The sequence below is a fragment of the Eumetopias jubatus genome, unplaced genomic scaffold, assembly GCF_037043125.1.
Source record: "Eumetopias jubatus isolate StellerSeaLion01/CBP00866 unplaced genomic scaffold, mEumJub1_p1.0 scaffold_3, whole genome shotgun sequence".
Lineage (NCBI taxonomy): Eukaryota > Metazoa > Chordata > Mammalia > Carnivora > Otariidae > Eumetopias > Eumetopias jubatus.
The window spans coordinates 131,615,643-131,759,821 of NW_028274809.1; the positions used below are offsets into that span (position 1 = coordinate 131,615,643).

The window sequence follows — 144,179 nt, forward strand, 5'->3', positions numbered from 1 at the left end:
TAAAGTAGGACCCTCCCTCCACTATGCTCTTTCACTGCATTTCAGCACGTTCTGAGCGCTCATCACAATCTTGTTAACATTTAACTCCTTTTTCTCAGACATATAATGTAGATCCCCCAATACCTACTTGAGTACCTAGCATGTAATATGCTTCAATAAATACTTAAAAAACAAAAGAATTCAAGTAAAGTGAATTTAATTACTGTAGAACTAACTTTTACTCAATCTATATGCCAGGAGCAGGTGTCAGTGTATGTTACTCATGCTTAGCTTAGACTCTTATAATGAGATTCAGGATTCTGAAATCCCTTTAATCCCATAAATCTTAATACCCAAACTTTAAATATAATTTAAATTTCAGGCCATTTTGCGAAACCTCCCACCAGTCTCCCCTTCCCACCCTAAGGATCCACCCGCTTGCCCCTAACTTCTCTAACCGCCCCGCCCTTCCAGCAACCGGGCTGAGCTGGGCAGTGCCGACAGAGCCTTCCGCAACCCGGGGCGCATGCGCGGGACACCGCGCACATGCGCAGTACTCGCAAAGCTGGCGTGCGTCCCAGCCTATGGCTGAGGAGGCCGCCACGGAGCTGGGGGCGGGGCCTGCGACACTATGGCCGAGGGCGGCGGGGACGTAGTGGCAGTATCCGCGTCCGGGGCTGCCAACGGCCTCAGCAATGGGGGAGGCGGGGTCCCGGCGCAGACCAGCAACCCGCTGTCGCGAAAGCTGAATAAGATCCTGGAGACGCGGCTGGACAACGACAAGGTAACCAGAGCTGGCGGGGCCGGGGGTCCCGCGTCGCCCGCCGACCTGAGACTGGCGGGGGGCGGCGTCTGTTTGGCACCCACTCCCTCATCCCTTCGTCCCTCCGTGGAGGGGACCGCAGACCCGCGGGATCCGACGTGGGACCGGTAAGAAGGGAGAGGCCGAGGAGTCCCTGGAAAAGCGAAGGGGTGCCTTGGGTGTCACCCCCTATATGAAAAACCTGTTCCTGGAAGGCTCTCGCTCCGGGAGGCAAACAGTGGAGTCTCCTATCCGGGAGGTGTTCGGGGGTCCGAACGGGGAGAGGAGAGCCCAGGGCAGGATTAGAAACCCATGCAAGAGTAAATTACAAGACGAGGCAACGTCAGTCGGGGTGAGGAGGAACCGGAGAACCGGGGTAGGCATTATTGAACACTTCCACTGACGGCTGAGAACGACTGAAATAATTTGCAGCGCGGAAGAACTACTTGCTCAGGGCTCAGATGAAATACTATGTACTACTAGTTTTTGTTGTTGTTAGCTAAGCTCCGCCTGTGATATGTGGGCTCATGCTGTGTTTCTTTACAAGATAAACCGTCCACATCCTCTCCCAAGTACCTCCTGAAACTCATCCATCCAGCTTCTGTCGTAGCTGGTTGTCTCTTCTGTATCATTGAGTCTTTAGGTAAATTGGTCATGCCATAAAGAAAAAGTATACGTAGAAGTGAGAGAACTTTATAAATTTGTAGGTAACCGAAAATAAGCTGTCAATAAGAATTTGTGTGTAAAAAAATAACAATATAGTAAGACGGTCTCTGGGGCCACCTATTTATTAGATATAACCATCAAACTGAAGCATTATGATTTGAGTAAGCCCCTTAATTTCTCTAAGCTTATTTTTCATCATTTCTAAGTTGAGAATAGTGCTGGTAACTTTCTCAGGGTTGTTGGGAGGATTCAATTGACAAGAGAATCTGAAGTGCTCAGCAGAGTGTCCAGCACTTACCATTTCTTATTAAATGTTAATTTTATCATACAGCTTATTGTTTAATGTGTCTACTGCTGACACCTATTATCTCATTTAATACAGCTGCTGTGATGTAGATAACATTATCTCCTTTTTACTCAAGAGAAAAATAAGGTATTGAAAGAGTGTAACAAGGTTAAATCATGTAACCAATAACTGGTGGAGCTGTAATTTGCACCTGTCTATGTGATTTTGTTCATTCATCAATTACGGACTACTTCTTTGAGCCAGGCCTAGGTCATTTCAAGGTTATAGTCAAAAGAAATGGTTTCATTTTGTGGTTTTTCTTTTTTTTTGTACATAAATCTTTGTAGTGCTTTCTTAAATATTAAATTGAATTTAAATAGCTTTACTATTTTTGTCAATCCAGCCAATATTGCAAAATAGCGTTGTAACTGAAACATAGAAGGGTAAGCCCATTACAATATATGTTAGTTCAGGTGTAGGAATTTATATTTGGAGTTAGATATTCTGGCTTGGTCTTCTCCCTTCTCTCCTCTATGTATATTCTCTCTGTAGGAGAACTCTCACTTTCATGGTTTTAAATAACAAAAAGGGTGATGATTCTCAAATTTATAACCCTGTTCTTGACATCTCTACTGAGCTCCAGATTTGTATAGTCTGTTGCTCACATGACACTTCTAATTAGTTACCTGATCAACGTCATAAAAACTTAACATAGCCAGACTCTTGGTTTTTCTCCAAACTGCTTCTCCTTTCTGCTGTTAGTAAAGAACATCACTTACCCAGACAAGCAAAAAGTGTATAAATAATTTTTGATTCCTGTCATTTCTTTCACTTCTTACATTCAGTCCATTAACAAATCCTATCAGCTCTACCTTGAAAAAAATTGTTTTGGAATATCTCCTTCTTTTCACCTGCAGTGCTACTTCCTTGTTCTAAGACGCTATCAAATCTTTGCTTGGGTTATTTTAGTTTCTTCCTACTTGCTTCCTTTCTTGCCTTCCCCCTGATCTGCTCTCCTCACAAAGTTAGAATAAACTTTTAAACATATAAAACACATCACTCCTTTCCCTAAAGCCTGTAGTAGTGTCCCACAGCCTCATTCATACTGGCCTTTCTGCTGCTTTAGGGTCTTTGTACTCACAGCTTTTTCTGCCTGTGAACCGCTTTGTCCCCATGGATGCCTTTCCTATTACTCAGGCCTCAGTTCAAAAGTCACCTCAGAGAGGCCTTCCTCTAAGTTCTGCTCCCAGTTACTCAGTTCCTAGCCTGGAGGCTACAGGTGGTACTTCTTTCTTATATATATATATCCTTCCAGAGATAGTTTACACATTCACCAGGAAGTATGCATGTATACAGTCCTTTTTCTTTTTTTAACAGTTGGTATTACAACTGTTTCTATACCTTGCTATTTCACTTACTGTATCTTGAAGTTTGTATTATATAAGTACATAAAGAATTTTCATCTTTGTTAAAATGGATATATCATAATTTCTTTAACCAATTCACTTTAGATGGACATTAAGGGTATTTGCAGCCTTTAAAATTCCAAACTATTTTGCAGTGAGTAGTCTTGTATACATGCTGCAATATAAAAGTAAGTAGATCCTTAATTGTGTTTTGGAAATAAGTTTACTATTCAATAATGTGAAGATCACCTGGTATTTTTTGCTTATTTAATGGAAACATTTGAAAATAATTTCATTAAAATTTGACTTGAGATTAGGAAAACATTTGAGAATTGGCCCCAGTAATTGTCTTCTATTATCAATTGTGTAGGAGATGTTGGAAGCTCTCAAGGCACTTTCAGCCTTTTTTGTTGAAAACAGTTTGCGGACTCGAAGAAATTTACGTGGAGATATTGAACGCAGAAGTTTAGCCATCAATGAAGAATTTGTCAGCATTTTCAAGGAGGTGAAGGAAGTATGTAAATTCTTTTCATTTAACATTTATTGAGAACTTACTGTATGCCTCACTCTGTGCTAAGTATTTTTATGAATTGGGTTGATACGTTTGCTGTTCACATACCATGTTCAAATAGAAAACTACTTACTCCAGAAGCATCCAGGTCCTTCAATTAGTGTGATATCCGAATCTGTGACCTCCGCTAATGCTGCTTCTTAGAAAGTTGTAACATTTGTTCTAGGATATTCTCTTAGAAATTTTTGCTTTTCTAACAACAAAAACAAGAAAAAACATTTTTTTAAATGATTTTCCAGTGGAAATTTTTCCTCACTGAATAAACCTCTTTTGGATAATCACTTCTCCATTGAAGATTAATTAGGATTGAGTTACTTTAGTGTATCATAAATTAGGAAATTTTCAGATTAATTAAGATCAGTTATTTCTGGCATAAGTAGTAATTTATCATACTTGAGTGAGCAGACAACTTACTGTAGGGTAAAAATGAATTTTATTTATTATGTTATTATATTTTACTTATGCAATATTTTATTAATTTTATATCACATATTCTGTATGAGTTGTATGAAAGTGTTATATATAGTTTCAATAACTAATTAATAAACAGATGATGTTTAATAATTTAGAAAGATTTCATTGACTGAGGCTAAAAATCTGGAAGGTTGGAAGGACAGTTTGGTAGTGTCCATAAGAATAGAAAGGGTATCCATGAGCACATCCAGATTGTGGTCCTAAATACCGTTTCCCACTGAAAGGAACAATCTTACAAATATCAGAAAGCAGGGAAGCTATATGAGACCTTTGGGAAAGTGACGGAAGAACTTCGGAGCTAACTAGATGAGGCTTCTCTTGTCCAGAGATAGGATGATTAGAGCATCAATAAGAATAACTCAGTGGACTAGAACATATCAAACATGTTTAAACCCACAAATTCATACTGCTCTAAAAACCGAACAGAACGCTCGTTGGTTATATTTCGTGGATATAAGGGAACTAAATTATTTTGAAAACTGCTAAATAAAAGGAAAGAGTCAAGCATTTATCTTGTCTTTTGTTCCATTTACATACAGTTGTTGAGGGGAGGCTTCTCTTTATAGCTTTATTCTAATAAATGAAGAAGGAATGATAGAAGATGAGAAGATTTTGCCACCACTGTTAAATTTATGGATCTAGTTCAAGGTTTCTCAACTTGGCACTGTTTTACATTTTGGGTCAGACAAGTGGGGACTATCCTCTGCTGTTTAGGATATTGAACAGCATCCAGGGCTTCTATCCACTAAATGCCAATAGTACCACTTCTTCTTCAGTTGTTCACCCGAGAATGTCTACAAACACTGCCAAATGCCCCATCGGGGGACAAAATTGCCCTGGTTGAGCACCACTGGTCTAGCTATTGGTCATCACTAGCAGCTAACCTCACAAAAAGCTGCTAACCTCATATCTGTCACTCCTAATAAGGGTAAACAACACCACCTATGAAAAGTTCTTGCCAGAAAATTGAACCAGAATATAATCAAGCTTCTAGATCTAACTGCCTGTTTATAGGAAATACTGGGGTCAGAGAAATATGTTAACACCAGAAATATGCAGTCAGCGAATATAGAATGTAGGGAACTGTAGAGACAAATGAGCTGGTTTTTTCAATGAATAAATTGTAAGAAAAAGAAAAAGAAGTAGGGGGAAGTGAGACTATATAGATTAAAAAAAGAAATGAGAAATAGCAATGAGTTGCTATTTGTGAATCTTAGTTGGTTCCTGACTTGCAGTAATTATTTAAAAATTGGGACAGCTGGGGAGATTGGAACACTGACTAGATATTTGATATTAAGAGATTACTGTTAAATATTTAGATGTGAAAATGGCATTATGTTTTTTGAATCTTCTTAGAAGCATATACTGATGTTTATGAATGAAATGATAAAATATCATGAACATAAAATAATTCAGTTTGTGAGGGGGGGAGAAAGGAATGAGGGAGAAGTACAAAGTGGGTAGAGAAATAGATGAAACAAGAGTGGTCGAAGCCAGATGATATGTATATTGGCATTCATATTATCTCAACTTTTGGATATTTTTGAAAATTTTCCACAATAAAAAGTTTTTAAAAAGTTTATCATACACCAGTTGTATTTCCCAGCCTATAATTTTATTTAATTGGGGGGCAGGAGAAGACAGTTTGCCCTAAGTTCAAATAAAGACTTTATAAGTAATATACAGGCCATTGAATTACAGTCATCAAAACTCTGCATTGAAGTCAGATATTCAGAGATGGAATTTATATTATTCCATATATATGGACCTGACAAATCAGGTCCATTTGGTATATTATTGTGGCTAAAGTAAATATTAGGAGTAGTTTTTCTTGACCTAGCTGGCTGATAATGTCATAGTGCTATTCGTATTAGATTACACAGTGAGATTTAAGAGAATAGTGAGATTAGTTTACTTAGGTTTCTGCTATTGCTAATATTAATTGATATTTTGAAATCATGCTTTTTTTTTTTTTACCGTTCACCTCAAAGCAATTTAGGACTTCATTTAATGACTTGATTTATATGCTATTTGTTGTTAAGTATTGTGAGTAACATTTGAAAATACTGGTGCTATGATATTTATAATTCAAAGTACTTCATAGAAAGAAGGGAGAAAAATCTTACTTCTAGAACTTAGATTTATGCTCATATTCTGATAAGTGATTTTCTAACTGGTTTATCCTCACACTTTGTTTATAGCCTCACTGGGCAGCTTTCTTATCTCTTGCCCTCTGATTGGCTCATCCCTTCATAAGCCGGTCATGTTTCTATTTGAAGGTCCGGGTATTCTGTTGAAAGGGATTGTCCACTGTCTACCACTGAAACTTCCTTGTGTATCTTTCTGTTGTGTGACACCAAATTGAATTGGGAAAAAGAAGATAGTAGTGCAGTATAAAGCTAAATATGATTTTGTGATATCATTTTTTCATATAATATTTTTCATTGATTCAATAAGGACTGGAGAGGATGGTTTCGTAAAAAGTGTAGAGCCTGGGAGACCTGTTGGAAAACTTTTTTTTTTTATCAGTTCACATAAGAGATACCAATTGACCTGAACTAAAGTAGTAGCTGTTAGAGTAGTAAAAAAGAAATGGATAAGATACATGCAGTAAGGGTATAAATGATAGGACTTAATGACCAGTTACATTCCCATGTACCTGGAGGGGGCTAGAGGAGGAAGTACACAGGGAGAGAATGTTACTGAGAAGATTGCCAACTTTGTGGCATGATCTACTGTGTGATGACTTTGCACAAGGTAGAGGAGGCACGGTTTTTAGTTTTTTGGGTTTTCATATTTCCTTGTTTTTATTAATTAAAAGTTACAAATAATTCACTATAGAAAAGTTAGATAAGATCAGAAGCCAGAGCAATTGCTTATAATCCTATCACCCAGAAATAACTTTTGTCAGCATTTTATTGCCTTGCTTTTCTTGTGTTCTTCTGTATGTGTGTGTGTATATATATGTACTTTTTTTAAAATGGTAGGTATGATATGTATTTTTCATAATACTTTTTAAAATCTTATATAGACATCTTTCTATGCCTATATATATATATATATATATATAAACATTTTCCTTTTGTTTTAGGCAACTTTGTGTTGATCTTCTTACATATATTGTTGCACACTTACCTGATTGATTCCTTAGGATAAATCTTAGTGTTAGTATACCTGAATGAAGAGGTATTGATATTCTTAAAACATTTTGCCATTTCCTATTGTCACCCCCTTTAAAAAGCATTTACTAATTTCTTTATATCTTTTCTAACACTAGATGTTATTCTTTTTAATTTTTCCAATCTTAAATATGGGATCTTTTGTCATGCTTGGGCAAAAAAAAAAATTCATGAGATGAAAATAAGGATTTGGCTAAGAGAAGAGAATTTCTTTAACAATATATGTAATGGTTGCTGTTACTTTTTTTCCTTTTCAGGAACTTGAAAGCATAAATGAAGATGTTCAAGCAATGAGCAATTGTTGTCAAGATATGACAAGTCGCCTACAGGTACTGTGTAATGGCTGGATTTTAGTGTAGTTGCTGGCTCAAAGTAAGCTTTCAAAAATTGTTAGCTAGATCTCCAAGATGTATGGATAGCTAATATATCATGTCCTATAGGAAATTCAAATATAAATATTATGCTTTTTTTTAACTATAAATGGGTATTTTGGGTGATGGTTTACTGATAGTGTTAACTCCAGATGCCTTTATATTTTGATCTAATCAGTGTAGAGCTAACTGTATAGAATTTTGATAAACCTCTCAATCCCGTAATATCCCATAAACCTAGCAGAAATTAGTGCCTTAGTAGAAAGTCTTAGGACTAAGTCCAGACTAAAGCTATGCCTAACAAAGACCCAGCTTAGTTATGTTTTGTGCTCAGCCTCCCCACAAAAAAAAAAAAAAACAACCTCAGGAAAATATCTAGAATTCTACATCTGTTTATTAAAGTAGTTTGAAACTTCTAGTTTGATTACAGAGTTAAGATGTAACCTAATTACCCCCATTTATATAATTTTGGAATAGTGAATAGAATAGGCTTCCTCTTAAGAGTCAGTCATGATTATGTTTACTACCTTCATTTTTATTTCAAGCTTATACCTTTAAGATTCTCCTGGAACTATTGACAGCTACAGTGATTCTAGGAAGAATCATTAATCTATGCATATTCCACAAATCAATCCTAAGCTACTTGCATGATCTATCTCTAGAACCAGTTTCCCGTTTCTCTAAAATTTTAGCTTCCCTAGTCTTAACTACATTTCAGTACTGGCATATCTATTGTTCAACCTTAGGTCCTTATGAATTACATAGTACTTAAATAGTCATAAAATCTTTGCTGATTATTGTAATTTTACATTTTTTGCAATATTACTTTTGTTGCTTAGTAATTTTATTTGACTATTCTGTTTCTCTAACTTTTCCTTTATTTCCTTTTCTCATCTTCTGGCTTCCATGATTTAATGCCTTTTCTCAGATTACACTCTGTAAGGTTTTCTGTATTATATACGCTTGCGTTTCTTTTGTACTATTATTTTTATATTTGGTATTATGGGATTACTTAAGTTTCTGTTTTAGGGGGCAGAATCTCTTGTTTTCTAATTTTTATCTTTAATTGTATTTTTATCCTTTTATCATAGCTATTTGTAGATATGAAAAAATCAAAGTATTTTTATTCTTCATGCTATTTTCAAAACAGATTATAAGTATTTTAAACCACAAAACATCCTCTTTGGTTTTGTCCTCTGTATTTTCTTTGCGCCCACCAATCCAATTTTTTCTATAATGGTGTGAGCCCTTCTTTCTTTTTTTATATCAATTTTATTGAGGAAAAATTGATGTACAGTAATAAACTGCATCCATTTGGTGTGTACAAATCAGTGCATTTTGACAATTCTATACCCATGAAACAGCTACCGTAATGAAGATGTACATTTTCATCACTTGCAAAAGATTCTCTCATAGCTTATTAGTTTTCTGAAGTATAAAAATATTGAAATGTACTGATGTTAGATATGTTTATAATTTTAGGCAGCAAAGGAACAGACCCAAGATTTAATAGTAAAAACCACTAAGCTTCAAGCTGAAAGGTAAGTTTTACTTTGTTTAGTTATCTCTTCATTAATTTGGAGATTAAGTGGAAAGAAAATTATAGGTAATTCCAAATCAGAGTTAAAATAATAAAAAAAGATGATTCAAAATTCATACAGCATATAAGATTCTAAGCTCTTTTCCAAGAGGAAATAAACATGAAACGGTAATTTAGGAGTATCAAACTTGATACTGGGGATGAGGGATTATTTATTCTTGTAGTTGACAGTGTTGTGTATTGTTTGCTGTGGAATTAAAAAAGATTGCTTTTTAAAATGTAGATTATTTTAGAGTTTTAGTAATTTTTTTCCACACTCATTGTGTCTTATTTTTTTAGCTATGATTAATCCTCTCTGATATAATTAAGAGTTCACTGTATAAATTTTTCTTGTGGCGGTTTACAGATAGGTATGTTAATAATTTGTTCACTAAATAAATGGGTTAATGAAGGTGAGTAGAATATGGATTCATGTATTTTACTGTGTATTACAGTCTTTTATAATTAGTTGTTGGTTTGATTGTCTCTTTTCCTACTAAACTGTGAGCTTGTTGAGAACAATGACAATTTCTTACCCGCTTTTTGTGTCTCCAGTGCCTAATATATTGTAGATTCAATAAATAATTTTTGAGTAAATGAATATGGAATGCAACTAATCTAATGTCAGGAAAGGAACATAAAATAAAAACTGAAAAAGAAGCATTGTATTGGAGCTTATACCATATATGGGACCCTAATTAATGTCTAGAGGAGGCAACATTAGAATATTGTGTTTCTGTATATTTTCAAAACTAGGCAGGGTTGTTCATGTTTATAATTTTAGTAAGCTGATGAAAATGTTTGGCCTGGTATGCTTTTGGGAATGAAAATTTCTGACATTTTAGTATCCCAAGAGCTGTAGATAATGATGTGCCAAGTGAACATTTGCGGAAAGTATTTTAGGAAAATTACATAGTAGAAATTATAACAGATTCCTGGGAGCTGGCCGGGAGTTGTTTCTCCATTTTTAAATATTACCTTTTCTTTTTAGCAAGAAATCTTGTTAAACAAGCGATTAGCTTTAGAAATAGAAATTCTGTGGGCTTATTTGGATAACATGACATTCTTACTGAGACATATATAAAGGATATGACTATTTTCCCAGCTGGGTTAGAAGGTCAGTCATCGTGACAGCTGATGTTCTAATAGGCAAAGTTCCATTGTCTTCACAGAACTGCAGCTAATGTTTCTTTATGCTATTTAGTTGATAGAGGGTGGATTTTAGTGATTATCAGGAAATGATATCCACATAAATATACTTCTATATTTTTTAATACTATTGAAGTCACTATTTATTATAGATTTTCTTGTCTCTTGCGAAGGCCCAGCAACCAGATTACTTTCAGGACTCAGAAAAATAGTCTGTGGTGAATGTTTGTTTCTTTTTGAGGTATAGTTTGTTAAAGTGGAAAGAAGGTAAGCTTTGAAGATAAAACCCTGAATTCTAATCTAAATCTTGAGTAAGAGTTTATTAGATTTTTAGTTTTGTAGAAGTTACTTCTTAACCTTCAGCCTCAGTTTTCACATCTGAAAAAAGGGACTAGCATCTGTGTCCCGGTGTTGTTGTGATAATTGGATGATATGCCTAGGTGCTGAACACACTGCCTGACATCCGTCAAGGAACATTACCCTTCCATCCTCCTCTAAAGCCTTTATTAGATAAACCTATCAGCACATCTTGTTTCTACATTGGCTTTGGTGGCTAGGAAGTTTAGGCTATTTTGTGCCTAATTTAATTAGAATAGCTTTCCTCAGCTGTTATTTACTTTCTCATCCTTTCTTACTATTTTATTTTTTAATAGTTCTAATTTTATTTTAATTCTATTATTTGTTATGAACTAATTCAGGCTTTGAAGTTTGTAAAAAAATATAAAACTGTTTATTTTGCACAAACTTACATATAAAATATATTGCAGAAGCATCTGTGTTCAGGCAGGAGAGTATAGACCTCTTTTCTTCTTCCTCTCGTTTATATATATAAAATTTAGAGAAAGAAAATGAAAATCAGATATACCTTCACTACACAGACATAGCCACTATTAACATTTTGGCGTATTTCTTCCCAGCATGAGTATATGTATGTAGTTCCATTTTACTTTGTTCACCTAATATTTTATGTTCATTTTTCTGTGTCTTTTATTTAGAAAAAACATGTATTTTAATGATAATATTTCATCTTGTGAATGAACCAACATGTATGTTAAACATTCTTAAATTATTGAATATTAATATTATTTCCATTACAAATATAATGGCTTGACAGTTGTTTTTAAGTCATTATGTACATTTCAAATTATTTCGTTAGGAAATACTCTTAGAATTGTAATTAATGAATCAAATGGTAGAAACTTTTTATTTTAATTTTTTTTTTTAAAGATTTATGTATTTGAGAGAGAGAGAGTGCTCATGAGCATGCAGAGGGGAGAGGGAGAGGGAGATAGAGAATCCCAAGTGGACTCTGCTGAATTTGGAGCCTGATCATGTGGGGCTCAATCCCAGGACCCCAAGAACATGACCTGAGCAGAAATCAAGAGTTAGATGCTTTTAATCCACTGGGTGACGCAGGTACCCCAAATGGTAGAAACTTTTTTAAAAATATCCTGACTTTTGATGTATTTTGCATAAATTCCTCTCTAAAAAGGTTATACAAATTTACACTGCTATCAGCAGTATATGAGAATGTCTCCTTTGTCAGTAGTAGGTATTGTCATTAAAAACTGCCAATTTTGTAGATGAACAATAGCATCATAATTCTAATTTACATTTTATTGAATGTTGATGAGTCAGTATTTTTTCATTTTGTCATGCCATTTATATTTCCTAATCTTTTTTGTTTTATATATTTTGCCTGTTTTTAAAGTCTTTTTCTTATTATTTTGAAATTATTTGGTAGGGGTGAGTCTAAAAGGTAGAGTTAAAATAAGGCATATTTTCAGGAAGAAAAAAGAAGCACCGTAAGATTAATAAATCATGTTCTGGGAATGCTTGAAAGAACCATTAGAAGGATTAATTAGTTTATTTTAAATACTTAGGTAATATATGAATACATGTACTGAAAATTCATTTATGGGCTCTTATACATCATAGGTCCCCCTTAATCTTATTGGATTGCACAGATGCTCCCATGGACTGTCTAATAGTAACTTTCTATCAGAATGGTTGTGCAGTTTTACCTGGGAAGAATATATATGGTAACTAAAGAGTAATATGTTTAAAAAATATATTAGAATTTATTTCATCACTACTTTAAAAAAAGTTCTCATCTTGAGATACCAAACCCTTGTTTTAGCAGTATGGCCATTGTTCAACATATTTTTGGACCAAATCTTTTGTAGATATAGAGCCTCTCGTTCAAAGTCTTTACTTCATGGATTTTTTTTTTTTTAGAATAGTCAATAATATTATTTGGAATGAAATTTAATGATTAAGAAGTAATATCAAGATAGGTAATACTAGCTTTAATTAGAACAAAAGTAAATTATAAACTAAAGAAATTTATTTCCTTTGTGCCTAATAAATTAACTCTAAAGGTAGATCCAAAAGAAGCATCAAAAAGGTTTTAGTCAAAATGATTGATCTGTATAATCTCAAGGAATTTTATGAATTCTTATAATTACTTTAAATCCTGTATGATAATGATTAGAGCTTTAAGAGTATAAAACAAAACCTATTAAGGTAACTTTTTGATATCCATAATAAGATGATTAAGGACATATGCCATTTATCTAATGTAGATTTCACTGGGTGATTTACATTATTATTTGAGATAAATAGAATGTTACTGCCCCCTAGAGGACTTTTACTTTCTAACTTGCTATACTACCTCAGAGCATTTGACTGAATTTAAAACCTCACAACCCCACCATACTAACAAAACAAACACGGCAGATGCATTGTTCTCTCTATACATAAAATGTTTATGTTTATTTTGTTCACTCTCATTTGAATATTATTAAATTGTGGAATATTACTGCCTTGTGAATACTGCTAGTGAAACCCAATTTTATTTATATATCTTTAAATCTAAGATAGAGAAGCCAGGAATGTTGAAATTCATTCAGGTAGTTTGTACTCCTAACTTGCTTTTAGTTGGTGACTAGACTCAGTCCTTCAGGTCCTTGAAGACCACATTCCAGAGGAGAGCATGCCTTTTTTTTTTTTTTTAAAGATTTTACTTTATTTATTTGAGAGAGAGAGTAAGAGAGAGAGCACAAGAGAGGGTAGGGTCAGAGGGAGAAGCAGATTCCCTGCTGAGCAGGGAGCCTGATGCAGGACTCGATCCCAGGACTCCGGGATCATGACCTGAGCCGAAGGCAGCTGCTTAACCAACTGAGCCACCCAGGTGCCCAAGCATGCCTTTTCTTAATTGTCAACCTAGTCTAGAGAGGTTGCATCCAGATAATGTAATTTAAAAGGCTTTTTTATTACCGTATCATGCAGAAAAAGTGGGGAAGACAAAAGTGAAGTGCTTTTATGGATTTATGAAGAATTGATAAATGAGTTCTTGACTTCCGTTTCTAACCTGAAGTTAAAAAATAATAGACCTGATTTTTGGTTGCTGTGTACTTCATGTGAAAACTTCAGAAGCTTAGTATTTTTTACTGACTAAGAAGAAATTAGTTGAAGATGGGCGTATTTCTCTCCTGTAAGATAACCTTGTTACTACAAGATGAACAATTCAAGTACATGTAAGTGGCTGAGAATTTGTTGTGCAGGGACCATTTGTGAACTTATTTCTTCTTTTGCATAATGATTAACTCCTTTTACTGTCTGCAGGTATCTGAGGTAGAACAAGTTCAGCTAATTTTATTAACTACATGCCTGATGAGCTTCTAATGTTTGAGGCAGAAATGAGGCTTTCAAAGATGTTGAGAATCTTTCACACTTGTTTTAAGAAATTATTATGTCAGAGATATAACTTGTTTTAGGCGATGCAAATTCACACATGCTTGACTTTTTATTGCTTTTTTAAAATTATAGTCAAAGATTAGAAATAAGAGCACAAGTCGCAGATGCCTTCTTATCCAAGTTCCAGCTGACTTCTGATGAAATGGGTCTCCTCCGAGGCACTAGAGAAGGACCTATTACTGAGGTATCTTGTTCACTGTTAACAATCATTTAAAGCATAGCAGATACTGATTTTCAGAGAAATCACTTTTTTTAAGGCTTTATTTTACCATCTTAAAGGTTTGATTTAAAAATATATTTTAGGGGGTCCTTGTGGCCAGCCAAGATGGCTAACCCGCGGTGAAGGTTGCGCGAGGGTGGTCGGTCCTGGCGCTGGGCCTGCAGAGTGCTGTCCTGCGGTTTCCAGGGCTAACCCAGGTGAGGTGGAGCCGCTATGGTTCTGAATACAAGGATCCACAGATTGACAAGGGGTATTACCGCAAGGCCTTGGCCGAGCTGACTGAGGAGGAGAAGTATGAACAGGAACTCAGGAAGACTCAGCTTATCAAAGCTGCCCCAGGAGCGAAAACAAGCTCTGTGTTTGAAGACCCCGTGATCAGTAGATTCACCAACATGATGATGAAAGGAGGAAACAAAGTACTGGCCAGATCCCTCATGACGCAGACTCTGGAAGCTGTGAAAAGGAAGCAGTTTGAGCAGTACCGTGCTGCTTCTGCTGAGGAACAGGCAACCATCGAGCGCAACCCCTACACCATCTTCCACCAAGCACTGAAAAACTGTGAGCCTGTGAGAGGGCTGGTGCCCATTCTCAGAGGCGGCCATTTCTACCAGGTCCCTGTGCCACTTCCCGACCGGCGTCGTCGCTTCTTGGCCATGAAGTGGATAATTACTGAGTGCCGGGAGAAGAAGCACCGGTGGATGCTGATGCCGGAGAAGTTGTCACATGAGCTGCTGGAGGCTTTTCACAACCAGGGCCCTGTGATCAAGAAGAAGCATGACATGCACAAGATGGCGGAGGCCAACCGTGCCCTGGCTCACTACCGCTGGTGGTAGAGGGAGGCTGGAGGCTCTCTGCTGCCAGATCATGGGAGCCACTGTTACAGCGAAAAACCCTTGTGGGTTAAGTAGTTCCTTCTTAAGGGGGGAGCATCGTATTTATTGCTTGTTAGTCCTTTCTTTGGGAGCTAGAACTTATTTTCCTGTCCCATCTCATTTAAAGAGGGAACGTATCAATTTGGATTTCTCCTAGGAACTTAGGGTCCATCCAGCCTCTCTTCCTCAATTTGGGGTAGAACTTTGGGGGAGGATATGAAAGGAAGCAGTTTTAACATTGGAAAAGGTTTATTAGAAAATTCTCGCCCTGAACTGGTGTCGCATGTGAGGTGGTACTGCAATTTACTAAAATCGACTGGAAATACGTTTGTTTCTGAAGTGGTCCTTGTATAAAATGTATAAAAAGCAAAAAAAAAAATATATATATATATATATTTTAAGTTTAGAAACTAAGATGCATTTTAAATTACCTTAATTTGGCTTTTTTGCTTGTTTATTCAAAGCGATATCTAAATTTTTTTTAAGAAATCAGAGTATCAAATTTATAAAGAAAACCTACTTCTCGTCTCTTAAGTCCTTTGTCAACCATTTTCAACCTTGCTAATTGCTTCTTTCCTAAATTCTGCATCCTGGATCTGTTGATTAAAAAAAAAAAAGGCTTTGGTTCTCTATGTTACCTATTATGTATTGATTTCCTATCATGAAGTAGGAGATTTTAGTCTCTTCTCCTCCTCTTGCACACATACATGTCTTTCCTTCCTACCTTACAGTGCAGTTATATGCCATTTTCTGTTTTCATTACCATGGCATTACAATGAATACATGTTTCTTCTTGTCTTTCCTGGAATTTGAAATTCCTTTTCTTTTCATCTAATTAATTTCTGAATCTATGCCCTTGTTTCCAAACTGACACAAAACTCTAAAGCCCCTCAAAGTGCTAAACAACCAGTTAGTTTTGTTTCTTTGTTTTTCCTGAAGACATTCACTTTCTCCAAGAAGGAATCTTGCAGTCTTCTCACGGGGAGAGGCTATAAACTTTAAGCCCGTCGTCATCGTTCAAGGGTTGAGAACAGGATGAGTTCTCAGAAAGCGGAGGGGCTCACTGAGCTGCTCTTGATAGATGTCAGTCTTCTTACTGCCAGGCTAGAGTGCAGTCAGTCATCGGGGAGAAGGGGTTAAGTAGGTAGAGAATTGGTTTGTGCATTACTTGTTGGTGGTTATTGCCCTTTATGGTTTGTGGAACTTTGCACATTTGAAATATTTGACATCTTACCTTTCCTCCACTTAGCAGAAATAGTAAACAGTATTAGAAGAGTTTTTTTTTTAATTTCACTTATCAAAGAAAAATAACCAGTTCATTATTTTCATGATTGGAACATTGTGAGTGTCTGGAAACTAAGGCTTCAGTGCCTTTTTCTAAAGGAAAAAAAAATCTTGGAGTTCGGCATCAGTCAGTTCCTATATATTTATGAGCAGTTTTTATGCCTCCAACTTTACATTCTACTCTTGGATTAGGGGGCAAGAACAGGTATATAAAAGATATGTAAAACATCATCTTCAGTGATAACAAAGCTATGGTTGATTAAGTCATAAGGTGTGTAATACGTAGCATGTTTTTCTTTATGTAGTCATCTTTAGGTTTGCATTCTCTCTCATTAGACTATATATTTCTTGAGGACAGGGATTTTTGTCTTTATAAATTTTGCGTTCCCAGCAACTAGCATACTATTTGGTACTAGCAGGCATTGAATTAATGTATGTTTTAAAATGTAAATAAATATGTTACACTTTCTCTAAAAATTTAGAGAAAGTTGAGGTCAGTTATAGGAAGCCTTCATTAGAGTAAATGAAAGGATTTGTTTTTCCCTTGTAGTGATATTTCAGTTTAGAGTAATGCAATTTCACCTGAAAACATGGACATTTTAAAATTGCATTCTTAATTTTAAAGGATTTTTTCAAAGCATTGGGAAGAGTAAAACGGATTCATAACGATGTCAGAGTTCTCTTGCGTACAAACCAACAAACAGCGGGGTGAGTAGTAACCTTTTCAATTTATTTCAAATCAATTTCCTCATATATTTCTAAAATTTTAAAGGCATCCTAGGTCCTTTTTGAAATAATGACATTTTGTGAAATAGGAATTTAATCTTTATGTATCTTTGGATAAGGAGGGAGTTAGTTATACCCTTATACTTACAGAGTAAAACAACACTTGCCAATCTAAGTGATGGTATTAAAATTTGACATTTATTAAGTCATAAAAAAATTATTGAAAAATCATTCCATAAAATGATAAAAAGTTAATATGTTTTAACCAGATCATTCTGTAATTAAAACAATTAAATTCTTAGGCGTAGCTATTGTCTAAAACTTTAAATTAAAATAAATCTTTAATTTTCCTAGTTTAGAAATTATGGAACAGATGGCCTTGCTTCAAGAAACAGCTTATGAAAGGCTTTATCGGTGGGCTCAAAGTAAGTGATTTCTTTCATACGGTCTAGATTCATGAATATTAGTTTTCAATTTGGTTATTTCACCTGACCTTTGATATCATATTTTGATCTTAGTAATCAAAAAGTATTTTTAAAAAGAAAAATGAACTTAACTTTTGAACATACTGTGTTTGTATCATGAGCATCTTCTATCATTGAAGCTCTGTATGATTAAGGATGATAATAAAAAAATAAAGTCAGTATTTCTGCCCTACATTATCTTAGAGTAGATTAGACATTTTTTATTATTGAAGTAACTGTTTTATACATGATGAATTGATTTTTCTCTTGCTGCTTTAACAAATCACCACAAACTTAATGACTTTGGACAACACAAATTTATTATGTTATAGTTCTATAGGTCAGAAATCAGACATGGTGTCACCACACTAATAGTGTTCGCAGGGCTGCATTCATTTCTCGAGGCTCTAAGAAAAATCCGTTTCCTTGCTTATTTAGTTTGTTGGCATAATTTGTAACTTGAGTCTATAGGACGGACTGAGGTGTGAGTTTCCTTGCTGGCTGTCACTGAGGGCTTTTCCCAGTTCTAGAGGCTTCTTTGGCTTATGGCCTCTTCTTCTGTCTTTAGAGCCAGCAATAATGGATTGCGTCAGTCTCTCACTTTAATCTCTCCGCCTCTTTGTCCATATCATATCTCTGACTGACTCTTTTGCCAGCCTCTTCTACTTTTAAGACCTATGTCATTGGACTTACTTGGGTAATCCGGGAACATTTCCCTGTTTTAAGATCTGTCACCTTAATTTTCTTTGTAAAGTCCCTTTTGCTATGTACTATAACATATTCACAGGTTCCAGGAATTAGAGATCTTTGGAGGGCCATTATTTTGCCTGCCACAAGTGGTTTATTTTTAGTTTTGTTTTAAAATGTTTCAGTAATCTGTTCACAGAATTGCCTGTTAAAACCAAAGAAGACAGTTAAGACAGGATAGGATAGAAGTACGTGACATTGTTTTTTTAAAGATTTTTTTTTTTTTTTTTTTTGACAGAGACAGCGAGAGAGGGAACACAGCAGGGGAAGTGGGAGAGGGAGAAGCAGGGAGAAGCACTGAGCAGGGAGCCCAATGTGGGGCTCGATCCCAGGACCCTGGGATCATGACCTGAGCCGAAGGCAGACGCTTAACAACTGAGCCACCCAGGCGCCCCAAAAGTACATGACATTTTAATAGATATTACCAACTGACTGTTGGAAGGAGTTAAGAATACAAACAGTTAACTAGTAATATCTATACTAGACTGAACTTAGGTTCTGCATCTTTCTGGAACTCTCCATGACTACATTAAATCACAGTGACTTTTCCCATCTCTAAACACTAACTGCTGGAAATATTTGACATTTGGTACATTATACTTAACTTTTCATATATGTATATCTTAGCCTCTCCAGTTAGATTTCTACTTTCTCAAAGGCAAGGACATTCCCTCACATTTTTTTGTGCTTCCACAACACCTAACATAGTGGTTCTAAACTATGACCTTCTGACTCCTAAGGACTTTGGAGTCATCTTAAGATACCTAATTTCTGCAAAGGAAACCATCAACAAAACAAAAAGACAACCTACTGAATGAGATAAGATATTTTCAAATGATATATCTGATAAGGGATTGATATCCAAAATATATAAAGAACTCATGCAACTCAACACAAGAAAAACAACTTGATTAAAAAATGGGCAAAGGAACTAAATAGACATTTTTCCAAAGAAAACCTACAGATGACCAACAAACACATGAAAAGATACTCAACATCACTAATCATCAGGGAAGTGCAAATCAAAATCACAATGAGATATCACACCAGTCAGAATGGCTAATATCACAAAGATAAGAAATAACAAGTGTTGGTGAGGATGTGGAGGAAAAGGAACCCTCGGGCAGTATTCATGGGAATGTAAATTGGTGCAATGATTGTGGGCAACAGTATAGAGGTTCCTCAGAAAATTACAAGCAAATACCATATGATCCAGTGATTCCACTACTGGATTATAGTTATCCAAAGAAAATGAAAAGAGTAATTCAGGAAGATATATACACCCTTATGTTTATTGCAGCATTATTTGCAATAGCCAAGATATGGAAACAACCCAAGGTCAACTGAATGGATAAAGAAGATGTGGTGTAGATATATATATATATGTATATATATATATATACATATATATATATATACACACAATCAGCTATTACTCAGCCGTAAAAGCAACTGAAATCTTACCATTTGTGACAACATTGATAGACCTAGAGGGAATTATTATTCTAAGTGAAATAAGTCAGAAAGAGAAAGACAAATACTATATGATTTCATTTATATGTGGAATCTGAAAAACAAAACAAACAGACTCTTAAATACAGAGAACAAAGTGGCTGTTGCCAGAAGGGAGATGGATGGGGGTGGTGGGCAAACGAGGTGAAGGGGATTTAGAGATACTTCCAGTTATAAGTCATGCAGGTGAAAAGTACAGCATAGGGAATATAGTCAACAGTCTTGATTAAAAAAAAAAGATACTTTCAATTCCAAACATGCGTACATTCTTCTCAGTGCTTGCTAGAAAATATACTGCTAGTATGAGGTCCACATATACCAAATGTTTGGGTATTTTTGAACAAGTTCTAAGTTTTTTGAACATAGTAGACATTTAGTTAGCATTTTATGCATAAAATTAGAATAGTAAAATAAAGAAGATGTTGGTGTAGAGATTTTTAAAAGTTTAGAATCTAAACTGTTTTGAAATTATAATCTTATTGCCGTATTTTATTTATATAAACATTTTTAGCAAACTGCTTAAAGTTTGCTCCCAAAAGAAGGGATTGGTAATGTATTTTTTATTCCCCCCCTTCCCCTTCAACACTGCCATGTGTGTAGCAGTTACTAGGTGAATATTTGTTCATTGATTGGTTTCTTTAGAACTGTAGTTTTTAAATAATAAAATAGAGGTTTGGGGTGCCCTGGATAGCATGTGTGGTCATATATATAAAGTTATACAAATACTTAAGCTTACATTTTTAGTTTGGTTGACAGCATAAAATAGTTTTTGATTGGCATAGTCTCTAAGTTTTTCTGAGCTTTTTTTTCCATGCAATATTTGTTAAAGAATTTAGACTCTGGGTGTACAATGGATATAATAAAGACCTAATTTTAATTTAACAAGTGCTATAATTATATGTTAACTGTTTTTCAGGTGAATGCAGAACATTGACACAAGAATCATGTGACATATCTCCAGTATTAACTCAGGCTGTGGAAGCCCTGCAGGATAGACCTGTCTTATATAAGTTGGTGACTTTTTCCTAATTTAAAAAAAATAAATCTACTTTTTCTTTTCTTTGATGAGTTATGCTAGCTTTCAGTATTATCAAATTATATACACTAGTTTGAGTAATATAATTTACAGTGATATTTTCATCTCATATGTGTATCATTGGAGCATCAGCTTATTTGCATATTGTGTATTATAGAATGCCATAAGGAGGGGAAAAGCAGGCTGTCGCTATATCTAGACTACCCTTTATTTATGTAGAGGTTAAGGGGCTTTTCCTCAATCTGTCATCTCATTAACTACCTTAGAATTACATGAAACTAAAACTCCTCTATCAACGCTTCCCTAGAGAGAAAGAGATCAAATAGGGGGCTGAGAAATATAATTTCCCAGAAATGAAAAAAGAAAATTTAAAATTAGGATTCCATTAATAGGATTTAGATTTCAGGTGTTTGATTCTGTAAGTTATGCCGGCCAAGAGATGTATGATGATGATTTGTATAAGAATTCTATGCATTATTAATTGTTCACATATTTTTTATTATTCTGTATTTTAATTTTATTCTTTATATAAAATAGAAGTATTTTTTTTTAATTTTTAATTTCTGTAATAGTATGAAAATAGGGAGACCCACTGGGGAGTTATAATGCAGGAAACAGAAAACCAAGGGACTTCTACATAGGCATTCAATCCTGCTCTGAGTCATGCCTTTCACAGGCTTGTAATAGTTTCAGAGGATTTCCCCATTATTCTTTCTGATTGGAACATTGTTTAGCCCATAAGAAGTTTCCAGAACACAAATGCTGGGACGGCTGTGTAAAATAATAACATTCCAGTACTACTTAATGAGTACTTACTATATGTTAAGCACAGTTCTATGTGCTAGAGACACAACATCAATAAAACTCTACCCTCAAATTGCTTTATTTTATGGGAGCAGATATAAACACATCCATTTTAATGACTGTATTAATTGCTATTTTGGAGTCCCTGTGTCAGGTGCTGTGTGGCTCAGGTGTTCTGTGGTAGGGGAAAGGGATGAACATTAGGGAAGGTTTCCTCTGGGAAATAGGTTTAAAGTGAGTTCTGAGGATTGAATAGGCATTTTCCAGGAAGAGAAGGGAATTGAGAACATCCCAAATTGAGGGAATAGCAGATGCAAAGATGTAGATTGAGAAAGAACATGTATTTTGGGGACATTGGTTGCAAAAGCTTGCACTGGTTGTTGGGTTGGTAGCAAGGGATGCTTTATAATAGCCCTGAATGTGGTGCATGTATATGTGGTAAGCCATGTTCACTATGGATCACAAGCTCAGCAGATTTTATCTACCTTGGAATTTCTTTCCCAGCCTTTTTACTTTAAGGTATTGGTGTTAATTATGAGAGTCTTTTATACTGAAAATATTTGGTATTTGATTTTAATCAAGTGTTAACGTTGTCCACAGATTCATATTTGTTCATAAAGTTAGTCTTTGTTTAAAAAAATGCATTTGTGTGTTTTGGTCAGCTGACTTCTACCATGTAAATATATTTTTACTAAAGTGTGATTCTTGATAAATACTTGGAAAAGAGCAGTATTGCATAATAGCTTAGAAGGTGAGCTCTGAATTTGATTTTTTATAAGCCCCTCTACTTTCAGAAACCTCAGTTTCCTTAAATGAGGATTAAAATAGTGCCTATCTTACAGGGTTTTTGTGAATATTAAATTAGATTGTTCACATAAGGTGTTTGGCATAATGCTTTGCTCATCACTAAATATTAGCTATTATTTTTATTTTGAAAGGAGATAAACTAGAAAGTTGTCAACCACAGAGGGGTGTATTTGGTGTCTGTTGTGACAGCCAGGAAAAGCTGGAAAGATAAAGAATAGAACTATAATAGGCAAAAAAGATTTATGTTGAAGGGGCACATGCCAGGGAATAAGAAAGGCAGCAGTGCAGCTGGGAAGATTGTAAGAGGCATTTGGAAGTTAACTTGGGAAGAAGGAGGATTTTTAAGACCAATTGATTCCCGTAAGATGGATGCTAAAACAGAGAAAAATTGGCCTTTCATTACATAATCATTTATCTTCAAAGTGGTAGTTTGTTTAAATTTAGGAAAAATTTACCAATGTATCTCTTAACCACCAGATGGCACTATATGAACTTTATTTAAGTAATGTGTAAAAGCTTCACTGCCCTTAGTGTGTCTCAAATGTGTAGGTATCATGTGCAAGAAAAATGGTAATTATTGAAGTCCTTGGGAAGAGTTTCCACCCAGTTTTTATTAGGTAGTATGTAACTAGAGTGTTAATGCATTATTTATTTTTAATAAATCAGGTATAGAAATTTCAGTAGGGGCACCTGGGTGGCTCAGATGGTTAAGCTGCTGCCTTCGGCTCGGGTCATGATCTCTGGGTCCTGGGATCTCTGGGTCCTGGGATCGAGCCCCACCTCAGGCTCCTAGCTTAGCAGGGATTCTGCTTCTTCCTCACACTCTGCCTCTCCCCTCTGCTGGTGCTTTCTTCCTCAAATGAATAAATTAAAAAAAATTCTTCAAAAGAAAAAAAAATTTCTTCATAAAGAAATTTGTTATAAGTAGAATAGATTGACATCTTCCTTTGGTAGACCTTCAGAATATAAAGTGTTAAAGAATGTAGTAATTTGCTGGCTTCTTCATTCTTTATGTATTTGTTACATTTCTTGGAGGCTTTTACACTATTAATTTGTTTTGACCAACATTTTTCATATTTTAATTTGCTTTTTGACCAGAACTTTTCTTTTTTTGCTATAGACATTAAAAATGGGGACTTTAATTTTTAATTTTAGCTTAGAGGCATTTTAGAATGTTTATATCATTTTAACATTCACCTTTGTAAAGCTCCATTTTGAATTTTTGACCTTTGTTGGGAAATAATCTCTTTTTAGTCAAAGAAATTTTCTTCTTTCTCTGGGAAAAGGTGTTTCACATATATAGATGTCATTGAAGATTCATTGTAGTGCCTGCTGGTTTTCCTTCAAATTATATCTATTGTTGCAGGGGGATTCACATTCATATTAATGTATATTTCATATAATTATACAGATCGGAGTTCAGTTTTTGTCAGGCTTGATAATTCACTCCCACCCCCATTAAAATGCCAGTGAATTCACCGGTTTCTAACATAACTTGTGGTCAGAATGAATAGGCCTAGAAACAGAAGTTACATTGCTTCTGTTTGTTGTGGCAGGTTGAGTTCTAAGGATGAGTTTTATGTATTTGAGAAGTTAAAAGTTTGTGAATTTTGTGCTGTAACTAATCATCTGATCATAAGTCATTTCATGGAGTTGGTGATACTTAAAGGAACGCACTCTTTACTATACATATTTATAATTTAAGAGCATGAGAAAAAAATCAAAGCATTTTGGTTCTAATTTGTTTTAAAAAGTAGAAAGTGATTGCAGGGTCACTGTGTGCTTAGGGCTTAGTGGCATAGTGCATTTCATCTTGATTTATTGCTAGTATGTCACTGCACAGAATTTCAGACCCATTTCCTTTTAACTGAAGACAAACACAAAAAACCATGATCTGGTTTCTAGTGAGCAGCCCTTTAAAAAGGTTCAGATTCCTACAAATTTGTAGATATTGACCACTTTACTACACTTTTCCTTTTTTTAAAAAATATTCCCTCTTCCAGCTTTCTTATGTTTAAAAAGTGGATTTTATTTTTTTACAATTTTTTTTTAGGATTTTATTTATTTATTGAGAGAGAAAGAGAGTGTATGTGTGAGCACGGGGGATGGGGAGGCAGAGGGAGAAAGAGAATCTGAAACAGACTCCCTGCTGAGTGTGGAACCGACATGGGGCTCAATCTCATGATCCTGAGATCATGACTTGAGCAGAAATCAAGAGTCAGTCACTTAACCGACTGAGCCACCCAGGCACCCCGAAAAAGTGTGGATTTTTTATTAAATCAGTAGCATATTAAAGAAAGCAGTACAGCTTTTATAGTAGTAGAAGAAATTAATTCTTTTGGAAACCCAAATCCCAAATTTTGGTAACTGGTTTACATGTAGGGTATGAAATAATTCTTAATACGAAGTCTGTTAGAAACTCTTTAGAGATTTAAGAGTTCATGGGTCTAGAATCTGCTGACATTGGACTGCGAAAAAATTTCTTGTTTTCCTGTGTACTTTTAAAATAGCAAGAACTTTGAATTGGTGGATGGGTGTAAGGAATGGTGGTAATAGTGGGAAACCAAGGCTGATTCTAGTCAAAGAAATGGGCACTCTTGGCAACTCCAGGCCATCCTGTGATTTCACCCCAAATTGTCTGATCTCCCGGTTCAAAGTTCCCTTTCCTGTAAACTCCTTCACTTTAGGAAGTCTTTTTTTTTTCGTTTAACCACAAAAGATGATTTCTGAATATACATAAAAAAAGTTTTTGCTCTGTATGCCTTGTTGGTCAGTAAATTTAAGGAATCTATGTCTAGTATTGGAGTCAAAATAAGCTTTTGGATATGGATAGTATATGTGGGAAAAAATTGATGGTAGAAGAAAAATTGTTGTTTTTTGGATTGCAGAGTTCTAACTGTAAACAGTCCTCTGAGAACGAGATATTATGGCCTGTGTGAATACTAGAACATCATGTTTTGGACTCCAAGGGTGCTGAAACCTGAAGAATCCCGAATTTCCACCTTTCCTTGATTTTTACTTTTACCAGACCCGCTGCTCTGTCCCTTATTGCCATTGCCCCTGTTACTGATCCCAAATTCCAGCATTCTTTCTGAGGAGGAGTAAAAATATGTACCTTTAGACTGAATTTTCATGATGATAAAGTTATTTCATAAATTTTTTTTATTGTTTAAAAACAGTATTGCTTGAGAGAGTTGTGTAAAAAAGCTGTAGATGTCTTGGTTATCTCAGAAATTGCATGAATAGTTTGATATACTCATTAAAAAGAAACACATCTGTTTTTCAAATAACGTATTTCTTCTAGGTATACCTTAGATGAGTTTGGGACAGCCAGAAGAAGCACCGTTGTTCGTGGATTTATTGATGCTCTTACGAGAGGGGGCCCAGGAGGCACACCAAGACCCATTGAAATGCACTCCCATGACCCTTTGAGGTACAGTAATCAGACAGTGTTGGAATATTTGGTGTTTTTCTGAAGGAAATCTTTACTAACATTTAGTTTTTACATTAGATACGTAGGAGATATGTTGGCTTGGCTCCATCAAGCTACTGCTTCTGAAAAAGAACACCTTGAAGCTCTCTTAAAGCATGTAACTATACAAGGTGGGTCCTCTGGTTGTTATTGCTAATGTCTAAGTATAGAAAATAACACAAGGCTTCTCTGTTTCTATTCTTATTGCTGTCATCTTCACAGAGATAAGCTCTTCACACCTAGGTGCCACATTAAGCACGTTAATTAATTTTCCTCTCTGGTTTCCCCCCTTTTCTGCTAATAGACTTCTCTCCTCCATCACTTTCCTGTCACACAGCTGTTCACACTTGTGTGCTGGTCCCTTGTAGCCTTCCCATATCAGGCCTGCATTCCTCTGCCTCGCTTTTAAGGCGCTTCTGGAGTGTGTAGCGTACACTGTGTCTCAGATCTTCCGCGCCACGCTTTAAAGGCGCGCCACGCTTTAAAGGCGGGAGGTGGTATTATCCTCCTTTTATCTATGAGTAAACAGACTGAGTGACTTGTTTAAGGTCATTAAGCTACTAATTCTTTTCTACTATCCAACCCCTTATTCATTCTCATGTGACTGTTGTAAAGTTTTTTGAATAATTACTCATGTAGTACTAAATGTACTTAAAATTTTGGTCTTGATTTCAAGGAAGAAAAAATGATGATTTTTGAGTTGCTATGTCTGTTTCTTACAGAATTTCAGATCTTCTTAGTATTGTGACTACCTTAAGATGCCTGTTAGAGTTTGAGGGGTAAATGGAAAATTAAGATACTCTATTTTTGATAGGAATTAAAGAGAAATATTGTGACTGGTATCACTTGACTGTGTTGCATTGCCCAGCCCCGCATCCTTCTGGCTCACAACGTGATCTGCAGGAGAGGCTAGTGTACAAATTGGGGACGATCCTTATTTACCCTTCCTCTTTTTTTAACTCTTTGATATTCAAATTAGACTCAGCACGTCTGTTTGATTGGCACAAGGTCTGAACTTTTTTAAGTTGTTTTCTGTTATCCTAATTACCTAGTTTAAAAGAATGAATTTCTTAAAGATGTTTTAGTGAAGTATATATGAGAGGCAATGTGAAGAGGTTGGAAGAATATAGATTGGAGTTGGATGAAATAAGTTATTCTTTGGGAATGGCTTCATTCTTCCAAGCCTCAGTTTCTCTATCTGTAAAAAAGAAGGGGGTCACAGGCAGTAAATGCCCAAGTACACAGGAGCTTGGTAAATAGTCAGTATTTAGTAAATGCCAGTTTTTCTATTAGATTAAAGGTGTGCTTTCCATCTTTATATCCTCAGCTTCTGTGTTCAGCACCCTTGCCCAGAATAAGGAGTTTGTAGAACAAATACTAATACGTCTTCACATCGCTTCCTTCAGTTAATATGTTTCCTAGTCATTTTTTCTTGTGACTTATACATACGTTTATTCTTTTTCACAAAGAAGTAATGTTCATTTTATTAGTCAGCAGTGCAATAAATTAACAAGGGCCTAGACCCAGACATTAACATAATTAATAATGTCCTAAAAGATATTGAATTTAATAAAATATTATGTTACTTTAAATATTTGTTATTAGTGCCATTAATCATATGCATTATTGTTTGTTAGTTTTTGAACTTATGTGTAATATGGAAAAGAATTTTCAGTTATGTTGTAATTAATTGTAGGTGTTGAAGAAAATATCCAGGAAGTTGTTGGGCACATTACTGAGGGTGTGTGCAGGCCTCTAAAGGTAAATATTTTGTTTTTTATATATGTTATATGGCATCTGGCTAAATTATTGCCTTATTCCTGTGAGTTTAAAAAAACTGTTAACAGCTTGAAGTCAAGCTATAATTTTCTCAAGTTAACACATTAGTGTAGGATAACAAAATACATTTAAAAAAAAATATTGTCAATTTTCTCTTTAAGGAAGAAAATTTGAAATATTCTTAGTTTATATATATTCATTTATTTTTTTTACCATATTGTGTTTTCCATGGTAATTTGTGTTAATCAGTTGAGAAAAAGTCCCTTAAATTGAAATAACTAATCTATGAACTCTTAACAGAAATTTTCTAAGAACGTGTTCCATTTACTTTATTGTTTCAAGCATTGTACATTTTTTGTCTATTATAACAATAAATGATGATAAATACAAGGATAAAATAACATGTAAGTTTTATTATTAATACTATTTATAGTACAAGGAACAGAATTTGAAGTCAAACTTGGGTTAGAGTTTCCACTTTGCCGCTTAATTGTGTTCACTTGTTCGAGTTGCCTCTTCTGTTGAACCTGTATATAAAAATACCTACCATGCGGCTCCTGGGTGGCTCAGTCTGTTAAGCATCTGCCTTTGGCTGAGGTCATGATCCCAGGGTTCTGGAATCCAGTTCCCTTTGGCGTTGGGCTCCCTGCTCAGCGGGCAGCCTGCTTCTCCCTCTCCTTCTGCCCATCCCCCCGTTCATGCTCTCTCCTTCTCTTTCTCCAATAAATAAAAGTCTAAAAAAAAAAAGCTACTATTAAGGATGGTTGTGAAGATCAAATGAGAAAACTGTGTAGATGAAGTACATAGTTCCTGATACCTACTAGGCTTGCAGCAAATGCTATTTTTCTTTAATAATATTTATGGAATACTTTGTAGTTGTTGGTTTACTTTCCTTGTTGATTGACTTCAACTTACTATGTAGAAATTGAAATCTAGAAGGTTTATGATTTATTCTTACCAAGAACCCAATTTTAAAACTAACTTTTTTTGTTTGTTTCTGAGATTTTCTTTGGTATTTTGTTGTAGGCAAGGAAATATCAGATAACACACCCTTGTAACAATTGATTTACAGATTTAATTATTACTGTAATTTGATCATCTTAGGATTCACTTGCATATTCAGTAAATAAATAGCAAAATATTTTGAAATTATTTTACTTAGTTCTCTCAAGTGAAATATTTATTTGCCATAGTTTGATTTTCAGACATTTATACTCATGTAAGTGTTGCTTGTTTTGTATACTAGCAGTTATTGGAAAGATAGAAAAAGAAAGGAGAGTATAAAAATATTTCTCTTTCTACACTTTGCATATTTTTTTGTAACTACATAGAATTAAAGGAAACTCGGAGTCATAACAATGAATAAATTGCTTTGGTGAATAAATTGTATTTTATCTGCCTTATCTCCCTTTACCCCCTTCCTTACTTACGATACTATGTTCCTTATATTACTGATTCCTTTTTTTGTTGTTGTTAAAGTAATTGTATAAAATATAATGCTAGAATCTGAGGGTTGGAATGGACTTTAGAGTTTCTTGTTCTGGTCTGAGTAAGAAATATTAATATGATGTTAAAAATATTAAATTAATACCCATTGCTTATATAAAGAAATTATATACCAAAGTATGCCTTTGTTTTAAAATGTACCTCATTTCATTTTCCTTAAATGTTTATGTTCCAAAAGGTGTTTTCAACAATTGTAGGGCATTATTATGACTGCCTGTGAAATTTTAATGTAAGATAGCAAAAGGTGAAGAAAAAACTTGTAAGCAAGCAAAAATATTTCTATTGTAAAATGAATAAAAATTCTTTTAGTTTCTGAAGTGACAGAAACCTTAGATCATTTCATATGATAGTAATATTAAATGCGTACTCTAGAGAATATTTAACAGATGTTCACAGTAGTTACATATAAAATTAGCTTGATAGTGATACATTATATAATCCAACAACTCTCCCTTCCTCTATATACTTGTTACCATTTACACTATTTTAAGAATTTTCTTCCTATATGACCTCATTTGGGTATCTAATATTCTCAGCTAACATTTGAATTCTGTCTCTTTAATAAAAACTTTAGTGTACTATATGCTCTGAGCTTTGTAAATTATGTGGGTTCTATGCTGTTATAAATCTGCTAGAGAAGAGCTGTGTATCTACATTAATATCTTTTATATTTTGTCCTAATAATTATATTACAATTCAGAAAGTATCACTTTTATTGATATAATATATAATTTAAATCACTATTGATCCAGGCCTTGGACCTAGAGAGAAATTGTAATGTGAAAAAATCATGGTTTTTAAATTCACACACCATTCATGCTTTATGATTTGTGTCAGTTAGCTCACTAGTACTTTATGCCAAAAGATGTATGAATTTCATAAACATATTCATGTAAAGGTCATTTAATTTCTGTAATCTAAGAGGTTTTTATATGCTCATATACATACATTTGTAAAATCTATTTTAGCAAATCACATATGTTGGCATTATGACATATTCCAAAGTCTAAGTATAGAGAAACTTCAATTTTCAAAAGCGTGTATTAAGCATCTGTTGTGTATGTACTGTTCTACCAGATGCTGTAGAGATGTAAAAGAAGCAGAAAACAAATTGTCTGTGTTTAGAATCTGGTTAGGAAACAAGAAGACACAATGTAAGCAGCAGCTTCAGAACAGATATAATAAGTAAATAAGCACATTATCAGTGTGATTTAGATTGTATCCATTAATTAGGGAATATAAAGTAAGAGCAAGATCAGTAAGGATTCCTAGTAGTTAATCTTAAGAGTAATCAAGTTAACTTTGCAGTAGATCTGATATTGCCCTGGTAGCCATAATTAGACATATAGGGGGGTGCTAATTTAAGATTTGTCTGTTACTGTCTAATAAAAAAGGAAATTTGGTGTAATAGTTTGAAGATAAGAATTCTTTCATTTTTCTCTGATTATTTGGTGATAGAGCAGTATTTGCACTGATAATCTGTTTTTAGGATGTAACAGCTGCTTTGCAAATAGTGCTGAACTGCATTCCGTTATAATCTGGTGAAAACCCTCACAATGACCTCATCATTATATTATTTCCGGTAGCAACTGCCTTCAGCCAAATTTTGTAGGTATTGGATCTGGGTTTTGTTTTGTTTTGTTTTTTTGTAGAGTATATCTGTGTTAAAATGTTTCTGTTATTTTACCATCTCCTATAATTTAATATTCAGAAATTACTTAGAAGGAATTTTGTGATTTCTGCAATAATTAAATTTTATATTTTTAAATGCTGTTTATACCACATGTGATTGTTGAAGGAAAGTTATACCTTTAAGAAATTTTTAATTTTTTTTCACATGTTTTAATAGGTTCGAATTGAACAAGTAATAGTTGCTGAACCTGGGGCAGTTTTGTTATATAAAATTTCTAACCTCCTCAAATTTTACCATCATACAATCAGGTAAGTGGAATGGTTAAATGTGCTTTATTAAATCCTATGTGATACATCATTTCAATTAGAACACAGTATAAGGGTTTTTGTTTTTTGTTTTTTGTTTTTTTCATTTTGTTTTGTTTGTTTTCACCATTTGTACAACTACATATAACTAGCAGAACCTCACACCATATGAATCATTATATATATATATCATTTGTGCTGTATTTTAAGGTCTGTCATTTCCTTTTCTTCCCTAAACATAACTGTGCACACCCTCACACACATGCACGTGCACACATGCAACTTATAACAGTGTAAGTTTATAGGGTGAGTATATTTTTAATCCTCTTGCATCAGTAAAAGAGATACATGGCACCTAATGTAACTATACATTCATTATACTCAAAGCAGGGCACAGTAAGTGAAGTGTCCTGTCCTCGATGTAAATAATGTAAATTCTTTATCATTTAGTTTCCTATTAGTGATAAAGCAGAACTATAGCGTTATTTGCTTTAAATAAAAGCTACTTTATCTTCTTTAAATAAAAGTTCCTTTATCTGATTAGGAACCACTTGTTTTCCCTATAATACGATCTTTGACTCTAAAGTGTGCATTTATTTTCACTTTGCCGTGATGGTATACACTTGAGCTTTATTATGTCACTATAAGACGTTGTTCCATGCGTAGTTGTGTTAAAACAATGTCTTGAATTTCAAGCTCTGTTTTGGGTAGTTTCCATATTAGTCCATTAAAAATGATTTAAAACAGTAACTTTTCATCCAGTATGCTAGAATCAAGAACACAAGTTCAATTGTTAAAATCCAAGAGGGTTTTAACTAATAGATCCAGGAGAGGTACAGGGATCAGTAGTTCAAGAAACACCTAAAGACTATGGCAATGATGTTACCTACCTTCTATTAGCTGAGATTAGCCACCCAAAACTTCACAGCTAAGAGATGGATTTCATATTTTTAAACAAAACCAACAAGCCACAGGCTATAAAACTAATCAGAGATAGGATTTGGGTTAGTCCTCTAACATTTTAGATAGAAATTTATTATCACCACTTGCTATGACTTAAAAACAATAAATTAGTTTCAATTGTGATGTTATAGGCTTCCTAAAATAAGAGAATCATCCATACTGAGGAAACACAAGAGCCACTGAAAGCAGCTAACACTGTAACTAATGCTATACTAGGCAAAGGTAGTGGTAAAACATTTTTACATTATTTATGTAGTAATACCCATGATGGTACTGCATGAAATTTTTATTTGAAGATAATGATAACTCAGTTTCTAATGCAAATAATGCTAAGAAAAAATCATTTGGATTCTGAAGGTAATAGGTTCCTTAGACTCTGAGAATTATAATTTTTCTGTCTTTGAGGGTGATGATTTTGAAGATGACAGTTGGATCTTTTGATACATTTTTTCGTGTACTTTTTTTACTTGTTCACATATTTCCTCACTTAGTCAATTAAACTGATTACAAATGTCACTCTTCTAGATGCTAAAGAAATGGCAGTGAACAAAATAGCTTAAACTTACATTCTAATGGGGCAGAAAGGCAAGTATAAAATAATAATTTTAACTGGTGATAAGGGCACTGAGGAGAAATAAAAAGCATAGAGAGTGACCACATATGAGCAGGTATATGTGCATGTGGCTGTTTTAAAGGCGTTTTGGTGGAGGTGATGTTTGAGTACAGACCTAAAGAGTGTGAAGGAGTTGGGCATGTAAAGATCTCAGAGAAGAGTGTGCTAGGCAGGTACACTCTGGCCCTGAGGCCAGAAAAAGCTTCCATTTTAGAGAACCAGAAGGAAGGCCAGTAGTTGGAAAGAGTGAATGGAAGGAGTAGGGAGGATGAAATGAGAGAGGTAGGCAGAGGCCAGATCATGTAGGACTTCGTAGGCTATGGTGAGGATTTAGATTTTATACTGAGTGGGTTGAAGAAGGTGTGTGTGTGTGTGTGTGTGTGTGTGTGTGTGTGTGCGCGCGTGCGTGTGTGCGCGCGCGCGCACAGTGACTTGAGCTGATTTATGATATAAGGTGACTCTGGGCACTGTGTGGATAACATAGTGTAGTGGGGTAAAGGGGAACAAGGACATTATTTAGGAAGCTGTGTTCTGAGCAGAGACGGTGATGAATCAGAGTAGGGTGATAGTCTTGGAGGGGGTGAAAAGTAATTGTTTCCAGAGACAAGAGGTTATATATGGACTAGAGAGGGTGAGATATGAGGAGTCAGGGATGAGTTCTTGGCTTTTGGTTTGAACAGTTAGATTAGTCGTATTGTCATTTGCGAAGAGGGAGGGTTCTAGAGAGGACAGTTTGATGGGAGTGGGTGGGTAATGAAGAGTCCAGCCCACTTTTGACTATGTCGGATTCAGCATCCCTATGAACATTCAGTGGGAGATATTGAGTGAGCAGACAACAGAGAAATCAGGGCTGAACCTATAAATCTGATAGTTTGTAGTATATAGATGGTATTTGAAACACTAAGACTAAGTAAGATCACTTACGTGAGTGTAGATAAAGAAGAGGCCTAGGACTGAGTCCTGGGGAACCCTAATATTTAGAGGTTAGGAAAAAAAAGAAACCCACAAAGAAAATTGGAAAAGAATAGCCAGTGATGTTGGGGAAAAGTGGGTGACACAATTTTCAAAAATATTTTGCATGCTATACACTAAAACTCCCAAAGGATGGATTCCATCAAAAGACTGTAGTAAACCAAGAAAAGGAAGATGTAGAATCCATAAAAACAGGGAATCCAGCATACTTTGATTACATTTCCTTTCCTGTAAAACTTTTTCTCTCTGTAGTTAATAATCACTTTGTTTTTGTACTTGCTTCCCTTCCTTTGTCCTTATCACTATTTCAGACCCAAACTTTTAAGTAGACTCTACATTTCTCACCATTTAGTCAAGCACATCAACCAATCCTTCCCAACTTCTCTCTCCTCTCCCCACATGCATCTTGGAGACGCCATTCTCTTTCTCCAGTTGGAATTGGTTGCTCTTTAGACCTACTACAAGGCTGTGACACAGGGTTTTGTCTTCTTTATCCACCTGCTCATTCCCTTATGTTGAAATCCCTGATGCCTTGGACAGCTCTGAATAGTATTTACGTGCTTGTAATAATGTAAACATTGAGGATTTATTCACCAGAACCCTATGATATAACTATATTAGGGAACCTGGGAAAGATGAAGTTTGGGTATGTTGTGGTAGGGGATGAGCATTATGTAAGAGATGTAACTTTTCTTTATAATATCTAAAATTGAAAAATATAATGGGAGGATAAGCATGTTGGATAGAAATATGGAGTGAAATACAAAAAGCATTTACAAGTATCTAGCCCAGTTACTGGTACCTAGTGAGTAGTGAGATCTGAGCAACTGCAAAATATGGCTGATAACTCCATTTTTTTTTAAATGAATGTAAACATATCTTGGTATCTCTCCAAAGTTTGCATTAAAATATCAGTTTCTGTGGAGCCTGGGTGACTGAGTCAGTTAAGTGTCCAACTCTTGGTTTCAGCTCAGGTCATGATGTCAGGGTCATGAGATCGAGCCCTGTGTTGGGCTCCGCGCTCAGCGGGGAGTCTGCTTGAGATTCTCTCCCTCTCCCTCTGCCCCTCTTCCTGCTTTTATTCCCCCCACCAAAATAAATAAATAACATCTTTAAAAAATACAAAAAATAAAAATAAATAAAATATCAGTTTCTGTTTGTATCCATTCAGTGTTTTCCCCCATTGCTTAGGATGGTATACTTTTATTCAGAGGCATACTTACTTTTATTGCATGTATAGGCATGTGTGAGAATTTCTTTCAATTTATTTTGGTGTTTAGCTTATAATATTTTTAACCAAAATACTTTTTTTTTTTTAATGTAGGTATTATGGCTGCCTGTTTAGGAATTTGCTTTTACTTTGCTGTTTGCTTTATATATATTTTTTTAACTGTTAATTTGCTTTGTGTGGATTAAATATATAAGAATTCATTCCAATTTGTTTCAGTTTCAGAATGTATTGAAATATATAGTATAAGTATTTGCTTTTATAATATATCGTATGCAGCATATCAGTTTTCTCTAAATTTGCTGTATTCATTTATTTATTGCTTGCTATCTGCTGGTATTTATCAATGCCATTATGTTTATTTTGAGCAATCTTTCACATCAACAAAAAACTTTTTCACCTAACATCACATTTTTAAATGACTTTCAATACATGAATTTGGAGAATAAAATTGGGAATTGTTTTATATACATGCTTGTGTTACATTCTGGCAAAAATGAGAAACTCCTTGGATAGGTCTAAGAAATATCATAGCAAATTAAGGAGTACAGAATGTGCTAATAAATATTTTAAAATACTACCAGATTTTTCATAATTAGTCTAATTATGCTATTGAGGCAGTTGTATAAAAATTGAGAAACTTTATACTTAGATACGATGTAAGAGTTTAATTGAAAGAATAACTCAGTGTTAATAAAATTTAAATATTTTATGAATAGAGCTATTGATGGAATGGCTTCCTTAAAATTAAAATTAGGTCTTGGATAATCAAGAGGTGCATTTACTGTAATAGAGAAAAATAGAGAGATGGGTTTACATATTATGACTGTTTTTCTAAAAGAGATTGTACAACACTGAAACTGTTTGTTAATCACCTAACTAAAAAAAAAAACCAAAAAACAAAACAAAAAAAACCCTGTCATTTTTATATGAAACTAGAGGGATTGTTGTTAATTCACAGTTTATATTCTACATACACACTTTTACTTAAGTCTAGATGGGTTTTTTGTTTGTTTGTTTGTTTTTGGTTTGGTTTTGTTTTGAGAGAGAGAGAGGACGGGGCGGGGGGGGGTGGCAGAAGGGGCAGAGGGAGAGAGAGAAAATCTTAAGGAGGCTCCACGCCCAGCACAGAGCCTGACATGGGGCTTGATCTCATGACCCTGAATCAGGACCTGAGCTGAAATCAGGAGTCAGATGCTTAACTGACTGAGCTACTCAGGTGCCCCTAAATCTAGATCAGTCTTTTAAATGAATTATACTCAGTTAAAGAATTGATTGTTTTAGCTTCTGTTTTGCAACCTGAAATATTCTTTGCTTTTAGTGGCATTGTTGGAAATAGTGCAACTACATTATTGACTACCATTGAAGAAATGCATTTGCTAAGCAAAAAAATATTCTTCAATTGCTTGAGTCTTCATGCAAGTAAATTAATGGACAAGGTATGTTTGAAAAATTCAATTCTTAAACTATGTGAGTGTGAATCTTTCACATTTAAAAATATTGTTTTACAGTTTTTACATTGGTGACAATTTTTTCCCATTCCGTACAATGTTCTCTTGAGTTCTTCCTTTGAACGACAAAATATATTTTGAGATGGCTTTACTGGATCTAGGTTTATAGGCTGGGTTCCTGGAACAGTATAACATTGAGTCATAATTGGAGACAGAATGTCAAGCCTTAGTTTCATTACCAGTTTTCTATAACCAAAAATTTGTAATTAAAGCAAACTTATTATATTTAGGTCAGGACTAAGATGACATATAGATTGGAAAACTGGAACTCTTAATGTTTTTTTCTAAACAGCTTGCTTTATATATTTACTCTCTGGTGGTCCAGTTTTATCCTTAAGAAATTTATGCTCCTTTGAGTTATATACTACAATTAATTATGAAAAGAAGATAACAAAAAACTTCCCACAAAAAACAAACAACCACAACAAAAATCTGAAAGAGTCCTGAGAGCTAATATTTTTCACTTGAGCAGTGTGTTGTGGCAAGACCTTAATGAATGGGTTTACAATAAGCAAATCCTTCTTTCTTTATTTTTTTAAAAAGATTTTATTTATTTATTTGAGATAGAGAGAAAGAAGCAGGAGCCGGGGAGCAGAAGCAGGCTCCCCACTCAGCAGGAAGCCCGACGTGGGGCTCGATCCCAGGACCCTGGGATCATGACCTGAGCCAAAGGCAGATGCTTAATGACTGAGCCACCCAGGTGCCCCATCCTTCTTTACTTTTGTTTCATTAAGGACTCAGAGTCTTTGAAGGATACATCACAATCACTGTACTGGGTTATTTTTGTTTTTTTGTTTTTTCTTTTAATCATACCACTCAATCTAATAGGCTAATTAGGCATAGATTTGTAATATAGTATAGAATAGTGAGTAGCATTCCAATCCAGAGTTCCCTGGTCAATTTTTATATTCCTAAGCTCAGAGAAGCCTTAATAGGAATCTACTTTCTGACCCCCATGCACAACTCAAATTCTTTTGGAAAAGCAATATGAATTTATAGACCTGGACCTATTTAAATTTTTTCCTGTTATATGTATTTTTGTTTACACCACAAGTTTACTAACAGTCAGTGCTGGTTATGTATGTGTTTATATGAGTTCTGATTTAAACAAAAATTTTGAAAAATCATTCATGCGTACTTTGAACATGAATAAACGTGCTGGCTGATGAGATTATAGTGGCAAACAAGGTTGATTAGCCTCACATTGCTTCCCCTTTAGTGGAGAATAGTTAAATTAATCAATGATTGCTATGGAATCACATAGTTTATGAAAGATATGTGGCCAAGGTGCTGTGCCAGCACAGAAGGAGGAGCTTTCCAGAGAGGAAGATAGAAGAGTTGAATTTGGAAGGACATGGAATTTAAATAGGTAGAAAAGAGGATAGACAGAGGTCATCCTAAGTGGAGGAAACAAAAAGAATATGCAAGAACATAAGCTATGAGTCACCGGTAAACAAATTTTTCATTTATTAAAAAAATCACTTGGAAAGTGGTATAGCATGTAGATAGGAGAGAGACCAGGTTGCAGACAGAAAGATTAGGGGAATATCAAGGTAGTTTTTATGAAAATACATGATCTAAAGTAGAGATTCTAGGAAGAGCCATGAAGGAACACATTCTTAAGGGGTAAAGGTAAACCTGCAAAATTTGGTTACTGATTGAATATGGATACATGAGAGGCAGGAACCTAAAATAATTTCTATGTTACCAACCTGGGAATATCAATAGTAATCACAAGTATATAGAATATAGGAAGAGGGTAAATTTTACAGGATAAAGATAGATTGCCCACGTTAGGTAGGTAGGATACCTTGAAATATCCCATTGTTATTTGTCTAATCTAGTTGGGAGCTGTACATTTGGGTTTAGAGTTTTGCATGTAAAAGATAGTTGAGTCCATGGATTTGGATGAGGTCACTAGAAGTCATGTTTAATAAGCATAGAGTTCACAAGACACACAGTCTTGGGAAACCCTAACATTTAAGAGAAGAAAACCAGCCCACCCATGGTAGGATGCTGAGGGAGGATGACATGAGAAGCAGGAGAAAAGTGAGGAGAGTTTTATCAGAAGAGCCAAAAGAATAGAATTTCAAGAAGGAGAACATTGTTAATGACAGATATTGTATAAAGAGTTCTAGTAAAATAAGGACAGCAGATTTGTTATCCTGGACAACATAGATGATCCATGACTTAGAACATTTTATTTTAGCTGTGTGGTGAGGACAGGAGCAAGAGTGCAGTATGTGGAAAAGCACATGGATGTGCATATTACCCAAAGCTTTACCAGTCAGATAACATATGGACTAAAGACTGAAAATATATTAGGCATTCATATTATGAAATTTGAAAGTGAACAAAACACTGTGGTAAAAGGAAAGATGGACTTAAATTTCTATGATCGATTAGAAGACAGGAAAAAATTGATTTTTTGAGAAGATCAACAAAATTGACAACCTTCTAGCAATTCTTTAACCAAAGAAAATTAAAAATTAGAATATCAGAAATAACCAGAGATAATTAAAATTTATTAGGAAATACCATATTAAAATACAGCAATTTTATGCTGAAATAATCTGAAAACCTGAATAAAAAGACTGATTTTAAAACAATATGTATTGACAAAAAGAATGAAAAAGAAGTGGAAAACTTGAATACACCTTGCAAGGGAAGAAAAACTATTAAAGAACATGCTGCTAGGCCTAGTTCAGGTTACACAGATAGCTGTATTCACACCTACAAACAGATAATTCTCCAGAATGTAGGAGAATATAGAAAACTTCTCAGTTCATTTTAGGTGTTTTAATGCTGACATAAAAGCCTTTTAAAGATGGTTCAAAAGTGAAAATCACAAATCAGTCACTTCGAGTTAAAAAAAAATAAAAATAGTTAAAATACCATCAGGTCAAATCCAGCATTTTATTAAAACTAAGTATGAGTTCTTCTCAGAAATACAAGAATGTTTAAGTGTTAGAAATACGTTAAATGTTTCAGTGTTAAATAAGAAAATTTTATATTAAATTGTTGGGGGGGAAATCTTAGTAAATAACAAAGTAAAAATACTTCCTTAACCGTATGAAGATAAAATTAATAGCCCACATCATAATTAACCAGAAGCACTACCAATATACTCTCTTTAAGTCAAGAAAGAACAAGACAAGAATGTTTGCCAATAACATTTTTAAGTAATAGAAACACCAGATTAAAAAAATGAGAGATATAAGTATTTCAAAGGAGGAGACATTACTTACGGATGCTATGAATGTCTACTTCAGAAAGCCAAGAGAATTAATTGAGAAGTTGTAAAACTTAGTAAATGGATTTAGAAAGTTATCTGGTGACATGGTCAATATACAAAAATAAATTTTCAGGGAGGGTGACAAAGTTGAAAGCACCAGTAATCTTATCTCTCCACCTAGACAAAAATTGCACTGGTAGAATCTGGCTAATGTCATTATTTTCTAACTCTGGAGTCTAGTGAAAGCTTGCAATGTTTGGGGGAAGGCTTGGACAGTAAATTGTGATCAATTTTGGTCAATTTCTACTTAGCACAGTAACAGACTACCTGTCTTCCACCCCCTGGTGCCATGCGGCAGGCAGCTGTGCACTTGTTCTTGGACCACCTTGCACACAGCTTTTTTTTTTTAATTTTATTTTATTATGTTAATCACCATACATTACATCATTGGTTTTTGATGTAGTGTTCCATGATTCCTTGTTTGTGTATAACACCCAGCGCTCCCTTCAATACCCATCACCAAGCTAACCCATCCCCCCGCCCCCCTCCCCTCTAGAACCCTCAGTTTGTTTCTCAGAGTCCATCGTCTCTCATGGTTCGTCTCCCCCTCCGAGTCCCCCCCTTCATTTTTCCCTTCCTACTATCTTCTTTTTTTTATTTTAACATATAATGTTTGTTTCAGAGGTACAGGTCTGGGATTCATCAGTCTTACACAATTCACAGCACTCACTATAGCAAATACCCTCCCCAGTGTCTTATCACCCAGTCACCCCATCCCTCCCACCCCCCACCACTCCAGCAACCCTCAGTTTGTTTCCTGAGATTAAGAATTCCTCATATCAGTGAGATCATATGATACATGTCTTTCTCTGATTGACTTATTTCGCTTAGCATAATAATACCTTCTAGTTCCATCCACATCATTGCAAATGGCACGATTTCAGGTTTTTTGATGGCTGCATAATATTCCATTGTGTATATATACACCACATCTTCTTTATCCATTCTTCTGTTGATGGACATCTTGGCTCTTTCCATAGTTTGGCTATTGTGGACATTGCTGCTATAAACATCGGGGTGCACATACCCCTTCAGATCACTACATCTTTGGGGTAAATACCCAGTAGTGCAATTCCTGGGCTGTAGGGTAGCTCTATTTTCAACTTTTTGAGGAACCTCCATACGGTTTTCCAGAGTGGCTACACCAGCTTGCATTCCCACAAACAGTGTAGGAGGGTTCCCCTTTCTCCGTATCCTCGCCAACATCTGTCGTTTCCTGACTTGTTAATTTTAGCCATTCTGACTGGTGTGAGGTGGTATCTCATTGAGGTTTTGATTTGGATTTCCCTGATGCCGAGCGATGCTGAGCACTTTTTCATGTGTCTGTTGGCCATTTGGATGTCTTCTTTGGAAAAATGTCTGTTCATGTCTTCTACCCATTTCTTGATTGGATTATTCTTTCGGTGTTGAGTTTGGTAAGTTCTTTATAGATTTTTGGATACTAGCCCTTTATCTGATATGTCATTTGCAAATATCTTCTCCCATTCTGTCGGTTGTCTTTTGGTTTTGTGGACTGTTTCCTTTGCTGTGCAAAAGCTTTTAATCTTGATGAAATCCCAATAGTTCATTTTTGCCCTTGCTTCCCTTGCCTTTGGCGATGTTTCTAGGAAGAAGTTGCGGTGAGGTCGAAGAAGTTGCTGCCTGTGTTCTCGTCTAGGATTCTGATGGACTCCTGTCTCACATTTAAGTCTTTCATCCATTTTGAGTGTTTTTTTGTGTGTGGTGTAAGGAAATGGTCCAGTTTCATTCTTCTGCATGTGGCTGTCCAATTTTCCCAACACCATTTGTTTAAGAGACTTTTTTCCACTGGACGTTCTTTCCTGCTTTGTCGAAGATTAGTTGACCATAGAGTGGAGGGTCCATTTCTGGGCTCTCTATTCTGTTCCATTGATCTATGTGTCTGTTTTTGTGCCAGTACCATACTGTCCTGATGATGACAGCTTTGTAATAGAGCTGGAAGTCCAGAATTGTGATGCCGCCAGCTTTGCTTTTCTTTTTTAACATTCCTCTGTCTATTCGGGGTCTTTTCTGGTCCCAGACAAATTTTAGGATTATTTGTTCCTTTTCTTTGAAAAAAGTTGATCTTATTTTGATAGGGATTGCATTAAATGTGTAGATTGCTCTAGGTAGCATCGACATCTTCACAATATTTGTTCTTCCAATCCATGAGCATGGAACGTTTTTCCATTTCTTTGTGTCTTCCTCAATTTCTTTCATGAGTATTTAATAGTTTTCTGAGTACAGATTCTTTACCTCTTTGGTTAGATTTATTCCTAGGTATCGTATGGTTTTGGGTGTAATTGTAAATGGGATCGACTACTTAATTTCTCTTTCTTCTGTCTTTTTGTTGGTGTATAGAAATGCCACTGATTTCTGTGCATTGATTTTATATCCTGCCACTTTACTGAATTCCTGTATGAGTTCTAGCAGTTTTGGGGTGGAGTCTTTTGGCTTTTCCACATAAAGTATCATATCATCTGCAAAGAGTGAGAGTTTGACTTCTTTGCCAATTCGGATGCCTTTTATTTCTTTTTGTTGTCTGATTGCTGTGGCTAGGGCTTCTAGTACTATGTTGAATACTATGTGTTGAGTACTATGTGGTGATAATGGACATCTCTGCCGTGTTCCTGACCTTAGGGGGAAAGCTCTCAGTTTTTTTCCCCATTGAGAATGATATTCACTGTGGGTTTTTCATAGATGGCTTTCATTGTATTGAGGTATGTACCCTCTATACCTACTCTCTGAAGAGTTTTGATCAAGAAAGGATGCTGTACTTTGTCAAATGCTTTTTCTGCATCTATTGAGAGGATCGTATGGTTCTTGTTCTTTCTTTTATTAATGTATTGTACCACATTGATTGATTTGTGGATGTTGAACAAACCTTGAAGCCCAGGAATAAATCCCACTTGGTCGTGGTGAATAATCCTTTTAATGTACACTTGGATCCTATTAGCTAGTATTTTGGTGAGAATTTTTGCATCCATGTTCATCAGGGATATTGGTCTGTAATTCTCCTTTTTGATGGGGTCTTTGTCTGATTTTGGGATCGAGGTAATGCTGGCCTCATAAAATGAGTTTGGAAGTTTTCCTTCCATTTCTATTTTTTGGAACAGTTTCAGAAGAATAGGTATTAATTCTTCTTTAAATGTTTGGGAGAATTCCCTTGGGAAGCCATCTGGCTCTGGGCTCTTGTTTTTTGGGAGATTTTTGATTACTGCTTCAATTCCTTCAGTGCTTATGGGTCTGATCAGGTTTTCTATTTCTTCCTGGTTCAGTTTTGGTAGTTGATACATCTCTAGGAATGCATCCATTTCATCCAGATTGTCTAATTTGCTGGCATATAGTTGCTCATAATATGTTGTTAAGTTGTTTGTATTTCTTTGGTGTTGGTTGTGATCTCTCCTCTTTCATTCATGATTTTATTTATTTGGGTCATTTCTCTTTTCTTTTTGATAAGTCTGGTGAGGGGTTTATTGATCTTATTAATTCTTTCAAAGAACCAGCTCCTAATTTCATTGATCTGTTCTACTGTTCTTTTGGTTTCCATTTCATTGATTTCTGCTCTGATCTTTATTCTTTCTCTTCTCCTGCTGGGTTTAGGCTTTATTTGCTGTTCTTTCTCCAGCTCCTTTAGGTGTAGGATTAGGTTGTGTATTTGAGACCTTTCTTGTTTCTTGAGAAAGGCTTGTATTGCTATATACTTTCCTCTCAGGACTGCCTTTGCTGTATCCCAAAGATTTTGAACAGTTGTGTTTTCATTTTCATGGGTTTCCATGAATTTTTTAAATTCTTCTTTAATTTCCTGGTTGACCCATTCATTCTTTAGTAGGATGCTCTTTAGCCTCCATGTATTTGAGTTCTTTCCGACTTTCCTCTTGTGATTGAGTTCTAGTTTCAAAGCACTGTGATGCAAAAATATGCAGGGAATGATCCCAGTCTTTTGGTACCGGTTGAGACCTGATTTGTGACATAGGATGTGATCAATTCTGGAGAATGTTCCATGGGCACTAGAGAAGACTTGCACACAGCTTGTTGAGCCAAGGAGACTGTCCTCCAAACCTCAAGGGTATCTGTGCTCTGATCACACAGGTGCAAAGAGGAGGGGCATTGTTTTTACACTTCCCCCATTGTTGCAAACACCTCCTCAGGCTAGAGTGACTTCCTGGGAATTTCAATTTTCCCACCCCCTTCGTTTTTCTTTTTTCCCCCTTTTTGGGAGCCTAGACGTGAAAGAGTAGGAATTCAAAAGCAACTCCATACACAAGGATGATTAGAAAGTAACCACACATGTCCAGGGAATGGAGCAGCTCAGAAGAGAACTGAGAAGACCTTAAGGTTACATCTCAGGCTGATCCTTGGTACAGTGATAACAATTTTAAAAAACGAAAAACATTAATAGAAAATGGTAAACCATGTGGAATGGGGAGAATCTGCTTTTCAGAGTTAGCACATTTTTACATTGAAATGTTCAGTTTTCAACAAAAAAATTACAAGGTATACAAAGAAAGAGGAAAGTAAGCCAATTCAGAGGAAAAAATATAAACAACAGCAACTGTTTCTGAAAAATAGAAGGTCCTTTGGTAGATCTACTAGGTCTACTAGACAAAGGCTTTAAAACAATTATGTTAAAGATGCTCAAAGAATTAAAGGAAGATGTGGACAAAATCAAGAGAACAATGTATGGACAAAATGAAAATATTAATAAAGAGTTGGAAAACCTAAAAAGACACCACAAAGAAATTCTGGAGTTGAAAAGTACATTAACAGAAATGAAAATTTCACTATAAGGATTCAAAGGAGATTTTAGCAGACAGAGGACAGAATCAATAAACTTGAAAATAGGACTTTGGAAATTACCAAATCCAAGGAATAAATGAAAAAAGATAGGAAAAGTGAACAAAGCCTAAGGGACCTGTGGAATACCATCAAGTAGACCAACATATGCATTGTGGGAGTCACAGAAGAAGGCTGAGTGGGGGTAGAGAATATTTGATGAAATGGCTGAAAAATTCCCAAATTTGATGGTAAATATGTATGTAAACATACCCAAAAAGGTCAACAAACTACAGGAAGATGAACTCAGAGACCCATATCAAGACCCATTGTAATTATAATTACATTATAATTTGAAAATTGAAAATTTTTCTTGAAAAATACCAAGAGAAAAGCACTTGTCACGTAAAATTATCAGCAGATTATCATCAAAAACTTTGGAGGCCAAAAAGCAGTGGTAGATATATTAAAAGTGCTCAAAGGAGGAAAACAAGTCAACTAAGAGTTCTTTATCTGACAAAAGTCTTCCAAAAGTGAGGGTATTCTCTCACAAAAGTGAGACATTCCCAAATAAACTAAAGCTGAGGGAATTAATTACCAGTACACCTGCCCTGCAAAGAAATGCTCAAGGGAGCCCTGTAGAGTGAAATGAAAGGACAAGAGACAGTAACTTCAAGCTTTATGAAGAAATAAAGATCTCAGTAAAGGGAAATACATAAGCAATTAAAAGCTAGTACTGGGGCACCTGGTGGCTCAGTCAGTTAAGTATCTGATTTCAGTTCAGGTCATGATTTCAAGGTGCTGGGATGAAGCCCTACATCGGGCTCCCTGCTCAGTGGGGAGTCTGCTTCTCCCTCTTCCTCTGCCCCTCCCCCCGCTCATGCTCTCTCTCAAATAAATAAATAAAATCTTTTAAAAAAAGCTAGTATTGTAACAAAGGTTTGAACTCTACTTTTTGTTTTCTCTATGATTTAAGAGACTAAACCTTTTTAAAAAATTATTTATTCTAAAAGCTAGTATTGTTATAACTTTGGTTTGTAATTCCATATTTTTTCTACATAATTTAAGAGGCTAATCATTTAAAATGATTATTAATTTATATTTTGTGACATCAACTGACAGAGTGGGGATGGAGCTGTAAAGCAGAATTTTTTGTATGTTATTGAAGTTAGCTGGTATAAATTCAAGTTAGAGTGTTAAATAATTTTCAGATCTTAAATGTAATCCCCATGGTAACTACAAGGAAAATAGCTAAATATACACAAAAAGAAATGAGAAAAAAAATTTAAATGTTTATTCACTGCAAAAACCAACTTAAAAGAGGACAGTAATGCAGGAAATGAGAGACAAAAGAAGACTATAAGGTATATAGAAAATAATAAAACAATGGGAGTCAGTTTTTTATCAATATTTACTTTAAATGTAAATGGATAAAACTCTCCAGTCAAAGGATAGAAATTGGCAGAATGGATAAGACCACAAGATGCAACTGTTTGCTGTCTACACGAGACTTACTTCAGATACAAGACACCTAGTGAAAGTGAAAGGAAGGAAAAAGATAGTCCGTGCGAATACTAACCAAAAGAGAGCAAATGTGGCTATAATAATATCAGACAAAATAAAAGACAAAATAAACTTTCAAAAATGGTTAGAGGAGATAAAGGACAATTAGATATTAATAAAAGGTTCAATACACAAAGAAGATAAAACAATTATAAACATTTACATAACTAATGACAGACTAGCAAAATATATGAAGCCCAAACTAACAGAATTGAAGGAAGAAATAGATCTACATTAATAATTGGAGACTTCAGTAGCCTATTTGCATTAATGGATAGAACAGCCAAACAGAAGGTAATGCAGTCAACCAACCAGATCTAACAGCATGTACAGAACATTCTACCCAAGAAAAATAACAGTATACACATTCTTCTGAAGTACACGTGCCTCATTTTCCAGGGTAGACCATACATTAGGCCACAAATTAATCTCAGTAGATTTTAAAAGATAGATATGATACAAATTATTTTCTCTGACCACAACAAAATAAAGTTACAAATTAGTAACAAAAGGAAAACTCAGAATTTGGGCACCTAGATGGCTCAGTTGGTTAAGTGTATGCCTTCTGCTCAGGACATGATCACAGGGTCCCTGCTCCTTGGGGAACCTGCTTCTCCCTCTCCCTCTGCCTGCCAGTCACCCCTGCTTGTGCGCTCTCTGTCAGATAAAATCTTTTTTTTTAAAGGAAAACTCGGAATTTTATCACAAATTTGTAGAAATTTAACAACCAGTGGATCAAATAAGAAATCACAAGGGAATTAGAAACCACTTAGAGACAAATGAAAATGAAAACACAACATGACAAAACTTATGGGATGCAGTGTAAGTGGTATCAAGGGGAAACTTTATGGTTATAAACAGTTACATTAAAAAACAAGAAAAATATCAGATCCACAACTAACTTTACAACTTAAAGAATGAGAAAAGAATACACTAAACCCAATCTAACAGAAAGGAAATAGTAAAGATTAGAGCAGTGATAAATGGAGATGAGAAAAACGATAGAGAAAATCAGTCCAACCACAATATAGTTCTTTGAAAATGTCAACAAAATTAACAAACCTTTAGTTAGATGGACTAAGAGAAAAAGAAGACTCAAATTACTAAAATCAGAAATTAAAGTGGGGCATTATTGTCAATTCTATGGAAATAAAAAAGATTTTAAGAGAGTTTTATTCAATATGCCAACAAATTGGATAATCAGATAAAATGGACAAAGTCCTAGAAATACAAAAGCTACCAAGACTCATGAAGAATTAGGTTGAATAGACCTGTAACTAGGCGAGAGCTTGAATCAGTAATCAAAACTTGCCCCCCAAACAAAATCCCTAGATCCGATGGCTTCACTGCTGAGTTCTACCAACATTTAAATAAGAACTAATACCAATCCTTCTCAAACTTTTTAAAAATTTAAGAGGAGGGAACATTTAACTCATTTTGTGAGGCCAGCCTTACCCTAATATTAAAGCCAGAAAAAAGACACCATAAGAAAAGGAAACTACAGACCAATATCCCTTATGAATATTAATGTAAAAATTATCAACAAAATACTAGCAAACCAATTAAGAAGCATATTTTAAAAGATTATGTGCCATGATCAAGTAGGATTTATTCCTGGAATACATATGGAAGTCAAACAATGTGATTATCACTTAACAAAACAAAGGGGAAAAAAACAGGTCATCTCAATTGATGCAGAAAAAGCATTTGAGAAAATTCACCACCTTTTCATGATAAAAACACTCAACAACTAGGAACTGAAGGAAATTATCTTAACATAATAAACACCATCTATAAGAAAACCTCGAGCAAGCATCATGCTCATCAGTGAAAGACTGAAAGCTTTTCCTTTAAGATCAGGAAAAGTCAGGGATGCCCACTTTGCCCACTTCTGTTAAACATGGTATTGGAAGTTCTAGCCAGAGCAATTAGTTAAGAAAGAAATAAAAGTTATCCATATTGGAAAGGAAGAAGTAAAATTATCTCTGTTGCAGATGATGTGATCTTATATGTAAAAAACCCTAAAGACTCCAGCAAAAAACAGAACTAGTGAATAAATTCAGCAAAGTAGCAGGGTACAAAATCAACACCAAAAAACCAGTTGCATTTTTGTATATTAACAATGAAAAGGACATTATATTAAAAAAATCTATTTATAATAGCATTGAAAAGAATAAAATACTTAGGAATTAACCAAGGAGATGATAGACTTGTACAACAAAAACTGTAAAGCATTGCTGAAGGAAATTAAAGAGGACATAAATAAATGGAAAGACACCCATGTTCATAGATTGGACGACTTATATTGTTAAGATGTTAATTCAAAATAATTAGAGTCAGTGTAATCCTTATCAAAATCTCAGTGACATTTTTTTCAAAAATAGAAAAACCCATTCTGTAATTCACATATGGAATCTCAAGGGACCCTGAATAACTGGAACAATCTTGAAAAAGAAGAAAACTAGAGGATTCACATTTCCTGGTTTCAGAACTTACTACAAAGCAACAGTAATCAAAACAGTGTGGTACTGGCATAAAAGCAGATACATAGAACAATGAAATAGAATAGAGAGCCGAGGAATAAACCCTTGCTTTTATGCTCAGAAGATTTTTGACAAGGATAACAATGTTAGACCATTATGTGGGGAAAGGACAGTACTTTTTTAACATATGGTATTGTGAAAACTGGATAATCACATGTAGAATGAAGTTGGACCTTTATTTAACACCATATACAAAAATTAATTCAAAATGGATCAAAGCCTTAAAGGTAGACCTAAAACCATAAAACTCTTAAAACATAGGACAAAAGCCTCAAATATTGTATTTGGAATACATACATAAAGAATATATGAGGACTTTCAAAACTTAATGAGAAAACAGCCTGACCAAAAATGAGCAAAGGACTAAATAAACATTTCCCAAAGAAGACATATAAATGGCCAATAAAGTTTCAAGGAAAGATGTTCAAACATCACTAATCATTCAGGAAATAAAAATCAAAACTACAGTAAGACCCATTAGGATGGGTCTAATGGGTTCACACCCATTAGGAGACTACTATCAAAAAAAAAAAAACCCCAGAAAGTAGCAGTGTTGGCAAGAATGGAGAAATTGGGACCCTTGTGCACTGTTGGTAGATACGTTAAATAGTACAGTGCTGTGGAAACCAATATGGCAGTTTCTCAAAAAATTTAAAATAGAATTACCATTATGATACTCCACTTCAGGGAGTCCAAAAGGATTGAAAACAGGGTCTCAAAAAGGTATTTGTGTAGTTATATATGTTCATTGCAGCATTATTCATAATAGCTAAAATGTGGAATCAGCCAATGTCTGTCAATGGATGAACAGATAAGCAATATATATATATAGCAGAATACTATTCCGCCTTGAAAAGGAAGGGGATTCTGACATTATTACAATATGGATGAAACTTAAGATTACTATGCTAAATGAAATAAGACAGTCACAAAAAGATAAATGCTATATGATTCCACCTATATGAGAGTCTACAGTGGGCAAAATTAGAGACTGGAAGTAAAATGGTAGCTGACGGATTGGGAAGGTGGGGGGATAGGGAATTATTGTTTAATGGGTATAGAGTTTCAGTTTACAAGATGAAAAGAGTTATGGATATGGATAAGGGTTGTGCAGTGTTAAGAATATGTTCAGTACCACTGATCTGTACACTTAAGAATGGTTAGGATGGAAGAGTGAGATCACTAAGATGGTGATATAGATCATTCCTGGCTTTGCTCCCTTTCACAAGAACTCTTCACGGGCAAGGCACCACTGAGAGAATCCTAGAACTCTGGAGTGACACTGAAGCACCCCCCTGCACCACAGAGATCAAGACATACAAGAATAAGAGAAGTAGCTACATGCTAACTATATATTCCCCCCAATCCAGCTCAGAGTAGCACCATACAGACAGCCCCCCCACCAAGCCTGTGGTTCCTCCAGTGGGAAAAGAGAGTCTGGGTGGACATCTAGCCTTCCCAGTGTTGTTCCATGGGAGCTCCTATGCTATTCTTACCCCATGGGGATTACAGGGGAATCTTGAGGTGTCAACCACTGGGAATCTGACTGATGGAGCGGTGGAATGGGGGTTGAAACAAGCACTCAGATCTAGGCAGACGAAGTTCATACCTGTAGAGCCCAAGTAGTAGTCCCAACCAGTGGTTTTGCCCATCTGTAGAAGCAAGTCAGAGGTGCACTCTGACCAGTGACCTCATCCTGTTTCAGGTCTGCCTGATTTGGATCCTGAATTGAAGAGTTTTGATGGCATTAGATCTTGGTTTGCCACACCTATGAAAGGGAGCTGAGTCATAGTCATTTCTGTTCCAAAGCATGACTGTTGGTCCCATCTGACTGGAAGGGCTGTCAGGAACTCTTGATAGTGCATAACCTAGCAATACTCAGGCCTAGAAATGGATAAGCAGAGCTGCTTGCTTCTGGCATGGACCATTCACCTGCTATATCCATGTAGGGGAATTAATCCATAGCTTCACCTGAGGCTGACGGTAGCTCTCAACTGAGAAGACTGTTTGGGAAAATTGGGAGTTGCTTGGAGAGACCCCTCCCTACCTTCTCCCTAGGCAGAGAGCTGAGTCACAGCCCCACCTGCTGTGAAGCCTGGCTCCTAGCACCATCTGACAAAAACAACTAAAAGCTTGTGCTCTCTCTCTCTCTGTCAAATAAATAATAAAATCTTAAAAAGAAAGAAAGAAATAGAAAATCTGAATAGACCAATTACGAGTAAGGAAATTGAGTCAGTAATCAAAAATCCTTCAACAAAGAAAAGCCCAAGACTAGATGGTTTCACTGGTATATTTTACCATTTAAAGAATTCACACCAGTCCTTCTTAAACTCTTCTAAAAAATTGAAGAGGAGGGAATGCTCCCAAACTCCCTTTGTGATACCAGCTGTACTCTGATACCAAAGCCAGAAAATAACACTAATAGAAATGAAAACTACAGTCCAATAACCCTGATGAATAGAGATGAAAAAATTCTCAATAAAATACTAGCAAATTGAATTCAGCAGCACATTAAAAGGATCATTCACCATGATCAAGTAGCATTTATCCCTGGGATGCAAGGATGGTTCAACATACCCAAATCTATCTAATACATCACAAATAGAATGAAAGAAAAGAAACATGATCATCTCAATAGATGCAGAAAGAACTTGACAAAATTCAACATATTTGTGATTTAAAAAAAAAAAGCCCTTGAATTAAGTATGGAAGTTATGTATGTCAACAATAAAGTCCATAAATTATGAGCCCACAGCTAACACCATACTCAAGAGATAAAGGTTGAAATCTTTCCCTCTAAAATCAGGAAGAAGACAGGGCTGTCCACCCTTACCACATCTATGCAGTATAGTACTGGAAGTCTTAGCCAGAGCACGGAGGCAGGAAAAAATAAATAAAAGGTATCAGATTTGGAAAGGAAGGGGGCGGTGTCTGGCTGTCTCAGTCAGTGGAGTGTGCGACTCTTGATCTTGGGGTTGTAAGTTTGAGCCCCACGTTAGGTGTAGACATTAGTTTAAAAAAGAATTAGAAAGGGAAAACGTAAAATTTGTCTCTATTTGCAGAAGACATGATTTTATGTATAGAAAAGACTAAACTAAAAACATTTAATCAACAAATTCAGTAAAATTTCAGAATACAAAATCAACAAATAAAAGTCATTAGTTTCTGGGGTGCCTAGGTGGCTCAGTCAGTTAAGCATCCAACTTTTGGTTTTGGCTCAGGTCATGGTCTTAGGGTCGTGAGATTGAGCCCCAGGTTGGGCTCTGGGCTCGGTGCTCAAGCGTGAAGTCTGCTTGGAATTCTTCCCCTCTGCCCCTCCCCCTGCTCGAGCTTGCTCTCTCTCTCTCTCTCTGTCTCTCTCTAATAAATAAATAAAATCTTTTAAAAAATCAGTCGTGTTTCTGTACACAGTGAATTATCTGCAAAAGCAATAAACAATCCCATTACAATAGCATCAAAAACAATGAAATTCTTAGGAATAAATTTAACCAAGCAGGGAAAAGATCTCTGCTCTGAAAACTGTAAGACATCAGTGAAAGAAATTGAAGAAGACAAATAAATATAAAGGTACTCTGTGTTCATGAACTGAAAGAATTAATATTGTTAAAAATGTAAATACTACCAAAAGCCATCTATGGACTCAACACAATCTCTAACAAGATTCCAAAGGCATTTTTTACTGAAGTTAAAAAAAAAAAAATCCTAAAATTTATATGGAGCCACAGAAGACCCCCAAAAGCCAAAGTAATGCTGAGAAAGAACAAAGCAGGAGACTTCATACCTACTGATTTCAAGCTATACTATGAAGTTATAATAATTAAAGCAGTATATGATACTGGCATGAAACCAGAGAAATGAAACAATGAAACAGAATCTAGATCCCAGAAATAAACCCATGTATACACATTCAATTAATTTTTGACAAGGGAGCCAGTAATACTCAATTGAGAAAAGAGAGTGTCTTAAATGGCGCTGGGAAAACTGGATACTCATGTTTAAAAGAATGAAACTTCACCTCAGTCTTACACCACTCACAAAAATTTAACTCAAAGTGAAATTTAACGACTTAAATGTGAAACCTGAAACCATGAAACTTTTAGAAGAAGGTACAGGAAAAAGGTTCCTTGGGATGTCTGGGTGGCTCAGTCAGTTAAGCAGCTGCCTTCACCTCAGGTCATGATCCCAGGGTTCTGGGATCGAGACCCGCATTGGGCCCCTTGCTCCGTGGGGAGCCTGCTTCTCCCTCTGCCTACTGCTCCCCCTGTCTGTGCTCTCTGATAAATAAATAAAATCTTAAAAAAAAAAAAGTTCCTTGACGTGGGCCTCAGCAATGACTTTTTTTGGATATGACACCTAAAGCATAAGCAATAAAATCAAAACTAAACAAGTGGGATTACATCAAACTAAAAAGTTCTGCACAGCAAAAGAAACCATCAACAAAGTGAAAAGACAGCCTACAGAATGGGAAAAAAATATTTACAAACCGTATACCTAATAATAGATTATTATTCAAAACGTATTAAAAAAACCTCATACAACTCAATAGAAAAAAGCTATCAATTTAATTAGCAAATGGTCAAAGAACATGAATATGTATTTTTCCAAAGAAGATATATGAAAGGCCAGTGGGTACATGAAAAGATGCTCAACATCATTAATCATGGGGAAATGCAACTCAAAACCACAATGAGATACCACCACCCTAGATCTGTCAGAATGGCCACCATCAAAAAGACAAGAAATAATGAATGCTGGTGAGGATGTAGAGATACGGGAATACTTCTGTTCTTGTTGATGGGATCATAAATTGGTACAGCTGCTATGGAAAACAGTATGGAGGATTCGCAAAAAATTAAAAATAGAACTACCATATGTTCTAGCAATTCTACTTCTGGGAATATATCCAAAGGAAATGAAAACACTAACTCAAAAAATCACCCCCTTCATAGCAGCGTTATTTACAATAGCCAAGACATGGAAACAACTTAAGCGTTCATCAAGAGATACAAAAGTGGTATACACACAGACACACACACACACAGACACACATACAATGTAATATTATCCAGCCTTAAAAAAGTAAGGAAATCTGCCATTTGTGACAGCATGGATGGGCCTTGAGGGCATTACGCGAAGTGATGTCAAACGGAAAGACAAACACTGTATGATCTTAAATGTGAAATCCAAAAAACAAAACAAAAACCAAACTCAGAAAAAGAGGTCTGACTTGTCGTTATAGAGGCAGGGATTGCAGGGAGGGGGAATTGAAGAAAGATGGTCAAATGGTACAAACTTGCAGTTATAAGATAAATAAGTATTAGGGATATAATGTACAACATGTTGACTGTAGTTACCACTGCTGTATGATGTTGTTAAAAGAGTAAATCCTGTCAGTTCTCATTACAAGAATTTTTTTTCATGTCTTTTTATTCAATCTAAATGATATGGTGGTAGATGTTAACTAAGTTTATTATAATCATCTCACAAAATATATGTCAGATCTTAATGCTGTACACATTAAAATGAATAATCATGATATATGTTAATTATATATTTCAATAAAACAGGAAAAAAGCATATTATATTTCAGTTAATGGATGGCTAACTGATCAGAATGATGCCTTTTACAAATCATAGCCAACATTTAGTGAGCACTTAATATTGGACACACAAACATACAAATGGTTAAGATGGTTACATAGGTAAATAAAGAAAGAAGGAAAAAATAATTTTTCTGTATGACAGATCACATGGGACTTAATAAATACTAGTTACAAGAATGACTCCTTCCCTTCATTTTCTGCCAGCCTATTATCTCTTGCACCCTTTTCATTTTACCATCCTTCCTTTGCAAAAACACCCTGAATTCAGCTCTTCAATTTCTCTTTTGTATACCCTGACTGCTGAGCACTGCTCAAGAAAATCATGTAACCACACAGACTGGATTCACTAAAATTCACCATTTCCAACATCAGCAAAACCCGCCATAATGGCAGTCCTACATGTTCTTAAGCAGCGACTCCCATTTACCTTTCTTTTACCTGTTTCCTCAAATCTCCCATACTTCCTCCTACTTGAACTGCCAGCTCTCATTGACATTGGATAATAGACATTTTAAAATATCTTTGTCAATATATGAGCAAAAAATGGTATCACTTTTTTTATTTGGATTTCAGTGATTCTACTGAGAATGAACATTTAAAGTATGTTTATTGACTGTTTCTGAATTGCTTATGTCCTCTGCCATTTTTCTACTGGGTTTTGTCTTAACTGTTTTCTCTTCTTCATGTATAAAGAATATCAACTGTCATTTTTATTAAAAATACTTTCTCTAAGTCATCGTTTGCCTTTAAATTTGCCTATAGTATTTTCTAACAAATTTCATTTTTACATAGTAAAGTCTCAAGTTTTTTTCTATATGGTTTCTCCCTTGGGAGTATGTGATGCTTAAAAACTCTGGACAATCAGAAAATACACTTAGAATTTAATATGTGATAAAGTTAGCATCTGTTAATGGGAAAATGTTAGATTATTTAATAAAATTATTTAGATTCATGTTCTTAGGTGTTTTTTTGGTTTCATTTTTACATCAAATTTTTAATCTACCTGAAGTTTATTTTTGTCCATGCTGAGGAGGAAGGATCTTATTTATTTTTCCCAAATGGTTACCCATTTATTTTATTTTTACTCAAATACTAAGTTCTTCTGTGTTTTATTTCTCTTATAAAGTTAAAATGAAAGTTGCAAGAAAATAGGAAAATAAAATGGATAATAAAATAGAAAAATAAAATGGATAATAAGTGATGGCATCTTTCAATTAAAACGTAGAACAGGATAGGGGATAAACAGGGAAAGAAAGTAATTGTAATTTGAATATTTTAAGTACAAGTTATGTGAGTTTATAGCAGTGCATGGGTTTTGACTATTTTTGGTTTTTGTTACCATTATCAATAATTGTGCCCTGAAATGTTTTTCTCAGATATGAATTGGGCTATATTTAGGGATATTTTAACATTAAGTTGAGATTGGAATATGATACTTTTTATAGCTTGCATGTTGCTTACATCTGCAGCCATTTCAGGTTTCTTTCAAGAATTATCTTTCTTTCTTTTTATCTTTTCTTTTTTAAATTTTTTAAATTTTAATATTCTATATTTTATATTAATTATATCTTTCTCTTATTCTACATCTCATAAATCATTCAATTCTTTTAAAAATATCCTAGCCTTATAAAGAAAACAACACTTACTCAGAATGGTCTTCATCAGCAAAGCACCCAAGTGGAAATTCTTGTCAATAAAATTTTAAGTGGCTAGTAAATTTGTTGAGAAGAATAACCTTTAAAATGAAGGCATAGCCAGAAATGAACTCTTTATATGATTCCTTCTGTGCTGCTTTTTTTTTTTAAAGATTTTATTTATTTATTTGACAGAGACACAGCAAGAGAGGGAACACAAGCAGGGGGAGTGAGAGAGGGAGAAGCAGGCTTCCCACTGAGCAGGGAGCCTGATGCTGGGCTCGATCCCAGGACCCTGGGATCATGACCTGAGCGGAAGGCAGATGCTTAAGGACTGAGCCACCCAGGCACCCCTCCTTCTGTGCTTTTAAAAAGACGTATTTCAGAACTAATTCTTTATTCACCATGAAAAAAAAAGAAAATTCAAGGACATCATTTTATTGACGTTGTACATTTTCCCTAACAAAGCAGTTTGAAGCACTTAAGTGTTCAAGTATGTATATTCCCTTCCTTATCAGGCTGTGTTGAAACTTTCATAACTGCAAACCTAGCAATGTCTAAAGGTAATACAATCTTCCTCTACTTATGATAGGCTTATGTCCTAAAAATATTGTAAGTTGAAAATGCAATACACCTAACCTATAGAACATCATAGCTTAGCCTCACCTGTCTTAAACATGTTCAGAACATTTGCATTAGCCTGCAGTTGGGCACAATCATCTAACACAAAACCTATTTCATAATTAAAGTTTTAAATATCTCATGCAATTTATTGAATATTGTACTGAAAGTGAAAAACAAAATCGTTGTATGGGTACAGAATGGTTATCAGTTGTTTACCCTTGTGGTTGCGTGGCTGACTGGGAGCTGCAGCTTGCTAGCCTGGGGGAGAAAATCAAAATTCAAAATTTGAAGTACAGTTTCTACTAAATGTATATTGCTTTTACTCCATTGTAAGGTCAAAAAATTCTAAGGTGAGTTGTCATTAGTTGGGAACTGTCTATATACTATATATATCTGTGCTGCAAAATACACAATGCTGTATCAGTTTAAGCTAGACAGACATTTGCTATATTCACTATTTTGCTATATTTCACTATGGCGATAGGACAATTTAAAAGTATTTGATGTCATAAATGAAACCCAAATCAGAGGCACCTGGGTGGCTCAGTCAGTTAAGTGTCCAACTGTTGGTTTTGGCTCAGGTCGTGATCTCAGGATCCTGGATCTAGCCTAACTCTGGCTCCTGGCTCAGCAGGAGTTTGCTTGCCCTCTCCATCTGCCTCTGCCCCTCCCCGCACTCACACTCACCGGTGTGTGCGCAGGCACTCTCTTTCTCTCTCTCAAATAAATAAAATAAATCTTTAAAAAACATGAAACCCAAATCAAATTAATAGGGTTAATTTACCTAGATCTCTGGGCAGCGGGGGGGGGGGGAACTAAACTAAATGGTCCTTTAAATAGTGTTTGGAACCTCCTTTTACTGTTCAAAGTGTAGTATATGGACCAACAGCTTGGACCTCACTTCTGAGCTTCTTAGACATTCAGAAATCTTAGTCTAGCCTAGACCTACTGAATCAGAATATGCATTTTAACAAGATTCCCTGCTCATTCGTATGCATGTTAAAGTTTGAGAAATGCTGTTCTAGATGAATAGTTTGAGTTTTACATTATTCCTTGCAGATTGTTCTTTTCGGAAAAACAAACAAAAACAGTATTTTCAGCTAAAATGCTTTTTAAATTTTAAATAAAGTTATGTGAAATAAAAAGTTGTAATTATTTGAAGTTATTTCAAACAGATATTTGCATTTTAAGATTCATTGTGGATATTTTTATCAACTTAAAAACTTTAATCCATAAGTAAAAATATAAGACAAGAGGAAGTTTTTGGAGGTGATGCATATGTTTTATGGCATAGAATTTGATGATGGTTTCATGGGTGTATACGGATCTCCAAACTCATCAAATTATATACATTAAATAAATACAGCTGTTTGTTATATCATTCATACCTCAGTAAAATGGTTTTATTTTTTATTTTTTTAATCTTTTTTTAAAATATTTTATTTATTTATTTGAGAGAGAGAATGAGATAGAGCATGAGAGCGGGGGAGGGTTGGAGGGAGAAGCAGACTCCCTGCTGAGCAGGAACCCCGATGCGGGACTTGATCCCAGGACTCCAGGATCATGACCTGAGCCGAAGGCAGTTGCTTAACCAACTGAGCCACCCAGGCGCCCCTCAGTAAAATGGTTTTAAAATACACTTCAGTTCTATTTATTGTCAGTTGCTAGAGCATACATGTATGTAGATAGGGGAAAAGGAGTCTATATATAAGATGAAGAAATGAGTTTAAAAATAGGGTTTTGGTTTTGGTTTTGGTTTGCTGGTTTTGTTTTTATTTTTGAAAGAAGATGGGTGAGTGGCCTTCTAAGAAACTACAAAACAGAAAATTAGAAGACCTTAAGTGGAAGGTATTTGAAAGAATAGAACTAAAATTGACAGTGGAATGATGTCTTAAAAACAGCTTTTGGAATTTTTATGGTGCAACCTTTTCATTTTCTTCTAAAAAAGAGCACCTCTCTATATAAGGGTTAAAAAGTGTCATGGTGAACAGTCACAGGAAGAATAACTCTTTAGTTTTTAGCTCTATACATTTTTTAAAAAGAGAGGTTCTAACATATGGAATGTGAAATTTTCAGTAGACTAAATGTTTTTAAAAGTGAATTTTTTATAGTTCAACTTTATCAGTTGGAAAATGTACATAAAGTTATGAATTGTTTCATAAAACACTTTTTGTGCATTAATAATTATTAATGGTAACTTTGTTTATGAATTTTGGATATTTTTATAAAACACTGTTGATTCTCAGTGTTTATAAGTATAAACAGAAACATCAAATAAACTTTCTTTTTAAGTGGAGATGTAACTGACAATACACATATCTTAACTGTACAGTTAATTGAATTTTTTATTTGTATATGCTCATTAATCTCCACCCAAATCAAGACATAAAACATTTCCAGCACCTCAGAAGGCTTCTTTATGCCTTTTCTCAGTAACCCACAAGGTAAACCACTATCTGACTTCTATTTCCTGTTTTTGTGTGCTATTTAAATTCACATAAATAGATTGATACAATTGAACTTTTTTGGGTCTAACTCCTTTCATTTAACATATCTATAAGATTCATCCATGTGGTCTACAGTAGTTCATTTTTAAATTATTGTGTAATAATTCAGTTATATAAATACACCACAGTATATTGATGGACACTTGGATTATTTCCATTTCTTAGGTATTGTCAGTAAGGATCCTATGAATATTCTTGTCCATGTCTTTTGATGGATGTGAGTTCTCATTTCTCTCGTGTGTATATACAGGAATGGAATATCTGGGTGATAGGACTGATAGCTTTAGTAGGTACTGCCACTCATTTTTTAAAGTGTTTGTATCAATTTACTCCACCAGAAATGTGTGAGAATTTCAGTTCTACATCCTCTCCAGTACTCGATATTGCTAATCTTTTTAATTTTGGCCATTGTGGAAATTGTGTGGTAGTATTTCATTTGTGATTTGTACTTTTTTGAAGACTAATGATGAACAGTTTTTCATATGTTTATTGGTTGCTGGATTACCCTTTTGTGAAGTGTATTTTGAAGTCTGTTACCTAGTTTTCTATTGGATTTTCTGTATTTCTCTTATTGATTTGTGAGGGTTTTAAAAAATGTGTTCTGGGTACAAATAAGCATTACAAATATTTTCTCCCAATTTTAACCTGTGTTTTCACTCTCTTAATGGTGTATTTTGATGAACAGAAGTTCTTCATTTTAATTTGTCCTATATCCTAACTTTTAGTCATTTCATCCTCTCCTGCCCTAGGTCATTAAGTTATCCTTACATGTATTTTCTAAGAAACTTCGTTGCTTTAACTTCTACATTTAGGTCTTTGGCCCATCTCAAATTAATTTTTGAGTATGCTGTGAGGTGTAGGAGTCAAGGTTAAAATCTTTCCCATTTGAATATCTAGTATATCAAGCACCATTTATTGTAAAGGCAAGCCTTTCCCACTGAATTGCAGTGGAAACTTTGTCAGAAATCACAAGACCGTAAATGTGTGGATTTGTTTTATAAAGTTTATTCTACTCCCATTGGTTTGTCTGTCCTTGCACCAATACCACACTATCTTGTATAAAGTTTAACCATTAGAAATACATTTCACTTGGATGAAATTAAATTGAATTAATTAGATATTTTTCTTCTTTCAATTTTCTGTCCATTATTTTTACTACATTATTATAAAATTATAAATCGTGTTTATCTGAAACTGCCATAATTCTCACTTTGCCTTTGAAGTGTGATTCTGAGCTATTGCTAATCTGATAGATGTGTGTAAAAGTGCTTCACAGAATGTCAGTTTGTTGAATGAAGTGAGTTCAAGTAGTACTTGTATCATTTATCATTGGCTCTGCTAACAGAGGCATGACTTTTGCTTTAAATTTGCACAGCTTTTAAAGACCTTAATTCAAGAGGGTAAAAAGAGGTTTCTCGTCAGCTCTTATTGGTACATAAGATTTCTCTCATCGGCCTTCTGTTTTGATTGGCATTGAAAAACTATGAATTTTTGAAAGATATTCTTTAAGGGTTTTTTTTGTTTGTTTCCAAATGATACTATCGTTTATAACTTAGAAGAGAAAATTGCACATTAAACATTAGGGTCTTAATCATACAGTGTATGTAGCTATACTGAAGCTTCCCTGGAGGATTTGTTAATTCTTGATTATTATTTTTTCTTTTTAGGAAAGGTTTTGGGAAACTGAGACACACACACACACATTTCCTCTGGTGCTGCCTATTTCTATATTAAAGCTGTTAGAGTGCTGGCAGATCTTACTGATTTATACTTATCTAAAGATTCCCGAGTCATTTTTTATTTGACTAGCTTCTGTGCATTTTATATTACTTATGTATATGCATGCATGTGTATGTAATACCTGTATATTCTAATTAAAATTTCTAAAATTTTAAGTACACTTAACTTTAATAACAAATAGTTTAGTTTAAAACATTGAAAACACAAAGGACAAAATAATGGTCATCTATCCCTTGTTATCCTGAATTAATTGCTATTAACAGGTTGACATGTTTCATTCAGTTTGGGTGATTGCTCTATTATTTTTGTAAAATTGATATGCATAAATTCATGGTAAGGATTCAAACCATGCAGAAAAACACAAAGATGAAAGTTTTTAAAAATTCCTTCATTTAGGAATAATTTTAAATAACTATCATTGCCATCAGTTTTTTTTTAAGATTTTATTTATCTGACAGAGAGAGCACAAGCATGGGGAGTGGTAGAGGGAGAAGCAGGTTCCCTACTGAGCAGGGAGCCCAATATGGGGCTTGGTCCCAGCACCTTGAGATCATGACTTGATCCGAAGGCAGACACTTAACTGCCTGAGCCACCCAGGTGCCCCTCATTGCCAATCAGTTTAACATTTTATATATCTTTTTAAATTGGATGAATGAATAGAAAATACTTTTGTAGGAGATGACTTCATATTCTGGATTCTTTCTTAATTCAGTTTGAATTTAATACAAAAAAGGAAATAAAACTGAAAGAGATGTGAAACTTGAAATAAATATTTGCCATGAGAGATACTTTTCCTTCAATTTTGGCTTCAATCTTGGCTTCATGTGTTTGGGGCTCTGTTGTTAAATGCACACATGTTTGTAATGGTCATGTCTTCTTAATAACATTATAAAATACCCTTCTTTATTTCTTTTTTTTTAAGATTTTATTTATTTGAGAGATAGAATGAGATAGAGAGAGAGCATCAGAGGGGGGAGGGTCAGAGGGAGAAGCAGACTCCCTGCTGAGCAGGGAGCTCGACGTGGGACTCGATCCTGGGACTCCAGGATCATGGAGTGGTGCCCTGGGAATTACATGGACTCCAGGATCATGACCTGAGCTGAAGGCAGTCGCTTAACCAGCTGAGCCACCCAGGCGCCCTACCCTTCTTTATTTCTAATAACAATTTTTGTCTTCAGAGTTTATTTTGTCTGAAATCAGTATAGATACTGTAGCTCTTTTGGTTTTTGTATGCAAGGTTTATCATTTCCCATCCTTTCACTTTCGACCTTTTTGTGTCTTTAAATCTAAAGTGTTTCTTTGAAGACAGCATGTAGATAGTTGGATTATTCTTTTTAAAAAATCCATCTGCCACGCTGCTTTTTAGATGGCATTTCTAATCCATTTACATTTAATTTAATTGCTAATAAAGTAGTACCATTTCGCTATTCTTGTATGTTTTAACTGTTTTTGTTCCTCTGTCCCTCTATTATTGCCTTCTTTTGTGTTACTATTTTCTAGTATACTACTTTAATTCCCTTACTATTTATTTAAATATATGTGAGTGAAAGTTTGTGTGTGTAGTTAGTTAGTTTCTTAGTGGTGCCCTGGGAATTACAATTAACATCTTAATTTATAACAGTTCAGGTTAATACCAACTTTCAATAACACATGAAAGCTTTACTCCTACATAGCCTAGTTTTCCTCTTTACACTATTATTTTTACAAATTACATCTTTCTACATTATGTGCTCATTAACATGGCATTATAATTATTGCTTCATGCAGTTGTCTTGTAAATAAGGGAAAAAAGGAATTACAAATGGAAAGTATATTAATACTGCCTTGTATTTGTCTATGTCAGAACCTTTACTGGTGTTCTTTATTTCTTCATATGAATTTAAGTTATCTCTAGTGTCCCTGTACTTTAGCCTGAAGGATTTCCCATATTTCTTGTGGAACAGGTTTCCTAGTGAACAGTTTTTGTTTCTTGGGAATGTCAATTTCTCTGTCAACTATTCTTGAAGGATAGTTTTACTGAATATAGAAATCTTCTGTTGACAGTCTCAGCCCTTGACTATTGCCATCCAGTGGCTTCTGGCCTCCATGTTTTCTGATGAGAAATCAGCTGTTAATCTTATGAGCTTCCTTTGTCATAATGTTACTTCTCTCCTACTTGCAAATTTCCTGTCTTTTGACAGTTTGATTGTGATGTGTCTTAGTGTGGATCTATTTAAGTTATTCTGTGTGGAGTTTATGAGCTTATTGAATGTTTAGATTAATGTTTTGTCTTAATCACATTTGCAAAGTTTTTGTCATTATTTCTTCAAATATTCTTTCTGCACTTCTCTCTTCTAAGATCCCCATTGTACTTATGTTGATGGTGTTCCATAGGTATCTGAAGCTCTGTGAACTTTCTTTCATTTTTTTTTTCTTCCAATTCTGCAGACTGGATAAGTTTAATTGGCCTATCTTCAAGTTCAGTGATCATTTATTCAGCCTACTCAAATGTACCATTGAATCCCTATAGTGAATTTTTCATTTTAGAGATTTTCAACTACAGAATTTCCATTTGGTTACTTTTTTTTATCATTTCTATCTCTTTATTGATGTTCTCTATTTGATGAGACATTCTTTTCATACTTTAGTTCATTAACATGGTTTCCTTTAGTTTTTTGAACATATTTAAAATAGCTGATTTAAAGTTTTTCAGTAGTAACTCCAATGTTTGGGCTTCCTCAGGGAAAGTTCCTATTGACTTTTTTTTTTTTTTTCTGTGTATGGACTGTATGTTTTTGTTTCTTTGCGTGTCTTATATTTTTTGGTTTTGTTTTGTGAAGGAGGGGAGGATTTTCAGAGGTCCATACTTTGCCATTCCTGCTGATGTCACTTATGTATTAACTTTTCTATATAAAACATTCTTAATATAAATCCAGATATTTATAAATTCTTACACCTTTCTATCTGACACAAGGCTATAGTCTCTTACATGGACTTCTAAGTATGAGATTTTATAAATAAAACAAAATCTGTCTATATTACTATTATAAGTACTGAGAAAAATGTGTTTTAAAAAAATTCACAGGGATGTCTTCTTGGATATCATGATGCTGGCAAGTAGGGGTAATGAACTTGGCATACTTTCCAGTTACTAAGTGCCTAGTACTCTACCAGCAGTTTAGATGCAATAATCAAACTTAGTCCTTACAGAATGTCTCTGAAGCTCTGAGAAGTTAAAGAGCTTACCCAGGACTACACAACTGGTAAATGGTAATCTAAAATGTAAAACTAATCTTTAACTTGAGTTCTTAAGATTTTAGTGGCAGTGTTATACTGTGTAGAATACAGTGTGTACTGCATTTTTGTGTAGCCCATAAACCAATCCCTTGAAAATCGCCTGTGGTGCTTATTGAAAGATAGATTCCTAGGCCCCAAACCTATGTATATTGAACCAAAATCTCTGAGATTTGGGCCTGGGGTGGATGACGATTCTCAGTTATGTTACTGGGGGAGTGGTGGTTTCTGGATTGCCTTTTTCTTATGACTTGGGCAAAAAAAACAAAAACAGTAAGCCATTTCAAGTTTATATAAAATATAATTCTACAATTCAAAGACCACTAAGTTTTCTTATAATTTTTGAATTTTGGAAGTACAAATTCTGCACTGCTATGAGAAGAATATATTCTGTAGTAATATAACAAAAAACTTTTGTTGTTCTTTCTATGCTTATTAGTATAAGCTACTGATAAATTACAGGTTTTATAACATGTCAAAGCTTTACATCTTTTATATGTATTATTTTACTATGAATTACATTTATTTATACATTAAAATTTAGTGGAAAATGTAAGCAGTGGATGAACCACCCTTTATTTTAGGTTGAACTCCCACCACCTGATCTTGGACCAAGTTCTGCATTAAATCAGACACTCATGTTGTTGCGTGAAGTTTTGGCATCTCACGATTCTTCAGTTGTACCATTAGATGCCCGTCAAGCTGACTTTGTGCAAGTATGTTATAAATCATTTTTAATAATTATACTTATTGCTCCCTATTATATATTCTGTTGAAATTCTGGCATTTTATAACCCATAACAATCCTTCTCATTGATTTTTTCCTTCAGATATTAAACCAGCTCTCTTTAATTTGAAAGTATTTTATTTAGTGATGCTCATTGTAAAAAACATTATGACTACTGTACCATTTAATCTTTTTAAAATGTACTTCTGTAAGTTGGCCCCCTTCCAGTTAGTTTGATATTCGTTCTGAAGTACTGTTCACCCAGGCCTGTATCACTGATTGGGGAATAAAAAATAAATTTCATTTTATTTTTCATTTAAAGGTTTTATCATGTGTCTTGGATCCTCTCCTCCAAATGTGTACTGTATCTGCCAGCAATTTAGGCACAGCTGACATGGCCACTTTCATGGTCAATTCACTATATATGATGAAGACAACACTAGCTCTGTTTGAGTTCACTGACAGACGTCTAGAAATGCTACAATTTCAGGTAAATTTTACCATAAGATGACAGCTTACTGTGATGGAGCTTTTTCTGTATACGATCTCAGTTACTGGCTTTAATCCAATTTCAGTGACCTACTTTCTATAAATCCTTTGGTATAATCTGATGGAAGTCCATACACACACACACACACACACACACACACACACACACACACACACACACACTCGGTAGTTTGGATTTGTTTGGGGGAAGCTAGAATATATAATAAATATGACATTTTATTCAAACCATAGTTTGTGATGATGGAATGAAGCTTTTCTTATTGATTGGAACAGTTATTCTGTATGCAGATTTCAGTTTCTGAACTGTGAATAATATGCTATATTTTTCAAGCTTTCTAGCTAATGCAGAAGGTGTTACAGAGGACAGATATATTTTTATCTATGTGTAAACCAGTGTTAGGCAAAACATTACAGTTTGTTATACCAGTGACTCTAGTCCTATAAGCCAAATGGTATTGCTTAAGAGTTTGTAAAGTGGCTAAAACAAAGCCATTTGTAAAATTTACCAGATACTTGGCTTCTGATTTTGAAATAGTGGATTTTGGTAAATATAATATTTTTAAGAAAAAACTCTGAATGTTCTGTGTTATTACAAGTATATAAGTAATTTGGCAGTGGCTATGGTAAAAATTCATTTGTAAAGTTTTAGGGGTTTCTAAGGAATAAGTTTTGATACATCTAAACTTGTGATATTTTCTGATTTCTAATTCCTTCTTTTAAAAGAAGTATAATGAAGTATGATTAATTTTCCTTCCTTACATAACTTTTTTTGTGGAATTAATAAAATTCTTTTTTTTTTAATTCTTTGGTTTTTACTGTATTTATCACTAATTCAACCCCCAAACTCAACCATTTGTCTAAATCTTTTCTCAAGAAGTTCAGATATATCAGGTGTTCATCAATCTGTTTTTTTTTTAAAGATTTTTTTTTTTTTTTTTTTATTGAGAGAGAGAGAGAATGGTAGAGAGCATGAGAGGGAAGAAGGTCAGAGGGAGAGGCAGACTCCCCGCTGAGCAGGGAGCCCGATGCGGGACTCGATCCCGGGACTCCAGGATCATGACCCGAGCCGAAGGCAGTTGCTTAACCAACTGAGCCACCCAGGCACCCCAATCTGTTTTATCCCCAATTATCTGTGTTTCTTAACTATTCTGTGGTCATGTTTTGCATTCCAAGGGGACAAGCCCCAGTGTGTAAGTGCCTAGGCAGCCTGTACTTATTCCATGCTTGCTGATTGGCTGTTGGCCATTGCTTGTTGCGTGGGCCAGCCCAGAGTCAGTGTGAGAGAGGACTGTACAATGATGCAGATACTGGAAGGTGTGGTTTATTTAGGCCCTCCAAAGAAAGTTCACCTTGTGGAGTAAAAGATTCTTGATTTTCAGAGTTTTTCTATCAGTAGTCTATTAATGTTCCTCCACTCTTACTTGCCTTCTTCCAGTGTTTCAAGTAAGGTGTTCAGACTAGTCTGATTCTCTTTTTTGTGGTAACTTATTCTGTCCATCTGGAAGCTTGTAAGGATTTTCCTTTGAGTTCAGATATTTCCTCAGGATATTTTTTGGTATGTCTCTTTTTCTATTATTTCCATTTGGATTTTGCAGAGCCATTTCAGTCTGAAGATTCAACCCTTTCTTTTGCTCAGTAAAGTTTTTTACTATCTAATTAATTACCACTTTTCCATCTGTTACTTTTTGTATTCTGAAGTTCCTGTCCTTAGTTGGTTTTATCTCTAGAATCTCTCTTCTAATTTCTTTTTATATCTTTAATTTAATCTTTCTTTGATATTACTGTATTACTTTTCTTCTGTTCTTCTTCAGATACTCATTTGGTTTTAGCAGTAACTCTTTCATTAAATGTTTATATTTACACATCTTGTTTTTCTTTGATTTCCAGTAAGTCTAGTGACTGAGGGCTCTAATTGTACTTCCTTGGACATTCACTTAAAAAAAAATTAAAGTACTCTGTGTCTTTTTTTTTTTAAAGATTTTTATTTATTTATTGAGAGAGAGAGAATGGTAGAGAGAGAGCACGAGAGGGAAGAGGGTCAGAGGGAGAAGCAGACTCCCTGCTGAGCAGGAAGCCCGATGCGGGACTCGATCCCGGGACTCCAGGATCATGACCTGAGCCGAAGGCAGTCGCTTAACCGACTGAGCCACCCAGGCACCCTACTCTGTGTCTTTTAATAGAGTTGCCTCCGGAAAAGATATTTGTTCTAATTATTCAGATGGGTTTTCTCTTAGAACATACTCACGTCTTTTAAGTTAACGTTTTTTAAGGGGGGAAGGGCTCAGCTATTGGAGTTTACTTGGATAACGGCAAGCATTCGGCTATGAAGAGCACAGTCAGTATACTGTGCCGTGGGCAAACAAACTGGTAAAACTGAGGGAACTCCCTGGTCAGGAAAAGATGGAAGACTCCCAAACTCTCGGGCCTATACTGGTAAGAGTAAGGGAGCAGCAGGCTTCTTCCCACTTGGGGATACTTCAGCCCATCAGGGGAGTCCACTTGTGTGGATTTTGCCCCCATTAGCATTGGATGGCTTCCTCAAAGATAACACAAAGCGGGTGAGCATATACAACTCACATCTGCTAGTTCACATCTTCATGGGCAGTTCCTAAACCTGAAATCTTTGACCAACCTCCTGCTGGGTCCTCAGCTCTCCCCTAACTATAACAAACCTGCTTCTCCAGACGGCACATTTGATTGGTTGAGTCGGTCCAGTAAGTTGGGAGGGTAAGGGAATGTGGAGGTCAGAAACATAAGGCCTTCATCTTCCCAGAAGTCTTCCTAAATATTTTATTTTACACTGTTGTTATTTTTTAGTGTTTCTTGTTTTTTGTTTGTGTTTTGCTTTGCTTAGTGCCATCTTTTGAAAAAGCTGACAGGCAACTCAGATTTTTTGACTAGTGGCTAGTCCTGGAGTCCTCTTCAGTTATCATTTTTAAAGTGAGACTCTCTCCCTTTTGTAGAAGGACTTCCTCTTTGGGGAAGGAAAAGCTTTTGTCACAGAAGCAGCTCCTGTGCCTCATGGTCTGGCCTCATAGCCACTGCAAGGAGCAAGTCCCTGATGAAGAGCTCACTCCAGGGTGGTCTACTTCTACTCTCATCAGTCCTATTCCTCTCTTAAAACATGTTCTTTCTGTTGTGTTTTATTTTAGATTGAGGCGCATTTGGACACACTTATAAATGAGCAAGCTTCTTATGTTTTAACTAGAGCAGGCTTGAGTTCTATCTATAACACCCTACAGCAACATAAGCCTGAACAGGTAAGCACATGCTGGATCCTAATTAGAGAAATGCCCATTTAGAGCATGGGTTCTAGAGCTAGACTCTAGTTTGAATCTTGGCTCTGCCACTTAATGTTGTTTTTCACTGGGAAAGTGACTTATCTCTCTGTATCTATTTCCTCATCTGTGGAATTGGGGTGATGTTAATATCTGTATCATAGTGTTCTGAAAATAAAGTGAGAAAATACATGTACAGTTCCTAGATGACTACCCGAGATGTAGTAGAGTGCCCCCAAATATTAACTGTCCTTTTTACTATGGTAATTTTGGTTAAAAATAATGGAAAAAAACCTTTCGTATTATAAAATATATAAAGGATATTCATACTGATAAATTTTCCAGAGTCCTATATCACTATGAGTTAATTGAATGCATAGATTACTGTGTAAATGCAGTCATCCCCTTTTTAACTTAGTGAATCTTGGTCTGTTACTTTGGAAAGGTAAATACTTTGAGGCCAGCATAAGATCTTGTTAAGCTATAGAACTACAATGGAAACAGAGAAGGGAATGGGGGAACCCGAGAAATCTATGTCAGGATCTTTCTTTAAAAAGCAGAGAACTCTGATGGGAGGGATGGGGGAGCTGGGTGATGGACACTGGGGAGGGTATATGCTATGGTGAGCCCTGTGAATTGTGTAAGACTTTTGAATCACAGACCTGTACCTCTGAAACAAATAATACATTATATGTTAAAAAAAAGGTAGGAAGGGAAAAATGAAGGGGGGGAATCAAACAGGGAGACGAACCATGAGAGACTATGGACTCTGAGAAACAAACTGAGGGTTCTAGAGGGGAGGGGGTAGGGGGTTGGGTTAGCCCGGTGATGGGTATTAAAGAAGGCACGTACTGCATGGAGCACTGGGTGTTATATGCAAACAATGAATCATGGAACACTACATCAAAAACTAATGATGTAATGTATGGTGATTAATATAACATAATAAAATAAAATAAATTAAATTAAATTAAAAAAATAAAAAGCAGATAACTCATTTAAATGGCATTAACATGAAGAATATTTGTAGTCCAGGAACTTTTAAATGAGGCTTTCAGAAATAACCAGTTCCAAATTTTTTATTCTGATAAGGCAGCAAGCAAATTTCTACCAAAGAGGAATCAGTTCTGCTGCTGTTTTATACTACCTACCTAAAATTGTCAGAGTGCAACTTCAAGCCGCCATGATTTACTGACATTTTCTAAGTGCTTCCTTGCGTTTTGCCTTGCTTCTATGTAAATCTGAAATATCCTGGTATTCCCATTGTTAATAAACTTGTGTTTTTCACTCCCTCCAACAAATATGATTGCGTGCCTTCGTGCTAGTTACATAAAAATGATCAAGTCGTAGTCTCTGCTGTAGTTGACGTTGAAGAGATGACACTTGAGTTCTTTGGAAAGGAGCTGAATTTCCAAATTTGGGGAATCTATTAATAGACTATAGTTCATAAATGAACTGAAACTATAGCACCTTTTTTTACATCTTGTTTTTGCTGTTTTGTTTTGTTTTGTTTTTTAGGGCTCTTTAGCTAATTTGCCCAACCTAGATTCTGTGGCACTGAAGGCTGCAATGGTAAGTGAATAGTAAAGCATTTCAACATAGGTTTCCTCTATACTAATTATTATTAACTTTTTCCTGGGTGGTAATTTTTATCTCTTGATATACTACATTCACATTGGGTGCAAGAATGTTTCCTTTAACTAAGGTCTGACCAAGACATACGTTTGTAGTAGTATTCCACTCTACCCTAACTCCTCATCATTCCTGTTTAGGTTTTCTTGATTTTCAGAGTTTTACTTTTAACGTAATGGAGAAACAGAAATGACAGATGAAAAGTTGTTAGGCTATATATCATTAAAGACTTCCTACTGTTAGTGATCTTTGACTTAACAGTTCTTGATTTCTTCCTGAGATGATAACTGAAATTGGATTCCAGTCTTAAAATAATATATTACTCTTGAGTGTGAGACTCCTCAAACTCCACTTTATTTCCTTCTTTTCAAGTGAGGAGCTTGCCTGCACATCTGTGAGCACCACTTCTTGTAGCATGTTTCCATGTCTTACGTATATACTTGGCACGTATGTATATCCACCAGTCAGATGACACTTGTTTAGCCAACATAGGATGACCTTGTTTGGAAGCTTTGTAGTAATAACAACAGTGTCTTTAGCATTTATTGAGCATGCTAGTGTTTTTCGTATGCTAACTCTAATCCTCTGAACAAACCCATTCAACCTAGCACTGACATTCTCAACTCCTATATGCCTCTCCTATCCTAAGTATTTAAATACTCCCCACAATGGCTTGACTTCAGCACACAGTTCTCCTGGATGACTTTTGATACCAAGGCTTTGTTACCTATCATCTTACAGAGCTAAATTATATGAAAGGGATAAGCCCACAAGATACGTAACAATGCAAAGAGTGCAGAACCAACAATATTAATATTAGAGAAGATAGATTTTAAAAACACTAAATAAAATAAATAAGGAATATTATGTCATGATAAAAACATATATACACATAGAGAGAAATAATTATAACTTCTGTTCATCAAACATCACAGTAAAAACTATAAAAATATGAAGATTTTATTCTAACAAGTTTAAAAATAAATAAAAATGAATAAATTTTAGATTAATTAAAAAAGGTAAGTGTCTTAGAAAGTTAAATACACACTCACCCTACTACCCAGGAGTCCCACTTCACGGTATTCTCCCCACTCCCGAATGAGGACATAAGTCTACACATTACAAAGATCAGTAACCTTAGTTAGTACTCAATGAATGTGTTTCCTCCCTCTCTCTCTCCCCCACCAACACATATCCAGTCCATAATATAAACCCACAAAATATATTTAAACCCCATTACAAATTATTTTGTGCTTGCTCTTAAACTTTAATAGCAGTTCAGTTGAATATCTCTCTCTCTAAAGAAACAGAATCTTGTTTTGTGTGTGGTCCATCATTTTATATATAACTGTCTGTTGCCTTCACTTGAATGCTTCAGGGCACTTCAGTTCAGCATATCCCAGAATTGAACTCTTTAAATTAAGTCTTTCCTGCCCCACCCCCAGGTCCTCTTCCAAGTTTCCCAACACAGAAAGTGGTAAGAGCATCTGTCCATTATCATTTCAACATTATCTGCTGTTTCCTAGGCATCCGATTACTAAGAATTGGGATGAAGATAGACGTGATCTAGTAAGGAGTGTAGCTGTTGCACAACTAAATAAATGTGAAAAGAATACAGTTATGAATTGTGATAATGCTGTGAATTAAATTATACAGATCCAGATCTGGAAGTCAGCCCTTACACCTTGTCACTAACCACATGCTGATGGTTTTACTGTCCAGTTCTCTCAAATATCTCCTCTTCTATTTACCATGTTACTGTCCTTGTGGTCTAAGATGGCTTCAATAGCCACCTATTTGGTATTCTTGCATCTACCATTACAACCTTCCCTCCTTCTTGCTGTAGCCAGATGTAGCTTCTTAAAACTTAAATCAGATTATTCCCCTCCTTCAATGGTTTCCTAAATGCTTTTACCAGTAAGAATTAAAATCCTTTAAAAAAGCGTAGGAGACCTACATGAACCGATCTCTGTTAGCCATTCTCTTTCTCACCTCAAGCCTTCACCCATGCTATCCCATGCATGCTACCCCCTGAGCCCCCACTACACACTCTCTTACTTAATCCCTATTCATCTCTTAAGATCTCACTTCACATGTTCTTTCTTCAGATTCTTTTGCCAAACACAGAAACTAGGTCCATCCTCCTGGTTTACACTTTTATAGTACTTTGGTGTTTTCCTTCATAGCATCTAACATAATTTGTAATTATATATTTACTTACATTATTATTTGTTTATTACCTTTCTCAGTAGATCATAAGTTCTGTGAAGCTAGGGTCTGGCCTCTTTTGCTGACCATTATACACACTTTACCTAATATAGTACCTTCCTAATAGTAGGTACTCAATAAATATTAGTTGAATGAATAGGTAAATTAACAATTAACAAATACAGTGGATTTAAGAAAGTAAGGTAGACTTGAAATCTGATGACCTTTCTTGTTAATATTGTTACTCAAAAGTTTGGTGAAGGAGATTAAGATGAATGACATGGATTCAGAATTTTACAAGTAGCTATTGCTGATATTGACTACATTAAGAAGTTGACACTTTAGAGAATTTTAGTTAGAATGTTGAAGCAATAACTCATTTTGATCACAAAGAACTCATTATTTGTATCATGGTATGTTTGCTAAGATTTAACCCTTATAAAGTGATGGTTGTATTTGAGATGTCTACTAACAAATATATGCACTTTATGTTTTGCTCTTTCTCTGTTTCATGTAGGTTCAGTTTGATCGTTACCTCTCAGCCCCAGACAGCTTGCTGATGCCACAGCTGAACTTTCTTCTAAGTACCACAGTGAAGTAAGTATTTTTTGGTTGCAACTAGTTGGTGAAGATTCATATATTTTTAAAAATACTATGCACATTTCTTGGAAAAAATTTATTTTCAGGAATAGATTTACCATTGAAGATCTGTAGTTTTATGCCTGAGGTCCCCTAGGAGATCTGACCTGACTCTGTTCATACTTACTGCTTGCACGTACGCAGCTCCAAAATCTCTATTTAGTGAATGGTTTATAAAATTAATGTGAATATAATTGGATGTATATAGCCATAATACCAAATTCCCTTATATTAACTAACATGTCAGAATGACATTGAAAATGTCATGGGAGATCAATAATATATTAATTGCACAGTGCAGATGAACTACTTTATGGACTATTTTGGATCTGTAGATATGTTTTTAATTGTTCATTATCACATATTTATCAGGAATGTGTTCAAGACAAAGAACTATACATTAAAATCTTAGAATATCACATAAGAAACAGATCATATTGTCTGAGTTTCTTGATTATAAGGAAAATATTGACAAATTTAAATTTTCTAAAAAAATTAGACAACTCTATACGTTTTTTTTTCTTTCCATTCACCCAGTTGTGTATTAAATGCTTTCTGTATAACAGGCACCAAGGATTAAGATTTAAAAGACATTTGCACTGTCTTCATGGAGATTATAGTCTGTTGGGTCATTTAGACATGTGAACAAATATTTATATTAAAAAGTATAATAAGGAAAGAACAATTGAACTTGAAGAAAATATTTCAATTATCTGCAAGGATGCAGTGATACAGAGGTGGTGCTACACTTGTTTTCTGTTTTTCCGGAGAGTACGTCTACAGCAATAAATAAAGCAAGGAGGCAACTCTTGGTTCAACATGCAGAAAAATTTGATATCAATTAGAATTGGCTGGAAATGGGATGGACCATTTTTTTCTCAGGCATAGAGTTAGGGAATTTTCCCATATTAGGTGTAGTTAGAGTGAATGATTTTAATTTTTTTTTACTTTTATGTTTTATTATCCTGAAAGATCTCATACTATCTACATAATGGAAGGCTAAAGACCTGAGAGATGGTAAAAGAAACTCCATTATGCCATGGCTCAAATTGTTGTATGTGTTTCTTAAATTATTTTTTTAAATGAATACCTGCAGCTCTTTTAGATTTAACCACATGTTTCAGTCTTAGCATTTGAGTGTTGAGTTGTTTGGGACATCACTAAATATAAAACATACCATTATTCTTTTCATAATATGCCAATTGAGGGGAAATTTTAATGTGTTTTATAAAGGATGGCATGCAGCCAAGATGCCATAAAGGAGAAAATGGACAAATTTGGCTACAAAACACTTGAAAGTTTGTTTTTTTTTCACAGAAAACAACAATATAAACTAAGTTAAAATATAAACAATAATGTGGAACAATATTTGCAAGTTATGTAACAGACAAGTTACCCTTAATATTGAACAAAATCCCACAAATCAGGACAAAACAGTAGAAAAACAGGCACTGTATGTTTGGACAATTCACAGAAGACATGCAAGTGGCAAATAAATATATGAGAACATAATAATGATCAAAAATGCAAATTAAAAGAGCAGTGAGAATTTCTGCCTGTCAGATTACTGACAATAAAAAGTTTGTTATATGCTAATGGAAAGGGTCTGGGAAAATGGGCATTATTTCATATGCTATTGATGAGAATATAAATTAGTACAATCCTTTTAGAGGGCAGTTTGACAGCATTCAACAAAAATTTTAAAAGTGTACGTCCTTAGACTCAGGGGTACTTCTAAATAGATTTTTCCCTCCCTTTCATAAACTTTAATAATAGTTTAAAGTAAAATTACAGAACTAGCAGTGGAATTAAGCACTTTCTATGACTCTATCTGAATTCTTTATCTGTGAGGACTCCTCAGATTTTCTAGAGCTTAAATGATATTTCAAATCAGATGTTTGTCTCCTATTACTGAAGTATTTTAGTTTTCCATTTACTTTTACTGTTTTATTGATTAATAATAATAATAATGTAAATTTTGTTGTTTTATTAACAGCCAGATGAACATAGTTTTTGGTATATTGTTTTAAAATCTAAATTTTTTATATTAGTATTTTGTTTTTATAGTATGTACCTAACATCCTGTTATAAATTCTTACTAATATAGTGACATTTAAAAATTGAGATATGTGGGGTGCCTGGGTGGCTCAGTCGTTAAGCATCTGCCTTTGGCTCAGGTCATGATCCCAGGGTCCTGGGATTGAGCCCCACATCGGGCTCCCTGCTCAGCAGGAAGCCTGCTTCTTCCTCTCCCACTCCCCCCTGCTTGTGTTCCCTCTCTCGCGGTCTCTGCCTCTGTCGAATAAATAAATAAATAAATAAATAAATAAATAAATAAAATCTTTAAGAAAAATAAAATAAAAATTGAGATACACATATAAGTAATAATAGGACAACTAAGAGAAATTGGTTACTACCTATTTAACAGTATCACTTTTTTCATTCAGAAAATTTCTAATGTTGTTTGCAAAGTATTCTAAAATTAAAATGTAACCTGTGAATATATTTTCAGAAGAAAAAATATGATAGCAATTTGGCTACTTATTTTAAAAATCAGGGCTGTTTTGAAAATAAAGGACATTTTATACAGTTAAGATTCACCATGAAAGCAGATTTTCTAACTGCTTTTTTTCCCTTTTTTTTTGATTGATGGCATTTTCTTATTTTCAAAATTAACTTTTATCCTTATTTCTGCTACTGTAGAGGCACAGTGTTTATTTATAAAACATTTGAGACAATAGGACCAGAACTTTTATTCAGCTAAATTTTGAACCTTTTCAAAATGATAATTCATTTTTAATCAAAATTAATTTCATATTTTTATGTCACCAATTTATTTTCTATTCATATTTTATTTAAAATGTCAGTTGTTTATTTGAAATAACTTTGAAGTGTAAAATATTCTTTTTTAATCTTTTTAAAATTTTGTTAATATTCTGCTCTCCTGCACTTTACTGTGGTTGCAGTACCTTTGGGACACCTATCACTCTTGTCTCCCTTTTCTTTGTCCTAGAGTTTGACTGCCTTTCAGAGGAGATTTTGATTGAATCCCTCAGCCTCAAAATAAACTATTGAATAAATTTAAATAACCAGGAAGCAAAGTTGTATAGAAAATGAAGAAAAGGGAAAGAAAATAGGTTTAAGGAATTCTTCCTTCCTTTCTTCCTTGGGGTGAATTAGAAGGGTGTGTTCTTTTTTCAGTGCCAAACTCCAGTATTCACCTTTCAATGGTGTAAATACAGAGATTGGATTACAGAAACCATATTTAAAAATACATAAGTTATTCTCAATGTCTTTTCTTCATGATTCAGAATTATTTCTATGAGTAATTTAAGAAATAAAGGAAATTATAGATGCTTCCTAAAGTGAGCATATCAGAAACTGGATGTGATTTGAGAACTCTTGTTCAGGGATCTTCCTCTATTTTATATACTAGGAGAATAATGTACTAATTAAAAAATAATGGCTTTAAAGGAAGTATTTTTTTAAAGAGGTAGACAGAATAATTTTTCTTTTTCCTCTTTCCTTTAACTGCCTCCTTTTAAGCCACCCGTATTAACTGTCAGGAATACCTGTATCAATAAAAATAAAGTAAGTTTTGGGGGAAAATAGGACTACTAGGGAAAGAACAGCTACTGGAAACCTGTGAGCTGAAAAATAACTGGAGCTTGCATAATGCTTTAGAGACTTCAGAAAGTCCAAGCCTTAAAAACAGAGTTAATTTAGTCCTACAGTAAAGGCTACTTTAGACTCAAAGAAGCTTAAAAACAAACTCCAAAAGATCATGCTGATCTTTAACTAAATTAAATGCCTTCCAGAACAAAACTTAGCACTCATAAAGATGACAACAAATACAATCAACAGTGTAGCATTTATAATGCAATAAAAAATAACTTAGGTGAAGTAGTAGGAAAATATGAACCAAAACTAGAAAAAAAATCTGTCAGTAGAAACAAACTGACAAATGACAATTTATAGAACTAGCAGGTAAAATCTTTTAAGACAGCTATTTACAGTGTGTTCAGGGACTTAAAGGAAAACATACTGAGAGAAAAAATAAGGAATTTTACAAAATGAGAATTCTATACCCAAAAAGTATCATATCTAAAATGAAAAATTAACTGAGTAGGTCTAACTGTCAGTTGGACACCTAGAAAGATCAGTCGGCCTGAAAAAAGTACAGTAGAAACTGAAGCACAGATAAAAAAAATTAAATACTAGAAAAAGATGGAGAGTCTTAGTGAATTGTAACATAATATTAAGCAATCTAAAGTAGGTATAACTGGACTGTCATAGTGAGATTGAGTCAGAAAAAATTTGAAGAAATAAAACTTTTTCCAAATGTGATGGAAAACATGAACCCACAGACTCAAGAAGTTAAATAACCCAACAGAGAAGACCTTACCAAGGTACATCATAATCAAATTACTGAAAACCAGTGATAAAGAGAAAAATCTTGAAAGCAGCCAGAGGGAAAAAAACAGTTTGCAGGGAATAATGGTAAGTATATTATATTACTGACTTCTTGTTAGAGACAGTGCAAACCAGAAGACAATAGAATATCATCTTTAAATATCTACTTTGATAGTGTTTTCATTAAGAGTATCTTTCAAACTGAAAGAGCAATAAATACATTTTGAGATAAACAAAAGCAGAGAGGATTTATTGCTAGTATACTGCACTGTAAGAAATGATAAAAGAAGTCCTTCAGGCTAAAGGAAAAGAATACCAGAAGAAAACTCACAGAGAATAATGAGCACAAGAAATACTAAATATAAATATAGTTGATCGTTGACCATTTATAACAAAAATACAATGAATTGTGGAATTTTTAACATATAGAAATAAAATTTATGACAACAAATACATGAAAGATGGAGTGGGAGGAAAGTAGAAATGTACGTACTTATAAGGTTATATAATATTTTTGAAGGTACATTGTGAACCTTGCAGCAAGCTTTTGAACAAAAATTATCTTAACATGCCAATAGATAAAATAAGATGCTAAAAAACCATCATAATGAAACAAAGCAGAGAAGGAAAAAGAACGGAGGCGCAAATATAAAAAAAAAAAAATAGCAGGATGACAGACTTAAGTTCAGCCTTATAAATATCTATATTAAATGTAAAAGACTTACATACTCCAGATAAAAGGCAGAGCTTCTTAGATTAGATGAAAAAGCATGGCCTGTCTATGTATAAGAAATCCACTTTAAATATAAGGATACAGATATTTAAAAGTAAAAAGATGGTAACAGATATACCATGCAAATACTAATCATAATAAAGCTAAAGTAGCTATATTAATATCAGAAAAATTAGACTGCAGGACAGTTACCAACGATAAAGAGGGACCTTTTATAATAATAGAATCAATTTATGAAGAAGATATAATTATCTTAAATATGTGGAAATAATAGCAGAACTTCAAAAAACAAGCAGTATAAGCTCAAAAAATTTAGGAATAAAAGATACACTGACAATTATAAGTAGATATTTCAACATTGCTATCTTGGTAGTTGATAGAAAAGGTAGACAAAAATCTAGTATGGTGTAGAAGAACTGAACAATGCCACTAATCAGCTCAACCTAATAGAAAGATATAGAATACCACACACAACTATAGAAGGTAACATTCTTTTCAAGTGCATATGAAACATTCACCAAGCTAATATAAGAATGAGCAAAAAAAGAACTGAAAAAGTATAATCCACTAGTGAATATTTCCATCTATGAACATGGGAATTTTATTTTTTCAGATCTTTTAGAATTTTCAATCAAGTTTTGTCATTTCCTCATATAATCTTCTCTATATATTATCAGCTTTATTCCTAGGAAGTAATTCTGTGACTATTATAATAAGATCTTTTATTTTCCATTACCTGTTCTAATTAGATATTGCTGGTATATAGGAAACATACTAAATTTTATATGATAATTTTGAATCTGGCCAAGCAACTAAACTCTATTTTAGTTCTGTTAGCTTATCAATTGTTTAGTTTTTGGTAAAGACATCTACAAACAATGAGTTTCATTAATCTTTTTCGGTATTTATAACTAAACTCATTATATTGGTTAAGAGCTCCAGGGTAAATGGTAGATGTAATAGTGAATGTGCATCTTATTTTGAACTTTAGTGAAAATATTTCTGTTTCATCATTAAGTGTGATGTTTCCTGTAGATTTTCAGTGTTCCAACATAGTCACATAGTATTCTTCTCAAACTGGTTATGTGATATAGTTAAACCAATAAATTAAATATTACTTCAATCAAAATTCCCATGGAACCACTTCATTACATGTTTATCTAGAAAAAAGTATGGGAGAGGAGACTAGTTACTTTTGAACATCTTCACAGTTATCACTGTGGTCCAAAGGAGTGTCATTTGTGCCTGTATTATCACATTAGCTTCTGAACTATTCTGTTTTTACCCTTGCCCCACCCCAACTCCTACAATGTAATCCATCTGAATACCTCAATAAGATTGATTCTTTAACTTCACTTAATCCTTCCAGTGAGTCCATGAATTACTATTTCCTCTTTACAGAAGAGGACATTGCTTAGAAAGGTTAAATGAACCAAAGGCAAGCAATTAGTAAGAAGCAGAGCCAAGATTTGAATCCAGTATTTCTGATTCCAGAACCTATTCTCTTTAACACTGGCCTGCACTGTATTTTTATTAGTCCTATGTTGAGATTATATTATTATTTTTAAAGGAAGCCCAAAAATGTTTGCATGGTAGGTAACACTTATGTGAGATATGTGGGCAGGGTGTTAATGTAAAATACACTTTTTTAAAAAAGATTTTTTTAAAAAAATAATCTTGATACTTAGTGTGGGGCTTGGACTCACAACCCCAAGACCAAGAAGTCGCACGTTCTTCTGACTGAGCCAACCAGGTGCCCCTAAGATATACTTTAATTTTACAGTGAGTGACAGAAAACTGACCTGGGATGAAAATTAACTTGACTCATTGTGACGTCTTTGATGTTTGTATTATGTTAAAAGAAAAATCAAAATTCTTTAACCAATCTATTATTTATAAGTATATTATCATCTTTTCTTTTTAGTTTTTCAGGCTTAAACTGTTAATGACTTCTTCTCTCCTGTGATGCATTTGATTGCACTCTTAACTGTGGTTCTGTAATAAAGCTCAATTTAGTGATCACAGAGCCTGAATGTTGAAATAAGCTATTTTTAGAAATGCTGGGTTTATGGTAATGATGAAAGTTGTGTCATGTTGTTATGGCAACCAAAATCCTAAAGTACTGATTAATGACAAGCTCACTGATTCTGGAAGTAAGCAGTTCATTTCTTATCACAGCTAAATGCTTTAAATAATTATTTAAAATGTTTTGTGAACATGTTTTAAAACGGATGATATCCTCATTTAGTCATATATTAGTCTTTATTAATATTTTTGAGATTTATAATACTAAATTTTTAGGACATTGTGATATTTATAACTGGACAAATTGAATTTCTTAATGCATGGTATTCTGATGCATGAGAAAAGTATTGCCCTTCTGTACAATTTTATAACATCTTCATCGCCTCCTTCAGTTTCTTTTTTCTTTTCTCCAGTAATTAATTAACTACATGACTATTATCCTTGATATATGATACACTGGTATAGCAAACTACTTTCTAAATATAAGAAAGACTTTCAGAAACTTGGAAATAGGGCACATCGGGTCTGGGAAAGCAGTGTGTCCTTTCCATGTCACACTGAAGCATTGTTAACAGACCCTTTGAGAATTATTTAATTATTTGGGGGGATGTTTCATAGTCTGATGCTCTGCTTTTTGTTCATTAAAGACCCCATGCTTCCTCATGTCCTGTGTATTTTTTTGCTCCATGGGACATTAACCCGTTTTTTGTCTAAACTGTTTTATTCTAACCTTCGTTTCCAAATGCCTGTAAATGACCAGTTCCTCAAAATGACCAGCTTTACCATCCTAATAGTTTCCTCATGAAGGAGTTATTAAATTTTTGACATTCTTTCATTCTTTATTTGTATGAGTTATGTTTTTATTTTTTGAAAGTTCTGTTTGCACTATGAAGATTATTAAACTGTCCAGAGGCCAATAGAGCACCACCTAATAAATTACTACCTACGAGATTTTCATGGATAGTAAAGAGACCAAGGAAGTTAATGGTCTAACTTTATAGATGATCATAGCTTACATTCAAAATTTTTTTCCCTTTCAACTGGCCTTTTTGCATATTCTTTGATCATGTGAAAAGCAGGACCTAGGTTTAGATTTTAACCTACAGAAATAATTCTGACCAGTGTCTACAATAGCCAAACTATGGAAAGAGCCCAGATGTCCATCAACAGAGGAGTGGATAAAGAAGATGTGATATGTATGTGTGTGTGTGTGTATATATATATATATGTGTGTGTGTGTGTGTGTATACATATACGCTCTCACACACACACACACACACACACACACACACACAATGGAATATTACTCAGCCAACAACAAAAAAAAAATTTTACCATTTGCAACGATGTGGATAGAACTAGAGGGTATTATGCTAGGCAAAATAAGTCAAAGAAAGACAGTTATCATATGATTTCACTCATATGTGGAATTTAAGAAACAAAACAGAGGATCGTAGGGGAATGGAGGGAAAAATAAAATAAGATGAAATCAGAGAGGTAGACAAACCATAAGAGACTTTTAACTCTAGGAAACAAAGTGAGGGTTGCTGGAGGGTAGGTGGGTGGGGGGTGGGGTAACGGAATGATGAGCATTAAGGAAGGCACTTGATGTAATGAGCACTGGGTGTTATATACAACTGATGAATCACTGAACTCTACCTCTGAAACTAATAATACACTATATGTTAATTAATTGAATTCAAATTGGAAAAAAAAGAAATAATTCTAAAAGTACTCTCCATCCACCAGCTATGGACTTGGCTATGATTTTTTTTTTTAATTTTTTTATTGTTAATCACCATATATTACATCATTAGTTTTTGGTGCAGTGTTCCATGATTCATTGTTTGTTCATAACACCCAGTGCTCCATGCAGAACGTGCCCTCCTCAATACCCATCACCAGGCTAACCCATCCCCCTACCCCCCTCCCCTCGGACTTGGCTATGATTGATCAGAATACAGTGTGTAGATCTGAGGTGAATGCCCGGGCTAGCACCAGTGCTCAGCATACACCACTAAAAAACAATACTGCTTTCTTCCCCCCTATCTGTACACGGGTTGATCGGTAGATAACCACATTCCAAGTTTTCAGAAGCACATGACTGACATGATGACATGATTTGTTGGTGCTTTTGTATTTAGTTAGAGAATACCGGAAACTTCCATTTTGAGCATTGATTATTTGTCACTATAATGATTCATCATTATTCGAGACTCTGCATTTCTTAAATGATATTAGTGAATAATTTGGGCCAAGACACCAGGCAGGCAGACAGATAGATACACAGATACATGCATATTCTTTTTAAGATAAAAGATACATACTAATTGCATAGTAATTAGCACTATAAATAAAAAGGAGGGGATAGTAAAACGGCAAGAAAGTAAAAACCTTTAACACCTCAAGATTTGTATATAAAAGTAAAAATGTTTATATATAAATAACTGATATGCTTATTATAAATCATTATTTAAGGAACCCAATTCCCCAAAATAACATGTATGTATGTATGTGTATAAATAGATGCACATAGAAGGTTTTTTAAAAAATAGCAAATCATTAAAATGCCCTTAATCCAATGGGATAATTTAAAAGTACCCTGTAAATATTATCAAGCTCAATATATTGCCTTACAGTAGTGAAATTAGTCCTAGAAATGTTAAATTACTTGTTGAAGGCAATATTAAGAAGTGTCAGAGCTTCGACTAGAGTCAAGGTCTTCTGACAGTAATGTCCATCACTGTACCATTTGATCTCTACTATATGTAGTTCATTAGAAAAAAAATTATTGAATGTGAGTGTGGACCTTTACCTGGCTTTGGTAGTGATGGTGAACTCTTACATTTGTCCAGAAATGTGAAAAATCATTATCAGTCACAGTTCTTGCTCTTTACAGTTCGGATTTGACTCAGATTCACTTTGGAGAATCTCTCTTCCCGTTGCCTTTCTCTCCTGTTTCACTTTAGCAGCTAGCTGACAGGTGAGGAGGAACAGTTCTTTGCCCTTTCCTTTATTTACTGCCCTACATGGAAGACTTCTTTTCTCCACTAGCTTTGGTATCTCTTGTCTTGTTCTGTACAGCCGTGTTCATTTTTTAATCCCTTCCCTGTCTTGGTAGCTTCTGAGGAACAGAATGAGAAACGCTGTACTATCAAATACCAACATTGAAAATAAATTATAAACTCTTACTTGGTCTTATTGGCTTGATTTTATTTATTTATGTCTTAGCAATATTGCTTTATTCTGGTTTTCTCCATTTCAGATTTATAATGATTTTTCTGCTGCATTGTGAGTTGTAGACATTTGTAAGCTAGTTTAGCTTATAAACAGAAACGTGCTCTGGGTTGCAACTAAACGCCAATAAATTAAAAATTTTTCATCATTTGAACTTGAGAATAAAATTTAAAATTTATTCAGATTTTTCAACCATTCTACATTTACCAGTTACTCTGGATTTTTTTAAATTATATTTAATATTATTGTACCATATTCAGAATTTAAACTTCTTGTGAGAGGGAATAGCCTTGTCTCTTTGTATTCCTTATATAGTATAAATAACACACTGTGTTCAGATTGAGTATAGATTTTAGAGTATTAGGGTATCAGGTATAAGTAATGGATGCTTTATACACTCCCCCAAAATCTGTCTTACTGCTTTGAGCAAAGAACGAAAAACCACTATGCCTAAAATTCATTATGTGACTTGTTGCAAAATGGGCATCAAATGTGTATTATATTTAACAGATTTTTAAAAATCAGTTTATAGTATTTTTCATCTCTTTCATGTATGGGAAATAATTTTGCATCATATTGATGCATTTATTATGTTCAGTCAATTATAGGAATGATCACTAATAGATCAAAAATATCTTGAAGGCTCATCTGGTTAAGTAGATTTCCAAACCACTTTCTGCCATCCTCCCTTCCAGTGAAAAGGTAGTATAGCCAGGAGCATTTCTCCACTCTGCTCAGAGCATTTACTCAGTGTAACTTCCTTCTACCTATTCTCATTTTGAAAGCTTTAGCAATTTGGGAGAAATGTCCAGTTGTTTCACCTCACCAAGAGTTTGAGACCCTGTCAGAACAGGGTGCTGATGATCGAAAATCATAAGTGTACTTCCCTTCTCATTCCATCCAGTTAATTTTATTCTTTCTTAGACCACAGATACATGTTTCCACAGATAGTCTTTTTAAGTATCATTTTGGTCATGGACATTCCAAAATGGGATAATTATTTCTAGCTCCGAGGATCAGGAAATGAGAGAGTACATTTTTATGTACTTTAATGAGAATTAAAATCACTGAAGGTGAGAGAAAAGCATCCTGGGCAAATGGAGGAATAGAGCAGAGGAATTCAGGTGAAACGAGCAGGGCAGAGAGAACAGTCAGGAGTCGGACCTCAGGGTTAGAGTTGCGAAATGGAAGGTATTATAAAGGATTCTAAATGATAGGATGAGGGATTTTGACTTCTTGGAAACCAGAGAAACTCCTTGAAGGAAGGCCCTGGGTGAGGGAGAGACAAGATAATAGCTATGCTTTAGAAAGATTAATCTAGCAGCAGTGCTTATGATAGATTGAATGTGGAAGAGACTAGAGGAGGGAAGGCCAGATGGGAGCTTTTCTCTGTACCCCATACAAGAGTTCATTAGGGTCTGAATTGAGGTGATGCAACATGGTTATGCCACTGACAGAAATAACAAAAAAGTAGGTGTGGGAGTGAAGCATGAAAGACACATTTAAATTTAGTTGTAAAAATCAGAAAAGATAGCGTTTTTATCACTAGGTATAGTGATACTTGAATAGAAGTAGCTGAGAATGACAAGAAGTAAATGTCATGAGAACATGGAGAGAGTTGATGCAGATTTTATGAACCCAGTGCTATTTTTTCTAGTCAGATCTTTAAAAATTTGCTTCAGTTCATTTAAAACTTTTTATTCTTTTAATGTGCATATGTAGAAATTCTTTTTGTGGAAAATGCTGACTTGTTGGAGGGTCACATTATTTTAACCTGGTAATATAAATAGATAAATCTAAAATGTGGTTACTGGTGTAGGAGCTATAGCTGAAAGGACAGTTTACTGTAAGTTATTCTGAGATTCGAAGACTTGATAAATACGAATGACAATAAGCCTCTTTCTTTAAGGTTAATGTGTTATCAGTCACATTTGCAAGATCAGGACATTGATGGCAGGTCACAGTTTCTGTTTCTTGTCTAATAATCCTAAAAATACAGCTGTAAACAAAACACAGTCCCTTCCCTGCCGCAACAGTAAACAAATAATGAATATAAAAAAGTATGTTTGATCCCCAAACCAAAGTAAGTAACTTGTGTAGTTGTACAATGATTTTTTTTTATAGTATGTATGTGGTAATTATGAAAATGAAATGTGGTGGTTCAAATACGAAGCTTCTTATAATTCTTAGTATTTTATTTTCGGATTATGTGTTCACATATTGTTTGTCTATCAATAGAGAGCAGATCATAAAACAGTCTACAGAATTAGTCTGCAGAGCCTACGGTGAAGTATATGCAGCTGTGATGAATCCAGTCAATGAATACAGAGATCCAGAAAGCATCCTACACCGATCGCCACAGCAAGTGCAGACGCTTCTCTCCTGATAATCTTATTTGAATGTTTTAGCAAAATATTGCATCCCTAAAACTCTAAAAGTTTTCTTGTTCTTTAGTCTGTTAATCTTCACTTTGAAATTTGATGGTTACAATTTTCTTTGTATCATAACATTGTAGGTCCCAACGGTTTCTTTTCTTTGATCACAGATACATGGAAGTAAGTAATATAATCTCGACCTGAGTTAGTGCTGCTCTGTATCTGCTCCTTATGTAGAGATGTTGTGTTCTCTGCAAGCCACCTCCCCAGCTCTGCAGTTTCTGGAGTATAAATGTATGGGGAAAAGTCATATGAAAGGTTTGAGGGATTTTTCTTTACAACATTAGTTCCAAATTAATCATACATAATAAATTTGTCTAAACTTAAGAATTAGTATACAAAGATGGGACATAACATCTCCTTACCTAAAGATTAAGTTGCTCTCTTATTAGTTATTCATGTGAGTTGACCTATTTAAACTGAGGAGCAGAAATATACACTTAGCAAAAAGTGGGAAAAGAGAGAGAGTGAGAAGTAGTTTAAAGAGGGTGGATGTCACTCTCTGTATACGCTGGACTGAATTAAAGGTGAAGTGCACACTTCAAAAGGATTTTAGGTATGTAGGCACCCTGTGCTGCATGTAAATGTAGTGTTTAATGATAGGTATCTGTTACATAGTATGAACTGTAAACCCAGCCAACTACGGATTTTATCTTGTGTTCAAACCAAAGAAAAATGATCTACTCTCACACCAGAGGAAAAATACTGAGTAGCAATTGCTCGCTGACAGTGTATCTGTTCCCCCTGGTGGCCCCTCACAAAGAATGATTTGGGCTCTGACTTTAGAACTTTACCTATGAGTAAGACTCAGAATCATTGTTTTTCAAAAAAATAGATCTCAATGTGTTTGATGTGACTTTACTTTGTTGGTAAGATTTCAAGTATGATTCTTACTAGCAAAATATCTTAATTTCTGGTAAAACTATAAAAAGAGGTGAGTCCTTAAATTATAAATGAGAAAACTGAGGCATAAGGAGAAAATGGACAAGGCTAAAATATTTTGCAAAATAGTAAGATAAAACTAATATTTATATAACATATAATGTATAACACATTATTATTTACAGAACATGGCCTATTCATGTATCTGAAATTTGTAATTGTTTATATTAATATGATTCTTTTGGAGTAAGAGCAGTTATTTATCACCTCTTTTGGTGTAAATCTATGCTTTTAGTCTTTTTCCTTCAATGAGTATGTACGATATATAAAAGATAGAAAATAAAGTATGATATAAATTGAGAGCTTAAATTTTATATAATTTATTTCTACAATGAAAAAAAGATTGCTACCTTAACGTTAATTAATCCCTTTGTTTTCTAGGAAAAAAGTGTATTTGGCTTTTTATACAGTTTCCTCAAAATATTAAAACTATTTCTAGAACAATGATAATTGAAGTATATTTTTATACATCTCATGAATGTGTTTTTAAGAAAATCTACTAATAGAAAAGGAAGTACAGTATAGGGCCAAATTGAGATGGTGGAAGATTGATGAGCAGAATGTGTTATCAATATTATCTTGAGTACTAAGTCAAAATAAAAGATTATAAGTGCGAATTCATGGACACAACACTTATATTTGCTATATACTTCCTGGTTTGCATTTTGAGCTGTTTTGATGTGGCATAAGTATAACCCTGGAGAATACATGTTAGCCTTTTCTCAGAGAAAGGTATTTGCCTCGCAAGAACCTCTGGTTGAATTCTTCTGTTTCTTTCACCTGTACTTGAGCAGATGAATGTTACCTGAGAAAAATCACATAAATGGACTGAATGACTTTTTAAATTCATGATCACAGTCTTCAGGTGGCATCGTATTGCTTTGTAGTTCTACTCTGTCTCTCAGCTAACCTCACCTCTCCACTTTTCCGCCCTCACTTTTAATGGCCCTCATAATTTATAGAGGAAATAGCTGTTAGATGAATCACCCTCATTTTCCCACCTTCAAGTACTGCACCCATCTTCTCCATCTTTCCTGCAGAAATTGCAAAAATGATGTTTTTATGGTTATAAACTTATAAAAATTATAATTTAAAGTCATAATTTTACAAAAATTTTAAGTATCTTTTCTGGAGTTGAAAATTATAATAACTGAAATTTAAAAATTCACTGTAGGAGTTGAACAGATTTGAATAGTTAGCAAAAAGAATCTGCAAATTTGAAGTTAGGCCAGTGGAGATTATCCAATCTGAGGAACAGAAAGAAAAAAGGATGAAAGTCAACAGGGCCTCAGAGACCTGTGGGATATTATCAGTATTCACACAGTGGGTGTTTAAGAAGGAAAAGAGATGGGAAAAGGGGCCAAAAGAGTATTTGAAGGAATATTTGTAGGAAACTTTACAAGTTTGTTGAAAAGTTTAATATACACATTTAAGAAGTTAACCAAGCCCACACAGAGATACACACCAAGACACATCACAATCAAATTATCAAAAGCCAAAGACTAAGAGGGGAACTTGAAAGCAGCGAGAAAGATAACTCACCATATACATGTGATTTACAGTAAGATTATCATGATTCTCCTCAGAAACCATAGAGGCCAGAAAGCATTAGATGATATATTCAAGTGCTGGAAGAACAAAACTGTTAACTTAGAATTCTATAGCCAGCAAAACTGCCTGTGAAAATACAGACAAAATTAAGACAGCTCAGGATAAACAAAAACTATCACACCTGCCTTAAAGGAATGTTAAAGGTAGTTCTTGTGGCTGAGGGGCGCCTGGGTGGCTCAGTCATTAAGCGTCTGCCTTCGGCTCAGGTCATGATCCCGGGGCCCTGGGATGGAGCCCCACGTCGGGCTCCCTGCTCCACGGGAAGCCTGCTTCTCCCTCTGCCTCTGCTGCTCCCCCTGCTTATGCACTGCCCCCCCATAAATAAATAAAACTTTAAAAAAAATAAAAGGTAGCCCTTGTGGCTGAAGTGAAAGAATACTAGACAGTCACTTGAATCAACAAAGAAATAAAGAATAGCAAGGAAATAGAGGCCTCAGGCAGCACCGTAAGCCAGCTAGACGCAACACCATCCCAACAGCCGAGTACGCATTCCTCTAAAGTCTACGTGCTGCACTCTCCAAGGCAGACCATATGTTAGGCCACAATTCAAGTCTCAGTAAATTTTAAAAAGACTGAAATCATACAAAGTATCTTTTCCAACTACAATGGCACAAAATTAGAAACCAATAACAAAACGAAAATAGGGAAATTAAACAATATACCCTTAAATAACCAAAAGGATTTTAGGTATGTAGACACGCTGTGCTGCATGTAAATGTAGTGTTTAACGATAGGTATCTGTTACATAGTCTGAACTCGAAATCCAACCAACTACGGATTTTATCTGGTGTTCAAACCAAAGAAGAATGATCTACTCTCACACCAGAGGAAAAATGCTGAGTAGCAATTGCTCGCTGACAGTGTATCTGTCCCCCCGGTGGCTTTATTTCAAGGGAAATAAAGGAAATTAGAGAAAACTTTGAGGTGAATGAAAGTTTGATATAAAACAGCATACCAATACTTACGGTATGCAACAAAAACAGTGCTCAGAAGAAAATAGATAGCCTGCATTAAAGAAGAAATAAGTTATCCTAACCTTACACCTTAAAAAAACTAGAAATAAAGCAAACTAAACTGAAAGCAAGAAGAAGGAAATAATAAAGATTATGGCAGACACAGAGAAAATATGGAATAGAAAAATAGTGTTTCAGTGAATGGGTATGCTAGCCATTCTGTAATGCATGTAGAGATGTGTTTGAATACACATGTAAAAAAGTTTGAAAAATTGTTTCTTGTATGGCATGTTGAGAAGAGTTATTTCTGAGAGTGTATGTGCTGTTCATAATGTAATGCATGCAGACAAGGATTTAAAGAAACATGTAAGATGTTTCTAGGAGTGTTCCTTGCTCGTCATGTTGAGAAAAATGTTATTTCAGTTATTGGATGTGCTGACCAGTGCTACATGTAAAGAAGTTGTTATTTATAAATATATATGTAAAAAATAAAAATAAAGAATAGAAAAATCTTTAAAAAAAACAAAGAATAGATAAATTGGTTTTTTGAAAAAATTTTAAAAATTGACCAACCTTTGGCTAGATTGACCAAGAAGAAAGAGAGAAGATTCAAATAACTAAAATCAGGTATAAAAAATAGTACTGACCTACAGAAATAAAAAGGATAACAGAATACTACAAATAATTGTACATCAATAATTAGATAATATGGATGAAATAGACAAATACAGAAAAACACAATCTAAACTGACTCAAGAGGAAATAGAAAATCTGAATAGACCTATAGCAAAGAGATTGATTCTGACTCAGTTTGACTCAGTTTGATTACTAGAGTCCAAACAATTCCAATTTTTAAAAAGCCCTGGATCAAATGGCTTCATTGATAATTTCTATCAAATGTTTAAACAATTAACACTAATCTTATCAAAGTCTTCCAGAAAATAGAACAGAGGGGACACATCCGAACTTGTTCTGTGAGGCCAACACTTGTTATTGGTATAATAAAGCCAGAAAAGGCAACATAAAATCATAGTCCAGTATCCCTTATGATTATGAATGCAAAATCCTCAACAGAATACTAACAAGAAAATCCAGCAACATACTAAGGGATTATATGCTAGGACCAAGTGAGTTTGTCCCAGGAATGCAAGACCAGTTTAACATATGAAAGTCAATCAATGTACTACACCGTATTAATAGAATAAATAATAAACATGATTACTCTGAAAGATGCAGGGAAAGCATTTGATAAAACAAAAAGCATTCAAAAATTAGGAATAGAAGGGAACTTCCTCGAACTGATAAAGGACATTTATGAAAATCTCACATCTAACATTATACTGAAAGCTCTCCCCACTAAAATCAAATAAGATAAGGCTGTACACTCTTGCCACTTCTAGTCCACGTTGTACTAGAAATTATACCCAGACAAATTAGGTAAGACAAAATAAATAAAAGACACTCAGATTGGAAAGGAAGAAGTAAATCTATGTCCTTTTGAAGATGGTATGAGCATGTATATCTATTATATATATTTATATTTATATGGTCATATATGTATTAGAACTAATAAACAAGTGTAGCAACACTGCAGTATATAGACCAGTATGCAGAAATCTGTTGTATTGCTATACACTAGTAATGAACAATCTGAAAAAGTAAGGAAACAATTCCATTTACAATAGCACCACAGAGAATAAAATACTTAGGAATAGATTTAACCAAGAAAGTTAAATACTTATCCACTGCAAACTACAAAACACGGTTGAAAGAAATTAAAGATGGTCTAAGTAGATGGAAAGACATTTCATGTTCATGGATGAAAGACTCAATATTGTTAAGATGGCAATATTCCCCAAACTGATCTGTAGATTCAATGCAGTCCCTATCAAAATTTCATTTGCCTTTTTTTTTTTTTTTTTTTGGTGCAGAAATAGACAAGCTGATCCCAAAATTTTTATATGGACATATAGGGGACCATGAATAACCTAAACAATCTTGAATCTTCCCAATGTCAAAACTTACTACAATCAAAACAATGTGATACTGGCATAAGGATAGGCATCGATGGGATAGAATTTAGAGTTCAAAGTAAACTCACACATCCATCGTCAACTGATTTTTTTATAAAGTTGCCAAGACCTGTCAATGGGGAAAGAATAATCTTTTTAGCAAATGGCAGCAGAACAACTTGAGATCCACATGCAAAAAGGTTGAAGTCGGGGGGACGCCTGGCTGGCTCAGTCAGTGGAGTGTGCAACTCTTGATCTCAGGCTGTGGGGTTGAGCCCCATGTTGGTTGCGAGATTACTTAAAAATAAAATCTTAAAAAAAAAATTGAAGTTGGACCATATTCATGACATACACAAGAATTAACTCAAAATGGCTCAAAGATCTCAATGTAAAAGTTAAAAACTATAAAACTCTCAGAAAGAAACATAGGTATAAATATTTGACCTTATATTAGGCAACAAGTTTTCACCTTTTATACAATATAGATTTTAAAATAAATATTAAAATGCAGAGTCACATAATGTTGAATACTTGGAGGTCAGCTTATTTTTCCTATTTAGTTAAATATACTGTTTAGATACTATTATAAATACATAGGTCTACATATGGTTACTTTAAGGCTATAATCGTACTTAAGCACAATTATCTTGAAAATATGTATTTATTTCCCGTTAGAATATGCTTTTGGAGATAGATTATATAATTATTTATTCTCACATCCACACAAGAAATGACTATAAATTGGCTAAGAAATATAATAATCATTTAATAACAGCATGCTCATCTATCAAATCCAACTAACATTAATGTCAAAAATAAAAACTTTCCTAGCACTGATAATAAGTAAAAATAAATGGTACTAAGCTTATGAAAATAAGGGAAAATTGTTGGCAGGGCTGAAAATATCCATATGAAATATTTGCTTGCTTTGAGAGGATATATCATTGTTTGACAAAGTGTTTTTTCATGATATATTTTAAGCAGTTAAAGTCCCAGCCAATCTAGGAGTTTCAAAGTTAATAGCTTTGCCACCAGGAAATTAATTTACTTGAATATTCTGTTTATTTCCATCAACGTCAAGATCTGGAATTCCACTGGAGCGAGCATTAGTTTTTGCCTACTAAAAGCAAAATGACAAGAAACAAGAGTGGTTTTTCTTACGCAAGCCAGCATCAAAAGTTGGATCGCATGTGCCGAGATGCCATGAGCCTTCCTAGGGGTATCAAATGTATGAGCCTACTTTGGAGACTTCAGACAAGAGCTGGCTGCTATTTGCTATCCAGGCCTCAGATGGAATATAAAATGGTAATGAGGAGTGCACTGAGGTAGAAAAATGCATTTGCTGAGAAGCCAAGTCTTAAAAAGGAAATCAAAGATTTGGTTAGTATTCCACAGCCTTGCAATATGCACTTAATAGAAGATCAGGAATTTTTCTCTCTTGAAAACTGTATTACTTCCGTTTCACAAACAAAGATGTCAGCAAAGCAAGTGTTCAGAAGTCAGAAGGCTATCGTTAAAAACAATGAAAACAAAAACACCATGTCAAGTTACCCTGCCTTTATTCTGAATCCTGCAAAGAAGAAATCACTTAACCACTGAGTATTAACAGGTTAATGTAATGAATCATACAATAATAAATCATAATGGAATTTGCAGAAACCCAAAAATGTGCAAATACACTCCTGTGGTTAACCTGTGATTCTGCTTGCAAGTGGTAAATCATTAGCCATGGTGTTGCTCTTGGTAACTGCAGGTATCAGGGGATGATGCAGAATTATTAGTATTGCTTCCTACTTTGTGTGTGGTAACAGTGGGATGAGGCTAGTGCTATCTCTGTCATAAATTTTTACATGTGTGGGCACATTTCTGGATCTTTCGTGCAATGTTTTCATAGATTTACTTATTCCTGCACCAATAACAAACATTTTAATATTATAACCTTAAAATCTTAATATATGGTAGGATGTTCCATTTTGTCTTTTTCATCTAGAATGCCTCAGGCATTCTTGGCTTTTTGCTCTTCCACTTAGGTTTTAAAATCAACTTCTATTTCTCAAGCAGCAGTTGGGAATATGGTTGGGATTACTTTGAATCTGTATATCAATTTGGGTACAATTAATATCTTTATGATGTTAAATAATCCAAATCATGAACATGTTAAATTTTCCCTATTTAATTAGAGTATTTTTAGTGTCCTTCAAAAAAGTTTGTATTTCTTCATATAAATCTAAGAAAACTTTGGTCTATTCATTCCTAACAAACTTACAGTTCTTGTTCATAGTGTAAATGGCATCTAGTTTTAAATTACGTTTTAAAATTATCTGTTGCTGTGTATAGAAACAGAATTGATTTTTATATGTTGATTATATTAGATCTCAGCACTTAACTCACTTATTATATCTAATATAATATCCATGCTTTGAGTTTTCTATATAGACATTTATATTATTTGAGACAAGATGACTGTGTTGTTTCTTTCTTTGCAATCTATATGCCCTCCATTTCTTTTGTTGTCTTAACATGCTGACTAGGACCGCCAGCACAGTGTTAACCAAGAGCAATGATAATGGGCACGTTTTGTAATTCAGATTTTAAAGGTGACATTCCCAGTAACTCACCGTTAAGAATTATGTTTGCTGTAGGTTTTCAGGAGATTAATCAGAGGACATCATATGATCATAAGGCTCTTCTCTTTTTAATGTTAATGTGGTAAATGACATTTATAGTTTTTTTTTTTAAGATTTTATTTTTATTTGACAGAGAGAGATAGTGAGAGCGGGAACACAAGCAGGGGGAGTGGGAGAGGGAGAAGCAGGCTTCCTGCTGAGCAGGGAGCCCAATGTTGGACTCGATCCCTGGACCCTGGGATCGTGACCTCAGCCGAAGGCAGACACTTAATGACTGAGCCACCCAGGCGCCCGACATTTACAGTTTTTCTGATCATAAACCACTCCTGCATTCCTGGGATAATCCTATATTGATCACATTATTTTCTCTTTTTGTACAAACCACTGGATTTAGTTTTGTTTTATATAGTGACTAGTGACCTTGCTAAATTTATTAATTAATTCTAAACTTTATTTGCAGATTTTTTGGTAAACTTTATAAATTCAATCACATAGTCTGTGATTAATGACGGTTTTTTTTTTCTTCTTAGTCTTCTAGCTTTATGACGCCATGCAGAGTTCAATAGTACAACGTTACTGTGCTGAATAGAAGTGGTAATCGTGATCACCCCTGTCTTTTTCCAAAATGTGAGGAAGGAGGGAAAGCTTTTACTTGGCTGATATTTTGTAGATAAGCTTTATCAAATTAAGAAAGTCCCCTTCTGTTCCTGGTTTGCTATGATTACTTTAAAATCATGAGTTTTGAATTTTATCAAATATGGATTGTTTTTTCTCTGTATCTATTTAGATAACTATATAGGCTTTATCCTTATTTGCTTAATGTGGAGAATTTCAAATGTCAAAACAACTTTGCATTCCTGGAATAAACCCAATGGTCATAATGTACAATCTTTTTTATATACCTCTTGATTTGATTTATTTATATTTTATTTAGAATTTTTTTGATTTTATGTTCATGGCCTATAGATTACTCTGTTATTTTCCGCTCTTTTAATATCTTTGTCAGGTTTGGGTAACAAGATTGTACTGACCTCATAAAACAGATTAGCACATAATCTCTTTTTCTCTTACACGGAATAGTTTAAGATTGTTATTATTTCTTCCATAAGTGCTTGGATGAATTCCAGGTGCAGCCAGCTTACCTAGAGATGTCTTTGTGGGAAGGTTTTACATTTCAGATTCAATTTTTTAAGTATAAAGAAGAGTATTCATACGGCCTATTTCTTCTTGTGTTAGTTTTGATGAATTCTATTTTTCAAGATACATGTTCCTCTCACCTAAATTTGTCATAATGTCGTTCTCCTTACTGTTCTTTTAACCTTTTTTAATGTCTGTGGCCATGGTATTAATAATTTATGTTTTCTTTCTTGCTTAGTCTTGCTGAGAGCTGTGAACTTTGTTAGTCTTTTCAAAGAGTCTGTTCTTGATGTGGTTGATTATCTTTATTTTATGTTTCATTGATTTTTTGCTCCATTTTTATTATTTCCATCCCTCTACTTTCTTGGTATTTTATTTGCTCTTCTTTTTCTACCTTCTTGAAGTGGGACCTCATAGAGATGGTCCCCGACTTACTATGTAGTTCAACATACGATATTTTGACTTTACGGTAGGACAAAAGCAATATGCATTCAGTTGGAACTCTACTTCACATTTTGAATTTTGATCTCTTCCTGGGCTCGTGATATGCAGGAAGATCCTCTTGTGACGCTTGCCAGCACTGGGAGCCCCAGCTTCCCGTCAGCTCTGCAGTCGCTAGGGTAGACAACTGATACAACCATTCTGTTTTTCATTTTCAGTGCAGTAGTTAATAAATGAGATATTCAACACATTATTCTAAAGAAGGGTTTGTGTTAGATGATTCACTGTAGGCTAATGTGAGTGTTCTGAGCACATTTAAGGTAGCCTAGTGAGGCTAAGCTGTTAAGTTCAGTAGGTTAGGTGCACTAAATGCATTTTCAACTTACCTCACCTTACAGTGGGTTTCATGGGACATGACCCTATTGTGAGTCAAGGAAGATCGGTATCATCAATCTTCAAACTTTCTTTTTTGTAATATATTCATTTAAATATCATCTGTATTTCCATGTAAACACAGACTTAGTTATATCCATGTTTTTATGTCATATTTTCATTATTTTTCATTGCAAGGTATTTTCTGATTCCCACTGATTTCTTCTTTGACTCATAGATTATTTAAAAAGTGTATTTCCAAACATAAGACTTCCTAGTTATCTTTTTATTATTGATTTCAAGGTTAATTCCACAGTAACCAGCCGATAAATTGTATATCAATCCTTATATATCTGTTCATAGTTATTTTATGGTCCAGCATACTATTTTAGTGAAGGACGTCCCCCTTATATGTGGAAATGATATGTTCTGTAGTTATTGGGTGCAGTGTTCTATACATGTTAAGAGGATAAATTTTGTTAATCTTGTTCAAATCATCTATAGTCCTTTGGATTTTTGATCTGCGTGTTGTATCAGCTGCTGAGAAAGATTTGCTAAAAATTTTAACTACGACCATGTATTTGCTCATTTTCTTTTGAGTTTTTTTCAGTTTTTGCTTTATATATTCTGAGGCTATGTCTCGACATTTAAATTTTATCCCTTATGATTTTTTTCTTTGAACCTTTAGTTACTTAGAAGTATGTTATTTGCATTTCTGCTTTTAGTTTTTAACAAAGGAGTGAGGCAATAAAATTTGTTTCTTAAAAAGAACAATTGATGATGACAATAGGTTTCCTTCTGTCATGGCCCTTTTATGTCCCTGTCTCTGTGTCCTACTTCATAGTTATAAAAATAAACTGGAGACTTACCAATTAAGCCAATAATCGCTATAGGAACTACTGGCAGCACCACCAGTCACTTTGGTAAATTAAGCAAAATTCACAGAGCATATTGAGATACCATTCATATTGTTCGCTTCTGTTCTCTCCAACCCTGAGGTGGGTGACTGGGATTCTGTTGCATCTGTTTTTTGAGTACCAGCATCTGACTTGAATCTCGAAGAGATCAGTGTGATAAGGTAATCTGATTTCATTAACCAAAATGACCTTATCTCAAAATGAGTTACGGTGCATAATCACGTTAAGAAGCATAAGCAAGTATGTCAGCTTCCAGTCTTTGAGATAGTATTTATAATGTGACTCCTTTTTATCACTGAATGTAGCAGCATTCCTTGCACACGGTTTCTTGAACAAAATGAGGCAATTTTCTTGCTTGGTGGACATTCTGAGGTTTATACAACTATCCATAATCTGAAACATGAACTTAATGTAAGACTCAGTTTGGTTTATACCTAGTAGCTTCTGAGAAATTTTTCATCGAATTTTGGTGGCCGGCAAAGGAATTACTGGAATAAAAATATCACAGCTTCTGTGCTGTGTGCAGATACTTACTGAGTGTGATGAAGGAATTACTCTCTAACCATGCACATATTCTGAGCAATTAGGCCAAGTGCCAAAACCATTAAGGCTCAAATGCCAAGTGCCTGTAGGGAGGGTTCTGTTACAGGATTTAGCAACCAACCCCTGGCTCAGTTACCAGAGGGTGGCACTCCAGGCTTCCTGATAGCCGTGCCAGGCTGGATGAGATTCAGCAGCTGCCACCCGGCCACTGCTGCCTTCTAGATACTCTCCTCAATGCTGCCTCTGTCCCCACCCTTCTTGCCCATCTGCCCTCCATCTGCCTGCCACCTGAGCGGTGGGGGCCCAATTGGGGGCACCTTACGAGTGGAGTCATGACACCCAGATGACACATTGCATTCACCTTCCCTGTGCCTCCACAGCTCTTTCTCCAGTTTGGCAGCTTAAAAGGACAGCGTTGCCAATTCCTGTTTCATAACATTTCAGGGGCTCCATTCTGAAGCTTCTGGAGTATCCTGGCGCTCAAGGAAACTGGGCATGCGGGTGGGATAGGGAGATCCATTCAGGGATTAGGGACATCCAGGCACCCCTGGCCTGCACCCAAAAAAACCTGAGGGAACAAGAGTAGCTTTTGTAACTCCAGAATTTCACCAAGATGAGCTGAAATCTGGTTCTGCCATTTCCCCGTCTTGTCCTGTTCCACAACCCACCCACCCTCCCAACACACAAAAAAGCAAAAAACAGAGCTCTGCAGTATCTTCACAATTTGACTTTTATCCAGAACTGAGGCTCTTTATTTGTTAGAGCTAAGCATCTGGTCCAAGATTTTCTAATTCTTTCTGTGGGAACTTGAATCAGTACCACCTCCCCAGTCCCCCGTGGAAGCAGATGGGGATCTTGGCGAGGTTTAGAAGTCCAGGACTTGGCAGGTTGAGAGTTCTATTTGCCAGGCTGAATTGCTTGTAATTAAAAAGCTCATCCTCCTCCCTTCTGCACTTCTGAACTTATCTGAGGCATCAAGAGAGTATTTAATCACGCACGGAAACAAATCTGTTCATATAAGTGCAAATCTGCATTTGGAGTCAGGGGCTGAACAGCAGCGGTGAGTCACACAGGCCGGTGAGGGTGACAGGGCACAGTCTGTGTCCCCTGCCCAGGTCGGGGCCGGGTGTGCAACCCTCCCCCCTCCCGCTATCTCCTGTGCCCATCTCCTTGCCTCACTTGAGGCTACAGGCAACACTCCCAGACTGGCCGCTTTGGAAGCAGGTTTGGGGTTTTGTTAGTGACAGTCACTGACACCAGATTGGTAATGTTTATCTGCTTTCTAATACTGAAAAGAAAATAACTCATTAGTGTTGACATTTTAATGTGTGAGCGTTCTGAGACAAAACTTAACTTTGCTCCTTCCAGACTGAGCTGTGCTGATCGCCAGATTGAGCGCTCGTTGGAAACTTGGGAACAAAGTGAGGCATCACCATGTGTGGCTCTTGGGGTAATAAGCACTCGGAGTTAATTTTAGAAATAATTGTTTCAAAAAAAAAACAAAAACAAAACAAAACCCAAAGGAGGTGAGGAGCCGGATTTTTCTCCCATGGAGGAGCTCTCCTATGGGGCATGGGTGGCTTGGGTGGCAGACGTGGAGGCGGTAGGGGAGAAGAACGACATTCTCTCTCTGTGTGCATGACTGTGACCGCTGGGAGCGTTTGCGGAGTCTAGCCAGAGCCTGGTGCTCTGGGTTCTTCCAGCCAAGGCTGGGGAGATGGCAGTTGCGTGGGCACCCTTCCAGGTCGGCCAGGGCTCGCGCTGCCACATTGGGAGCGTTTCCCTCTGTGGTTTTTCTCTGTTCTCTAGACGTACCTGTCACACAGGCCGACACAGCTCCGGTTCCAGCCCTGAAGTCAGCCATGAGGGGAAAGCCGGTGGGAAGAGTGTTGATGGTACAGATTGCTGGGGGAGCCCTGCCAGGATGACCTCTGGAGACCATGGGGGGTGTGTGTGTGGGGGGCCAGACAGAGCCCATCTTTGCTACACAAGACGAGAGCTTGAGCTTCCAAACTGGAGACCCCCCGGGCAGGGCCTAGGACCTGGCGACCATGAGTTCGGCCCAAGCCTGCGCCGTCCCCATGGTGCGAGAGCAGCCATCAGGGATGGGTTTCCCGAGTCATTCAGAGGCTCATGAGGTGCCCAGGTCTCCTTCCACGGAGGTGGCCCAGTCAGGCACTCTGACTGCTCTCGTTCACATTCATTTATGCAATTTTGTTTTCTTGCCGTTTAACACACGTGTCTCTGTCTATCTCTTTCACACTCACACACAATGAGATTTAGTAACCCATTTTAATGAGGCAATTATATTTTAACTCCATTATGTGCAATTATCCACTCACATAAATTGCCCCAGCTGGAGCGCCTGGTGTTGATGTCTCACTTGCACTCACTTGCCGGCCCCTGGGGGCAGCTGGGCCTCCAGCCCTGGAACAGGGACACTCCTGCTGTCCCTGCTGCTCTCCACAGGTGGCTTGATGCCGCCAAGGGGCAGGAACATATGCGATTTCTGGCTCCCCCCAGCGCAGCCCTTGATGGCTGTGTGGGTGGTCTAGCACTCTGTCATCTCCTTTGTCGGGCTGGCAGGGCTGTTTATCCAGACCCAGAGCCCCAGGTAGCCTTCTCGCGCGGCGGGGCCAGAAAAACAAACCCGGATCATTGGAGCCATGCACCCCGGCCCAATGCTTTTCCCTTTCAGTCATCTAGGCTTGAGGTGCCACGGGTGGGATGAAAGACGGAGGCCCCTCTACGCCCATCCCACCAGCAGTAACTTTAAAACAGAGGCTTTAATGATGAGATGGGTACTTCATTCAAAGTAACGATCTCATTTATATGGTAACACAAAGCAGGACAGAGCAGTCACCCAAGGACTTGCCACCCAGCTCACAAACCAGGATGTACCCAATACTTTTGCATCGACCTGCAAGCGTTCGTTTCACCCTTGCCTACCCCTCAGCAGGGCACCATTTGCTCGCATTTTGTCCTTACCTTTCACTTAATGGTTTAAACGTTCTATCATGGACATATGTATCCCGATTCGTTGTGTTAGTTTTACTTGCTTTGAGTTTTACTGAAGTGGTGTCATTCTAGAGGTAGCCCCCTGTAACCTACTCTTCTCCACTTGGTGTAATGTGAAAGATTCGTCTCTGCAACTGTGGAGAGTTATGGCTCCTTCCTCGTCACTGCTGTATAGGATCGTGTGACAAGTGTGACATCCATCCCCCTGTCAAATCGACTTTTGGCTTTTCTAGATTGTTTGTTTTGCATTATGAACAACGCTTCCATAAGAGCCCTGTGTACACAGACTAGTACGAATACATGAGAATTTCTGTACCTTGGAGTGGCATTTTTGGGTTATAGAGTATATGAATGTTCTAAATTTTTAGGAAGTACCAAATTGCTTTCCAAGTGGTTGAAGCAACTCATGGCCCCTCCAGCCAGGCGGTATCTTTTGTAACTTTCCAGATTCCCACAGTGTCCTGTGCCCAGTGTGATGTAACGGTTAAGAGTATCATTTGGATCTGTGGGACCTTCGAAAAAGTAGTCGCTCTTTCTCAGCCCCAGCTTTCTCATCTGTGAAGTTGGAGGAAAATACTTGAGTATGGCACCTTAATATCTAGCGTGTCACATCGGCAAATTTCCTTTCCCTAGGAAAATGCAATCTCCCCCCAGCAACTCAGCACCTTCATGTTGCCAAGGGCAGCCAACCAAAATTCCTTGTGCTGTTAAGATGTTGGCTACTTGGTATTTTCACAATTTAAACCTGTCCTGCAAAGAAGATGAGAGATCAGTAAGATGCCAGAAGGTATGAACATTTTCTGGTTTGTTTCACAGGTGGTAATCTGGTCATTTATCTAATAAACACCCCCCACCATTGCTGTCATCTGGTACCTATTAGCCGCGTGTTCTCTACGGGATGTCAGTGGAAGGCCACTGCCCTCAGGGCCCCCCAGGGTGACAGGAGCCACGCCGAGGCTCCCTCACCCCGACGGAGCTGTGCTCGGAGGTGGCCAACGCTGGTGCTGGAGAGCAGTAAGAGTAGAGGGGGGCTTTTAGAAAGCATACTCCTGCAGGGCCTGTCCCTGTCTCCCCACCGAGGTCCTCAAAGTGCAGTGTTATTTCTATCCCCTGCTTTTACAGATAAAGAAACCGAAACTTCGAGACCATTAAGTGACTTGTCTTATGTAAGTGACAGAAGCTGGACTGAAGCCCAAGTCTTCTGTCACTGGACAGAAGACTTTTTTGTCCCACTGCCTCCTTCCTCCGCCCCCCCATCTGACTGAATTATATGCTCCATTGTATGTGTTTATTCATTTTTTCCTTCCTGTGCTATTTAGTAATCCACTTGATTACATTAAAAATAAAAAAATTCATTTGTGTTTCCAGAGGTGGCTGCAGCCATTAGCAGACTGATGAACAAGGTTCACTGTCAAACTTGCTTTCAGGGGAATGGTTCGAGAATTCATTGTAAAAACCTTATTCATAATGAAAAAGGCTTAGGACCACGGGCTTTAATTTCTCCCAGTCAAGTTTTAATCACTGAGAGGTTTGGTAACAAGTGAAACGTGTAGTCACCGCGCTCTTGGGTCTTCATTGTCTTCTCCGGTCGTTTCTGCAAGACCTCACTTGGTAATATGAACCATCTTCTTCGTGTTCATTTTCCCTGCAAAGTGCCCTGCGTTTTCTGGGCTCAGACGCAGCTGTTGCTCGGGTTACAGGTGGCGGTGGGGCGCAGGCAGAGGTGAGGTTCCCCGCCCACCGCCCCGCAGCCGCCCAGTGGGGTCATTCCATCCGAGGCGGAGGGATAGGAGGACCGCCCTGATTCCTCACCACCTGGGGCCTGTCCCAGGAACACCCGTCGGCAGGCAGGTAACAGATTCAACCATCTTTCCAGCTTATTTCCCGCAGATTCCGACAGGCACTTGTTCCCCACAAGTCACACTGCAAGACTTCTTCGTATGCTGTTTTGGTGGCAGACACGACCGGCCAGGTGTGTTTGTTATCGTGTGGGGTGGGCCTCAGCCTTTTGCCAGACTTGCCCCGTGAGAACCTGCCCTGAGGTTTTGGTCTCTGCAGGAGGATAGTCATAATTGAAGCCTTATTTGAGCTGCTCCCCTTGGGGGGGTGATTTAACCCCACTGGCCCCTTCTTCCCTTGCAGGCATGGTTCCTGCCCTCGGGGAGCTTGTAGTCTCTATCCCCTCAGCTCTCCGTTGTCAGACAGCTGGAGCTGGGCCTTACTTTGTGTTCTTTGCAGGGACACCAGCCCCTGAATATTCGTTGAAAGGACTTGGTCATTGAAAATCAGAGGAGTGCTCCATAAACACCTGAAAGAGACTTTGCTAAAGTTACTCCCTGCCACTGTGGTGTCACATCATTTATGATCTATTTCCTGGCTCAGAGAGCCTCCTCAGACTCCCCTTCCTGGCCCGAGAGCTCAGTCCTTGATCTCTTATGGGTGGTGGAAGTAAAAAAGTACTCGACTCACCATATGGTCTCTTTAGAAAACAGAAAAAACATCCTTTGTCCGGTCGCCTTGTGCTCTCTTGCCTCTGTCAAGGAGCCGAAGGGTTTTCCGAAGCATGCAAACACTAGAGGCTCTAGCCTGAGCAGTGCCTGCCCTCCTGTCACTGTCCAGGCACCACCTCCTTCTGTATGCCTGCCATTTTGGATCTCCAATTCAGGGCCAGGCACTAGGCATATTTTATGTCTCAACCTCACAACCCCACAAAGCAGACATTGGTATCACTGTTTCCCACACGGGAATCGGGAAGTTCTGAGAGGTTGAGGGACTTTCCCCAGTGGCAGAGCAGGTATCCAAAGCCAGTTCCGTCCACCCCGTGCTCTTCTTAACTCTCCCCCCATGCCCCATCCTGGTGCCAGGAAGGGAAAAGAGCAGATCTGTCTCCAAGGCAACCGGAGGAAAGAGGCTGGTCTTCCCTGGGTGCCACTCATTTAGGATGTTCGCATAGACTTGTTTCTTGGGTGGAGGCTCAGGTCTGGACTGAGGCAGCAGTGAAAGCTTTCCAAATGGACTTCCCTGGCTGTTTGAAGGGAGAGGTCTTCGCGTGACCTTGACTTCCCCCCTAACAGTGGGAGCCTTGAGCACTGGAGATTGTGAGGCTTCTGATAGACAAAAAGGAAGAGATTTTATGCCATTTAACATTTTCTGCTGACAACCAAAGAGGCCAGGACACCATGATTTTCAGTAATTAGAAGCTGGTTATCTCTTTCTACCTCTGCTTTGATTAGAACAGGAGGAAAACAAAACAAAATTTGGAAGATTGTCAGACTGTAGCTTGGCAGGGCCCAGTCGGTGACAGAACTGGGCCATTATCACTCATCAGTTATCTAGAGAGGAGTCACTGGAATGTAGAAATTCTGCACCAGCCAGACTCCAAGCAGGATTCTTTTAAGGCTGGTAGTTTTGTGGAAATAGGCTAATTCTTCCCTGCGACTTAAGTTCCATCCACCTAATAATCAGCTGCTTCTTCTTTAAACATAAATGTATTCTTTAAGAACTGCTGTGTTAGCCTGTATAAACCTGTCAGGCTGTACTCTAATTAGTCCTGATGGATATGGAAATTATGTGTCTATTGACATTTTTGTTTGCTCCATGAGATCTAACTATTGGCTAAAATGAACCTAAAAATCAACCACACAGGGGAACGTGAGGGTTGTAAGAAGTTTGAGTAGCTTTAGTGTAAAATGGCTGGATGGAAACCCACATGTAGGCTCCAAAATGGCCTCCCATTTCTCAGAGTGAAGCTGTCTCATTGCAGGATAAGGCCTATCCAACTGCTTCCCTGGCTTATTATTAATAGGGCGGTAAGCCCCAAGTTTATTTCTACCAAAGGAGATCTTATTTGTGACTTTTAGAGTCTTCCGTATTATATCTGTTCTTCCCTAAACTTCATACAGTTTTAAAACTTTATAAATGTACATTTTGAAGGCTTCTTTTTGCTAATAGAAAGTCACTTTAAAAAAAAATAAATTGTTAGGACAATTGTTTCTGGTCTTTAGAACAGAATATAGGATACTCCCCACTAAAAATAGGGTTTAAAAAAAAAATCTAAGAACTGTATTTAGTATTTGATACAACTTACATTATGCTCAAAGGCTCTTTTATGTGATTTGTCTTGGATATTAAGAAATTCACTTTTGTAGCTTTCATACTGGTTCCTTTGTAAATCTACTTGCTGATAATTGCTTTACTTTTATCAGTGGTTTAGAGCAAACTTTTTAGTTATCTTTACAATCTAGGTAGTTTACAAAGATGCAAAATTTGCAAAGTTGGTATTTTCACACCATTGTGAAATCAGTGTGATTGTATTCAGAAAATTCTAAGGGAGTGAGATTGCAAATTCATTATAATGATTATGTAAAATAGGGGTTATCAAAATGCAAAGCCACAATAATGACATTGAAATAGCAATGAAACGTCAACACTCAGACAGAGGTAGAGGCATTTCCATTACTTTTCCAACCCCAGGGGAAGGTCTGGTTTTGCTGAGAGACATCAGGTGTAATGGGTGAGTATTATTCTCCCAAGCCAAGGCCTTGGAGTCTCATCTTATCTCTGTCATCTGTTACCTAAGCTAGATTACCCTGATAAAGTAACAAACTTTCTGTGCCTCAGTTTCCTCATTGGTAAGATGGGGATAATGGTCTTGTGACTCAAATAAACACACATTAAAAGTGTAGAATAATGCAGAGCACAAAATAAGCATTCATTGGATGTTAGCTGTTCTTATCTTCATTATGGTTATATTGCTGAAATTTAGATTGGGGAAAAAGAAAAAAATGCACACAACTCAATTGCCTCTACCCACTTAATCTTTGGTATAATGGGCAAACTTCTAGATGAAAAATGAGGACATCTGGGTTCTGGTCTAGGCTTTGACTCCCACTTGCTTTGAGACCCTGTAATACATCTGGGAGCTTGGTTCCCTCCTCACTAACATGAGAGGGTCCTGCCAGAGTCTCCCTGCTCCCACTCGCCCCGAACACTCCAAGATCTTGCTCAAGTGGCTCAAAAAACCACGATTACTTATTTTTTAGTGTAGTATTACATTTTAATGCACCAAAACAAAATAAAGCATCCAGATGCCAGCTAAAGGCAAAGCTGGAAATAATTTTCAGAGATACTTTGGAAAGATGTTTTTTAGGCAAAATCCTAATCAGCAGAGTCAGAAAAATAGGACCACATTTAAAAAGCAAAAGAAAACAACTAAACAACTGCAAGAGAATAGTAGTATCAGCTCTTTTATTCTAGTGTCTGGCTTTGTTTCTAGGAACCATCACATGAAAAGAGGGGCAGAGGAACAAGGAGGAGGAAGCAGGAGGGAGCTAGAGCAGGAAAGTACAACTTGCGTGTCATGTGTGGTGGTTATTTTATGAAAAGGTATTCTGACAAATTTTATTCAAAGACTAAATGAACCACCACCCAGTAGCAATCTGCCCCAAGATTTTTTTTCTCCCCCAATAGAAACCTAATCAAAATAATCCACTTGTGTCCAAAAAGTTTCCAGTAAAATGGCCGTCTCTCTCTTTTCCAGTGTTACTGTTAAATACGAGCTCCTGTGGGCTTGCACATTCGTATTGTGCACATTTCCCTCGGAAAAATGAAGGTGAACAAATGGGAAAAGATGTAACGAAGGTTTTGCAGCCTTATTATAAATACTTTATGAATGAATCAGAGAAATTAAAGATGAAAAAGCCCACTAACTCAGCTGGTTCCCTGATGTCTGCTGCCATATACTTTTAAGTGGTTTGTCTGGTCTAGTTTCTAGTGACTCAGGTTATGGGGAATTTACCACTTCTCTCAAAGCTACTTTGCCAGTGGAGACTATCTGGCCAGCTAGGAAAATTTGTCAAATTCCCCCTGCTTTGTTTAATTTCTCACTAATCTCATATTATTTAGCTTATTTAATGGTTTATCTCTAGTGTCTTTAGAGTCTTCATTGTTTTCTATGCATATCTTATGTTTCTTTCTTTTCTTTTCATTCAGTCTTCTTCTCTTTAGTTGTTGCCAGGAAAAAAGCAAATACTTTTTGTTTTTTTTTTTGCTTGTGGATCTGTGAACAGTAATCACTGGTTTCATTCAACAAATTACCAATAACAGCAACAACCTGAAATGATCACATACTATTGTCGGGTGATCTGCTAAATACTTTATGTAGGTTATCTCATTTATTAAGTCCCTTCTATTGGCCAGATACCAGGAGTGCAAAGTTATATAGACTTCTGCAATTGTTGTCAGGGGGAGGGGGGGCACCTGGGTGGCTCAGTCATTAAGTGTCTGCCTTGGGCTCAGGTCATGATCCCGGGGTCCTGGGATCGACCTCTGCGTCTGGCTCCCTGCTCGGCGGAAGGCCTGCTTATCCCTCTCCCACTCCCCCTGCTTGTGTTCCGTCTCTCCCTGTCAAATAAATAAATAAATCTTTTTTAAAAAAGGCAAAACAAACAGAATGTCAACGCGGCACCCAGAGCCCTGCGGGAGTGTGGTGGGTGAGGGGTCACCCCAGCTGTGAAGCGGAAGCAGCAAAGGGAGAGGGAAGATAGTATTCCAAATGAGACGAACTCTAGGCCGAATCCTCAAACACTGAGAAAGAGCGTGCGGCCTTGGAGAGGATGGTTACTCCAGAAATTACACAGAGTTCAATGTTAAGTTGGAAAATCATAAGGACTGTTGAGAGAAGCGAGGCCAGGGTCAGATTGTGGAAAGCCGTGCCATTACCTGGTGGGAAACTTGTTGGACTTTGGGTTTGACGCAGAGGAGTGACGACGTAGCGGCCACGCGGGGTTTGACGCAGAGGAGTGACGTGGCGGCCACGCGGAAAACACCGAGGAGTAGAGGCAAAGAGACTGCGGTTGTGGCATCTGTCCTGTTGAGAGACAATGAGTGTCAGGATTCCGGGGGCAGGTTAGTTTCTTCCTGGTTGGAGCGTCATTGAGGCCTCCTGTCTCCCTTGACTCTAAGTAACTAATAAGTTACTCACCACGTACTTTCTGAATCTCTGAGTGCATCTTCTGGGTATCTCGATGCTGAAAACCGGTGGTGGGGAACACATGTTTGCTGCAGCCAGTGGAGTTATGTCAAGTGATGGTTATTTACTGACAACCGTCTAACAGTGTCTGTGGAGAGAGACAGGCACTCCCAATTCGGAAGCATGCAGTCCGTGCGAAGCCCAGTGCTGTGGGCGCTAGCATTTATTCTGTCAACAGGTGGCAGCAGAGAGTCAACCTTCGGACAAGCAGCCCAGATCAACCCATAACGGGAAATAACCACGTGCAGAGGTGATCCTATCTCAAAGAGGAGTTGTTTTATATTTTCCTACCAGCCTAAAAGTAATAAGACGCTAAAAGAAGGCTAATACTTGAGGTCCATAGATTTTATACATATCTAATTTGGTTACGGTGACTGTGGTGTATCCATAGGATAGAAATGACACTAAAATAAGCTGCAATCTGATTAATTATATTCTAACAAGCTTGTCTGAAGTACCATGCTGACGGAAAAGTAAGGTCTGCTTGGAGTCTAGAAAAAACAGGATGGACCAAAAGATTTACACCAGCATTCATTCAGAACATCCAAGGAAAGGAGTGACTGTAAGTGGCTGATGTGTGCATTGCCATCAGCAGATTATCAATGTCTAGAAACACATTAGAGAATTTCTTACAGTTGGATGAAATGGTCCTCCAAATTACTGAGCACTTTTTGTCAGAATCTGAGCTTATCAAATAATCTCCTTTGTATCGACAGGGGTAGAATGGTATAGTGGTAAACTGTGGGCTCTGCTTTCAGACCCTCTGTGTTGGTATCTGGACCCTGACACTTAGAAGATTATCTATTGATATATAACAAATTACCCCAAACCTAGCAGTTCAAAATTATAACCATTTATTATCTCACAGTGTCTGCAGGTCAGATTTAGAAGTGGCTTAGCTGGGCACTTTTGGCTCAGGGTCTGTCATGTGGTTGCTGTCATCAGAAGGCTTGACTGGGGCAGGAAGACCCACTCCAGAGTAGCTCACTTACATGGGGGGCCCACTGGTGCTGGTTGTCGGTCCTCCCACATGGGCCCCTCTACAAGCTGCGTTAGGAATCCTCAAGACATGCAATTCAAGAGAGAGCCAGCAAGAAGGGGCAATCAATGTCTTTTATCCTGGTGTGAGGAGCACCTGCCATCACTTCCACCACATTTTGTTCATTAGAATTGGGTTTCTAAGTCTGATTCAAATCAAGGGAGAAGGAGGCTGATACTCCACTTCTTGAAGAGAAGAGTTTCAAAGAATTTCCACACAATTGTATACCATCACACTGTGTAATCTTGGGCAATTTACCTGAAGTCTCTCTGCTCCAGTTTCTTCATCAGTAAAAGAAAAATAATTTTAGTACCTGCCTATAGAGTTCTTATAAGGATAAAATGAATTAATGGAGACCTTAAAACAGTGCAGGATATACGATGAGTACTTGATGAGTATTAGCAGTTGTTATGCTGACTGCTAGTTCGGTTCCAGACCTCTTTGGCCGGCGATGGAGCTAATCTGGAGTCAGGAAGAATATATGCTGGCATTAGCCATGGGATCCCCCTTAAGTCGATCATTTCTATAAGCAACAGAGTTATCTTCACACCCTCTTGTTGGGCTTTGATGAACCTAGATACTGTTCTTGTCTAGGTTGGGGATCTAGGACCAGCAGCATGCTTTCTTCTTCTTCTTCTTCTTCTTCTTCTTTTTTTTTTTAATAAAGCCTCCTTATCCTTTTTTCATCAGTGGAAGTTATCTGGAAAGGCACCAGACAGACTACATGACTTCTCAGGCTCAATGGAATAAAGATGAGGAAGACCAAATGGCACCTGGGGGTCCTGCTGAACTCAGAGGTACAAATCTCAGCTGAGCCATCAGAAGCTATCCAAAAACCCTTGAATAGATCCTTTCAGATTCTTAGGGTGGTGTCACTGAGCAAGGGCCTCTTGAGGGCTCTGTCCTGAAGTCACCTCTCACAAAGCTGTGTCTCTAACATTGTAGGAAAGGGAGCCAGAGATGAAAATCACTTCAAAATGACCCACCTCCATTCTGCCTCTAAGAACTGAACTATCAGGAACACATATTGCAGGAATGTTCAAGAATCTTAGGGGTATTATCCTAGATTAAATCAAATTAATAAATATTTATTAAGTACCTACTATGAGCAAATTCACAGAATTTCCTAAATTGAAAGAAACTTTCTGATGGCTGAGGAATGAATCAAATTTTAACCCATGCAGGATCATAGAGATACTACTTCTATCTGTCGCAGCCAAAACTCACAGTGATATTCCAAGAATATGGGTCAGGAAGTTGAATAAGGAGAGTTTTGATTTTGTTACTTAACAAAGGCATTGAATTCAAACCAGAAACCTAAAATCACTCCTCCTCCTCACAGTTTCAGCTCTCAAACCAGCAAACTTGCCTTCAAAAAGAGAGGAGAAATTTGACAGGGTGTCCACAAGGTACCCCATGGCCTGATAGCTAACCAAATGAAAGTTAAAAGTTCAGAACTTTGCTTTTGAATATCTAAAGCAGCAGAGTGGCTGGTTTCATGGAAGGTGAGACCACCAGGAAGCATAAATGTCACCCTCCAGCATGCATACCCTGCTGGCTGGCCCTTCCCTGAAAGACATGTCACTTCTATTCAAAGGCAGTATCCAGGGTGAAGTAATTTATAGATTTCAATACCAACAAATGAAAATGACTATTTCTGGTCAGGTATTCTTATTAATATTAAAAAACGAGAAAAGAGACACCATTGTTTGTCAAGGGATCGCATTTTCAGCTAGCTTAACAGAAGACTCAGCTTCATGATCAATATTTGGATATTTTCTAGACACTGTGTTACCTAGGGAGGTCTGAGGACATTTGGACATAGAATATTATGATTGAGTCACAGCACATAATTTTCAGGCAAATTTTACCTTTTTAAGGTGGATTACAAACCATCTAATTTTCCCTTGTTTATTCCTATGAGAGAAAGCCACACAAGAAACCAGGCAGAGAAATAAAAGATGAGTCTTTTCCTCGCACAAAATCTGCACAAGGAAGGGCGGATGGCTCTCCGCACCGGGCACAGATGCGTAGCTGTAAACCACATACCCTTCTTTTCTTCTTGGAAAATGGTCTCCAATTAGTCTAGGACACTAGATGAACTGCTGCTAAGGAAAAACGTTCATTACTTTCTGCAACAGTGAATGCCATTGAGTTATATCAGCGATTCTGAATTCTTTTTCCTCCAAAGGCCCCATTTGGCCTCTAAATCTCTTTCACAACCCCTCCTCCTCTCTCTTAAAAATGTTTCCTATTCACTGGGAGGCTCTCATCCAAGGAAAATAGATGGCAGTGAAGGACCTGGGGGAGGGGGACAGGGATGCAGAAGGGAGCTGTTTTAGTGAAGAGAGCGGGGTGTAAGGGTTGCTCCCCACATAATGTTTGGATGCTTATTAGGGGGTCTGAGGGCTCTTTTGGCAAACATCAGGTTAGATCCAAACATTCACCCCAGTCCACTGGAATGTGCAAATTCATTTGATAGGTTAGAGAAGAGAGGTTTAAAAAAATTTTTTTCCTAAAAATATGAGATGACTTTGTACAGAAGAAAAAAAGTGGTAGCTAATGAGAAGGACTTTTTTTTTCTTTTTTTTTTTTTTGGTAGGATGAGAAGCTAAATGGCTGGAATAGAAGTATTTCATATTTCAGATGCAGACTGTAATAGCTGAATAACCTTATTTTGACTCACAGCTTCACACAATGCAGGCTTTCATCACATGAAGAGCCACAGCAGAGAGTTTGGGGCCATTTTCTCTCTTTATTCATTTTCTAAGCCCCATCCCTCCCCCAGCTCCATTCCCCCATTTCCTCTGTCTGGGTTTGAATAGCTGAAGTGTGCCCACAATATGTACTAGACACATTGTTACCTCCTTTTTACCAAAAGCACCTGGCGGGGTCACTAGCCTCCCAAGTCCCCCCCGTGGAGTCGGGCTTAACTCTTTGAGTGACAACCATCTGAATGTGTTTTTACAATGATTTAAGCAAATACTAGAAATAATCTAACAAACAACTTTAACATATACTTTAAAAACTGGAAAGAAACTGAAGTCTGTTAAATTGCGTTAAGTTTTATTATTTCCCTTCTATTCTTCCTCTCATCCTATCTCCTTTTCCCTTGGGTTCTTAACATGAAAATGTGAATTTGTCCTTCCCCAGCTGAATCAAGTCGGAGGTGGGATTATTAACCACTTTTAAATCTGAGCCTGGAGTTATCTAGACTTTGTGATCACAAAACAAGCAACCACACATATGTGGTAAAAGAAAAAACAGTTCCTATTGTACAGCAAAGCATAAAAATAATCAAGATGCTTTGTATTTCTAGAAACCTTATTCTTCTCCAGCGGCCAGAGGACTGTCAGAACGTAACTCCAGATTTCTGCTTCCAGCCAAGATGGAGTAACAGGGACTGGATGTACTCTCTGGTCAGAAACAACCAAAGGAAGGAAAAAAATTATATATAAAATAATAGTTTCAAGACGCTAGACAATAGGCAGCTAGGGATAACCTAAATCAGATGCAGATTTATTTTTGTTAGAAGTTGTACTTTGCACCATAAGCAAAGGGGTGTGATCTCTTACTTAGTGTGGGTGTCAAATGTTGGAAGTGCTGATTGTGGTAACCTGTGGGCACCTCCACTCTTGCCTGGATCAGACAAGAGTCCTCCCTGAGGACTGTGGGCCAGGGTTCTGCAAGGAGTACATGAGAGGTGATGGGTTTTGGTGAGGACAAACCTCAATCTCTCCTTCATTTTCATCTGAGTCTTACGATGGACTCTTAATGAGAATGAAGGCTAGACCTAACCTTGAACAGGAGCGTGAGCTGATTGTGTTTGGAGCCCTGTGGGAGACAGGAGCCATAGAAAGTCTGAAAGTGGCTGCCTCCTCCCCATCACAACAGGGCAGGTGATGGCCCTCTTAGGGGTAGTGCCAGGACTGTGATGCTTAGGGGGCAAGAGTCTGTCTGCAGCCTGTGGCTTCCTTCCTCCCTTAAGATGTACGGATGGACAGGTCGAAGACTAAGGTTTGTAATCCTGGTTTTAAAAATTAGTGCAGTTTGTGAATGACCTTCTAGGGCTGTAATGTCCTGTTTCTTGATCTGGGTGATGGTTACCAGTGTGTTTACTTTGTGACAATTCATCAAGCTCTAGGTTGCGGATTGTGAACTTTTCTCTATGTATATTATAGTTCAATACAAGGTTATAGAAGTAAGCATAATGGTCCACATCCATTGTGGCTTGTCATTGACTCTGTTTTGATCCAATTACTATTTTATTACAGAAGAATGTGTAGTTAAACCTTGAGTACTGACCTGATATTTTTAGTGGTAATCCTAGAGGCCTTGCATATTTTCAAGTAATTTTAAGAATTCAGTCTCCTCATTCCTGCAGGTGGAGACAAAGCTGTATCATTCAATCCTGTGCCCTTTGTTAGGAAACCTTTACTTTCCAAACAGAAATAAATATTCTCATTGACAATGGCATGGTGGCCACTGGGTTAGTTGGATGGCATTATTTAGAAATTTACTAATGCTCAGCATCATAAAAGCCTGGCTTTTATAATAGCCGCATGACTAATGTTTGTTTGTTTGTTTTAGCTTTCCTTTTTCTGTTCTTAATGCCTTAAGTGAACACAGGATCTTATTTTAGAATTGTTTTACTGTCTTCTGTGTTTCATGTAAAATTCTTGGAGACAGGAACTATCTTTTCTGTTTCACGATGATGGCAGTTGGCAATGTTACTCATGTGCTTGAGAGACTGGAAAGGACAATACTTCCCAGAGCCCTGTGAGACCACATGCCAATTCAAACTAACGCTAAGTGACCACATATCCAATATTATGAAACATAGTCTCTGATCTGGACTCTGTGACTCCGCACCAGCAAATGACCCAGAATCTGTCTCAGTTGAATCCCAGGACATCGGAACACCATTTTACCCATTGACCTGGGTGCCCCTGGAGCTAGGAGTAGCCACACACAACAGCAATTCAATGTTTGTATACAAATTCAACTTCAGAGTTTAGTAAGGTGCATTTTTCATTCCTATCTAGTTGAACATCTTCGGAAATCAGGGTAACCTCAAGCCAAGTGAGGTAATTTTGCATACTCTCCTAGAGAAAGTGGAGGCTGGGCTGGAGGTGGACCTGTGGTGGGCAGGGGAGCAAGCTGGCTGCACTGTGGCTTGACTTAGGCCTGGCGCAGTCGGCTCTGCTCCAGGCATGATATCTCATGTGAAAGCTGTACCTGGCAAAGCTTCCATCACCTTCATGGTGAGCCGAGAGCTTACATTCATAACACTCTTGGGAGATTGCTGTAAGCATCAGTCTGCCTAGATTGGGGTACAGCCCACCTGACTTTACCTGTAAAGAGGGATTCAGATGCAGGATCCTCAAGGGAGCGTGCCTCGAGGGCAAGGGTGCTGCCTAGAATAGCAGTGAGAGATGAGCGGCCAGATCCAGAAGTAGGGGCTTGGATTAGTGGGGAGACTGTAACAGGAGCTGGAGGAGACCACAGCCCCCGAACACCAGGTCCGACCAACCTGCATTTGCTGAACATGATCCTGCAGCAGGGGCTGTAAGCATTGGATACGGAGGGAGTTAACAGTCTAGAACACAGTAGGCTATTCACTGAGTTGGAGTTAGGCAAAACTGCAGATAACCAGGGCTTTAAGTGTACTGGGAGAGAGTGAATGATTCATAGAGCCGTTGTCCATAGGTCTCTAAAGAGATTTCCAACCCCTTTTCTCTTAGATTGAAAGTTAAGGAAATCTGTCTGGGTGAAGACAATGTCCTTAACCAAGGCCCAGGCACAGGGGAGAACAGTGAGTCTCCCCAAATAGATTCCCCGAGAGAACCAAAGAGAGGCCTCTGGTCGGGCTCCTACCCTGAGCTGGCTGTTGAAGCTTGGGAAGCCCCCAGAGTGTGAGTGCTGCAGAGGTATACCCCCGGGGGGCAGTCTGAGGGCCAAGGAAGTGCCTGAGAAAATGAGTTTGAGAGCGCTGTGTTGAACTCAGGCTCACTTGGTCGTGTGCACCCCTAGGTGAGCATTGGACTGGGAGCTTGCCAAACTGCATGGACTGGTTAGGAATTGGAGCGGAGGCCTAGGCTCAGGCCCATGGCCTTGGTCAGGACCAATTGAAAAACACTTGGTCATGGCCACCGGAGAACCATCTGGTGGCAGCTTGGTGGCTTTGAGGCAGCACTGGAGGTGACCTCAGCGGGGGACATCTGAGTCCCTGCTCCAGGAGTAAGGCTGGGAAGCTGGGAATCGTCTTTGGATTCTAGTAAACGCTTGAGAATTCTGTGCTACATCATGTCTCTGGTAAGGAGATGGGCACCTGGAGGTGGATATGGCAGGAAGTAAAGGGGCTGGTTTTCCTGCTATAGGACCACGTGAAAAATGTATTTTATTTTGCATCTCCACTGGTAAATGTCACCTTCCCAGACTTAAAATGGACCTATCTCTATGGCCGTTTTCTGATTATTCATAGATGCAATTCATATTTTAAATTGTTGAAAGTGTCTACTTACACTCCTCCATGAGAAATAAAGATCAGAGAACCGACCCTAATTCAGGTATATCTACCAATCCTTTTATCTTCAAATGATTCAGTGTTTTCAATATTTAGGATAGTCAGAAGAGATGTCAGTGGGAAGATTATATCTCCTGCAACATTTTGCTCTTCTAGCCATTAATTGATCTTCAATTTTAACTAAATCCTTCAGCTTAGGGAAAGGCAGAAAGATCACCATCAAATCAAATCAGGGAGAAGGTAGGGGCTGAAGTGCTTGAGAAGAAAGATTTTTCCACTTTGCTCAGCTTTGGGGAATGAAGGAAATGATATATCAAAGCAGGGACCGACCTCAGTGCTCTAGGATATAAATATAACATGTTGTACAGCCTAGGATGATCCCTATGAGGCACGGTCAGGATAGAGCCCAGTGGTGCCTCCACTCCGTGTATATCCCCGGCTCAGGAAATCCTGCACTCTGACGGCAGGAAACAGAGGGGCAGGCTGAAATCCTAGAGCTTAGAAGACACTCCTTGCCGTCGCGGGAGGAGGGTGAGCAGGCCGGGCAGAGGAAGCTATATGAACTCCAGTGAGGAGAGGGGAGGAAATCAGTTACCCAAAACAACTGGGCTCTGAAGCCCTGTTACACGGAGAAATTTTCCCCTCCAAGAGTACCGGAAGCTGGTCCAGACCTCTGCAGCAGCATGAATAGGCAGAGGAAGGAATGTGAAGGCAGATAAAGAGGGTGGCTGGAACACAGACCCTGCCTGTGTTTTCATTTGTCTGACGTGGAGTGGAAGACGAATGGTGGAAGCCCGGAAAAGGGCCCTCGGCTCCGCTGACGATAGTGGGAGGCCACGGCGTTGGCTGCGAGTGGCCGGGGAGCGGGGCTGAAAAGCAGGTGGCTAGCGCGGGCTGCTTTAGAACGCACATTTCTAGAACACGACCAGCCCACCCACCCCCAAGGGTAAGGAATATCCAAACAGGTTTGGCAGAGCGAAACCGCACTCACTCATACTGGCACTTGTGAGATTCAACTTGACAGCAATGACATTTCAGACAATAGGAACCTGAAAAGCGGGCTTTCAAGTGCTCCTAGGAACAGCCGCTGTGAGATGTCCATTCTCATGAGTCCTGCTGAGTTGAGGTCTCCAGATTCCGGAGGTGACACTTTACCCCCAGCAACACTATTAATTCCCTGCTGGATTTCAAGCAACATTTTTACTTGCTGAATGATGGCTCGCTTATCACATCGCCCCTCTGAGATTCTAGCATGCATGCGAAGGGGACCAAGACAGATCAGACCACCTCCCTTTCATGACTCAACGACTATACTTTCCTAAGACACCATTCTCCCTGAAATTCTGAAGGCGACCGAGACACTTAGCGTTATTAATCACATTATGACCCCTCAGAGATTGCTTACTGGAAAGTAGTTTGAGAAATTTACATATGGGAAATGGAAGGCACCACAAGTCTGCTGGTTCTCTGCCCATTTTTTTTTTTTCCAAAGGTAGGAAATGTCCCTTTTCATTGTGAGATTGGCTCACCACGCTGTGGACTGTAGTGAGCAGACTGGGTCAGGGGTCACGGGAGTGGAGCGAACAAAAGGGCACGGGTGGTTACTGCACAAAGGGCCTCTTCCAGGCAAGATGGTCAAGTTTGGTTTTGGCCCAGTGCTCTCGCATCGCCTGCCAAGAAGATGGGGTTAATTGGGTAGGAAAGTGTAGGACGAACCTGATGTTAGTGGAACATTTCACTGTGAATGCTTTAGCATTTAACTGGATTCTGTATCTGGTGAAGTGTGTGTGTCTGTATGTAATTCTCACAACAACCTTAAAAAATGAGAATTAGTAGGCCTGTTTCATTAGTAGGTCCTCACAGATGAGGACACTAACCCCGATGGAGTGAGCTTGCCTGATGGCATGGAGTCATTAAAAGGCATAGTGAAGTTTAAGGTCACCTGGGTTGCGGTTAAGCACCTGACTCTTGATCTCAGCTCAGGTCTTGATCTCAGAGTTGTGAGTTCAAGTCCCACTTTGGGCTCCACACTGGGTATGGAGCCTGCTTTAAAAAAAAAAAAAGGCATAGGAAACTTTAGAACAAATATCTGACACTGACTTCTATGCTTTGCGCTTTTAAAATAATTCACTTTTATTTAGTGTTAGTTATATAAATATATTTCATTGGATTTTCATTTAAAAAGTGGAGTTGGCAGCCGGCAGCCAGCAATGCTTCCTTGTGGAAATTCAGGCACTTTGGGCAGAGGTATGGAGAAAAGATTATGACGGAGTGAGATTTTTCTCGAAGTGCCATGCTTAAAGCTTTCCCTGTGTGACAACTGTCAGCACTATGCAATAATCAGCTGTAAGCATGGTGCCCAACTGCCCTCGCCATCTTAGCAAGTCCCCCGCCACATGGTACTGGTATGCTGTCCCAGATAAATCTTTATATTAGCCTTCACTGTGAGTACTCAGGAATGTGGAGCATTCAAAGCAGGAAATTGCACCATCAGCAACATTGTCTTTGAATGTTGACATTTGCTCAGGGTCAGGCCACCCCAGGGGCCATCATCATCATTTTGTGACCCGAGTCGGACCTTGTGCTTCTGGAACCATTCCAGGTGTGGGAGGAGGGAATGTCTTGGAAAACTCTGCCCGGCGGCCTGGCTTGTAGAAACGTGGCCAGATGGTTTTGTCATCTGCCCTTGTCTACACTATACACTGTAATTCTTCATTTGATGGAAACGAACCAAATGGAAACTCGAATTTACTCTTCGGAAAAATGCAAACAATAGTACGCACGTAGGGCACATCGGGTGGCTGCGGGGGTTAAATGAGGAAAATATACACAGAGCACTGAAAAAGTGTCTGACAAACTGAGCACCAAGCCAGTATGAGTCGTTCCTGTGATTTTTATTATTACCAATACCCTTGTCTTAAATTAAGTGTGTTATTTCCTAAATGACTTCCATTTTTGTTGATTGTTAAAAGATAGAATGACCCGAAGAAAGTTCAGACCTGAAGATCCACTCATTGAACCACTTTTTTCTCTCTGCCACTCTTTCCTTTTCTCTTAAACCTCACGATGCCCTTTTGTGTTTTCACAAAGGTTATTTGCTTCAATGGGCAGAGAGAGTATTATGCAGGGGATGATGAAAACAACTGCCCTGTTAGTTGCTGATTTTACATTTGTCATTTATGAATAGATAATAAGGTGTATACTGCAAAATAGTCACAAGGTACAAGAGGATATACAGTGAAAGTTTAGTCTCTCCCCCAGTACCTTACCCATCCAAATTCTCTTCCCTGAAGGCAATCCTGGCATGCTTCGGAGGGAATCCACACATGCCCACTCAGACCACATGCACAACTCTGAAAACAAATGACAGCACACTGTACACCATGTGCTGGCTGTTCCTTCCTTTCTATACTCAGAATGTATTTTGCATAATATTCCTTAGCTGTATATATAATACTGCCCAGTACTTTAAATGATTGTATAGTATTTGATTGTATAGTATTTCACAGTATAATTTACTCTAATTTACAGTCTAGTCTACATGAACGGATATTTTGATGTTGTTATTATAGATAATGCTGCAGTGATATACTTGTTCTTTACTTTTAATGTTTCATCACTTAAATATCAACTATTTTATCTGCCTGGTGCTGACTTTCCCAACAGGTAGAGGACAGGGACCCAACTTTATTTTTTAACCAGATATGTTGTGTTGAATAATCTATCTTCCCCCCAATGGTTTGAAGTATACTTTTATCATATACTAAATTCTTTCATGTGTTTAGGCAGTAAAACATAACATTTGAGTATACGCTCAGCAGTCTGTCTGGGTTTGAACCCTAGCTCTTCCACAAACCAATGGTTTAAACTTGAACAAATGATTCATCTTGTTGTCTCAATTTCTTCATCCAATAGGTGAGAATAAATTTCGTAGGATTATTGAAAACATAGTACAAAGCAAATATTGTACAGGGCTTACAACATTGCCTGGTATATAATAAACTCTAAATAACAATACCTATTATTGTTTCTCTACTTATTATTTCTGGCCTTTGTAATATTTTTCCTATTGCCTTTTCTTCTCTTCATGACTCACGAATCTAGTGTTCACGAATCTATGGATTGGTCAATTAATTAATGTAGCTTTTTAATATATCTTAATATCTGCTAGGTTATCTCCTTTCTCTCAATTTGAAGTTTCAGAAATTTCAAAAAAAGAAATTTCTCATGAGCTAAGAATTAGCTTGTATAGTCAAAAAATTGTATTTTTGTTGTGAATAAGTTAAATTCATATATGTTGACTTAGGGAAAACTGAAAGCTTTATAATATTGACTCTTCGAGATGTGACTGTATGTCCATATTTAAAGTTTTTATTTATGCTCCTCAATAGCATTTTAGGGAATAGATTTATTTCTAGTCACTTTTTGTTTATACATCACCTACCTGGTTGTGGTTCGTATATATGAAGACTATTATTTTTTTACTCAGCTATTTTACTGTATTTTCTTATTACTTATGATATATTTCTAGTTAAATCTTTTAGGTTTTCCAGAGAAAACAATTGTTTCCAGAAAAGCAATCACATGAAATAATAATTTTAATAATAATAATCAAAAAATAATTTTGTCTTCTTAAATTTTATACCTCTATGATTTCTGTGGTCTGTTGCAGTGACTGGTAGCTTTGAAACAATATAAACAATATTGCTGGCAAGGAATGTGCTTTCTTACTTCAGATTTCTTCTGGGGTGGGAGGAAGGGGCAGAGGGAGAGGGAGAGGAGAGAGAGAATCTCAGGCAGACTCCCTGCTGAGCACAGAGCCCAATGCAAGCCTCGATCTCAGGACCCTGAGATCATAACCTGAGCTGAAATCAAGGGTCTGATGCTTAAACGACTGAGCCACCCAGGTGCCCCTTGCTCCAGATCTTAATGATAATGCTTTAGCAGAAGGCTGGTATGCATACACACATACATACATACATATGTACATACATGCATACATCCTTCCTTTCTTTTTCTCTGTCTGTACCTAGATATATACTACATCTGTATTTAAATAGATATTAGATATAGATATGTGTATGTGTATGTAATTCATGTTATGAAGTACATATTTTTAGTATTTAGTATTTAACATTTTTTTATCTGGAATAGATATTATATTGTATTAAAGGCCTTTAAGTATCTATGGAGAGGATAAAATAAATTTTCTCTTTTAACTAATTAATATGCTGATCTATGGTAATGTAGTAATGGATTTCCTAATATGGAATTATTGAGGCATTACTGGAGGATTCTGTTTGTTTTTATTTTATTGAAGATTTTGCATCAATATTCATAAGTAAGCATGGTCTATGGGTTCCCTTTTTTGGTATGTTATCTTTGTGAAATTTTTGTAGGTTAGCTTTGCAAGAAATTTTTGCAGATTTCCAGTTATGAAAATATGGTAGATTATATATCTGAAAATACCTTCTCATTAGAGAGTACATAAAAATGTTGAATAAGAAAATGGGAACATATTTTTAAATTAATTAGGTTTTCTATCTCTTCTGGCATCATTTTTGGAAATTTTTATTTTAATAACAATATATGCATTACATCCCAGTTTCCAAATTGATTTGCAGAGAGTTGAAGTACTCTCTCATGATTCTGTTCAAGTTTTTGTATCTATAATCATTTCTATTACTCCATTTCCTAATATTTTATTAAGTGTTCTTGCATCTATGTTCATGAGGATTGTTAAATGACTATTTTAAATTTTCTCCCTTTTTATTATACATTTTTAAGATCACAAATCTATTTTACCAATGAGTAATAGGGTCTCTATTTGGTGTTTTATGTCTTTATTTTCTAGGTATTCTGCAACTCACATTTTGATTTTCCCTTTCTAATTGGCAGGTGGCAGAGATTTTTCTATTTTTTAGTTTTAGCATTAATTTCGAGATTTATTTCTTGTGTCCAGAGAATGTAATCTGTATTATTTCTACATGTTGGAATGAATGGATTTTCACTTTGTGGCCTGATGCACAGCATTGTAATAAGTGCTGTGTGGACTCTTGAAATAAAGGTTTCACCTGGGACTGAGAGGGTTCCTGGGATGTAAGACCTACTGTGCAAAAACTAGGGCCACCCCGAATAAAGTAGGACCAGGTCACTCGATCTAAGGATAAAATTCTTTGGTCACTCTCTTTCATTGAGAACTTTATAGGCCTTGCTGACTATCCTTCAGTAGTGACTACAGTAATAAAATCATCTGATGACAACATGAGTTTTTCCCTCTACTACAGGTGACTGGATATTTTATCTTTGAAATCAGTCATTTTACTAGGCTGTCTCAACATTGGTTCTTCTATGTCAGATTTTCCTGGGCCATATATTGCCTTCATTTGTGGAACCAAATCTTCACTTAATTCTGGAAAGTTAAAAAAATTGTATATCAATAAATATTTTCCATTTCCATTAGGTTTTCCCTTTTTCAGGGACTTTAGTTATGCCCTTTTGACTCTCCTATGCCCTTTTGACTCTCCTATTCTCTAATCTGTATAAACTATTTTCATTTCATTTTCTTTGCTTTTCTCATTTCTCTACCATCCTTACTGTATTTCTCATTTGTTTGCTTCTAGTTTAGCCTTTGCTTTATGGGAGAATTTTAGTTTTTATTTTGCCTTTTTTCTAAGTTACATCAGCTCATGTTTCATCTCTTTCTATTGTCCTGTCACAGCTTCTCTGAGCTCTCACATTTCTGCTCTGTGCTCTTGGTTTAGAGAAGTGGTTGCTTCTTAAAGATTTAAAAATTTTGCCGTGATATATTTAGTTAAAATTCTCATTTGTTAAATGCATTTTTTCTCCTGGTGTAAATGCTTTCTGTATATTTTAAATTTCCATTTACTCCCTTTACCCCATTGTATTTTCGAAGGAGATAAATTCTTTCTTGACTAGCTATTTGTAACAGATTATGTGAAAGAGGAATCAGTGCCATGTTTCAGGCGAGTAGAAATTCTTCTTAATATCTTGGGTTGTGTGTGTTTGTTAATGAATTACTGAAATCTGATATCTATCAGGTGAACTCAGTATCTGCTTCCTAGTCTCACTGATAGACTGTTTCCTGCAAAGTGGCTTGTCTCTGTGATTCCTCATTCAATGTTACCTTCCAAGGTTCCTGAAGCTGCCAAGAGTATCTGTGCTTCTTGTTTCAAACAAGAGATGGTTGGTTTTGTCCTTCTAAGGGATAAACCTCATAGAACTATACTCTATTGATTCTCTGAGATCTGCAGCTATGAGCATTCATTCTTGGTATCTTTATCTTCACTGCTTTTGTCAGCTTTTCTTATGTACTATTCATGATTAGATATACTTCCTAGTTTGCCATAGATGGAGCTTACATTTCTGTTTCTTCTCCTTCTTGTTTTACTCTGCTGGGTTTTTTTTCTAACTCCAGTGGTATTTTAAACAATCTATTTTGAAAGGACCCAGTGCATTAACATTAATAATTTTAAAAATTCTTTCTTCCTCTCTCAGATATCTCTGCAACAAAAAAATGGAGACATTTTTGTTGTGGCTAAGTGGTTAAACTGATGAGTGCAGAGAGCCAGCTGGGATCATTGAAAGTTGTGGTAAAACCTCTTGAAGAGTCAATTTTCATGGAGGAGTGGTAGGAAAAAGAGACAAGAGAATTACCTACCCCAGAGCTGACAGTTAGTGAGTAAACACAGGTAGAGATGCAGCACATATTTACAGATGACATCATATTTGATTGGGCAAGTATTTGTTCTGATTGTTGAGTTCTTGTACTCTACCATTTTGTTACATATTGTGAACATTACCCTTCTACTTAACACAAAGTAGAGATTTGTTCATTGTTTGAATACTTCAGTCAATGTGAATAGCCAATTTGGAAGAGTTCCTGAATTTTTCCACACTGACTAAATTAACCAGGTAATTGCCATATATCCAAAGTATTACCTGATGCTGACACCAACTTTTCTATTTATTCTTCCTGTTTCTTTTTGACTTTATAGACAAATTAACTCTGTGGTACCTTCACTTCTTATCCAAATATTTTATTTATGAATAGGACCCTCTGATTCATATTTTCTATATTAATGCCAAAGCAATGTTTATATACTAACAGTAAACTGGACTGTTTATGCCGTATAGCCAGCCTGGCTTGTCATGGTTTCAGGGGAGCCCTTTTCTCAAGACATGAAAGGTCTAGTGTTAGAGATCAATAAACCCTTTCAGAACGCATCAACAGTAGCCAAAACCCTTTCTGTTCAGCCAAATCTACTAGTTTGGGTCCTTTTCTCCATCAAGGATTAAGGAAACAAACACAAAAACAAAAACACTCTATTGAATCACACCCCTGAACTGTGTTAAACCAATTTATGTAGGGGCAATAGAGTTGTAATTGCCTTCAAATTAATCTTATCTTTCTCCAATATTCATATGAAATATTTCCACCCTACCACCCACCCTGTAAGACTTGCTTACTTCATACCTTATCTAGTGAGATTCTGCAGTGCAATTAATAATGCCAACATTTAATGAACATTTACCAGGTACCAGGAGTTGTGCTTTCCATGCCTTACCTCATTCAATCCTCGGAACGACTCTTTTAAGATGGAACCATTACTACCCCAATTTATGGAAATTAAATTTCCAATTTAATGAAATTGAAGATGAGAGAGGATAAGCACATTATACAAAATCATATAGCTAGTTAACATTAGTACCAAGAGTCTAACCTGGCCCATCTCACACTACTAAGAAATAATGACCCTATGTGCACACTTCTTCTACTTTGGACCTCTGTTATTTATATCCTGTCGTCTTCTTTTTTTTTTTTTTAAAGGTTTTATTTATTTATTTGAGAGAGAGAGAGCACAAGAGGGGGAGGGTCAGAGGGAGAAGCAGACTCCCCGCCAAGCAGGGAGCCCGAAGCGGGACTTGATCCCGGGACTCCAGGATCATGACCTGAGCAGAAAGCAGTGGATTAACCAACTTAGCCATGCAGGCGCCCCTATATCCTGCCTTCTTAACCCAGTGGTTTTCAATTCTTGCTGCACATTAGAATTCATATGGAATCTCAAGGGACCCCAAATAGTCTTAAAAAAGAAGAAAGTTGGAGGTCTCACACTTCCTGATTTCATGTTACTATCATGCTACAACAATCAAAACAGCATGAAACTGCAATACAGACCAATGCAATAGTATAGAGAGCCCAGAAGTAAACCCCCATATATATGATCAAATGATTTTCAACAAGGAGACCAAAGTCATTCAATAGGGAAAAGATGGTCTTTTCAACAAGTGGTGTTGGGAAAACTGTATACCCACATACAAATGAATGAAGTTAGACACTTACCTTATATGATACATAAAAATTAACTCAAAATGGATTTAAATATAAGATATAAAATCAGGGATGTCTGGGTGGCTCAGTCGGTTAAGTGTCTGCCTTCAGCTCAAGTCATGATCCCAGGATTCAGAGATCGAGTCCGGCATCAGGCTCCCTGCTTGCTCAGTGGGGAGCCTGCTTCTCCCTCTGCCTACCTCTCTGAGCTCATGCTTTCTCTCTCTCTCTCAAATAAATAAATAAAATCTTTTTAAAAAAGATCTAAAATCATAAAACTCGTGGAAGAAAACATAGAAGAAAAGCTTCATGTCTAAGGATTTGGCAAGGGATATCATGCCAAAAAACAGACAATAAAAGAAAAAAATAGATAAGTCTGACTTCTTCAGAATTAAAATTTTGTGCATCGAAAAACACTATCAATGTGAGAAGGTAACCCACAGAATGGGAGAAAATATTTGCAAATCACATGTGTTAAAGGATTGTTTTCCAGAATATATAAAAAATTCTCACAACCCAACAGCAATAAAACAATTAAAAACTGCACACAGGACTCAAATAAACATTACCCCAAAAGAAGATATGCAAATCTCCAATAAGCACATAAATAGATAGTTAACATCGCTAATTATTAGGTAAATGCAAAATCACAATGAGATACAACTTCATACCTATTAGCTTGGCTATTGCTGAAAAAACAGAAAATAAGTATTGGCAAGCTTGTGGAGAAATTGGAACCCTTGTGCATTGCCAGGGGAATGTGAAACCGTGGGTCTGTTTTGGGATAAAGTACGGTGATTCTTCAAAAAATTAAACATAGAATTACCATGTAGGATATAAGCAAAAGAAATGAAATCAGGGACACGAACAGATATTTGCACACCAATGTTCATATAGCAACATTATTCACAGTAGCCACAAGGTGGAAGCAACCCATATGTCCATCAATGAATGAATGGATACACAAAGTGTGGTGGATCCATACAATGGAATATTACTCAGCCTTAAGAAGGAAAACAATTCTGACACATGCTACAATATGGATGAATCTTGAAGACCTTATGCTTAGTGAAATAAGCCAGACACAGAAGGACGAATATGATTCCGCTTATATGTGGTCAGAGAGACAGAAACTACTTTGGTGGTTATCTTGGGAGGGGGAATGGGAAGTTAGTGGGTGGAGAGTTTCACTTGGAGAAGTTGAAAAAGTTCTGGGGATGGATGGTAACGGATGGTTGCACAGTAATGTGAATGTAATTAACGCCACAAAACTATACACATAAAATGGCTAAAATGTTACCTGTTATGTAACATATATTTTACCTTAAAAAATAAAATTGCCCCAAAAAAGAGTCAGCTCTAAGAAAAAAGGTTCTGCTAAGTTGGATGACCCTTCAGCTTCCTTCTTTTCCTGGAAACCTCACTCCTGGTGGCCTCTGTCTTCTCTAATGTGGATTCATTGATCTCCAGGGACCCAGTGGTCACTCAGGGATTTCCCTTCCCAGCTCTATTGTTGGAGCCGCTGCTTCCCTAATCTATGTCTTGATTTATTCCCTTGTTTTGGTGAACAATAGTCTCTGTGAAAGGACTCATGGGTATTAAACCTTCTGAGTCCTTGCATGTTCTGGGATGTCTTTATTTTGCGCTTTGCTGAATTGCAATTCAGTTTTCCTGCGAATACTCAAGGCATTTCTCTATTTGCTTCTAGCATCCAAGTCGGTGCTCCGTAGTCATTCCACGGCAGCCTATGATCTCTATTTTTTGGGTTTATTGAATCTGATTTCCAACTGAAAGATTGTCTCCGTCAGAGTATTATGCTGAGCGAAATAAGTCAGTTGGAGAAAGACAATTATCATATGGTTTCACTCATATGTGGAACATAAGAAACAGCGAAGAGGATCACAGGGGAAGGGAGGGAAAAGTGAATGGAAAGAAATCAGAGAGGAAGACAAACCATGAGAGACTCATAACTCTAGGAAACAAACAGGGTCGCTGGAGGGGAGGGGGTGGGGGTGGGGTAACTGGGTGGCGGGCATTAAGGAGGGCACGTGACGTGATAAGCACCGGGTGTTATATGCAACTAAGAAATTTTTGAACACTACATCTGAAACTAATGATGTAAGCTGGCTAATTGAATTTAAATAAATAAATTTAAAAAATAAAGAAAAGGAAAAAAAAAAGATTGTCTCCCTCTCCATGTTTTTGTAAAATTAACCAGATAATTGGTGAATATCATTCACCGATGTTTTCTCCCCATGTTTACCCACTGGGTTCATCCTTTACTCCTTGCTGTGCCCAGGAAATTGTTGGAACTCCAGAGCTATAACCTGACTGTCTACAAGGGCTGTAGTAAAGTGTCCCCAGGCTTCAGTTTTCCCTGATTCCTTGTTTTATTTCAAAATAGGGTTGGAGTTGGAGTTGCTATTTATTTCTCTAAAAATCTAAAAGTACATCCCCTGAAAAGCAAAACATCAACTAAATAAAAATCCCTATTTGTCCAAAAACTTAATTTGTGAGCTATCATGTGTTACCTTCATATTTTCACTTTAGACTGTTATCATTAACTGAGAACCAGTCATTGCAGAGACTGGGTCCTCCCACTTCATACAGCATGATGCTGTGGGTTAAGAAAACATATTTCGGATTTCGTTTCACTTTTGTTTTGTTTTGTTTACTTTGTGCCTTTGTATGTGTTCCCATCTAAGTGTTTTCAGTCTTTAAATAAATATTTAAGACCCAGATCTATATTTGGATGCATGCATAATCAACATCACCTTCAGTTAAACCTTCTGCATTTTGCAACAAATGGCAGAAATTGACCTTGATATTTTCCAGGAGGACAAATTCATAAATATGAAAACAAAAAAGAAAATCCTGCACCACGATAGCAAATGACTCAGTGCAGCTTCTGTAGCGAAGGCCGGCACACTTATGAAAAGTACAATAAATTATATAATACCACAAATCAGCACAGATAATATGAGCCTGTGCCTTTTCCTTAATGCTGGCAATTTTTATGTATCTAAGCCCTTATGTGCTTCACCTTCAGTGGGTTTTGTTCATAAAAACTAAACATTCACCCCCCCCCCAGGTGAATCTGTCATTTAAAATCCTACTTTTGCTTTGTTAGAGATGCTTTGTGTGGGAGGGAATAAAACCACCCTTTGTTTTTTTGTTTTGTTTTGTTTTTTCATGTAAAGAGAGAGTTAGAGAAAACATTGGTGAAGGAAATCTATAAATAACATTTTTTAAAATGGTCACTGTTTGACCTCCCTGACTCAATAAAACCTTGGTAACAGAACAGCTAGGCTTTAGACCAGGAGGTTGGCTGGGATTTCACCATGCCTTAATTTTTTTTAACTTATCCTTTGCCAGGTGTAGAAAGGGTCCATGGCTAAGCAAAGGAAGAAGGAGGGAGTGAAGGAAAGAATTAGGGAGTGTGTAAATAGAGACCTAAGGTGTGGTGTCTACAGATCTGAGGTGCTCCCCAAGAAGTTACACAGCTACACTTGACCTTCTCAAGGACAGGCCGACTGCGCACTCCACCTCTTCTCCCTTCCCTGCAGGCTCCCAGAAGATTCAGTTTGTTTTCAGCCCTGCGTAGCAGCCTCTAACATTCCCTCCTGCCCGGACATCCACCTCGCCCTCCTCGTTCCTCCTCAGGACTTAGTGGAGAGTGGGCCCAGTACCTCCACTGCCCTGTTACTTGCTACTCCCAAAGACAGGTCCTTTTAAACCACGCTTAGTGCATAGATGGAGGATGCATGGGAAGAACCATGTGATCAGTACGGTACAGGGGCTGTAGGGTCACTGTCGCATTCTCCCCTTCCAAATAACCGTCAGACGCAGGCATTATCATCTGTCAAGGAAGTTAGAGAATTCTGTCCAGGTCACTTCAATGCCCCTGTTCTTTATACTACACCATGTGCCACTGGTCCAAGTGGCAGGGTCTTACAGTGTTCCAAGGCCAGTGGTTTCTAGCTCCTGACCAGAAGCCCTCTGAGCGTTCTATTGCCTCAGCTTCTTACCCAGCCCCTCCTGCCACCCAGAGGAAGGATGTCGTGTACCTTTTGTTCTTTGAGAAGATAAGTTGCAAATGACAACCTCTAGGGAGCAGCCACAGGCCTTGCGGGTCTTTGTCTGTGCCAGGAGAGAGCATTTCCCTCCACCGTATTTTAGGTCCGTGTCTTCCCCCTGATGCTCCCAGCCCTATCTCCCCAGCCCCAGTGGCTGATGACTTTGGGGCTTGTGAGGTAGTTGGAAAAGAGACCCCCAAATCGAGATTGGACATGCTCTTTCCATTAAAATGGAAATGTTGATATTGTGACAGGAAGGTAAACTAGTAAAAAACCCTTCAATGGTGGCAATGAGACCCCAGTAAGCATGCACTTATATTCTTCCAGTAATCTCAGGTCGCTGAATGTAGCCTGGTGGATGTTTGTAGGACAGAGCTGATTAGGCAGTCATGAGTCAGAGCATGAAGCCAATCCATGTATCTGTCCATTCGCCACGCACCCCACCACCAGCCACTAGAGTAATTTTGCTATGAAACTTTTGTGTTCACGTACCAAAAGTTCACACTCGGGAGGAGGCAGTTCCCTACCTCGGCGTGGATTTTCTGTGTGGCCTCCATTAAGGATCCCAGAAAACACGGTTCTGATGAGCCAGCTATATGGGGCCAGAAGCAGAAAAGGTGGTGTCTTAGAGTGTTCCGGCTGGGATAACAGACCACCACAGACTGTGTGACTAAACAATGGATAATTATTTCTGGAAAGTCCAAGATCAAGGTGTGGGCAGATTCAGTTCCTGGTGAGAGCTCTCTTCCTTGTTATGTCCTCACAGGGCAGAGAGGGAGAGGAGAAGCAGGCTCTCTTGTGTCTCTTTTTAGGACACGAATCCCGTCATGGGGCTCCATTTTCATGACCAATTGACCTCCGAGTAGCCCCACCTCCACATACTATGACAACGGGGATTAGGGTTTCAACATGGAAAGAACACAGACATTCAGCCCCAGCAGGTGGGGTAGCACAGGAAGGGGCTCCTGAGGGCCCGGCCCAAGCCAAGATGGGTGGCGGTGGTGGTCACAGCAGTGACACTCAGAGACACTCAACAGTGGGAAACAGCTCAACAGTGGATGTCAGAGGCAAGGGCAAGAAATTTCATGCGGCTTTAGGGAATTGAGGCGTGGGTAGTAGATGGTCCTAAAGAAGGCTTGAATAGGAGAGGAAACACAACTGTCATGAATCCCACCGAGGAATTCAAAGGACTGTTGGTGAGAATGGAGGAGCCCTGGGGATTCCCATTTCTAATTAAAGGACAGGTAGAGGTCCTGCAATCCCAGGGGTTAACATGAACCAGCAAGATAAAGATTATTCATGTTAATAGGATTCATTTTTTAATCCCTGGCCAGTGTTGAATAACATGGTTTACAGCTATCAGAAAGAAATGCCAGCATTCTTGATCTTCACCATCATTTAAATGGGAGAGAGAATAATTGTTCTTTTCACTTGTATGCATCAGTGTTTGTGGTAGAAAGGGTCCCATGAATTTTCTGGGGGTTTGCTCCCAATCCAAGTATCTGCTTTGGTGGTTTGAATCCCAACTTAGAAATGTATGATATTTATCCTTCTGGACGTAGGAGTGTTTTCCTACTAGCCAACACTGGCTCAGGTCACCGAAAACATAACACAGCAATTATACATTTCCTGTCACCTTGCTGGCTGCTTTCTCTCACTCCCAGGTCCTCGACAGGCAAACTTATTCCACGATTGTCTGTTCCAGGCCCACATCTCTGCGTCTCACGGCTCTCCCATGTGTCATTGGCGTCTCTTCACTGGCCCTACCTCAGCTGTTTTGTGTGGGTCCCTCATTATGTACCAAAGCCCTCTGCTCATATAATGTTACTCTTGGAAACTGGACTTTTCCAAAAGGTTCTTGGATCAACTTTTAAGTCAAGTCTCTCCCCTTGGGTCCTTTTTAAATTGTCACTTTGCATTTTCATTTGGTTACCTTTGGGTTAGCAATGCTGCTTATCTACGGCAGCATCCTGGGTGATGCACCCCTTCCTTAGGGCCTCCTTAGTTTTTGCTCACATTAACTTTTCACCCAGAGTCTGCTCCTAACATAGTTCTATTTGGGAAAGGGTAATTTCAATGTTGTTTCCTTGTGGGACAAGTTTCAGGGGCTGCAAACACCCTATATGTTCTTTGAGTTGACCTTGTTCTCCCACCACACAAGTTCGGTGGGGCTCAAGTTGTAAATGTAGTTCACTCACCTCCAGCTCTTAATGAAAAACTTGCTTGCTGAGCAGACAAGACTCTTCATCACAGGTAAGTCCTGTCCTCTAAACGTGCGGGTGCCCCAGCCAGAAGAATTTCCTTTTAGCAACTTTCGTATTAAATATTAAATTGCCTGTGTGTTGCTCTTTGGCATTTTCAAAGCAACTTAACGTGGCATTACTTACCCTATTGTACAGGTGAGGAAAGTGAGACCCCCCCAAGAAGTGGCTTACTCCCCCCAAATTAAAGCTGAAGGCAAATACAGATATTTTGAAGTCTCTACTAGAAAACGCTACCCTGTGATACTGTGACCCTTTCCTTAAGATCAGGTCCCACTGGACATCACTCCCTTCTCATTGCTCTTTCTCCCCCTTCTGTGTATTTTCTTTTTCTTTTGGGCAGAGTTACCTCATTTATTATTGATATTGAATAAGGAAGACTTAGCAGGAACTTGAGAAATAATGACTTACACTATCTCCTTTTGGTTCTAGGATAACAGAAAAAAATATATTCTTTTTTTTAAGATTTTATTTATTTATTTGAGAGAAAGAAGGTGAGTGAGAGAGCGTGAGTGGGGTGGGTGGGGGGAGGGGCGGGGAGGGAGGGAGAAGCAGGCTCTCCGCTGAGCAGGGAGCCCCACACCAGGCAGGATCCCAGGACCCCGGGGTCATGACCTGAGCCGCAGGCAGACGCTTAACTGACTGAGCCATCCCGGCACCCCAGAAAAAAATATATTCTTTAAAGAACAAAATTTTAGTCTGAACATTTGTCATGTGCACCGAAAAGAGACTTGTTTCTTTTCAGTGTGGTGAGCAAAGTTTGGAATGGAATGGATTATTCAGCTTCTGACAACACTCAGACGCCTTAGTAGGCACTCATTTTATAATGCTCACTACTCTGCATTTGCTGTTATTGTTGACAAGAATATAGATATTAGTTAATAACTGAAAAATTTTCAGAGAGATATATGTGCTACAGATGTACATATGCATGTCCATGTATATTCATGTGCATATAAACATACATTTCTGTACAAGAAAAATACAAATGATGCCAATAGAATGATAAAACTCTAATCTCTCTCTCTCTTTTTTTACTATTTTAGGCAAATGTTTGGCCTTTATTGCACTCGTATGGTTGATTTCTTTTATCCTTTAGAGTGCCTTTGCTATGGTTTTCTGCTCAGCATAATAATTTCTATCTGTATGAAATTACTCTGATTGCTACCTGCAAGGCTCTGTGATTTCAGTTGTTTGAGGAACATGGTGCCATTCAGATAATCTTCAAAAATGCAAATATTCACAGGAATGTCCACAAAAGTCAGTTTCCCACATTATACTGAAGAAAAAATAGAAGCAGAAGTGTGATAATAGTGACTTGGTACAAAAGAACCAAAACACTGCGGGGCTGTGGCTCAAGCTTCAGAGGAAGAAGGCAAGACAGTGTTCTAGCTGAGAGTTCTCACTGATGGGCGCTATAACCTTGACTGCCTCAAACTCTGACTTTCATGTAAAATCAAACCGACAAAAGACTTTCTGTCAGATTTTCCGATTCTACTTGGAACATTTTTAGAATACGCTCCCTGATGTTTATGATTAGAGTGTCTACCTCTTGACACTCGTTGCACCAGGCTATTTTTAAGCCTCTGCACAGATTTTTGCTTTCTTGAGCTTCAGGACTTCTGATTTCTGCGTGTCAAAGTCAAGCTTCCAGCTGTTTAAATCATACACGGGGGCAGAGTCAGTCCAATTACTAGGGGAGCCTCTGGGAGTTGGCGTAGTTAAAATGACAAAGAGTGAAAAAGAAAGGCTCAGAAAAACTGGACTCAGGGTCTTCATAAGTACAACGCCCAGGCGGATGACTCCCCTGTGTGTGGTTGGAACACCCATTTTAGGGATTGTAAAGGCAGTTACTAATGAGTCCGTCCTCCCTCTTGTTTGTCTGTGAATAAAGTAGTCGGACTTCTCAACCTTGGCACTATTTGCATTTGGGACCAGACCATTCTTGGCTGTGGAGGGCTGTCCTGTGCATTAGACAATTTTTAGCAGCATCCCTGGCCTCTCCGTAGTAGATGTCAGTAGTCCCCTCTGGCTGTGACAATAAAAAATGTCTCCAGACATTGCCAAAAGGCCACTTAGGTAAGAGTGTGGAGCAAAATTGCTCCTAGAAGAGAAGCACTGAAATAAATGTTCAATGCATTTATTCATTAAGATACAATTTTCTAAATTATTGGCTCCCAAACATTTCTTTCCCTCTTGCCTTAGAAAGGGAAGTGATAAAGCTTTACACTTATATGCCCTCTAATACATATTACATTTTTCTAATGCTGATTTTTTTTTTTTTTTTTTAGAACAGTAGTGACTGCCTTAGAAAGACAACTCATTTTTTTTAAGGATCTGTTCACAGAGTCTCACAGGATACTTGCTCCCATTATTTTTCTCTTGCCTTTCTTCTCCCTACCCCAATTCTTCCAGAACCTCTAGAGAAAGTAAAAGAAAGGAAGGTGGTTCTTGCTGCTGTAAGGTTGAACGTGTGATGTTGCATTTTGGGGATATTGCTAGATATAAGAGAAAAGAGAGAAAGTAATATGAGGGGTTATTAAGCCAGAGTGAATTCTAACTCAAAGAGGCAGGGGGCAGGGAGTTGGTGATATGTACTATTAAACATTTTGGCAAACCGTGACTATGTCCTCTTTACATATATATCTGTCCTGGCTAAGAATGCACTGAGAACTTAGGTACTCACCCTAGACTTTGGAAAACAGACCTCTACAATTTTAGAGATAGTTATAGAGAGGGGCCCACAAGAAATGTGGCTTTGGTGGGAAAGAATGGTCTCGAGTATCATAAGATAAATTTCAGTGAGGAAACAAGAGGTACCACCCAAAGAACCAACACGGCAGAGCTAAGGAACCGGAATCCAAGAACCCTGATTTTAAATTCCTTTTCATCCTGCACCATACCCCTTACTTTTTTGTGTGTTGTTTATACTTTTTTTTTTTTAAACACTACACTTAAGCTGTTAATATCACGCAGATTGTGCCTCGATCTTTGAGATAAGATAGACATTACTGAATCTGTTTTGGAAAATCTTCAAAAGGAGTAATTCAGTCTAATTCATTTCAGTTTACACTGTGGTTTAGGCCCAGAGGTTAACAGTCATGAGAGTATCCCTTGGCATTGTCTTCCATGGATATATTTCCCTTGAAATAAAGAGAAAAAGAAGTGACTGGATTTGGGTATTGTTAGTATCGTCTGCATTGATATCTTTTTAATTTCACTGATTCTTTTCCTTTTTAACATGGTTACCTTTGTCTTGTTCATTAGCTGAATCTGTGGTGCTCCCAAAGCAGCAGAGACTTTTATGGGAAGTCTTCATGTATCTTCTTGCTTCCTTAAGCTTTTAGACAAGCCAATCACACCTCTGAAACCTTTGGAAATATTCAATTTTAAAACAAGCTTGAAAGTGACAATATTTAATCTTTGACTTTGGCGAGATCTTTATATATTTGAGTAGATTTTACAAACTCCTCATGTTGTGAGCCTATTCATTTCTTCCTATCAACATCCTCCCCCAGATCACCCAGAAACTCTGAATTTAGGTGTGTATTTTATAGAATCAGGTTCACAATTTATTGCTGAATCGAATTTGGCTCTAGATGACAAATTTCAAAGGAGGAGCTTTAATTCCCTTGGTTTTAGCAAAGAAAATTGTCCAAGTGCTTAGACCATATTGGTCTCAAATAAAACAAAAGATGTAGATATTGGCTGAAGATAAAAAATATAACCAGAATAGATTCTGACAGTAACTCCATTTTTAATCATATTCTTTAGGAAAAAACTTCATGATATGCCATATATAACATGGATACATGAAAAGCTGTCTTAGAGTTTCAGGGAGATTTCTCCCTCAAATTGTAACAAAGTACGGTACTTTTCCCTAAGGCTCTTTATTTTAAAAGATAGAGATTTTGAAATATTTCATCACTTTCTAAACTTCAAAATCCAGAATGTAAGTGCTCTCCAGTGTGAACTTGAGCCGCTACGGGCTCTGAAAACAGAACACCGTGTGACTGAAATGCTCGGATTCAAGTCCTCACAGAGTTCATAACCCTTTTTGAGAAACTGAACGTCTCCCATACCAGGGGCCAGAAGGTGAAATGTAAGAAGAATCAAATAGTCTTTAATTCTTTTTAACCAAATAAATTTCCCATCAGAATGGGCTACAGCATTTTTCTAGGCCAGCATAAAATGAACATGCAGGAGACTCTTGTTCAAAACTTATGAAAAATTTCAGGATAGTGATAATTAAAACAAGTGAGGAGCTCTTCTAAGCATGACATTGAAAAAAAAATAAGCATGACATTGTTTTTGAAGATTTTTTTCATTTGAGAGAAAGAAAGAGAGAGAGAGCCAGCAAGAGCATGAGTGGAGGGGGTGAGGGAGAGGAGGGTGCGAGGGAGAGGGAGAAGCAGACTCTCAGGACCCTGGGATCATGAACCTGAGCCGAAGGCAGACACTTAACCGACTGAGCCACCCAGCTGCCCCTAAGCATGACATTTTTTTTTTAAGGTTTTATTTATTTATTTGACAGAGACACAGCGAGAGAGGGAACTCAAACAGAGGGAGTGTGAAAGGGAGAAGCAGGCTTCCCGCCGAGCAGGGAGCCCGATGCGGAGCTCGATCCCAGGACCCTGAGATCATGACCTGAGCTGAAGGCAGATGCTTAACGACTGAGCCACTCAGGCGCCCCTAAGCATGACATTTTTTAAGAGAGACATATTTTCCTTCTACTTACGGACTTCTTCCTTTTGGTTCAGCTGGGTACTTTGTAACTCGGTGCATGGCTTTAATTGTTCAGAACAGGTCAGGGAGATACTTCCATGATCCATCTTGTTTGAACAAGAAAATGTGATTTTTGAATAATATTGTAAGCCCTTTAGCCCAAAACATTTAAACCAAGCTGTATTTTATTAAATGTAGACATCTGCAATTGTAAGAAACACTGTTGTTTTATGTACCGTGGGGGGAGGGGGGAGATGCTACTATTAAGTATGATGCATCATCCATTGTAAAATGAACTGTACGTTCTGAGACATTGCAACGTTTTAGATCTTAGCATTGATGAAATTGTGGATCTCCGTGGAGAGGTTTGCAACGCCGTGAGCTACCTCTCATCATCTCCTTACCATGTAATGTGAAAGGCTCTCTTGTTGATAAGAATGAGGCATAGAAGGTTAAAGAGATGTGCTAAGGTCACATACCTCATCAGGGGTAAGGTGGGAGCGTAGCCCACGGGGCTGAATCGAATGCTTTCTCCCCTTAGCTTAGCTGCCTTGTCTCTTCGGCAGCATCTTTCTCGGGATAAGAGAAGGTCACTTATAAAAAGAAAGAAGAAAATGACAGAGAACTGGAGAGAAAAGGAGAACTGTGCACACAAACATTTTCTTTCACTACATATATATGTATAAATTTACTACATATGTGTATTTACTATATATGTATGTATGTATGTATGTATGTATTTTAATGTAAGCTCTACACCCAACATGGAGCTTGAACTCACAACACCAAGATCCCGAGTCGCATGCTCTGCCGACTGAGCCAGCCCGGTGCCCTTCTACATGTATTTTAAACGACTCTTGGGAAGCATTACTTTTTGTGTGAAGTTTAATCAATTTATACTTCATTTTTAATTAGTTTCAAGATGTTGATTTTATATCTATGTCTCATTTCAAGCTGTTGATATGTATGTACTTACACATGCCTTTTCTATTTTGAGGGGTGAGTGATAGAGTTATTTGTGCAGCAAACACCATGAAAGTTTAATGCAGACCTCTACATAAACCTACCCATTAAGATGAAAGACATTTCAGTAAATACGCCACAGGATCAATTAAGATTATGTAAGGGCTGTCATCTCTGTTTAAAGTGTCTTGAATGTGAGTGACCTGGAATTGCCAAAGAACTTTTTTTTGAGATGTTTAGCAGAAACTATTTCTTCCTTATCTGTATCCACCTTCCCAATACACACGAACACGACGCGCCCACGTGCCATCTCCTGAAGCCTCTCCTGCAACCTTACAATCTCATAACTGAAGTTCACGGTGCAATGGTTGTCACTTACATTGCTCTCCCTGAGAGACAGGCTGGGACTTCAGAGTGTGAAATCTTCCTGGCAGCCTTCGTGCCTCACCCCCACTCCATCCTGCTTTGGGAGAAGGGGGTCGGTCTGGGCTGGGATGTGGAGCCGTGGGAACCTGGCTTCCACACACTGGATCCCCTGGGTGGAGGTAGCGCTTCCCCTGAGAAGTCAGCAGGACCAGGTGGTCCAGACGCCTCTGGAATTCCAGCGGGGCAATGGCAAATGGGCACCGTGGGCTGTGTCTGCGTGCCAACGACTAAAGCTCAGACATCCAATACAAAGTACTGGTGCCAAACAAAAGCTAACTATTAAAGTCGATCCTTGGGAAGCGGAGGGGTAAAAGGAAAAGGGATTTGGAGAAAAGCTGTTGGCAATGTGGCTCTTAAGACTCACACTGCCTAACACAAATTCAAGTTACATTCTTCCAAAGACATTCTTCAGCTGGAAAGCCACAACTGGTGGAAATCTGCGAATGCCTTGGATAGCAGTGGACTTAGTCAGATTTAGGTGGGAAAAATTAAACAAGGAATGTTTTTAGAAAATCGACTTTAGTTCCTAGCTGCCTCTCCCTTCTCTTTTTTCATTTTGCTTTTCTCTTGCATCTTAGTCGGAGGGGGGGAAAGAAAAGATATCCATTCTATTTTTCCTTAATTTTCATCTTGCAGCTCATTATCTCAATCAGAATGTCACAGTTGAGTGCATTGATTTCTGAGGAAAATTCCAGCAGGTTCTTGCAGCTCTTGATGAACTGTGGCTAATCGCTGCAGTTAAATTTTCTGTCATGACCCGAAACGGATTCTAGGTGTGTGATTGGCAGGAAGGTTAAATAAAGAAATGGCATGCAGAAGGGATCGTATGCTTTCTTGGCTCTTGGGGATCTGGAAGGGGAGTAAGAGGTCAGGGATCGTGAAACAGTAACCATCTAAGACCAATTAAAGAACAATTTTATCTGAACCCAAAGGGGGTCCCAGCATAACCGTGTACATTGATGGAGAGACTGCAGGTACCCGTAGAATACAACATCCCCCACGACAAAAGGTGGAAGATCTGGTCTACACAAGGACGTTTCCCATCAAACATACAATGAGACCTTGTGAGCAGGGCATTGTATTGTTAGTCACTGGAGCTCCAAAGAGGACTTGACAATGAATGAAGAGAGCTACCTCCCAGTGAGAGCGGCTAGAAGCAAGGACTGGGCGTTTGAATCTCTTCTTACCTCTAGCTGGGTCCTCCACACTCAGTCTCTCTCTGCTTTCAGTCTCCCCATTTGTGAAATGAAAGAAATAGAAACTAATTTACCTCCCAGGGTGTCTTCCTAGCACAATGTATGGAAGAGGCTTGGAAGAATGGAGCAATCTGAAGACATTCCGGGCCAGAGTTAAGATCAGTTAGCTGGAGAATTAAAGTACATGAGGCTTGAAATGAAAGAATGCAAGACCCAAACCTGTAGTGTCCCACCCCTCAAAAAAGGAAGGCAATATATAAAGCAAGAAAACAGAATTGTGTGGAAGAGGAGCCTGGGGTAGGGGACGCCTTGGGGGTGTGGTTGGTCAGACCAGGTGTCTGGGAATCTCTGTAGACCGACCTTAGGTATGCACTGAAAACCTGGAGGGACGGCCATAGGTTACAAACTACAGAATTTACAAGATCAGGGAAAAGCTATGATTGTCGGTGGCAATGGAAATGGATGAGAGGAGCTAAAGAGAAACAAAAGGCAACATAGTCAGAAAGGGTGAGGAGAAGCAAAAGGTCCAAGGGAAGTGGGACTATATGGGATGCAAATGCAGTTGCAGAAAACAAACCTCGTTAGAGTAAAAAACCCAAACCTAAAACTAAAACAAGCAAAAAAGCCTCCTGTCTCCCCTCCCCAGCCAAATAGATTGTTTGAATTACACAGGCAGTTAAGCCCGAATGGTTATCTGGTTGCTTCTCACAGACACAGTCTTAATTTGCAGTTCTTTTTTTTTTTTTTTTTTAAGATTTATTTATTTATTTGACAGAGAGATAGCACAAGCAGGAGGAGTGGGAGAGAGAGAGAAGCAGGCTTCCCTCAGAGCAGGGAGCCCGATGTGGGGCTCGAGCCCAGGACCCTGGGATCATGACCTGAGCTGAAGGCAGACGCTTAAGCAACTGAGCCACCCAGGCGCCCCCTTAATTAGCAGTTCTTAACGTGGTCTCAGAATATACAGAATGAGATCCTGGCAGGGTTGGGGGGAGGTGCAAATAAAACGAAGTGAGTCGTGAGTCGTGGCTCAGAACCATCCAGTGTGTCTGCAGTGGATCTCAGAACGAAGCAGATCTTTCCTTGCTGCTGGAGCCATGCGCAGAGGCATGATGGATGCATTTGGGGAAAGTAGGCAGGGTGGGTGAGGGGCGCACGTCTCCCTCCTTCTTGTCCTGTCTCTGGTAGAGTCAGCAGCGGACCAGGCAGAAGATGGGGTCAGGAGAGTGTTCTTTGTACTCTAAAGCAAAGGATCCCATGCTGCCTTCCTCTGGCTATGACAGTACCTGCATTTCCAATGCTGGAGATACGACACAGGGGAGCAAGACGTAATAAATCACTGGTTTGGGAACCAACCCAGATCAAACCTTATTTTCAAGGCAATGTGAATGGAAACTAAGCGTTCAGAACTGAGGCTGTCTTATTCCTTCTTTCCATTGCAGCAGCTGTTCAGCCCCCGTAAAGTCACCGGCATCCTGGTCACGTATCGGGAAGCACCTTCCCTAGCATGATCACCTTCCATGGAATCTCAAAGAGGTTTTTTTCTCAACTGCACTTGGATAATTTGTGGCCTCGGGGAAGGCATCGGGCTTGTTCGAAGTATGCATGTATTGGATATTGAATATTTTTCTTTGAAACTCAAGAGGAGAGATATAGCAGAGAACAAAACAGATTTCCCCTCTCCTTCCTGCCTCTGTGCCTTTCTGGCACTGAAAATACTACATTCCTCAGTAGGCACAGCAGGTAGACCCAACCGGGGAAGATGGGCTCATTCTCCCACAGCTTTTGTCCTCAACACCTTTTCCTTCTTTGAGTCCCTTTCCGAAAAGAACTTTCCTAGCAATAGGCTTTGGATGGGAAGAATTAAAAATAGAGAATGTCCTGGCTCCACTGCGATCTTATCTCAGACGAAACTGAAGAGCACTGCGGAGGGGTCCTGTCTAAACACCTGGCGGTGCTCATGGCTTAACTGTCCCCCAGGGGTGCATCACCCTTAAATCAAGACCACAGGCTCTGGGCCCTGGAAAAGTAGTTCTTGGACACATCTCGGGACCTTTCACCAAAGGCTCATACCTTCCATGACATATGGACATTTTAAGATCTGCAAATAAATTATATTAGGTAATAAAAGGGCTTTCTGTAAGCTCAGAGTGGCACATGGAAAATTCTGGGGGACTTTCAAAGTTCTCACAATAAAGGAGACCGGGACACACATCATTTCTGTGCGTTTATGTGTTTAGTTTGAGAAAGAAAACACCGATCCCATTTCCTAGGAAAATGGCACTACCTCCTAATTGGCTACCCCCCTTTATGCCCTAACCACCCCCACCCACCGTTCTCTTTTTCTGTGAAATATAAGTGAAGACAACTTTCCCTGGAAGTGAGCCCTAACCCTGATTTTATGCCGCTTATTTGAAATGATTTAAAACAAATATTTTTGTGAACTTTGGATCCTCAAATTGGGAAAAACTGTTTATAAACAGATACTGACATGGTTGATGACATACTTGGCTCAAAAAAATGTAAGCCTTCCTTCAAGCTGGCCCCCTGAAATAGTATTTGTAAATGATGAATTTGTGTGTAAAGGGACAATTTCCTGTAAATCAATGTACCTTACTTTAGATTTCAGTTTAATACCAAAAAACCCCTGTCCTTGGAAAACAAATGGCATACAAATTGCCTATGATCTTCATAGGAAAAAGCCATATGTTATTTGGGGTGATTTATCTAGACTTTCAATCCCTTCTCATTGGAAACCTGCATTTCTCAATAATGTTCCAATTAAACTAACACAGCAGAATCAATCTGGGATACCTGTGTTGATAATAAATGGACACAGGCTGATTCTTTGGGTATTTTCATTGTAGGATGCACCCTAATAAAGAAATAACAAGAGATGCTTTTAGTAATGCCATTACCATGAAATGGCTTTTGGTTTTTCCAGTTTCAGACCTTCTCAGAGCTATTTCAGTTATTAAAGAGAAGAGCAATAAACAAGGGCCACTCACCAAGACTGAGGACAAACATGATGGAGTAAATCTACAGGAAAATCCGCTTCTGGTTTCAGCCATACTATCCCAGACAGGGAGTTGAAGCTAGTCTCTCTTTTAAGGTGTGTTAGAATAGCAGATTTTTGGTCTCTGAGGAGGTATTTGTAAAAGTTTTGTGTGATTCTGCTCGTCTTTTAAGAGAATATAGGCAAAAACACTCTTATCTAATGGGTTCTTCTCTCTCAGAAATCAAATTCCTCACTCCATAAATTTAGGCGATAGGGAGGTACATTGTTGTTTCCTGCCTCTCGGGAATCTTGGCGCCAATTGAGAGGAGCGTGAAAGCGCCCCCGGGAGCATTTTGACTCAGAGCTCGCAATTAAATCCTAGGAGCTGGAGTCTTTTGCACGGTCTCTGGAGGGCTGGAGAGCTGTAGGGATCCTGCAGTCTAGAGAGGGCCCAAACCACTACATCTAACAGTGCTTTGCATTTGTTAGGCGAAAACAGGATGAGGGCAGCAATGAAATTCGGGAAGCTACTGTCCAACTCAGCGCTTCCAGCTTCCAGAAGAAATGGCTCAAAGGTCATTATCCAGGAGTGTTTGATGCTAACAAACACCTTTCCCCTGTAATGTAAATAGGATGGGAACCTGGACTAGGATTTTGACACTGGTTTCTTTAACATCATATTCTAGCCCAAAGGTCTTGTTCCATGACTTTTTATGTGACATTTGGCAAGTAGTTTTATTTGGTCCTCATTTTTGCCTCCAACAAAGTGATGACAATATTTTCTGCCGCAAATAACCTGAAAGGGGTCTTGTAAAAACAGTATGGGCATATACATAAATTATTTTTTCTCCTTGTATTAAAATAAATAAACACAAGGTACTTTATAGGATTGTTATTTTTATTTTCAGAAACATGAATCTCAAGACAAGCATGATTTGCAGTATCTCATATTTCTAGAGCACTGTATGGCTTACAAAACATTTTTTTTTTACATACAGTAACTCATTTGATATATACAAAAATACGAGAAGACAATTCAAGGAACCAGATAGATGCCATTTTTTCATTTCATAAGTGAAGAAATGAAGAACCGGTAAGGCTAAATGATTTATTTTAGGTCACAGAGTCTTGAAAGGAGTACTGAAAGCCCCTGATTTGTGATAATTGTCAATTAGTCTTTCACTTTTCTTAGGTGCCAGAGTTTTATGGATCACTAAATTTGTCTGTACTTCTGAGCCAAGTTGCTTAAAATCTTAATATTCTGATTTTTCAAGTATTGCGATTCCAGGGCAGAAACAAAACTGTGACCAGTCTGTTGGGGTTGTGAGTCAAGATGTGAAAGATCTGACAACATGGTAAAACTCAGCCTTGATGCCTCATAAACAAACTGACTTAATCAATAGGGGATTTCTATTTCCAATTCTTTTTTTCTAATGGAAAACAGTGTTAGTATCCAACTATTTATTTTGTGCAACACTTTTTGAATTTCTTCCCTCCTTACCCTTTAATAGTTCCTCAGAGTCTTTTTGTACACTAAGTTCTTACTCCCCTGGCCCCAGTGTGTGGTCTCAGGGTGGGCCCCCTAAAAGAGCAGTACGGTCATAATCCTTTCCCTGAGAGTCATGGGCAGAAGGAAATTCAGTCTTTTCCAGTGGGTAGGCCTGTGGTGGATACATTTCTGGGGCTATGGTTATCATCACATAAATTCCAGAGCAGAAGAAGCACACACACACACACACACAGATGGGGTGGGGTGGGAATCTGAAATTAAGCCTTTTAAGGGAAGAGGCGAGAATTAAAGGCAGTCCTGACAGATTTCCAAATCCTTGTCGGGTTCTTGTGGTCTCCTGGCCCTTGAGTTCTGGACTACAGCCCTGGAGCCTTACTCGGAGATGAACCTGAATTGAGGGTGTTTAAGATCACCTTTCAATCCAAATGAAACAATTGTTCAAAGTAATGTGCCTTCTCAGGCGGAGCATTTCCCATGCAGCTTTTTAATCTGTGCCATGTGTCATAAACACAGTGAAGCAATAATGTAATTATGTGAAGGACAGAGTGGAAATTAAAAGGAGGAAATGCGGTCCGGTGGTTAGATTGGCAGACTAAATGTCAGGAGTTCTGTTTCTGTTTTTGACATGACCCTGAGGACTCAGCCCTGGGCTCCCTGGTATCACCTCGAGAGCCCCAGAGCCTAGGTCTGTCTCCTACTTAAATGAACATAGCTTTTGATACACTGGGACCCCTTTGATGGCAGAAGATGCCCTTAAAAATGGAGCCCATGCCGAATGAAAATCTAATTCCATAGCTGGCCCATACTTCCTTGTCTACAAAACAAGGACAGCATAAATCATGCCTGATGGGGCTGGTTTCAATTATGGGAATCAAAGCCAACCTACTTTTTATCTTGTGACATAGTTACCAGCTCAACACAGAGGAAATTCGGTGCTATGGGACTGACAGTTTTTTCCATATATTCGAATAGAGACAAGTGCTCTTCTTTTTAAATTCGGCCCTTTGGCTTCTATAGTCAAATCATTTCTCTTTCAAAACCATGATGTGGTAGCACCTTTTAGTCCAAAATGTTGTATGTTTGCTTTTACAATTTTCTCATTGACTAAAAGAATCATGGCATGTTCCTACTTACACATAACATGATTGTTTATGTAAAAAGTGCCCCCTGAAGAAAGTACTTACGTATAAATTAAACAAAACATGTACAGGATCTGTATACTGAAAGTTATATAATGCTGATAAAAGACAAAGAATACCTAAATAAATGGAGAAATATCCTGTACTCATTGATGGGAAAATCTAATATAGTAAAGATACCAACTCTCCCTAAATTGATCTAGAGGTTTAATGTAATTCTTATTAAAATACCAGCCAAAGGTTTTTGCAGACATGGACAAACTTATCCTAAAATTTATGTATAGAGATGAAAACCCTACAA

The 144,179-nt window shown here is 37.2% G+C and overlaps 1 protein-coding gene and 1 pseudogene across 1 annotated transcript; both read left to right on the plus strand.

The window, feature by feature from the left end:
• The first annotated feature begins 603 nt into the window (after positions 1 to 603).
• COG6 (component of oligomeric golgi complex 6) lies at positions 604 to 90,054 on the plus strand. The gene is made up of 19 exons (XM_028106040.2): positions 604 to 763; positions 3,510 to 3,653; positions 7,621 to 7,692; positions 9,217 to 9,275; positions 14,294 to 14,405; positions 17,223 to 17,305; positions 17,678 to 17,748; positions 20,963 to 21,056; positions 25,998 to 26,126; positions 26,205 to 26,296; positions 27,862 to 27,926; positions 31,300 to 31,391; positions 36,486 to 36,603; positions 64,815 to 64,946; positions 65,280 to 65,447; positions 68,620 to 68,727; positions 70,264 to 70,317; positions 73,103 to 73,182; positions 85,871 to 90,054. Exons 1-19 carry the CDS (start codon positions 611 to 613, stop codon positions 86,016 to 86,018), a joined length of 1,974 nt encoding a protein of 657 aa, XP_027961841.1. The 5' UTR covers positions 604 to 610; the 3' UTR covers positions 86,019 to 90,054.
• LOC114210000 (small ribosomal subunit protein uS7m pseudogene) lies at positions 14,532 to 15,651 on the plus strand (annotated as a pseudogene).
• Positions 90,055 to 144,179: the final 54,125 nt, after the last annotated feature.

Bases quoted from the DNA above. Each gene is read 5' to 3' on its own strand.
- COG6 (XM_028106040.2), top strand. From the start codon at position 611: ATGGCCGAGGGCGGCGGGGACGTAGTGGCAGTATCCGCGTCCGGGGCT. The intron at 36,604-64,814 runs GTATGTTTGAAA...CCTTTATTTTAG, and splicing joins CAAGTAAATTAATGGACAAG to GTTGAACTCCCACCACCTGA. The intron at 73,183-85,870 runs GTAAGTATTTTT...GTCTATCAATAG, and splicing joins CTTCTAAGTACCACAGTGAA to AGAGCAGATCATAAAACAGT.